General features: G+C 38.8%; 1 protein-coding gene and 1 long non-coding RNA gene across 9 annotated transcripts; one reads left to right on the plus strand and one right to left on the minus strand.

Annotated features, from left to right (window-relative positions):
* Positions 1-9,700: 9,700 nt before the first annotated feature.
* LOC129203462 (uncharacterized) lies at positions 9,701-28,037 on the minus strand. Its single transcript, XR_008576044.1, has 3 exons — positions 27,876-28,037; positions 18,180-18,315; positions 9,701-10,252 (listed from the first exon to the last, which is right to left on the minus strand). It is a non-coding gene; the product is annotated as an uncharacterized LOC129203462 (long non-coding RNA).
* Positions 28,038-28,116: 79 nt separating this feature from the next.
* On the plus strand, positions 28,117-98,212 carry SNX13 (sorting nexin 13). 8 transcript variants are annotated; one of them, XM_054815694.1, is made up of 26 exons: positions 28,117-28,353; positions 49,881-49,993; positions 55,327-55,429; positions 60,555-60,644; positions 61,056-61,177; positions 63,568-63,689; positions 63,847-63,948; positions 64,648-64,736; positions 65,126-65,209; positions 67,723-67,861; positions 68,381-68,469; positions 69,656-69,755; positions 69,883-70,076; positions 71,729-71,833; positions 73,363-73,495; positions 74,256-74,293; positions 78,608-78,677; positions 81,376-81,548; positions 84,250-84,357; positions 85,238-85,348; positions 86,621-86,782; positions 87,961-88,032; positions 89,729-89,874; positions 91,637-91,705; positions 92,874-92,986; positions 94,680-98,212. In XM_054815694.1, the coding sequence occupies exons 1-26, from the start codon at positions 28,342-28,344 to the stop codon at positions 94,925-94,927; spliced, it is 2,907 nt and encodes a 968-aa protein (XP_054671669.1). In that variant the 5' UTR covers positions 28,117-28,341; the 3' UTR covers positions 94,928-98,212. The 8 variants fall into 8 exon arrangements, with proteins under 8 accessions (XP_054671669.1, XP_054671671.1, XP_054671672.1 ...); XM_054815696.1 differs by having other exon boundaries at positions 81,409-81,548; XM_054815688.1 differs by lacking the exon at positions 28,117-28,353 and adding an exon at positions 36,463-36,481 and having other exon boundaries at positions 49,881-49,989.
* Positions 98,213-144,179: the final 45,967 nt, after the last annotated feature.

Below are 144,179 nucleotides of genomic sequence, written 5' to 3' on the forward strand. Positions count from 1 at the left end.
TCTTTGAGATTTTGATTTAAGGCTGAAGTTTTCAGAAAGTCCTAAATACCCAACTACTACAGAATTCAAAGGGGTTTGGCTGCCAATGATTACCGAGCAGTTCCTGGGATGCTTGAGAATCTAGTGGGCACATAATTCCAGAAAACACAAGTCATTTAAAAGTGAGTCAGAATGTTTTGATAACTACTACTTGAATTAGCTCAGGTATTTTTTTCTTAATTACTTCTATTAGTGATATATTCCTGTAGCCCAATTCACAGACCACGACTTTGCCTTTGGGAATCCACTTTTGCTTTTCTGTAAGGATAACTACATTTTGATCAAATTTTTCTTAGCCTGTGTTTCTCTGATAACTCCCACTGCTTCAGAGAGACATTTCCTTCTCTTTATCTTCTGTATCCATAACAAGAGTTTGGAAATGCCCAAGGCCATCTTAATAAAACAGCTGATGCCTTATTTTTAGAACAAGTCTTATTTATTGTTTAAAAGCTAATATTTTGGAATTAAACTTATTTTTTAAAAAAACCCTTTGAATTTTTATGTATCAGAAACTTCTGTACCTTCAGAATATCCCTGAGACTAGTAAGATCTTAAACTTGTAATTGTTATGGAATGGGACTATTTTCCTTACTAAATACAAGTTATTAACTGAAATTACAAACAGTAGCAAAAAATGGAGAATCAATCTAGAAAACTATGACAGGCTTTATTTTGACATAGAATATTTTAATCTAAGTGGCAGATTAGATGTATTACAGTTTCTTATTTTCATCATAGGGAACACAAGATTACATGTAATGGCTAGCCTAACGCTAAGAGCAGTGATTGGGACAGAAGATCACTGTTTCGTTGCATAGTGTTTCTATCCTGAAGTCTAAACAAGAGAAGAGAAAGCTGTCTCAGGCTATACACTTCAGTAGTTCTTTCAGAATACACACTAATTTTTTTTCTAAATTTCATTCAGAACCATGGAAAATGAGTCTGCTCAAAGAATGAGGCTCCTTATTAGCACATCTAGACATCTATTTGAGGATGTGCACCTCCAGAGGAATTCTGCAGCATGGGGAAAGGTACAGTGGTAGCTATACAAAATATGTTAAGCACAGAGGGAGAAAGAGGGGGACTTGTTGATCTGAGCTGAATTTACCTTTCTGACTATTTATTTCTAGGTCTCAATGACAAGTTGAGACAGTAGTGTGAAGTCAGGGAGTTCCCGTGTTAACAGGATATGAGATGTAGGGGAAAAAACAAGGCAGTTTAAAATGTGGAAGAGTATAAAAATAACTACCAAGTTACTTTAAAAACAATTAGCTTTTCCATGGAGATTTGTGCCTTTCCTAGCTAGCCTCTTTTTTAAAAAAATTCACTCTGTTCTTCATGTAGTAATGGAAATACTGCAATTTCAGCAGTTGAATCAGGAGAATTTCACATTGTTTTGACAAATCATAGTAGTGACAAAACAAGAAAATAATTGTAATTAATATTAATGCTTAGAGTGGTTGTGACCTGTAACTAAGTACTTTAAAATCAGAGTGCATTAAACTAAACCAGCTCTGGGCCCTTTAACATCTCTATGAAGATAATTGCAGGGAAATTCAGTCCATGGTAAATCATGCTTTACTATCATGCTTTCTGCTACGGGGATGAAGTTTCTAGCACTTTACCATGTAGGCACACACCCGCCAAAACTGAAAAAGTACCATCTAGAGCTTCCACTCAACAGCCAAAACTGGCCCACAGTCTTTTTCAGACCATATCTTTGAGGACAAAATTAGGTGACAGCATGAATGTCTTTTTGAATGGGTATACATCTAGGGGAATTAACTGAATTACCAAATCTGGAAAAAGAGATGGAAGACACCCTGGTAACAAAGTCCTTTTAGGATGGAAGCCTGTGAGTTCAGGATTTTGGTATTTTCACAAAAAAATTAGAGAACAAAAAAGGAGCAGTCACTGAGCCTCAGGAGAGCACTATACCATATGGAAAGCTTTTAAAAGCATTGGAACCAAACCACCAACCTTTTTAATGACACCATCACAAGAGCCAGTGGTGCTTGCAGTTGTGGTGGGTTGACCCTGGCTGGAGGCCAGGTGCCCACCAGAGCCGCTCTCTCACTCCCCTCATTCACTAAACAGGGGAGAAAAGGTGTAACAAAATGCTTGTAGGTCGAGATAAGGACAGGGAGAGATCACTCACTAATTGTTGTCATGAGCAAAACAGACCGAACTTAGAGAAGGAATTCATCCGATTTATTACTAGGCAAAACAGAGTAGAGGAATGAGAAATGAAATCAACTCTTAAAACACCTCCCCCCCACCCCTCCCATCTTCCCAGGCTCGACTTCACTCCCGGCTTCAACCTTCCCCCCCTCAGCAGCACAGGGGGACGGGGAATGGGGGTTACGGTCAGTTCATCTCACAGTGTTTCTGCCGCTTCTTCATCCTCAGGGGGAGGACTCCTCTCATCGTTCCCCTGCTCCAGCATGGAGTCCCTCTCACGGGGTGCAGACCTTCAGGAGCAAACTGCTCCAGTGTGGGGTCCCCCACGGGGTCACAAGTCCTGCCAGCAAACCTGCTCTGGCATGGGCTCCTCTCTCCACGGGTCCACCAGTCCGGCCTGGAACTTGCTCCAGTGTGGGCTTCCCACAGGCCACAGCCTCCTTCAGGTGCCTCCATCTGCTCCGGCGTGGGGTCCTCCACGGGCTGCAGGTGGAATCTCTACACCCCCTCATCCTTCCTCCATGGGCTGCAGGGGGACAGCCTGCTTCACCATGGTCTTCACCACGGGCTGCAGGGGGATCTCTGCTCCGGCGCCTGGAGCACCTCCTGCCCCTCCTTCTTCACTGACCTTGGTGTCTGCAGAGTTTCTTACATCTTCTCACTCCTCTCTCCGGCTGCAAAAGCTCTCCCTCTCTAAGTGTTTTTCTTCTTCTTAAATATGTTATCACAGAGGCGCTGATTGGCTTGGCCTTGGCCAGCGGCGGGCCCGTCTTAGAGCTGGCTGGCATTGGCTCTGTCATACACAGGGGAAGCTTCTAGCAGCTTCTCACAGAAGCCACCCCTATAGCCCCCCTGCTACCAAAACCTTGCCACGCAAACCCAACACAAGTGCTCAGCAGGCATGACAGCAGGCCTCCGTGGCCATACCTACAGCTCTAAACATCTGATATTTTAGTTGGTCGTAATGAAAAAGAATGGAGATTTCAGAGAGAGATAAATAATGATTTATCATTAACTCCTTATGTCCCGATGGGGGGGAGTGAGTGAACGGCTGCGTGGTGCTCAGCTGCCGGCTGAGGTAAAACCACGATAATATCTTGCCTTGACTTAAACTGTCTTACATAAGGGAAAAGATAGTACAGCTTGTTTTAGGCAGAACTGGTGGAAGACCCTCACCTCTTGTCTTTTTACTTAACTGTCTTGTTTGAGACAAAGTCCAGTTACATTTATTCTTAAGAACCAATACGTGCTTATAAAGAATAGGGAAAGACTTTTAAGCATTCACAGCTATCATTTAAAATGGTGACACGTTTTTGCTTAGCAAATGGCTGCAAAACAGAGACATCGCTACTCCTTGAGGTGTCTGTTACAGCCTTGTGCCCTGCCACTCCATCCCCACAGTGCGGCATACGCACCTGGGTCTCAGTTGTTTCTGTACAAAACCCATCGATGTAGCTCAAGCCATCACCGACAGCAGTGTCACGTAGGGTAGCCAAGTATGTTCCCATCTGTTGTGAGGGTGATACCTTCAGAGAAAGAAGCTAATAAATGGGAATAGTCTGTAAACTTCTGAACTGGATTTCTTAGGCTCTGTTTGGGAGAATAAAGTATGTTTTACAGATCCATCAGAATTTAGTTATCAAGCCCCCACTGTCTAGACTTTGGTGACTGCATGTATCTAACCAAGAGTTACAGAAACACTAGGAATTAGGTGAGATTTTAGGTACTCAGCATGCCAGTTTGGTGCCCACGTCTCTCTAGTCCATCTAGATTGTGTACAGTCTAATATGCCTTTCTCAAATAGAGTAATAATTAAAATGAAAACACTATTTCTGTACAAACTTATTTAATACAAAATTTCTTTATTTAAAGCACTTAGATTGTGCGCCTGAGATGCAAGGATTTCAATGGTCATCCGCAGCGAGTTTCTGACTCAAAATGAAAAACACATAAATTGCTGAGACTACTTCCCCATATTCTCTTGCAGATATCTATTATATTCATTATTCATCACACTCATCTCAATTAGACAAGGGCTTTGGGGTGGATATCTACACTGCATTTGGAAATGATATAGTTTCCCCAAAATTTAAATTATCTTTATAAAGCTATTTAAGTTAAAATTCAGGAACTGTCAGTCTAATCAGCAAAGCCCATGTTACATAACAGGATTGGATCAGCTGCAATGCAGACAGGGATGCTGTTCCTTAGACTCTCCACTAACCCCTAAATGTTTAGCTGGTTTTGAAAGCAATATTTAGCTTTTGAATATTTCACTAATTTTAGCAGTAGTGAACACCAAAGTATATTAGGCCTGAATTACTTTCATACAAGGAGTTTATGACAAGCAAGAAAATAACATTTCAGTCTAAGCTGGGGACTTTTCCCAATCAACTCTAAACCAAACAGCTGGCATATGGTACACCCTGCATATGGATTAGGTAGAGAACACACACATTTATTCCAACCTTGGTTAAAGGTGCCGGAGTTAGTGAGACTAATCTGGCCACAGCTGATGTCACTAAAGTTTGTCACTGGCATCAATTACAGCAGGATGGGTTGGTTTGTTATTGAATCAGTTAAAAGCAAAATTTAAAAAGTTTACGCACTGTTTCCTTCTTGACATTTTTAATTCCTTCTCCAGCTTTACTTTCAAGGCATACCAAGTTAATACTCCTCAACTTAACTTCAAACATTTTCTTTTCATTCTACTGCTTGCCTTCCTAGTCATTCTTCTTTCTAAGCTCTATACTATGCATTTCTTATTTTTCCTCAGGTATCATCTATTTAGATTATTTCCTTTGATGATCCATATCATACCAAGATTTTGACTATTCATATAGCAATTTCTGTGAAATTAGTGTTTAATGATCTATAGCTTCATACAGAAAAAGAGAAGCAACCAGGCTGATCTAGATCTTTTCCAGTTACCAAATGCTTAGTGCTTGAGAATCTGTCATACTGTGTATTGACTTCCCTGCCACAGTGAGCCAGATGAAATCTGAAGCATTCACCAATTTATTTTTTCTACCCAGAAGGGAACATTAGATCATCTAGTTTGATTTTAGCTGTGTGTCACAAAACATGCTTTCTGTGACCAGGTAGTCTCTTGCCTAAATTGTGTTTTAGTTCCTATATTAAATATATAGCTTAGCAGATAGACCAGAGTTTGATCCATCAGCAATAACTGCTGGAGTTTTGTTTACAACAGGTTATTCCCTTCCTCTGTATCTGCCTATCTTTAAATTTTTATTGGTGTTTCCCCAATGTAGATGGCTTTGCAAAGAAGTTCTGCAGTGACATTCCCAGCTCATTTGGTTTTAAATTTTAATTTTCCAACTGCAAATCACAATTCTTGTTCACTGCTGCACTGCAAACATATACCTGAAGGATCATGGTACATCATTTGAGACTGTTACTAAAAATCTTCATACAGTTCAGGTGTACATAGGAGGAAAGGGAAAATCTGTTAGGAGGGGCAGTTTTCCTTGTAAGTAGCACCTAATAATATCCACTGACTCTCTCAATTATGAGTTACACTATCAGTCTCAGAAATTACTTCCTGTTAATATGAAGCATGTCCATTCTTCCTTGGCTTTCTTTGGATGTGTAACCCAACAAAGTCATCAGTCTGCACAATGAACCTCTCGCAGAGAATGAAGTAACCTGGCCTGATTCCCAGCTGACCCTGCTCTGAGCAGGAGGTAGGACTAGAACCCTGCAGGCCTCTTCCCTTACAGCCTGAAAGATGTTACAATCCTATGATTTTCTTCTTCACATGAAAGAGTCCTTTTCGCAACCATAAATCCACTGGTGCTTATATTTGTTTTCATCTTATCTGAACCACTTTGGTGGCAAACCTCTGAGAATGAGCTGAGCGTAGCAATCTGCATGAAGAGTTGTGGAACTCCGTAGGGAATATGCTTTGCTTAGGACAAACCTTATTTCAATTATGCAGCCTAGACAGATTGCCTCCCCAAATACGTAACTGCATTTAGTTGTATCTGCAGTAAACCTGACCTCTAGAAGAAACTGAAGTATAGCTTTCATCTATGTCTGCATACTAGTATTGCTTATCTAATGATATCATCCTTGAGGTGGGTGTATATGGGCTGCGAGGACTCTGCCTGTTACACAACAAGTGTTCACCACTGCAAAAGGCAACGAGCAAAATTGAAAGAGCCAAAATGGTGCTGAAAGCTCATTATCTTTTGCCATTCTAGCCACAGAGAAATTTTCCAGTAACTTCAGAGTGCCTATATATTGGACCACTCCTAGCTGCTCCAATCTTTTATTTTTGCCTCAAAACATCAGTGACCTGATCAGAGTCCCTCCAGAACGGCACTGCCTGGATCTGGGACCAATGCAGTGTTAATACACCATCACTTTGTGATTCTTCATTCCCCCTCAATTAATTGTTTATAATTCTTGTGTCTCAAAAAGGAAGCAGTTTTACAGAGAGTTCAGCAAGTGCAACCAGACAAAACAGTTTGCTGTGAACCCCCAGTGTTGGTACACACAGCTTGCAGAAAGCCAGAACAAAAGGTCCCATTGCAACAGTAAACACCCCAGCAAGGGGCTGCAAACACAAGTGCAGGCTGCTCAGGAGCAGCAACCATCATCAAGTACTTGAAGTAGCAATAGCAAGAATAGAGACAATTTATTCAGTAGCTACTGACTGATTAGACCATAAATTTGATAAAAAAATTGAAGATGGTTTTGGGAGTCAGCATCGGGCCCTTCCTAGCCATCTCCAATTTGTAGAAAAGACTAATCTTCAGGAAAGTTAAATTTGAGTCATATCCCTCTAACGCCCATTTGCTCAGTGACCCAGCTATAGGAAGAAATATTTAAAAACAGAACAGTTATTACAGCTTGATTTGCTGTCTCTCTCAGCATTTATAATTTTGCCTTTACAAAAGCTTGCTGATAAATATGCTGCTGCTAAGCCTGCATTTAAAAAAAAAGATGGAATAAACTGCCACCTAGAGTTAAATTCTTGATGTTAATATGGCTTATATTTATATTCAGGATAGATAGCTTTAGTATTACAAGATTCAGGACACAAATATCACTAGTGAGCATACTGGTAAAGTACAGATTTGTCATAGATTACAAATTGAATCTGATTACGTGCTTAATTTCTTGACAGATATCAATCTATTTAAAAATCACTAAGGAACTAGAGATTATTACTAGTATATGTTATTCTCACTCTATTAATGGTGATCAGTAGACTGAGCAATATTATTGAAAGCAAGGTGCATTTTTTTTTTTCTTGAGTCATTTTCAGTCCACTGGGACTGCATATGTGGGTGGGCTTGAAGAGCCAGCCTTGATGCTTTGCAAGCACTGCTTAGCAATAGCCAAAACATTGCTGTGTTATCAACACTGTTCTAGCTACCAAAGCACAGTGCTACAGAGGCTGCTATGGGGAAGTTCATTCCATCCCAGCCAGACCCAATACAACAAGTAACTTTCAAATGCTGAGAAATCCTGTGTTGTCCTGCAGAAAACTAATCTCTGCATTAAGGCAGTTGTGACAGCTGAGGACAGCAGTGAATCCTGCAGGTAGTCATTGCCCAGAGTCCTGTGAATACCTAGCTTCTCCAGACACTGATGGTTTCTAATCTGACTTCCTACAGCAGTTTACACAGATTTTACATTAAAAAAGTATCTCCCTATTAGAGATACAACAAGAAGTGTATTACAGATGCATACAAGTCTATGGCAGAAAGAGAAACGGAACTTCGATCACTTCAATACCTTTCCTTACACTAACACCTGCCTCCCCTTTCATGTAGGACTGGCTTATTACATACCCCTTGTAGGCTAGTTTTCTAAATCAACAAGGTTGACCAAATCATGCTGTATGTCCACAAATCTGGAAACCTATCCCAATAAGATAGACTAAGAGACAAAAGGTAAGTTTACAATGAGGAACACACAGTACCCAAAGACATACCAAGTTTTCCTTACAGTCCTTCTTCAGAAATTCTAATACTTTTAATGCATAGACCAAATACTGTTAGAGATGCAGGATTAGTTTGGATAAAGTCCTTGCTTGAGGAAAGAAGCTCTTATGTCTAAATTTCACAAGTTAAGCTAAATTGGGGGAACAGAGGACTGGAAGGAGTGGGCTGAGTCGCAGCCCCTGCCGAGCATCACCACAGGGTGCTAGCAAAGACCACCACACCAGCGAGTGCGCCAGGAAGGGAAATGGCTTTGGAAGAGTGCTTGGCAATAATTTAAACTACATGTCTTAGAAAGAGAGCAACTGTGTTTCCCTGCCCTTGTCTGGTGTTTCATAGGAGCAGGGTTGCTGTCTAGAACTGCCACAAAGCAAATAAACACAAAACATCCATCTAGAGTTACGCTTGTCAGTGGAGAAGTGATGTGTAAAATACTTCACACTTCTTGGATACGCAGCTGCAGTTCTCAGCTGCTCCCCATGACAGCATTCCTTCCACACTTGTCTTGTAACCTTTAGGTTTCATGCTGAAATGATCCCTCATTGACAGGAATTAGTTTTGCTAACCCAAAATACCACTGGCACCTAGAAAGCACTTCTACAGGAAGCAGAGCCCTGCTCTCGGAATAGGTAATTAGGTTCCACAATTTGACTTGCTCTGCTGAAGTAGAAAATTTGTCTTATGGTCTAGCACATTCCAAAACATTGCACTAGGTTTTTCAACACTGCTTGCAGAATTACACATGGTAAACACATCAGCATGACAATTCATAACCCAAATATAAAACCAGTATCATCTGTTAGCTGAATGAAAAACCACCCAAGACCTTTTAAAATATAAGGAAACATCCAGTACCTTTGATTCTCCTAGCAAAGTGTGTTCTTGTGTATTTTACTCATACTGCTTTCCCCATTTTCTCACATGCTACTGTAGAAACTTGGATCATGCAAGCAATTAGTTGCAGTCTTCTAGACGGGGAACTTGTTTTATCAGCTCTGTTCTGAGGTATCACACAAGAGGGCTTCAAAAGAACCAGGTTGGTAGCATGCAGGGCAAGCTGATGGTTTTGGCATAGCTCTGCATCCATCACCATCAATGGTAAGAGACTTAAGTTTCATATGAGAGACAAGACAAGGTTACACCAAGTTTTTCTTTAGTGTCATACTCTTAATAAAACTCAGCAGGCCAAACTGAATATTTGTTGTTTCTGACATATAGAAATAGTACATTATGCAACCACACCACTACAAAACAATTTCCAGTTTGTTTAATGTACAGCAGTAGGCTTGAAAGAGCAACACTCAGTATATCAAGCTGACACTTAAGTAAATAAATGACTAATAGTTACAGCCAGGGAAAAAAGTAATTGACTGAGTTTGCCAAGATTTCTGTATGCATCAGCAGCTTTGCAGATTAGCAGAGATCTCCTAATACTCTTCCAAAATTAGGAGCGTGTCCCTCTTCCCAATTTTAATTGGTACAATGAAATCTAAGCTGAAGACTTACCACCTTCTCCTTTTATAGATGGACTTTGTATTTGCAGGAATGAAAGAAAATCCAAACTAGGAAGTTAAGGTAACCAGCAAAGCAAGTCAGAAGTTGTTATGGAGCAAGAAAAGCAGGGCTGCCCTGTGAGGGAAGGGGACCTGGGGATGAGCACAGTACAGGCATGACCTCACCAACACAGCATAGTCCCACCACACCAGGGCAGGACAAGGAAAGCAGGGACAGTGGTGGCAACAGGTCCCACCAACTATGCAGCCAGTATCAGGCAAAGGGAAGTAACAAACTCAAGTTTAACCCACAAAATCTAAACAAAACACCACCTCAATGAGCAGGGCTAAAAAGAAGCACATTTACAGCAGAGCTCACACAGAGATTGATTGCCTGGGCCAGAGCTTAAATAGAGGTCCTGGGCCAGTGGCAGCAGCTGTGTGGCTGAAGGTCCCAGGTGAGGTGTCTCACAGCCATGTCAGCCTCTTCCTGCACTGGGGCCCTGACATGATCCATCTCTCTTCAATCACCGGGAGAACTCCTCTGGTTACCGAATTACGGTTATCCTGCTGAAAAAAATTAACTCAAAAATATTGCCTTGAATGGCTCAACTGATATAATTAAACAACCAGACAGCCTCTGACATCCTGTCAGAAAGAGAATGATCCTAAAAAGATAATTGAACATAGGTATACATTTATAAACATTAGCAACCCCAGCTGGGACAAAGACTGTGGAGAAAATACTTGCTTATCTCCCATTAGTTATGATCTGCATTGCAGCAGAGAATGCAATTTTTAGTCTTTGAGAAACTTTGTACCAAGCAATTGTGGTGAAGAATAAAAGACAGTAATTCTTGAAAACAATTTGTCACAAATTTTATAATTGTATTTTTTGGCATTGTCTGTTTGACAGATAGCAACTGTATTAGATGTACTTTCTGACTTTTAAATAATTTTGTGAATTTATACACCTATTAGTAGCTTCCTCATTTGATTGTAGAGGTTTTTATTTTTAATTTTTAGTCAGTTCTTCAGCTAATCATAAAGGTAGAGTCATCACCGTGGAAGACATAATGCACTAAATTAGGTCTCCTGAGGCTTATATGGGAAAAAGAAAGAAGATAATGTGATTAAGAGAAAATTCAGACAGATTGTTATAAAGTTGGCAAAATAAAGGTATTCCTGCACTAATGTTAGAAGCTTGGGAGAGCATCAGAAACTACTACAGATTTTCATGAATAAACATAATTATAATTGGATTGACAGAGACAGTATAGAACGAGCCTCACAACTGAAATGCTCATCAGTGACACTCTGTACTCAAAATCTAGGGATGGCAAAACTACTGTGGAAAGGGCAGACCTAGAGTACTATGTGCACATTAAAGGGTCATCCCTGAATAGATATCCAGGCAGTATGATCTGATTTCTCATGAGACATATTTATTCAGAGGTTCATTCTTCTTCAGCATTTATTGTTCTTCCACTTTTGTAGTAGCTAACTGTTATGTGTAGAAACGCGTAACTAAGTATCACTTTAGGAGTCAATGCATTATGCTGAAATGCATGGGCTTCAGAAAGAACATGCTCAGAATTACTTGTACATAATAAATTGCTCATGTGATATATATTAAAACCACTATGAAAAAAATGTGCAAGAGAGTCAGAAGGTAATGTGACTTTTTAAAACTTGAATTTGGCTCTTTTTTGTGTGCTTTCCTCAGAAAATGAAGGTTATGAAATGGCTCTGCTTCTGCAACTTCCCCTTCTGGTAACCTGGCACCTAGTAGCATCAGCAACAACAAAAGTACTGAGGTTTCACAGTTGGTATATGTCCTCAAGTTCAATGACAAAAATAACACCTAGGGAGAGAAGAGAGCTGCTACTAATGTTCATTAAAAGAAAGACATGAAGAATGCAGACATTTTACATGCTATTTAACAGAAGTGCTTGGCTGATCTCCATACACTGGCCAGCCAGCCCACAGAAGTGTAACTGAGCTAGTTGTACCATGTGCTTTGTCTTGTACAGCCAGCAGATAAAATAAGGTAGATTTAGGGTATGCTGGGTGCTGGCGTATTGGGGTTATATTTGCAAATCATGGTGGACATCAGAGATGTTGCTAGGGAAGAAGTCAGCAAAGGTCTTGGAGAAGATGAGAGTTCTGCAGTAGGTGTGCTATATGGACCTGGAGCAACATAGGATGATTGCGACAGTATATGCAGGACTAGGGCATAAAGCCACACAAAACCAAACTTTAATATTAATTTCCAGGTTCTAAGGCAGCTTATTTTGCTCCTTATCATTCATAACTAGGGTTTGAAAGTATTTTTTTAACTTAAAACTATTAAGAATGTTAAGTTTTGTAATTCTAGGTCTTGTGGAAAGACATAGGAGCCTCAACCATTTTATTTTGAAATCTCATACCTTGACTAAAACAGCAAGAAGCTGTATCTTTAACAAGGTAACTTTTCTCCACTGTGCATTTTAGCCTGTGGAGTTAAGTAAATATATATTTAGTTATAAACCAGCTTGACTATAAATATGTTTTCATGATTGAACTATGGAATGCATTCACAGATACTTAAAAGTTTTTAATTAACCTCTGTTTTATATATGATCAGTGGTCTTCCATATGAGTTTCTATAGTAAAATATTTTAGAAGTACCAACATTCCCAAAAAGCTCCATAAAAGATCACAAACTCCATAAAAGCTTCTAAATTCTTATTATATATCTATACCACTACATGAAAAAGCTACATGATCCACTTATTTTTGACTGCTGTTTGCCTTTAAAGCAATAGTTTCATGCAGGGATGATGATTATTTCCCAAAATGTCCTCCATAATTAATTTAAAAGAAGTAAATATTTTTTATTTTCTTAGCCTTTTAGAACCTAGAAAATCTATTGTCAAATCAAATGTCCATAATTTAAAATAAGAGTAATAATAAACCAGTCTCTTCTCCAGTTTCTATACTAAATGCAGTTTCAGAGAAGAAACCTTTAGTTTTTCATCAAACATTTTGAATATATTTGCATATAGAATAACCATAAAAGACCAAATTACAACTTACAACACATTTTTATAGTAGAGTTACATCCTATGCCAAATGGAGATTGCCTTTTCTAGGCTACAGCAAGCAAAAAAATCTGAAAGTAATATGTAACTATAGTACTGCCGTTGCTATGGGTGTTCTGCATGTCCCCTTTGACTTCTTTGCCCAGTGAAGATACACTATTAATATACAAGGACAATACAAGGACATTCCAAATTATGAGTCAAAATCATGAGACCGGTCTACAAGCAATCTGAGATTATTTTTGTAAGTGTGGGGTTGTGGGGGTTTTTAATTTCTTTTGATTTGCTTTTTCATCATTACATCACTTCTTAAAGTTTTCTCTTCAACCACAAAATTAAGAAACTTATGTTTTGTAGGGGGTTTCTTTTTTAAAGAAAATCAAGATCATGTAAGAATAAGTAAGTTCAAGAGCTTTGACAAAAGTACCTGAGGCACATGTGAGACTCATTCAATTCCTTTAAGCCATGTGATCTAGAGACCTTTGAAGGTGGCTGGCAGCACTAAGTCTCTGCTAGTCCATGGAGACTGGCCTATGACTTCACAGGTGAAAAGGGGGTGAGAAGCTTTTGCAAATATATCTTTAGACATTTCAGTTAGCTGTCTGATTGCAAAGTACTTCCACAAACCATAGGGGGACCCCGGAGGTTGGAAGACAGGGTAGCAGGGCTGGATGTACGTTCCTGTAGCAGGCTCTGCCTGCTTGGTGCTGCTGTCTGCAGGCAGCAAATATCTACAGAGGCTGGATGGAGGCAACTGGTATCCTTTAAAACTCTTCAAGTGGTTTCATGAAGCTGGGTATTCTAGGGATTTATGTCTGTAACATCAAAGGCTGTGCATGAAGGGAGGACTTGGAAATACTCCCAAGAGGTAAATAAAGAAGACATAAAACCAGACAGCTATGCATGTTGAATGCATCATAACATGCACCATCCAGTTTAGGCACAGACCAAGAAAGTCCCTCTTATCCACATCTGAGTTACTTATACATTGTGTCCTCAAGGTAGATTCTCTAGTGTCTAATAATGTATGCACTTACACTACAACTTTTCCTTTAATCAGGACACTGATAAGATTTCCTTATTTTACTTGGCCATTTTCCAAGCCTTGTAGGAACATACTTATTTTTAGAACTCTGGTCCTAAGTTAATTTGGTTGGAATTAGCCAAAGGGCTCAAAGGTATTAATGGAAAACAGACAGAGAGATGAACATGCATGTGTGCATGCACGCACACTCACACATATACATATGCGCCCACGCACGCAACTTTGTTATCTTATAAAAATCAAACTGAAAATACAATTTAAACCAAACCCTTCAGCAGTAATCTGCATGCTATACAATAGCAGACACATAAAGAACAGCTGACTATTTACTTGGTTTAGAAAATTTCCCTATCACTCATGAAAAACAAAATTGAAATACAGCATTAAGCTTACATAGGAAAAAAGATTATTTTTATAGTCCCAGAAAGATACTTTAACTATATGCAAGTCCCAGCATAATGAAAGATTCCCTATTTGTCCAGTAACAGCACGGTGGTCTGTAATAAACACTAATATGATATCGCATGTCAGAGATCAAAGCTTCAGTCCTAAAAGACACAGAATAACTCATGGAATCATAATTACTGTTTTCATTTAATCCAGGCAGTTTGTTTAAAGCATTTTTTAAAGATGTGCAAACATTTCAAAGTAAACAATTTTCTGAAAGCAAACAGGAAATAATCCAGTTCCCAGTCCTTCCTCTTTTTACTTTGTGGCACACCTATTTTTGATATCATATAAAAAGCACATATCCAACCAACCAATTCCCTCATCACAGTTTTTTTTCAGTACTACTGTCAGCTGTATCATACTGATGTGGAAAGAGATTTCTTTTCCATAGGTCTCCTGCTTTGTGTTTAACATCGTGTAAGTTATACCCTGATTAAAATGTGCAGCCTTTTAAGATGCAAAACTCAAACTTACAATTTTGCAGAATCAGGTCATGATTATACAGGCAGTTTAATGTGATTAAATCCTGTTGATTAAATGCTGCTGCCAAATGGGTGGTATGTGCTTCTGAATTTGGCTGACTGCACCCGCTCAGAAGCCTCGGTCCTTGTACCAGCACAAGGAAGATGATGGGAGTGAACAACTGGGCGCACAGGAGGACAGAGTCAATTTGTGTCAGGTTAGCGTGAGCACGTAGCCATTGCTGCTGGCCTCTTACTTGCAAGTTTGCAGTAGAGATGTAGTTTTACTTATTTCTATGAAGCATTTCGTACAGTTGGGGTACTTAAAAAAAGTGTATTTTTCTTCTAACAGTTGTCATTTTTAACTAAACAACTTACAAATATTTATTATGAAGAAATTACATTGTATTAGTTTGAGCATTGGATTTTAATGTCAAGTCAATGAAATGCCCACATACCTCAAAACTGACCTTAGGACAATTTATGATTTGCATAACAAGCTGTGTTTTCCCTTGTTCTACTTGGAGAGAAAGGCCTACCCCAAATACTTGTGAAGGCAGTGAAGAGCTAAAACCTATAGTTTCCTTAATAATCTAGAAATACATAGAAACTGGAACCATAAATTATTTGGGGTTTGCATCACTCACAACAGTAAGTATAGTCTTGCACATTAAAACTGAGACTATTGGAAAATATATGAGGGAGCATGTAGCCTACTCTGTGCCTAAAATCCTGAAAATTACAGTTGGTAATCACAGTAGTAGGCATATGCACCTGAACCAACAGAATGCTATCTTAAAAACAGCTCAACTCTTAAAATTAAATGTCATTCCTAATTGGAAAACAAATCAAAAAGTGCCACTCAAACTATTTCATTCTGTATGTTTAAAAAGATTTTTTTCCACATCCCTTTTGCAATCTTTTAATCAGCAGCTGTGTACTTTACATACATTATGAGAATGTTAACTACAAAGAAAAAAAAAAAGAAAATGTTCTGTGGAAATAGATGTAATTTTGCTTTCTCTAGTTCCAGTGCAGCAATCCAATTTGTTCTAGATTCATTCCAATTAATTGTAATTCATTTCACAACTGAACTTTCTCTGGACATAATATAAAGAATTAAGGAGGAGTTTACAAAGCTATGACAGCTTCTGTGTAACTAGCCCAGTCCTAACGATGTGTATCCCAATGAATTAATGCAATTCTACTCACAGCTCTTACCTAAGGTAAGAGAAGAAAAGTATTTTTCCTTATTATCCCAGAAATAAATGTCCTTGGGGAACAAAGCTCTGTCTCTTTATAGTTATTTTTGGGTACAGAATGCTAGAGTGATAAAAGAGGTCTTCTGAGTTCTGGAAATCTCCAGATTTCAGAGCAGAATACTGATGACTTGTCCTTTGAAATATTTATCTGCTTGTGGAGCACTGTGTGGAATAAAGCTACTCAATCCCAATCTGTAGGCAGGTGTAAGAAGATGTCTAAATGTGTTTTGGTCACAATCCTACAGATACTTAAACATATTTCCTTTAGTTCTGTGTGTAGAGTGATTATAAAAGTTATTCCAGTATCAAAATATCATGGTTTAACCCCAGCCGGCAACTAAGCACCACGCAGCCACTCGCTCACTCCCCCCCACAGTGGGATGGAGGAAAGAATCAGAAGAGCGTAAGTGAGAAAACTCGTGGGTTGAGATAAAGACAGTTTAACAGGTAAAGCAAAAGCCACACACGCAAGCAAAGCAAGACAAGGAATTCATTCACCACTTCCCATGGGCAGGCAGGTGCTCAGCCATCTCCAGGAAAGCAGGGCTCCATCACACGTAACGGTTACTTGGGATGACAAATGCCATCGCTCCCAGGTGACTTGGGAAGACAAATGCCATCACTCCCAACATCTCCCCACTTCTTTCTTCTTCCCCCAGCTTTATATAGCATGACATCATATAGTATGGAATATCCCTTTGGTTAGTTGGAGTCAGCTGTCCTGGCTGTGTCCCCTCCCAACTCCTTGTGCACCCCCAGCCCACTGGCTGGTGGGGTGGTGTGAGAAGCAGAAGGGGCCTTGGCTCTGTGTAAGCACTGCTCAGCAGTAACTGAAACATCCCTGTGTTACCAGCACTGTTTCCAGCACAAATCCTAAACACAGCCCCATACCAGCTACTGTGAAGAAAATTAACTCTATCCCAGCCAAAACCAGCATACAAAGTTAACAGATACAAAAGTTATTGAAGGCTTAAAGTTTTAGGAGCAGCAAAGATGGAGGGTTTTGAATAAGGGGTGTCTGTATCACAAACCAGAAATGCATCTTCTGTACTTCCCTGGGTTTCTAAGGCTTTAGGATTCACATACATAAGCAATCTTTGTCAAGAGGAAGGACAAAAACTTGCTTGCCTAGAGCAGAATCTTTCATCATCACATGGCTCAAACACATGACTACACAGATAGAGGCTTTAGGTGAAACAACAAACCCAACCACAGGATCTGCTATAATGATGAACTGCAACACATATTCAGTATGTCTATTTAAAGCCATTTCACACTTATTGAAAAGCTATGCAGTTTGAAGTTACACAGCAGACATTTCCTTTCCCCATTAGTGAGAATGACTGATACATTAGAACCAGAAGTGCTTCTGGTAGCTGCCATGAGCCCTATCCCAGAGCACCTTTCCTCTCAGAGATAGAAGCCCTTTGACTTGAGGGAGAGGCAGAAGATGGATGAAGCCTGGCAGCTTGCTTGCTCCCCTAGGACCGTACTCTCCCCAGGTGCAAAGCAGAAGACATCAGCCCATATTCATGCTCAGCAGTGAGAAAGAGAGGTCTTTCTGAAAGGAATGTGGAGATGTTGCCACACTAAGGGCCGAGCAGTGGAAAGGAGGAGGGAAGCTTAGTCTCAGTATGAAAAAGGAGGGATAGAAGTAAAGTATTAAGTTCAGATATTGCAGGCTGAGGAACAACAACAAAAAATGGCACTGGGTGAGCAGAGAGAGTACAGATGGAAGAAGGTGAATACTAGGAGACTTTCAGGGCAGATGTTTATTTTCCACAGCTGGATGTAGATGGGACAGTGACTCCTTTTTTGTTGTTTTTAGTATCTTAAAATTGCACAATAAGTATACTATTCTAACTTGGGTTTGTTTCTTTCCCCTGATATATCTTCTGACTCTGCATTTATTGGACTGCTCCAGAAAGGTGCAAGAAAAGATCCAGTGCAGTTGATTTATGTTTTGTAACCAGAAAATCTCTGTTCCAGCCTTGCTCTTTGTCACTGTCGTCAGATAATTTGGAGCTTAAATTAGAGAACTAGCTGCTGTTTGGAAACATTTGAAGATATTAAGTAATTTTTTAATTGTATCTTGTATTGAGGAATTTTATGTAGCTAAAACTGTTCTTAACTGGCAAGTTTTTAATTGAATAAATGAATAAAAATTCAAAATAACAATGTTAAAATACTCACGTATCAGAGTTGGACAGAACACATCTTTTCTCCTTTCCTTTTTCACCTCCAAAGCACTGGTGAGTTTGGAGTAAATCAGGCTTTTTCTGGCAGTTATTTCATATCTCAAAAGTGAAATGGGGATCCTTGTGGGAATCTAGCAAGAACAGGTTTATAAAAGGCTATTAATCAATCTGCGTAAATCCAAAATCTCTTATCAGTACGATGACTAAGCAAATGTGAATTTCAACTGAAAACTGCATTGCAGACTCCTGTGCATAGCTGTTTAAGAGAATTTAGCTTAGTCTGGAACTTTGCAATCTCAACTTTCACTCCCGAGTAGTCTGGATCAAGTCATGTTTATATTCAGTGTTTCCAAACAAACACTATGTGATTGTATTGTTGGTTTAATATAAGGATATAATTTGACTGCAGCATCAGTACTGCTTGTAAAAATGATACCTTTGTTAAACCCACTGACATCAAGGAGGAAGGGAAAGATGAAACATGCTTTTTAGGCTTACAAATCCTTTTCCAAGTTGGCATTTCAGAGGAACTATTGCAAGAGAGAACTGGAATTATCAGGAAATTATGGGATTTAATATGGAGAATTTCACCGTCCTACTTTAGGATATGCCTTTGCTGCAACGATTAATACTCAGGCCTGTCAGTCATTCTGCAAAAGCCTATCTAAGATTATGTCTTTACTGATCCTTCATGACCTTAGATGTGGTGTTGATGTCCTCATGTCAGCAGCAGTGGCATACTTTGTTCCAATTCTTTCACAATAAACTGTGGAGAAACCTGTCTGTCTTTCTGGGAACTGGTTGTAAATTATGAGAATGGACAAGTGGCAATTAGTCTTGGTAAAGTGAAGGAAGAACCCACACAGGAAAGCTGGGCTCCACCTCACACCTCCCTGTCTGGGTGGCACAGGTCGATAGATGAGGTACTCTTATGCGTTAAGGGAAAGGGAAGTACTGGCAACACATGAGTAGGAGTTGAAGTTATGAGTGTAATGATCCTTAATTTAATCCTAAATGGCTTGCAGTGGTCTTGCAGAAGGTCTCCTACCTTGTAGAAGGACTGTTACAATCAGAAACTTTTTTTTTCCCAAAAATTAAGATTAAAAAAAAATCTTGTGAAAAACTTGAGGAAAAAAACAAATCAATGATAAATCAAACCATAGAAAAAGTCAGAGGTATCAAATTCTTAGTCAAGGACATATTTTGTATATAAAATCCACCCGGTTAAAGATTCTTCATAATGGCCTCTCTGACTATATGCCTAACTGTGAGGAAGAGGAGCGCCTGAGGAACAGGTTTTTCTGGTGAAGGAGGGACCTGGTAGTCTTTGTAATACATGAAAAACAATTTAGAGTTGACCTAGGATAAGTTTTTAACCCTGCTTCAGGGGAACAGCAACTGACTTGTGTTGTAAAGTACACAGAAGAGAGTATTCTGGGTCTGTTTTCAACAAAACCAAGGGCAATTTCATCATTCAAATAAGCAATGATTGTTGTACTCCTCTGTATTGTCCTCTTCCTAAGGCATTATAAGCAGCATTTCATTTCAGGAGTTTGGATATTCTGTGGCTCTTTTCAATGATTAAATTAAACGTCTACATTTTGTAGGGTTTTTGCTTGGGTTTTTTTCATCAGTCTTTGTTATGAAGAGACTGCTGTAAGTGGGCAGGAAAACAACCAACCAGAAGAATGAAGCCAATTTGCAAAGTGACCTCAAAGGTCTAAGCAGAGAGAGCTTCAGCTCTGAGAGCATATACAATACTAATAAACTCCTTTACCTGGAGAGAAGACACAAACAACAGTGATGCACAATGGAAGAAAAGTATAATAAGCCCTCCAGTATCCTCACAGTTTCTGCCAAGTCCTACAAGTTTATTATAATTTACAATATTTAGCTTCTTAAAGTTTGTGGAGCCATGACACTAAATGCAAGAAGAAACAAGCTTTAAAAGGCTTTTAAAAAGGTGCACAAGTCCATGGGACCTGATGAGATGCATCCGTGGGTCTTGAGGGAGCTGGCAGATGAAGCGGCCAGGCCACTCACCATCATATTTGAGAAGTCCTGGCACTCCAGCGAAGTTCCTACTGACCGGAAAAGGGGAAACATAACCCCCATTTTTAAGAAGGGAAAAAAGGAAGACCCGGGGAACTACAGGCCGGTCAGTCTCACCTCCGTGCCTGGCAAGATTATGGAGCAGACCCTCCTGGAGACTATGCTCAGACACATGGGAAATAAGGAGGTGACTGGTGACAGCCAACACGGCTTCACTAAGGGCAAATCGTGCCTGACAAACTTGGTGGCCTTGTATGATGGGGTTACAGCATTGGTGGATAAGGGAAGGGCAACTGACATCATCGACCTGGACTTGTGCAAGGCATTTGACACTGTCCCAAACAACATCCTTGCGTCTAAATTGGAGAGACATGGATTCGATGGATGGACCACTCGGTGGATAAGGAATTGGCTGGATGGTCGCACTTAAAGAGTCATGGTCAACGGCTCAATGTCCAAGTGGAGAACAGTGATGAGTGGTGTTCCTCAGGGGTCGGTACTGGGATCGGCACTGTTTAACATCTTTGTCGGCAACATGGACAATGGGATCGAGTGCACCCTCAGCAAGTTTGCCGATGACACCAAGCTGTGTGGTGTGGTCGACACACTGGAGGGAAGGGATGCCATCCAGAGGGACCTTGACAGGCTGGAGAGGTGGGCCCGTGTCAACTGCATGAAGTTCAACAAGGCCAAGTGCAAGGTCCTGCACGTGGGCTGGTGCAACACCAAGCACAACTACTGGCTAGGCGAGGAATGGATTGAGAGCAGCCCTGAGGAGAAGGAGTTGGGGGTATTGATTGATAAGAAGCTCAACATGAGCCAGCAATGTGCGCTTGCAGCCCAGAAAGCCAACCATGTCCTGGGCTGCATCAAAAGAAGTGTGACCAGCAGGTCGAGGGAGGTGATCCTGCCCCTCTACTCCGCTCTTGTGAGACCCCACCTGGAGTACTGCATCCAGCTCTGGGGGCCCCAGTACAGGAGAGACATCGAGCTGTTGGAATGAGTCCAGAGGAGGGCCACGAAGCTGACTGGGGGGATGGAGCACCTGTCCTATGAGGACAGGCTGAGAGAGTTGGGATTGTTCAGCCTGGAGAAAAGGCGGCTCCGGGGAGACCTAATTGAGGCTCACCAGTACCTGAAGGGGCCTACAGGAAAGATGGTGAGGGACTGTTTATGAGGGAGTGTAGTGACAGGACAAGGGGTAATGGGTTTAAGCTGAAGGAGGGTTGATTTAGATTAGATGTTAGGAAGAAATTCTTTACTGTTAAAGTGGTGAGGCCCTGGAACAGGTTGCCCAGAGAGGTTGTGGAGGCCCCATCCCTGGAAGTTTTCAAGGCCAGGTTGGATGAGGCTTTGGGCAATGTGGTCTAGTGGAGGGTGTCCCTGCCTGCAGCAGGGGGGTTGGAACTAGATGATCTTTAAGGTCCCTTCCAACCCAAACCATTCTATGATTCTGTGAAAAAGAGTTTGTAGCCTTTATGATTGCAAAGCGATACTTGAAAATACGACTTGACTGTGTCTTAGAGGTTTGGGAAATGGGGAAAATGTAAACAACTTTCATTTCCAATGTCATGATTCTTAGAGCTTGGCTAATGGCTCTGAACACCTGGGGTTGCTGATACTGCAGACAGAATATTTACTTTAATCTTAGCTATTCCATTCTTCTCATTTCTGTCCCCCCCATCCACCCCCATAAGCAGATTAACTGTCTTAGAAAATGTGTTGATTATGGGTTAGGCATTTAGGACTAACAGGGGAAAAACATCACTTAAAGAAAAAAAAAAAAAACAGGAAAAAGTTTTAGAATCAGTTCTAATTCCCCTCATCCTCCCCAAGATAATGCATTAAAATACAACAGTATTTATCCTCTGCTCAGCTTTTAGTTTTTAAACGTATTTCCTAAGTAAAGAACCTCTCACATCATGTGTTAACTGCAGTAGGGTTAGACAGATTTCTCAGACTTCTCAGGATGGTATCTTCATTTGGGTTTATGTAAAGAGGACACCATCAATCCCAATTTTGCAGAATACAAATATAGTAAATGGAGCTAAATTTTTTAATGCATAGTGAATAGCTTTGCTTCCTACTTGTCTTTCTTTTGCTAGCTGTCAGTCTTATTAAGTGGGTATTTTCCACCAAAATGTTTTGGATTTAACCCATTTTGTGTTCTCCATGCCATTGGATATCTTCATTTTGGTCTTAAGTCACTGGCAAAGTTCAGTATGATGGTAACACTTTATCACAATATCAGCATCACTGTAATCACTATTAAAGTAGTACATAACTTGAAAATTCAGGCCCATACTTCATCTGCTTGTGACATACACCTAACGTCTGGAAGGATAACCATGATATAATGACACAAACAATTTCTTCTTACCAGAAAAGTAAACTGAGTCCACTGGGTCTCCAGCACTGAACAAAACTAAAACTTATGTACACAAATTGTTTGCAAGATGTTCTACAAATGGCCATACGTATGACTGAGAAGATACCAGAAAGAGGTACTTTTTAGACCTGTGGGCCCATCACTTAGGCTGATCTACCTGCCAGACACATTCAGGACTTCAAATCTTGGAAGAGAAACCATCCAAACCCTTTTGCAACAGGTAGTTGCTGTCTTCAGGTCAAGCATGGGTGACAGCAAATACTCTGAAGAGCAGCAGAAATATCTTCAAACAACAGAGACACATTCTCATGACTCCTGCCCCACTTGGAAGGAGGGAATGGGATCGTTTACTATACTGCAGAATAAGCATTCCATTTAACAGTTTTGTCTTCAAATTAGTGTATCATCCAGATAAAGGATAGCATTGGGTGCTTCCAAATGAATGTTAAGAATTAAGGTGACTCTTCTAAAAAGTTTTGTATCCTATCCTGTTCCCCCCTGTAGCAGCAGTGTGCAAATACCATAGGAAGCCTTCTGTTTATGTGCATTATTTTCACAGAAAATCCATGGCCAGAAGCTTAGCCGCTTATGACTACCATCTATGTTACAATTCTGAGATGACTCTAGTCATGTCATTATAGAATATTGAAAGAGATACCACTACAATTTTGAGACAGTTTCCTTTGTATTAAGAAATATAGCTTATCTTTATTCTAACACTTGCTTAGACAACTAGGATTAAGCTGCTAAGGCAAACAGTGTCTGTCCTAGCTGGAGACAGCTGTTTGAATAGCAGAAGTTCACTACACTGACGAAATGTAAGCTGGCAAAAGCTTTAAAAGAAATTTCAGCCTCCAATAAACAATTCTGAGAACATGAATGATGGGTAGGTATTGCATCCTCATTGCAAAGGATGAATCAGGAATTAAACCTAATGCTTCTCCAGTAATTATTTATCTAATGCCCAACTTTCACATCATATTCTCTAGAGCGGCTCTTTCACATGTAGTCTTGCATGTTCTGCCTGTGCTGCATCTCAAGTGAATGCTGAGAAATCAGAAAGTGAACGAGTTCTTTAATTGGAAATTACAGAGTTGAGATCCTGATCAGAAGCAAAACTTCTGATCAGGCATCTCACACCAAAGAGCTTAGAATAGACAACATCCTGAAATAACAGAATATTCAAATTTGACACATAAAAGACACTGAGTTCCCCTTTCCATCATGCTGCTGTGCAGACTTGTGGGGTCATCTGATCTTACTTGAAATGCAATGGAATTCAACCATAAAGACAGAGAATTGCTTTTAAATAGTGAGACTGAACACTTGAAATATTTAATGACTACACATTCTTCAGACCTTCTCCACCTCACCTTCTCCCCCCAAAGAAAAACAATCCCAAACCAAACAACCCTAAGCAAACTCCAACCATACTGCCAGCCTGAGTTTTATGTTGGTTGGTTATGGACAATCCGAGCTAATTTATAGTATATAGAAATAATTTTGTAAAAGATCTTTTCTAGACTGTAAAGAAAGACTTGCTGATGCAGTTCGAAACAGTCTAGTAGCCATTCTAATGAAACTGCTTAGTAAAGCAAAATTGGTCTGTTGTTCATTCGGTCCGTCCCTCCCCCAACCCTGCCTGTTGTTTCCCCTTTCCTTAGTCTTCTACTTGTCTTCTTGTATACACCACAAGAAAATATCCTTTTGCCCTCCAAATGCAGGTTACTGCTCTTTCAGAGGTTATCTAGATGGCAATTAGGTCACCGATTTCATTTTTCATAAGCTGGTGAGCTAACAGTTATTTAGGTTGTGGGGCTGCCCTCCTTTCAGTGCTGGAAAATAATTTGCACTCTTTTGTGCTTCGCTGCGAGTTGGCACAGTTGCTCTTTTATTGCTGAGTCTTGCCTGTGCCCCTTCTTCTGTGTGTGCTGTGTCCGCCCCCTCGCAACTATATTTTTGTCTCTGAGCCCGCCTCTCAACTTAGCGCGCTCACTATGCTTCACTTTACAAAAATCTTTCTAAACTTCTGGATGGGAGAGCCTGCTGGTGCTATCCCTATCTCCTCCTGCTCTATTTCAGATTTTAATGCTACATTCACCCATAATTTCAGGAGATACTCCCCGCAGCTTCCAGTGTCTGCAGTGGGGTTTCAAAATGTGGATCTAGACCATCAGACAAATTTCTTTGCTTATAGTCTGTGAAAACTGTAGTATATGCAAAGAATACAAAGCCATTTGGCAACAGGTAGGAGTGGTCTTATAAATATGAAGGTATTTGCAGCCATCAGCGTTAAGGTACTCCTTCTAGTTGAATTAAGCATTTGTCTAGGCCTATGGGAAAGAAAATTCTCTTGAGTATTTTAAGGACTGGGTGCAAAAACTTTCTGCCAGGTTTGCATTCGACTACAGATATATATACTTGCCCTAACACAGTTTTTCTCAGAGTGCTTGCGGGTTTATGGAAGTGACAAGAAAAATAACGAGTGTGCTGCTCCGCCTGGATGAGCACAGTACTAATGTGGCTGCACCGCTTCCGTTAAGTACGCTAGCTCATTGCACCGCCAGTCCCAAGCTGTATGTGTAACGAATGCAGAAAGATAAAAATGTAAGGAATATGACTATCTTATGGATGACTCATCAAGTCTAATAGCGTTATTGTCACTTGAAGATGGGCTCAGGGAAACAAGTAAGTGTTCAAATGCTTCTGACCTACTGTTGATAATCCTTTCAGTCACAGTTGAAGCCTTGTTTCCGGACCTGCTCATACTAATTTAGAATCACCCTCCTTCCCAGAAAACAAAAAAAACCAAATTTGTACCCACATTTTTTCAGTTTATTCCTAGAACGGGAACAGGCAACATAACTGTTTAATTCCTCAGTGATGGGCAGCTTTATTTTTTCTTCCTCTGTGATGCTACTCCCAGCAGACTAGTTTTTCAAGAAGTCCCTCATATCACTCTCTTTCCAAGCTGCTGCCTCTTCTCACCTCTCCTTTAGGATGCTGCCTCTTCTGCCTTGAGTCTACCTTTGTGTGGTTCTGTCCTTCCTCACAGCCTCCTTCCTGCTGTTGCAATTACACTGCCTTTCCCTTTTGAAGTGGAAACTGTATTAACCAAAAATTAGAACAATGGATTATAATGTTAATAACCATTTTGCAACAACACTAAGGCTATGCTGACAGGTATAAAACCAGGCAACAGTTTTCAGTGGAAGTATTGGTAGATTTATTCCAGCAGTACAAGTATGGAAGGTGCTTCCCAGACTACTATGCTGTTGGGCTGCCAAATCCCAAGCAGAAATAGGGGCAAATTCAAATTCAAGTACAGACTACTAATTACGACTTCATCTTGCTGTGAGATTTGCATAAGCTTTGCTCTTCTTTTACACCTAGCACACTTAGGATGGATACAGTTTTGCAGTAAGTCAAATCACAGGTGATTACTTTGAAAGATCTTACCTGATGAGTCTAAATATACAAGGTAAAGAAATATGGTGCCAAGAGACAGTTTCTTTTGCTAGACCATCATCTTGGTTCAACTGCTATCATTTATATATATTCATAAATATAATGAGACTTTTACCTCCTGTTTACCCCTTACATTTTATAAGCTGGGTAACTTATCAGTTCGTGATACTGTGCCTTGCCCAGAGAACGTATTTATGACTAAGTGACATGGCAAACAGTAAGTATTTTGGTTCTATTTCCTACCTAGTTAGGTATGTGTTGATGGTTTTGCATAATTACACTACTGATGATTTATTGATCATTCTGCTATGTTATGGGTCCCTTCAGGGTTTCCTCTACCGCAGACGTGAGCACAGGGCATTATTTGGCTGAATTGCAGTGTGATGAAAGCCATGAACAGAGAACCACAGCTCTGTACATATATATGACTGTATTCCAAATAAGCATCTACAGAATGCTGTAAATAAATGTTAGGGGACCAAAGCAATACAATGGAATTCATATTTCAAAACTCCCATTGCTCAATGCTTTTGAACAATTTTTTATTTTATCAAGATAGTGAAATACTATGTGCAAGACCACTGCGTGGTTCTGTTATTGTTAAACCTATTGTTTAAAATAGAGTTGTGAGTGCTGTGAGATTTGGATTTTCTCTGAGGGATCAGCTTGGAGGAAAGAGTAATGCTAACATGAAACAGTCAAAGATACAGATTCAGAAGTACAAAGCTTACTAGATACTTGAAAAAGTTAATATTTTGGATTATTTGGAAAAGGCAAATAAACGATTATGAATATCTGGAGTCTACATGACTAAAAGCTGGGTCTCTGACAGCGGAAAAACAGCTGTATGAGTAAAACCGAAACTCAGTAATACTAACAAATAAAACTAAGAAGTGAGCAACCTTGAAGTGCTAAGTATTTAACAGACCCTGGGAAAATTAGAGAACTACAAAAACTCACCAGCCTTCAGAGCTGCCTAACGCCCTTTGCACCTCTGCAAAAAAAAAAGGGGGTTGCTTTTACTCGGGTAGAAAACCCACTGTAATTGAAGAAGGTTGGTTTTCTTCACATTACAACAGTAGTGTTACTTTCCCTCCATCTTCACTGCTAACCATTACTACTTCTTTGGTGTGCGTTTTGTGTTATTGGCAATGCAGAAAAAAATCCCATCTTGTTTCTACTCTCCTCCTGCACCTAAGGTTAACTTTGTAACTTTAAAGTCTAGTTAAAAAGCAAGCAAACAAAACCCCACTGAACAGTGTTTAAAGGAAAAGCAACAAGTCTTCAGACAAGAATCTTTCCGTGTATTCAAATACTGAGCTGTGGGAGGACGTTGCCTGGTGAGCAGGGCCCGCTGGTCTGGTGCAGGCAGGGCTCCAGCTCTGAGGAGATGCATTTTGGTTCCACAATTTACACCGCTACTTAACAACACTGTAGGTAACAGGCTTATAGGTTTCTCTTTCTCAACATCTAGAGCAGGGAAAGACATGCAGTGCTCTAGACATTACTGGTGAATGAGAGGCAGGCTGCTTGGTCAGAAATTTAAGAAAGTATTGCAATTAGCATCCTCAGAACAGCTGCCAGGCACTGAAGAGCTCAGAGACAAGGCACACCAGCGTCTCAAGGGAAACAGGGCGAAAAACCCAAACCCACAGCCAAGCTGCTTTGACAACAACGTTTCAAGTTCTGTTACCCTCAACTTCTCCCTTCAGGCTGCGCAGCGGTTCAGGGCCGCTGCACCGCGGGACGGGCTCGGACTCGGGCTCGGGCTCCAGCACTGACCTCCCCGAGCTGTAACCGGCCCCCGGGTTTTCCAGACCGCGGGGCCTCGGCGCCTTCCCGGCCGCCACACCGCAGCCCTGGGGCCGGATCTTGGCAGCGAGCTGCCCGTCCTGGTTATGGCCACTCCGGCCCAGGTAGGCAGCAGCACGGGCCGCGGCGCGGCGGGGCGTGAGCCGGCCCCTGTAGGGGCGGCCCCGCGTCCCGCAGCCCCAATGGGCGGGCGCGCCGGGCGGGGAGCGGCGGCGCACGTAGCTTTCCCAAGATGGCGGCCTCTCCGGACCGAGCTGCGAGGGCGGCTGCGGGGCTGGGGGCGGCGGGCGGCCGCTGAGGGAGGCGGCAGGGGGCTGGCGGCGCTCGCCTCGCCTCGCCTCCCCGCAGGGTTGGGGGGAGCTTTCCGCGCGGCCGCGAGGCTTCACCATGCTGCGGGGCTAGAGCCGCCGAGGCGCCGCAGCGCAGCGGGGTAATAATGTTAGCAGAGGTAAGAGCCCTGCCGCGGCCGGCGGGGTGCGGGAAGGGAGGGAGCGGCTCTCCGTTCGCCCGAGTGGGCTGCTGCGCCCCGCTGCCCCCGGCGGACCGGAGGCTCTGCCCTCCGCCGGGGCCTCCGACCTGCCGAGGTAGCAGGCAGCGTCCCCCTTGGCCGGGGAGGGCAGAAGCGCCGGCCAGCTCGCCCGGGGCAGCTCCAGACCCCTCTTATCACTCTTCCCTTCTCCCCGGCCGGGCGCCCTTTCCCCATCAGGGGCCGGCAGGGCGGGACGCGAGGGGAACGCTCCAGCGCCGCGGCGGAGCCCGGCCCGCCGTGTCTGCTCCGTGCGGCAGCCGCCCGCCGGCCGGGGCCGGCCCGTCCTTCTCCGCGGTCCGCCGGCGGTGGGGCTTTCCCGCCCGGCGAGGGGCCGCAGGGCCGCTCCTCCGCTCCGGGCCCCGTTTCTGGAGGAGCGCACCTGATGAGGGGGGTGGGGGCCTGCCTCGGCCCTAGGCCGCGCCGGAGAGATGTCCCCGCCTGGGCCCCGAGCCCTGTCTCCGACTTCAGCCCCTCTGGCCTCCTCCTCTGCGGTAGCTTCGTCAAGGCTCCGTGTTTGCTTTCTTCTTAAACAGCTTAAACCGAATAGTTTTGCTGTTGCAGGAGTTTGTGCTTGTAGGTAATTGGTAGAAGTTAGCTATCTTGTTTCGCCTCTCCCTCGTAGGGGGTTTCTGTCCCAGAGTAGCTGGGCAGCTAAGCTGTGATGCAGGCAGGTATTCGAGGATCAGCGGGAGCTAGAAATGGCTACTGTGTCCAAAGGTGCTCCCAAGAGGGGGATCTGGTGGTGTTTTCTAGTTGCTAGAAATGAGACTTTCCCCCGTACTCAGCTTTCTTTACAAAAACTGATTGATTTTTCTATTTTTAATGTATCAGCCAGGTGTCTGGCATACAGATACTTCTCCAACAAGATGATTGCGTTACCTGTGTGTTATAATTTGTCATTTTATCTTGTGGTGAAGGTTATTTGTCCAAACCTGAATTGTCTTAAATCTTGAAGGGTGAAGGTTTGCTTTCTGACACCTGAAAAATTTAGCTTTGCTTTCCTGAATGATAGTTACAAAAGTATCCTGAAGCTTTCAGTTTGCATCAGTTCAAAGTTTCAGAGCATTAGGAAAGTGGTTCTGTAGTGCCATGAGCTCTCAGATTTCCCTGGGATGGTAAAATTTGCCAAGGGAGTTAAACCTGTAAAAATATATGACCTATATTTGCATGAAGGGTATTTGGCAGGTGGTCAGAGTTGTTAATCTTTAGTACATAGTGTTGATGAGTGTGATGCATAAGCATTAACCATAGTAATTGAGATTATTTTAAGGGTGGCAGAGAATGTTCTGGGTCAGTGCCTCATACTGGACTGTTCTGTTCGATGATGGCTGTGTGTGCCTATCCAAGACGCTTTATTGTCTTGGAATTGAAATTTTTTTCCTAATAGCACTGGTGTGGCAGCATGGATGACATTTGCTCCGTTGGCTTTTTGAGGTAAAACCTAGGGCTCATGTGTGATGACCAGTTATGATACTTAGCCTTGGTGTCTGGCGGACTGGGTTCTGATGTCCTTTACTTCTAGTTCCTGCACATAAAATATTTGTAGGCAAGATACTTCAGGGTGAAGTATGAGGCTTGGTCTCTGCCAAGGAGATGACTTTGAATTTTGGGGGAAGGGGAGGGGTCTAGCAAAGTTGCGGGCTTTGCTTGCCTGCCTGAAAAGCAGTTGTGGGAAGTTCTTCAAACAACCAGGCAGCTCTTGGCTGTCAGAGGATCCATCTGACATGTGAACTGGAAAGAGTCCTTTCCAGCGTGCTTTTTTGGGTGTTCCAATGGTGACTTGGTAGCTAAAACTCCTTGTGAAAACTGCATGCAGTCACACCCGTGAACCCTTTCCACACTTTGCAGGAAGATGCAGATTGCTTCAAGCCTGTTTATATATGTATAGTATTCTATGAACACCAAAATCTATCTCCCTTTTTTTTTTCTTTTTTTCCCTTTTCTTTATGTGTGAAAGTTGAAGGGGAATGTGCGGTGGACTGATGTTAGAGTGGAGCGATAATGAAAACTGCATGTGTCTGTACACTGCCTAAATTTATCTTAATAACTTTTAATAACTTTGAGGAGGGGGGACACTGGACAGCCAGTAAGTCTGTTGGGTTTTCTTCCTCTCTCAAAGTAACTATTTTATTTAAGAACATATAGTGAAGTGAGATTAAAAAAAAAAAGCTGGATATTTGCAGATTTGTGTAGTCTGCTACTGTCTGGAATGGCCAAGGTCACTGTCACTTTTTTTAAGACGTTAAAAATTTAGAAACATTCCCCCCACTATAACTGTTAGTTTTATAATTTAACAATGTAGACAATATTATTCTTAGTATATTTAAGCATGAAGGAAAGGCAGAATCTTGTTCTACATGTATTGTTATCATGCAGTTAAAACATAACTGACAACTTCTCAAGATCAGTTTCCTATATCCTTTGACTTTATCTGTATATGCAGACCCCAGCAGATTCAGTCCAGTTTTGCATGGATGAAGTTAAGATTAGGACCTTGTAATCAGTAATTTCAGGGGAAGATCGCACTTCCTGTCAGGAAAAAAATACCAAGTGTTTTTTTTATTTGGCCCTTACTGCATGTGGTCTTACTTTAGTTGCATCAGAAATCATGCTGTTGGATGCCAAGCACATATACTTATTTACGTACTTAGCAAACACCATTCCCCACTTTTTCATCATCTTGGCCATTGGAACTTATTTCTGCAGTCACATTGAATACATTCTGTCTGCATGCGTTCAGAGTCCTGCTGCAGTAATCATTTCCCTAGTCTGTTGGGTTGGCCTTTCTGTGTCTTTTCACTTGTTCCCCTTTTCTTGTTCATCAGATGTCTCCTTTGTTTTTCAAGACCCAGTGCAGCCTGTTTCCATGAGACTTACTGTTTCAGCACTTTGTCGTCTGATGAGGCCGTGACGGACACAAGTTGCAATGGTCTGTCTCTTGTGTTTTCAGACAACTGTCTTCACCGTTCTCGTCTCTTTAGTCAGAGCAGTACAGTTGCTACCACAACAGTGAGGCAGCTGGTGTTTTACAACTCTGGCTCTTGCTGGTCAATAGTGTCTTAAGTTCTGATGGGAACAAACATTAAATAGGATTTTGATGGGACTTAGTTTACAAGAAGTTTTAGAATGTCTTTCAAATTGATGGCCTATGCTGTCTGCATTTGCAGCATATGTTCTCTCTAAAGAAGGCACTTTAGAAACTGAGGAGTAGATTTCTTCTTCCAATTTTTTCCTCGCAAGTTGCTCATTAAAATCCTTTGAGATGCTTAGTGAGGACTTTCTTCTGGATTTATCATCAGATAAATTTTTGACAACTTAATTCTCAGCTTAGTGAGAGTACTTTGTTGCAGTACTAGTGATGGTTGAGAAGATTTTTGAAATTTGACTAAGTAGGAAATTTTTTTTTTCTTGTCCACATCTAAAAATGAGCCATATGAAATAGGCTCTGACATTCTGGTATTTCTTGTTATTGTAGCTGGTCACGATAATTCAGTAGCTACATGTAGTGTTTCCTTTCTGTTAAACAATCTATTTTTTATTTATAAGAGATGTTTAACAAACTTTTTTGTTAAACTTTGATAGCTGCTAACCATTAAGAACTGTTTTTGAGCAAAACCAAGCAAATTAGTCTGATTTTTAAGAATAAAGGTTGACTCAGCAGCTTGTTTTAATTTGCTTTAGAATAATAATGAATTAGCTTTACTGAAACAGTAGCACATTGTAATGCATATGTTAGTCCAGCTCTGAAAGATGCAGAACACAGTTAACTGCTTGATGTACTATAGCATTGTTAATTTTTTCTGTTCCTTGATACGTGGCTGTGGAAGGTTGCTCTGATGCTTCTTGTGAGTGCACTGCGTTTTGCTGCTAGAGACGTCAAATGTGTAGACAATGAGCAGGGCATGGAAAGAAATTAGTTTTCTGTCCTTTTGTGAAACTTGTATGCTGGGGCTTTGCCTTTGTGCCAGTGTTTTGCCAGATGAGATGTAGCTGGAGCATCAGTTGCAAGCCCTCAGGAGGTAAAAAGCCTCTCTTTCTCCTTCAGTATATTCTGTAAATGAAGTCTACCCTATTGCTGGTCTGCTTTGTGTCCTTAATTGTTGCTATGACAGCTCTTTTAGTAACTCCATATTCTGTGGAGTGTCAAAATTATGTGAGGAATGGTAAAATTAGGAAAGTTAACCTTTTACAAAGAATGGATGTCATATGTTCATAGTAATTGTTTTTAAAACATTTTTCTGGCTATTAGCAAAAGATAGCATCTAAACACTCAGGAACATTCTTAGAGTGTGCAGTTGGGCCTGAGCTGCTGAGACTGAATGCAGAGTTCTGCAACAACTCTAAAATGTCAGTCTGGACCATTCCCCAAAACAGCGTGGAAGAAGAAAAGTGTAAAGTTCCTTAGTTCAATAAAAATAGTAGTAGCTTGTCTGGTTAGATAGCTGGAGGAGCTCCAAATGATGATTTCCTCTGTCTGGTTGCACTCTAGGGAATTATCTCTGTTTTAAATATGTTTGTCCCTCTCTCCCCACCCTTACGAAGATGACAAAGCATGTTTTTCTTTGAACTAGCATTAGGAGAGTTGCTATTATTAGAAATGAGAAACCATTGGTGTTGTAAGTTAGTTATTGGCAACAATCAAAGAATTAATATTTTGAAGTCCCATTAGCACTTTTCATCATTGCTTGGCTGAGAGTACCCGGGATGGAATAATAGAAAAATCAATTATAATTGGCACTTTCAGTTACTTGAGAGAGAAACTTCAAGAAGTACAAGGCATCGTGATCTTGGGCTTAATTGCATGTTCTCCCCCCCCCAATAAGTAATGTCTGATTTCTGAATTGAAAAAACGAGGCATTATTTCATGATTGAAACATACTGAAATGTTTTAACAAGAGCATTCTAACCTTGTTTACACAATTTCTATAGTGTTACACCTTAAAATGGTGACTGGGTAATTGTGATTATAGGTATGAGGTGAAACAGGCATTTATTTTTAATGTGAGTAAGCATAGATGATAGGTATGTTCAGCTAGAGGACTCCTTTTTTAACTGCCATTTATTTGGGAAAAGAGGTCAATTCCTAGTGGATATCACTAGTAGCTGTAAAATCCTCAAGAGAGGGGAGGTGAATTTCTGAAGAAGGTATGGTGTCAGTTGGCTTTCTGTTTTCAATGTGGAAGGGGATGCGATCTCAGTATTGCGGTTAAAACAGTGTGAGTCAAATTTATTCTTGTATTTTAACATTGGCATTTTACAAACATTAAAAAAGCCCTGCAAATTTTTAACTACTTTTGTTCAAGTGGGATTCTCTGAAAGTCCAGGGATTTCCCAGGACAGAATACAGTTTGACCTTAGTAGCTTCTTTTGAAGCTAGTGGGCACCGGTGGCCCTTAAACTTCTGCAGCCCTGCTGCTTTGCATATTTTCTCAGACAGTAAGCACAAGACCAATTTGATTTGAACAGTTAGTCCACCAGTTGCCAGCCGAAGAAGGAGATAATGGAAAGCAAGCAAAGCAGAGATGAGTTTAAGTCCCTTCCAGCATCAAATGGCCTGTATGACGTACTTTCTGTGTCTTGACTTGGTTGGAAGAATTTTTGATAATCAGGAATATTAAATATTGAGAACTGTTTTTTATTTCACTGGTGAAAATAGCGCTGTGTTTATTCAAGTGAGGGTAGTATGGCCTAATTAAAAGTTTACAGGTACCTGTTGTCTATAACATTGATATCTGAAATTCTTAATTCAGTATCCCATTGCAGTTGGAGTTGTGGGTAGACAACTTCAGACAAGCTTTGCACATTTTGTTTTGAAGAATGTTCATGAATTTGGAGGCTTACTTTGAAAAGTATTAGCTGCTTAAATGCAGCTGTACTTTTGTTACCATGTGACTTTATTTTTATTTTTTATATCTGTTCCTCTGCCTTTCTTCCCTTAACCCCTTGCTTCTGGGAAGAACGAGGTGATCCTGGTTCTATTTTAATCAAATCTGTTTGTGTCAGAATGCTGTTTCATAAATATCACTATTTTAAGATTATGTATTCCTGTTCTTCAGTATATTTTTGCAATTCTAAGAATTTCTGCTGGTGCCTCAGAGGCAGTATAGGTTAGGCTATCCCTTGTGATGTAAGGGAACGAACTTGAGCAGGAAACTTGAATTGCTACATATCCTGTGGGATGCTCTGCATTTCCGCTCTTCCTGTCGGTGCTGTTAGACAAGGCCAAGTAGAAAATACTCTAGAAATTCACCACGAAATTCTTGCCACCGCTATCCAACTGATTATGAAACAGTTCCTTAGACTTGGGATAATTTCTCTCATGGCTCTTAATTGGTACTGAAAGCAATGGGAAAGAATGTGCCTGATGTTCCCAGTCATCCTGTATTCAGCATTTGGCATTCCAGACTGTGCGGATGAGTTAAAAATCTGGTGGTGTACATGCTTTAGGAAATAAGTATCCAGCGTGTGTAACTGTAGAAAGAGTGATTGCATTGAAGTTTTGCTGATCATGAAAATGATCTTGGAACTGTTTGACTTGGAGACATGATGAAGCCTCGCTTGTTGCCATGCTGCTATTCTAACTGCTGCTGCAGACTGAGGAGAGATGTCTCTGGTGAGTCTCGGGTCCTTTCTTCTGTGTGAGGCCTGGCACCTCTTCACTTAAACCTTTGCCTTCTGGGTCCTCTTTAATAACTCAAAACTTTATTTTCAGCTTTCCCAAATCTTGTAGTATTTTATAATAGCGTATCTTCTTACTTTTCTGAAGCGTATGTAATGATCTTTGTGATATCTTGAAAATAATAGGATCAGTAATAATGATATGTATTCCTTATCCACTGGAGGAACTACTTGTGCTTGAAATTGCATCTGTATTTTGGTGTGTGTTTATTTTTTTTCCTAAAATGCTATGCCGAGCGTTGTTCCCCCCTTCTCCTCCTCAGTATAGCTTGGCATATTTGTTACTGATAGATATCTTAATTTTTAATGAAATCTGTATTTGATTGAGGTAGCTAACCTCTTTTAACATACCTGGGGAAAAAAAAAACACCCTTTTTATGGTTTATATACTCAATATTTCTGATCACAATGCTAACAAATGGAGATTCATTAACTTTGTGAAGTAAGATCATATACTATGGAACTCTTGAATCTTGTGATTTAATGTCTCAGTTACAGATTTAATCTGATTGTACATACAATGAAATGGGAATTACTTATTATGGTCCATTTATTGCTTACATACAACTTTAAAATTCTTGTGGAAAACATTGTTTTGTGTGAATGTAATTTTTATTGTATGATAACATATTTCTTTATAATGCTAAGCTAGGACAATAAGGCTCTTAAATTCCCACACTTACCACAGTTTTCCTTTTCACAGTCAACATTTTTTTCTAAATTGAGTACTCTGCAGTAGTTGTGTTAAATGTTTATTTACCCTCACTGCGTGTGTGCAAGCACCTTGCCTTATGGTCTTACCCCTATGTACTGCATTCTTTCTTTTGTGCTTCATGCTTGCATTATTTTGACTTACAGGTGTGACTAAAACTTTGAAATAAGTCTTATTTATTTCTTTATTCTGGTTTGAAGGTTTGGACTTTAAATAGTATTGGTCTTGTGTCTTTCAGTTCGTGGTTGCCCTACTGCAGCTTCTTAAAGAATTCTTGAGAAGATTACAAGTTAGCAATAGCGAGACCAAAGGCGAACTTCATGTTTCTATGAATATTTCTCAGCTCTTCCATTACTTTATTGGATATTTTCCTTTATTGAATCCTCCAGTTAATGATGGTCTGTTCTTGCCCATTACTGTTTCTTTTGACTGTGATTTGTTTTACCAGTACATTATTTTCTTTTGTTTTCTATTTAAAATTATTTTTCTGTTTTAATAATCTCAATATAACGTTATGCTTGCACTCTTAATTTTTCTTTCTAGATTTCTAGAGATTTGCCCGTAACTATTCTTTTCTTCATGCATTATGCAAAGCATTTTTCTGTTTTCCAGTGATCAAAGTAACTGCGTTGCTCGTGTGTGGAATAATATACCTAGGTTAGTCTATGAATACTTCCACCTTGCTGTCTGTATGGCTCTTCTTGTGTTTGTTATTTGTTGCTCTTGTGTGTTTGCTTCCTCTTTATTTTTCTTCCTTCTTTATGTTTGTTTTCCTGCTGCTGTCACTGGGTTGGCCATATATTTTTCTTTAGATATCCTACATGCATAAAGGAATTTAAGACACTAAAAGCGCCTTTTCATGTTTGACTTAACTGGATCTAGTTTGGGCTGCTACTAAAGAGGTTTTCTCCCTTCCACCAGACACAAGCTGGTGTGACACTGCTTCTTGTGTCAGGTGTAGCAGCTAAACAGTAACTGCAGAAGGAATTGTTTTGTCTTGGTGAACTAACCTTCTGGAGAGGTACGAGGGTGGGAACGCAGGAGAAGTTGCCAAATCAACAGCTGCATGGTCCAGTGCAAGGGAAGTGCATAGTGCTTTGCTACATTTCCTTTTGTTTAGATCTAAAGTGAATCAGTATCCAAAATAATTCCCATCCTTTTGAAAACAGAGCATGTCGTCATTCCTTCTGTGACTTCTGAATGCATCTGTGCCTCCGTAAGAATGTTGTGAGTAAGGTTAGCTAGCTCTGCTTTGGTTAGGTTTCCTTTTTGCTCTTGATGTTCTTGAGCAAGTGGCAATGATTGAGGTTTTTAGCTATCTTCTGTAAACTTGCCCTGAGAGCTAGATGATCAAATGACTTAATTAGTTTCATCTATAATTAGTTTCAGTCTATAATCTTGAAGTATTAGTGGCAAGAGTTGATGCATCATTTCTGTGGTTTCCTTCCCTCCTCCCTCCCCCACCCAATTAATTTAAATTTGTTGGAAATATTCCATGCCCTGATGTTTGAGAATGAAGTATTTGACCGAGTTCATGGAACTGTCCCTCTTTGTAGACTTTATTTGCAGATGTTCAGGCTTGCTCTACCTCTTCAGTGCTGCAATGGGCAGGAGGTAGTATATGCACCTGGGAGATATCCAGGGAGTAGTTGGTACAGTAACTCTGTGGGATTGGGAAAGGGGTTATTAAACACATGAAGGGGAAAGATTGGGAATGTTATTATTAATATTCCCATTACATTTATCCCATTGGAAAAAGGCAATAATACTTAAACACTTTTTTCCCCTCTTAAGTAAAGGCTTTTTTTGCCATACCTTTCAAATGTGGTGGTTGGCCTTGATGATCCTAGAGGTCTTTTCCATCCTTAAAGATTCTATGATAAGTGCTGCTTTTTTTTTTTTTTTGTTGGCACTGTCCATTCTGCCAAGAGTTAGGCATCAATTGCTCATTAAAGAAGTTGTGGTCATCTTTTGATATTGTGGACTGCTGAATAATTTGGAGACACTGAACTAATATCTTTCTGTTGCTTTATTTTATGCAACTGATGATATTCTGTCCACAAAAGCAGTTGCAAGGAACTGGAGGTTTTGAGACTTACTCTAGCTTTGTAAAGGTTTTTGTCATTTTGTGTAATGTCTGTTTTCACAGTTACTTTGTCTTCATCCAGTAAACATGCTTCATAGGAAATTTGGCCTTGCAGGAGTTCAGATGTACTCTCAGAGACTACTGGGAATTTGTAGTGAAATAGTGGTTGTATCAGAGTTTTTGTATTTTGTAACTGGAGAAAACTTATGGCACTTAAAGAACTGTAGCAAGTTTAAACTTAAGAAGGAAGCAATGGAGTAACATCACAATCTTCAGAGGAAGGTGCTAGTATTCTGTCAGTGGATTTAAGTTTCTTCTTGAAAACGCACTGTATTTGCAACTTGGGATCTATTTGTTATTTGGCTACTGAAAACTGCTTCTTTGTGCATACTCTGATCTTTGAGGTTCCTCTATTTTTACATCAGTTTCATTTTGTAGTTTGTTAATTATGGTGTTGGTTAAAAAGCACTACATTTAAAAATGTTGGGGAACTATCAGTAAATTTTTGAGAAGAGAAATTAGATATGGTGAAGGGGTGATCATTGCAAGCAAGAGTCCAAACTGAAACTAGGAACGTGGTGCTGGCACTGATTGTTGGCACTGAAAACTGGAATCTTGGAATTAAAAGAACAAAACAACCCCCCCAAAGTATTAAAATCAATGAATATAATGTTGGTAGCAGTTTCTTCAGATTCCAGTGTTTAGGCAGTAGGTGCCCTTTATTACATTGGTGGTAGGTGTGTAGGACACTACTGCTCTTGCTTATTTTTGAAGATAAAGGTGAGCACCGGGGCGTGGAGGAGAGGGGAAATACTTCTAGAAGTTGTGTTACTTCCCAGTCACAGAAGGGGGGGAGGGTCAGAATATTACTTAGGAGCACCAATAAACTTTTTAAATCTACTGTTCCCTCGTTAGCCAATGTAGCCAGTATATGGCTTCAGTATATGGATGTATTTTGTTTTGGCACAAAATCTCTTGTGTAATTGGATATTGTACATCATTTTTGAGATGGATTTGTATTGTAATGGGGAGACCAAAACTGAACACAGTACTCCAGGGGTAGTCTTAGATGTCCAAATAGAGAAGAAGGACCACTTTGCTGGACCTGCTGGTGGCAGGATAGGATACAGGATACAGCTGATGCAGGATAGAATGCTGTTGGCTGCCTTTGCTACCAGGGCACACTGCCGACCCATGTTCATCTTACTGCCCACCAGGATCCCTGAGTCCCATTCTGTAGAGCTGCTTCCCACAGAGTTGGCTCCCAGGCTGTATTGTGGCCTGGGGTTATTCTACCCCATGTGTAAGCCTATACTTGTTTTTGTTGAACTTCATGAGGTTTCTATCAACCTGTTTCTCTAGGCTGCTGACATCCCTCTGAACTGTAGCTCTGCCCTCCTGCATATTGAGCACTCACCCCAGTTTGGTATTCTGTGCAGACTTACTGGCACTCTGTCCCGTTACCCAGGTCCTTAATGAAGACATTAAACAACATCGTTCCCCTATTGATCCGTGAAGGTTCCCACCTAGTTGCTGGCTGCCTGATGAACTTTGCACCATGGATCATGTGTCTCTGCATCCAGCAATCCAATCAATTTTTCACTTACGTTATCTTCTTGCCCAGCCCATACCTCACCAGTTTTGTGATAAGGAGACTGTGGGATATTGTGTCAAAGGCCTCGCTAAAGGCAAGGTACACAACACCTAAGCCCCCCTCCTTGTCCTCGACATCAGTCACCTCATTATAGAAGGCAATTGGGTTGGTCACACATGATTTGCACTTGGTAAATCCATTTCAGTTGCTCACAACCTTCTTGGGGGCTGAGGTGAGGCTGACTAGCATGTATTTTCCTTCCTTCATGGAGCCTGGACCTTCCTTCTTGCAGATCCTTTTCTGCTGCCAGTATAATTTGAGAAATGATTTATGTGGTTTTCTGTTGAGCTTTGGCTTACTGGATTCCATAATACTGGTTGCAGTACTGCCTGTAGTCAAGGTGCCTCTTGACATTACAGCTGAGAAACTCAGGCTCCTTTCTTAGCCCTACATTATTGTTTATAGCTTTTCTCCTCCTTTTTAATGAAGAAAATTATTTTTTTTCAGGGCTGAAGAGCAATGGGGATCTTTTAACCACATTATTTCATTTACCAAAAAAACTCCACGAAGTTATGTGACATAACTGACTGTAGTTAGAGAGAACAGCCTTGATCACTAGGGACAAAGTGGAAATTAATTTTTAGTCTTGTTGAGCATGTCTTACTGGAGGACTCCTCCTGGCAATTATGATAGATAATGTGAATTAGCTTCTTCCACTTGCATTCCTTCACATTTGTAACCTGACCTAATAAGGCAAGTAGAGTCTCTCTTTATATTTAGTCCAGTCTCAGATAAAAATATTCTAAACTTATGTTGCTAACTTAGTATTTTTAAAATAACTTCTTCATCTAGATGAGAAGTATTGCTTACTTGGGAACTTTTAGTTTGTCGTATGTACTTAATAATAAAATATCACAGCAAAATACTATACTGCATCCAAAGCAGTTTCATCTTAAAGTTAGTGGGATAATGTCGTAGATCAGAGGACTCAAAATTGCGCTGCAAGTAGCAGATACAATATCACCAGTGGATTAAAGAAATAAACAAAACTCTCACATGACCAATTTTATAGCCTGAGGAAGCCAGGGTACTAAAAGATTATGCAGAAGTTAATGACTAACTCTTTCTACAGTAAGCTTAAGTAATAGATTTTTTTGTGTGTGTGTATTTCACATATACATACATATTAAATACAAACACATATAATAAGTTTAATTCTCAGTTAAAAAAAAAATCACATGCATCCTGCACATATCTCATTGAAACGTATGGTTTATCACTGTTTTTAGAAGAAACTACTGATTTTAAGGAGTTTGCTTGACTAATTATTTGCTTACAAATGCTTCTAAGCAAGCCATCAAGTGGTAGAAACAAAATTTTTATTTTTCAGTATAAAATTTGAAGGTATTATCTGCTGTTTCACCTGTGATGAGTTGTTTAGGCAAGAGAAAAAAGCACAGTAACTGCTGCTGCAACGTGAAGTTTTAAAATGTTCACAATTTTATGGAATTTATCTTCTTTTATACCTTCATGTCTTTGATGATACTATATTTGCAAAAACTAAGCACTTTCACTTTGTTTCACTTTCTATTTTTGTGGGACTGTAACTGTTTTGAAGTTTCTGAGATTTCCTAAAGTAGATACTGTATCATTGTGTAGTTGGTTTTTTCCTTCATTTTAGCTAATTCTATCAATTTAAGATTGTACAAAATATTTTGAACGCAGCAATGGCTTTGAAATTGTGTAGTATCTCCATAGAAGAAATAATGGATTTATTTTAAGAAAAGTAATCATTGTTCATTAGACCACTTATAACCCACCTTTTCCACTTTCTCCTCCCTCTAAAAATCATGGACAAGAATGGGTTGCCTTTGAACAGAAGACTGTGTCCAAAACCATTTTTATATAAATAATCTTTATATATATTTTCTTAGTAGGTATGAGCTGATATAGGTAATGGTATAAGTTGGATAATATAGTGGAGATTTGAGTTCAAGGAGTAGGCAGCTGCTTATTGCTTGGCAGCAAGGATGCTTAGTTGAAGTTACCGGTAGTATGGAACATGAGCTTAAAACTAAAGAAATTTCTTTTCTACCTTCAAAAAAGCATAACTGTTAAGGATGAAGAAACCTTTTTAAAACGAAGTGTCTTGTGCAACTGTTCCTGCAGTAGCCCTGAGCTCTGCCTACAAGTTATTAATTAGATGGAACATAAAAAGACAGCCTACTAAATCTCACTCTTATGGAGAGAGACTAATTTAATGTATTTCTGTCAAAATAAATAGTGGGACTCTTAAGTGGTCGAAATTGTTCTAGAAGCAAAGTTGGTGATTCTTTAAATTTGTTTTGTGGGATCAGGTTTCTTTAGCAGTGAAAGAAAGAAAATGGTGAAAGGAACTTTTAAATAACTCCTTGCTGCAGTTGAGGTAAAAAGTTTAAAATGCTGCTTGAGTGTTCATCATAATTGAAATATGCAGTAACAGTTTCTTGACTAAAGAACATATGACTTCCCGCTCTCTCCCCTTGCCAGTGTTTTGCACTAGCAAAACTTGAAATAGATATAATCTGTTTATCCAGAGGCTGAACATCATCTAGATTATCTTGTTGGCTTGAATTCAAGCTAGAGGGATTACTTTATTTTCTCATTTTGGATCACCTTAAGTGATCCTGTCAAGCAGTAAGCTTGGCGCTGTTTGGATCACCTTAGGTGATCCAAAATGCTTTAATCCTTTTTGTCTGTTTTCTGTCTACAGGGCTAAACTAGCCTAGATACAAGTCAATATAGATACTTACAAAGGAAAAGGATCACTTGCTTTGCAATTATATTAAAAACAAGTTTGAGAATGTCACTTCTGTGTTTTAAGAAAGTAGCTGAAAGTGGGCTTGCATCTCCTATTTCCTGTTGTCCAAGATGCTTAAGTGCTGCTTTTAAATTTGACCAGAACTCCATATCCTTTTAAACTAGAATATGATTCAGAGTGGGTTTTAATCATAGAATGGTTTGGGTTGGAAGGGACATTAAAGATCATCTAGTTCCAACCCCCCTACCATGGCAGGGACACCCTCCACTAGACCAGGTTGCCTAAAGCCCCATCCAACCTGGCCTTGAACACTTGCAGGGACTGGGCATCCACAGCTTCTCTGGGCAACCTGTTCCAGTGCCTCACCACCCTCACAGTGAAGAATTTCTTCCTAATATCTAGTCTAAATCTACCCTCTTTCGGTTTAAAGCCATTCCCCCTTGTCCTATCACTACATGCCCTTGTAAACAGCTCCCCTCGAGCTTTCAAATATATACTTGCATACATATAGCGTGCCTCCCTGTTAATGTAATTCCTTGCCAGCTGATGTTGAGCTGCTTGTCCATCAACACCCTCAAACCCTTCTCCTCAGGGCTGCCCTCAATCTGTTCTCCACCCAGCCGTTAGTTGGGTTTGGGATTACCCCAACCCATGTGCTGGACTTTGCACTTGGCCGTATAGAACCTCATGCGGTTCACACGGGCCTACCTCTCAATGCAAGCATGTTATCAGAAAGAGCGTGTGTGTGAAGGTGGCTTCTTGTTTTTCATAGTAAGATAAATACTTATTCCACTTTCATAATAAGGTTACATGAAATGAGGCTTTCTGTCCCTTGCTGATACTTCTGCTGTTTAATAAAATAGCTGTTAGTGCTGAAAATAAATGCTAGTAAAATGAAGGTCGATTTAGAATTAAAAAATCCACTTCCTAATTTCATGTTGTGATCAGCAATGCTGGCAGAGCAGGTGAGAGAGGGGGGAAAAAAAATCTTGACTCTTGACTCCAGGCCGAATTTTACTCGGTTTTTCTTGCTTGAAAAGAATGTTTGGTGTTGAAAATATGATTTCTGCTAGAGCGGTTATCAGTGTTAATCAGAAGACACTTATTTTTCTTCATCAGCTTTACTGCACAAACCAGTTGTATCAAAATATGGCACATAATTTTCTATTTTTATTTTAATAGTAATATTCTGACTGTAGCAAACAGGCAGGTTTTTTTTAGTAATGGAATTTTTTGCTCTCTGGATAAATACTGAAGTTGAAGTAAAGTGTGCATAATAGCTTCTAAACTTATTAGTTGCATACAGTACTTTTGTGTTATGTACTTTAAATGAAAACACATGCTAACATTTTCTTAAAGATTTGCACTTTTAAAAATGAACTTTATGAATTGTCAAAACAGTGCTGTAGTTGAGATTTTTGGAATATAAATGAAAAGTTATCACCTGTCCATAAGAGCTTTGGTAAACTACCTTGTATTACTGTGGGGGAGGGTAGGGGATAATGATCCCAAAAGCTTTTCTGTCTCATGCAGTGTGAGAAGCAGCAGGAAAATCCAAACTAAATATAGTTAGACACTATTGCACTTGAATTAATCCAACTGTTAACTAATTAAGCCATTGACATACAAAGCGTGTGTTGAGCGGAAGAGGAGGCGGCAAGATAGAGAGTGGATAGATGGACTTTTTGCGTAGCAGAGGAGAGGAGAGTCGCCAGCCTCTGTAACCAGGAGGGATCAGCAGGAATACTGCACTTATCCAGAAGAAACTTCATTGGCCTGACTTCTTGAAACTTAACATTAATTGTGTAATATTTTTTCATTTAAAAGATGATTAGTATATATTTATATACTTTAATATTTTAGGCTTGCTTCAGGAAAAAAATAAATATAAATTTAGAACAATAAAAGCAAAATAGACTATATAAAATTCCTTTATAAAGAAATCCCAAGAGTTTCTTGTGAGTACTGCAGTAATTTGCTGCGTAGGTTCACTACAATTATGTTTATGTAGTCTGAAGTAGGAGTGGAGCTTAAGGTTTTTCTTTGCCTTGCCTTTTTGGGCTAAGGATGGAAAAGGTCAAGAGGATAAGGAGGAAGAGGTTAGAGACCTGTAGAGATGGTAGGAAATGAGGATATGCAGAACTCTTTTTCAAAACCCCACTTGACATGTCTTCCACTTGATTGCTGTAATTTTGACAGATAGGAGAATGTAACTACAAAGATGTTAATGTTTTATTTTGCAATTGCTAAATATTTCTCCTAGTAGTGTAACATAACAATTTCACCACAGCTGAAATTGGCATTCCAGTTGATACAGCTTTCCAATTTTACTTGTCATGCTAGTGAAGAGACAGTAATTTGAATCCTAAAATAATGTTTTTAATCACTTGACAAAAATGACACTCACCTTAATTATGGAAAGGTTTATACATGAACATGTTCCATTTACACTCAAAATGGAAGTCAAATTAAAAGGCAGATGTGTAGAATTAACAAAATTAAACTTGACATCTATATATGCAATCCTTGACACTTTTTTTTTAATGGGAGCCTAGAGGTGGCATTAAATACATTTAGCGAAACATCAGATTTAAAAAAAAATTAAACTACCCATATCGCAAAGAATAGTTTGCTTATCAGTGTCTGGTTAGGGACAGGTCAGCTACTGCCACTTTTAAATTTTAATGAACAAACGTAATTGGATATACACAGTAAAAGAATTGTGGGCAATGAAGTGTATTTTTGTTTTTAAATGACGCTGTTCTTTCGATGCTAAAACAGTCACAAATGGCAATCATCAGGAGTGGTGCTAGCATGTTGGATGCTACAACTGTTAAGGCTTTAGTATGCTGCTGAAGCTTTAAGGTTGACAAGTGGATGATTCCAGAGCGCAGCCTTCCTGTATGGATGTTCTTTGTTTCCCCTCCCGCCCTGTCTCCAAACTTGAAGCCACAATTACTCTGAGTGTGTGTGGGAATCATGAAGAGAGCCAAGTGCCTGGAACAGGGGCTCCTGGCTGGAGCAGGAGGACGGTGTCATCCAGAGCCTTCTGAGAGGGAACCTGTGTGTCCGCCATTTGGTGGCAAAGGGAACGGTAGGACTACCTGTTGGCCAGACTTCTGGAGTAGCAATGTTTCTGCACTAACTAGAAACACTTATGTATCTTACTGCCAATTGCAAGCTAAAATTGACAGGACCAGTTTAAATCCAAACAAACCTATGCTTACCTCAGTGAACCATTTTAGTGAAAGCTGTATCAAGGCTGAGGAGTTTGCTTAAAGATGGTATAGAGGCAAAGCTCTGAAAGCTTGTCAGCTGGATTAAGTGAAGAAACCAATTTAAGCTACTTTAAAGTATAGTAAGACATGGTTGTATTTGTTACTGGAGTAACTTATTGCTGTTGTGGTTTGTGTATTAAATTCTTGCCATGCTCCCATTGATTTGCCTTCAAAATATTCTAGCTAGTTCATAACTAGTAAATTATAGTACACATAACTGCATACATACTAAATTACAGTGGGAGTTTTTTCTCTTAAACTGTTGATTTAAGATTGTGTGGCCTTAGTACACAGTTTATAAGCAGTGAATCTTTTGGATTTACATAAGCTCCCATGTGAATGGTCATGTTAAGTCACGTACCCAGTCGTAGCTCAGCACTGTTAGCCGTAACAGTGTGCAACAGGGACCATCAAAATGTTGCATTAATTAGAAGGCTGAAGCCAAAGAAAGGAAATACAGATGTATAGAAGAAAGCAAGTTCTTTATGTAATACTTCTAGTAGTTGGCTGTATACTGTGGGAAAAATGGATAAAGCCTAGTAAAAAGGAAAAAAAAAGCAGATGTCATTGAGAGGTGATGGTCTTGTTATCTGTAACAGCTGAATCAAGCTTGCGAATATTCACCTTGGTGTGTCTCCTCTATGTGATGAGGCTCTTCAGTGTCCTATTTGGGCTTACAGGCAGGCCTTTACTTCAATTGCAGTTTAATTTGCTGAAACAGTTCCATACCATGGGAAGAAAATTACTGTGTGTGAATATGATGCTACATTAGCCCCTTGTGTATATGATCTTACTAATAAACTGCGGAAGACTTTCATTGTAAGACTTTAGACATGAAAGACAAGTGGTGATGGTGGGGCTAACATATGGCATCTGTAGTGATGGTAAGCAAAAGTGGCTAAAACTGATGAGGTGGAATGGTGGTTGATCTGGACTAAAGATGTTTCATGTATGAATATGCATACAGTATATACCCATACATCTCTACCCCCTTATTAAGACACATTCTCAGCATTTAGGTGGCTGTTGCTGGAAATTCAGTAACTAGTACTATGACAGAGCAGTTTGGGAGTTTGCCCTCCCAGCATAGGGCATGTCAGTTTCTTTTAAAGGGTCTGGATAGCTGTGACTTAAATGCCAGCATTATGCCATCTCATCAGAAGACTGGCTTGTTCTTTCTGCCAACAGTGACAAGTATTCACCCTGCAGTTAACTTTAGGCAGAGCTTTGGTAAATCTGTGACTCTTCTAACAAATGGTATTAGAAATAAAACTTATTTGTAAGTTGCAAGTAGTGAGGTTTGAGTTTAAATACCTGAGCTAGTTCCACAGTACCAACCAGCTGCATACTCATACATTTGTGCAACGTTTGGAATATTTTTTGCTTTAGTTGGTTTTGACGTGGTAAAGGAACTTTAAACTAAGTTTTCAGTTTTGTCTGGGAGTCGTACTGCTAAAGTCCCTTTAAGAAGTGCGAAGTTGCAGTACGTTTTACTTAAAGTCAGCCTAAATGGAACCATGCTGATGATTTGAGTGTCTCCAAATCCCAAGGACTATAAACCACTCATCTAAAGTACACAAGAATTGGGCCACTATCTGCTGTACGTACTTCCTGCAGTGTACCAAGTTGTGGAGTTTTAAGAAATCCTATTAAAATACCAAATGAGATTTGAATCTTTGTAGCCATATGCTAAATTGCAAAACTAGAATGTAGGACAAAAGGTCACTGTTTTATCTATTAGTTATAGAACTTTCTTTGTTAATTATGCATTCATGCAACTCTGAATGTGCATCCTGCTATCTAGTTTAATTAAGTTTTGTTAAGTCATTCAGAGTGCTTATCCCATATTTAGAATTTAAACTTTTTTTGAATAATGACATTAAGCATACTGATTTTTTTGACAAAAAAAGACCACAATTAAATGTTATCTTCTGTGTACATTGTCTTCCTGTTGCTTGTAGCACTCTGCAGAAGTTTTAAAATGTGTTTTTGAGGGCATGAATATGAGAAATCTTCTTTGTGTATTGAAATGTAGCTGTATAATGAGAGCTCATATCTTTTTTTAGTTAATTGTTGTGTTTGCCAGGGTTTTTTAGCTTGGTGTCTCTCTCCTCCCAACCCCCAAGCAGTTTACTTACAGCATTTACTTATTATGAGTCAACAAAATCTTCTACTCAGCTGTGGCCAAGATTATTTTTTTTATTTATTGTAGCACCATTCTTCAGCATTTTAGCTGTGTGGCTTGTATGGTTGATATCATCCAATAAAGCACTTTTTCAGTTTAAAGAGAATTGAATTACTTGCAATCCAGTTTTTGAATTGCAGCACTTTTTAATTAAACACATAAGTATGTAGACAAGTATTATTGTTTCCAGCCTCAAACACCAAGAAAAGAGCCAGTACAGCTTATTCATTTCTTGCTAAGAAACTTTAACTAGGAAGAAAATAGAGTTTAATCTCAATGTTCCATTAAACTTACAATAAATTAGGAAGAATTAAATTATGCTGATGATTACAATTTACATCTATGAAACTGTGTCTCCTTAGAGCTATGATTTTGCTTTTGGGCAGTCTGATGTCTTGCGCTTAGAAAAGAACCGAAGCTGCTTTATATAGGAGCCTTATTCTATATTATTTTTCATTGTTTATAGGTTTTATAAAACTTTTTGTGAGGAAGTTGATTTTTCTAAATCCCATGCCTAAAATGGAAACGTGCAATCTAAATAGTCCCTTTAGAGAAATAAGAGCTGTAGGCAAGCTTCTCCTGTCCTCTGTATTAAAAGCTAAAAAAAGGTCTCTCTGCAAGTATGGTGTTCAATCTCTGCTTGTTTTCTAAATGTCAAGCTGCAAGACGAGTTTATTTAAATACTTTGTTAGTGTTACTTGTTGACATAGCAGTTGTCTGAGTTCCCATCAGGGTGTTATTTGATCACTGGTAGGAAAGGCGTAAATTAGACAACAAAAAAAGAAAAGTTGAGAACCTTAGAGCTGGAACAGTTTTGGTGGCCTATAAATACTTGTCATCATCGGTTTCACACTCTTGGGACTTGGCTGAAACATGATTTCCATATTGAACTAGAGACTAGATTGAATTAAATTTATATAATCTTTGTTGACTGCATTGCAGTATTGGGAAGGTCCAAAACTATTTTAGCTCAGTTCAGTCAGGTTTTTATTACCTTACTTTTTAGATTACCCTACATATATTATGTATATATATGTACATACACACATCTATCTATCTAGATAGATCAAGTGTGTATGTCTATATTTGTGTGTGTGTGTGTGTATGTACACCGTAACCTATATTGGCACAATAACCTGAATCTTGCTGCTTGTTTCATACTCCTGGTGAATCCACCAGCACAGGTGAAGTTTTGCCTGCTGGGTTGTGCAAACCATCAGCCCCAAAATCCCAGCAGCCCCACAGCTGCTCTTGAGGCTGACTGTAGCTGCACCACGGGCTTTCGAAACAACCCTTGTCTCCCGCACTGCTGAAGTGTCAGTCCTGCCTGCTAAGCCAGATCTCTTCTAGGAGCGTGATCATGCCTGCATGGAGACAATGTTAATTGGGATCTCTCTTTTTATATATTAAATATCCTGATTTTCAAACAGAATTGTATTTAGATATTTTGAAGAATTGTTTGAATGCTCATGATTTCTGTGGTAAAAATTGTTAGATGTAGTAATCAATTCCTTAAGTTTCCCTCCCTTTTATTTAAAGGGAAGAGTAAAAGTAAGCTTGCACCAAATATTTGGTGCACCTGCTGACTCGTGTGTGACTTGACTGCAGAAGGGGACACTTTTTTGGTCTTGCAATTGCTTTGATCTAGGGAAGAAATAGTGCTGCTTGGTGGTAGAAAATTACATGTTTAGTTGTGTAAAATGAGGTTGTATTCATCTCTCCTTGTTCTGTTACAAAGCCTGCATTTTTCTTGGAAGTATGGAGAATTTCATGGGGAGGGAGAAGGGATCTCAAGAAACAAAAATGCACAGAATGAGAATAGAGAAGAAAAAGGAATGATGCTTTAAAGGGTGATAGTTGCATCTGAATTGAGAGGTGGGTAACAGTATTTGAAAGAAAAAGGCTGTAATGTTGGCTAAATGGGACTACTAGCCCCCAAAATAACTTGATAGCAGTATGCTTTTAAAATAATTTTTATTTCATCAAGCAAAAGTTTTGTCATATCTAGCTAAAATGTATCAAGCTTTGTAGAAATGGCAGATAGTGCTTTGGAGACTTAAAATTGTATGAATATCACATTAATTACTCCTTTTCAATGTGTTCTTATTTACAGACCAGTCTTTCCATATGGGGATGGGGAAGTCTTGGCGTTGTGCTTTTTCTAGTAACTTTTGGACCCTTCGCTATATTTTACTTTGCATTTTATATCCTCTGCTTTGTGGGTGGGTAAGTATACTACTTACTGTTTTGTATAATTTACTATTAAAGTAATATTTTAATGTGTATATTAGTAAATAGTTTGCTCTGAAAATCTGAAGTGGCTCCTATGTAATTAATATTTCCACATTGGAGCAGCTCTTTGTGAACCAAGATATTTTTTATGAAATCTCAATTTTATCAAAAGTAATTTTTTCTGCTGTTGAACAGTGCTTATACTACCTTTGCCCAGGCAAAAAAAAATTACTTCTGATTTAAAAAAAAAAAAGGTAGCTATTTATGTAGGTGTTGGAGGACAAATACTTACATAAAACCAATGTTAACTTGAGTTCATACTTTCTGTTACTGTGTCAGTTCTTTTCCCAGGTACTTTCTCAGTAATTATGTCCCTTTTCCTTATCACAATCTCATTTTCCTACCTAAAATACTTCATTCATGAGGAAAGTAAGTGGATATTTCTGGGTGTGTGGATATGATGCTACATCTTGAATGAGTAGCTCAGTTTGGCAGCCGTAGACATGTCATAATTTATAGACAGGAAGGGAGCAAATGAGTGATGTTTTTGTAGTTTTTAGCACCATTATTACATTGTATATTATAATGTCTGCCTTGTAACCATTAAAACTTTTATTTTTAATGCCAAGTCTAAATGTACTAGTGAGATATTCCTCCTTCCTCTCACTTGTAAAACTAATCTGCAGGACAGTGACAGTTCTAGGCTCTCCAAGATCTGCTTGACTTCTAATGGGGTATTTGGGCTATCTTTAATTTTCTTTTCCTTCCTTTGAAACATCCTTCTAACCTTCTCATTGCATACAGAATTGTGTACAGAATGTGTCTCTATTTCTGTGTGTCTCATAAAAAATTGTTGTAGGGTTTAGTGGCTAGAATTAGAGCCACTATGCTTGGATTTCAACTGCATTAATTGTGGAATTCCATCTCTGAGAAATCAGAATAGTCATTCTACCAGAGTGAGGACGTAGTTGAAGTAAAACTATCTTTTAAGTAAATGCTTTTGTCTTGTTAAATCTTGATTCATGTATAATTGGGATATTTTGCTGGCTATTTGTCCAAGGCAAAGAGTTTGTCCATTTACTGTTTTGTATTACTAATTTCTTAGTATTTGCAGTATGAAAAGTAATGTGGGATATAATAATTTTAGAAGCTTATCCTTTCTTCCTTGCTCAATTTCAGTTGCTTGGCTTTTCAAAGCAAACAGTCAAAGCAGTCTCTCATGGAGTATGTCTGAAGTCAGCTACAGTTTGCCACCATGAAATTGCCTCTAGTGCCTGAGCTCGGTCATTCTCAAGTTAGCTCTGATACCTCTTTGCTGAGATTCTTTTCTGCTTTAGTTCATTTTTGTAGCTAGTCAGTGAACATTGATCATCTTAAGGATAAATTTGGCTTGTGGTAGTATATCTGTTAAAGCGGAATTTGTATCCATCTTCCTATTATGTGTTTACTTATGTAGGCAAAGATGAAGTCACAGCCCTTCCAGTAGAATGTCATTACTTCATTAACATACTCATCTTCTTGGCTAAGGCTGTGATCTGGCCTTTTTTTATACTGTTAATCTTGACACACCTACTTTAAATTTTAACATTCAGCATACAGATCTGTGAGTGTTAACTAGGACAAATAGGTTTATGTCTAAATTATTCTTGTCTGCTTTTTCTTTTTGAATTAATTCCTGTGAAATTATGCAATACTTGGTCCTGTTTCTCTTAGAAACAAACAGAAATGAATGTTATGAAATAACTTATTCACTTATGATTAGCAATTATATATCATAACATTATTTACATAAAATAAGAAAATAAAAATCTAATTTTGGTTCATGATTATACTAGTTTCCTTAATACTTACTGTACCTTTATCTGGAGCAAAATAACAAATTTGGACATTGATTTTATGGTAGAATTGTATGTTAAAACTTGCAGTTGTTATCCAATTTGGCATGCAGTTTTCTAATTTTTTATACTTGTTCAAAACCAGTGACGTTTATCAATAGTTTCTGACTTCTACTAGCTGGGAGTCCACTTCTGTCCCATTTTGCTATTGTAACAAATTAAAATGTTGAATCGTAGCTGATTGCATCCTTAGTATTGACCTAAACATTTGAAGTATATGCTAATGAGTTGTGAAGGAAAACAATGTTGATGCCATAGCTGTATTAACATAATCTGTTTGTACAGTTTCATTTCTGTTACGTGCAATCCAATTATTTCTTTGTGATTTTTCCTCTTAGATAGCTGGTAGTAAGTGTACTGTTGTTGTGTGCATGGAGGGATACTGAAACCATTTGTGTGTATGAATAAAAGCTTTAATCAAAAGTTGTCTTTGTTTAATTTTGTTTCAAGACTGATTTATAAAATGTTAGCTTTTCTGTTTTGTAGTACATTCCTCTTCAATTAGGGATCTGGTAACACATCGTTCAGGGAACTGAGCTCTTTCCACCAAAAGCAGGAGGCAAAAGATAGATACAATTTCTCTAACCTGCATAGCCAAGACTATTACAAGGTGTTAATCTTCATGAAATACTTTTTGCCTCTACTTTAAGTATTGGTGCAAACCCCTTAACCTGTGCTGGGCCTGTCTTACCGTCTGTCTTTTCTTTGTACCATGTATGTTTCTTACCTCACTCCTTCCCTCTTTCAATCCTAAGGAAGTAAAATAAAAATAATGTGGATTGCGGCTCTGCCAAGAGCCTTAGGCTTCCGATGTTACGAGAATTGAAATTTCTTGGACCATCGATTGCTTTGCCATTTAAAAGAATTTGCTTTGTCGTCAAAAAACAAAATTATTGATACTTAATCATATCCGTATATATGTGACTGGCTGCCTACACTGATGATTCTAACTGCTGACCAAATCAGGAACCGTTCTGAAGCTGGTTTTTGACTTTCACAAAGCATTTCGCTGAGGCTGTTACTTTTCAGAGTTGATGGGGAAAATGATAAATCTGTAGACTTCATTTTCCTATCTGTCACCTTTGTTCTGTTAATCCGTCCTTGTGAAAAGCTGATCTTCCAATTATCTTTGGCAATACTTAACCACAAAAATATAAGTAAAATACAACTTTTCCTTTTCTGCTCTATTTATTTACAGAAAAGACTAAAATGACTTCTCGTTTACTGTGTTGAATATCCTCTTGATAAATTAGATGAGAATTTGCACTGAATGGTCAGGCAATGTATACCCCTCTAATGTGCACAAGATTTTAAATTAGAGAATAAAATGTATTAATTTCTGCTATAGAGGCAGAAGCTCCTAGCATGTCTAGCTTGAAAATGAAAATACTTAGAGGCATCTCAGAAAACGAGCATATACTTGAATTATTTTGGTAGCATATACATATATTTTTTAAATAAGTCATTAACTTTAGAAATGTCATAACATTTGAGGGAAAACAGATGTATAATCTATAGCTAGTTATTTCCAAGGCTTCAATCCTTTTTGAATAAAAGAACCTCTTCTCTCCTTACCTACCCCCCCCCCCAAGTTGCTGATACATGTTTGAAGTTAAAACTGATTTTTGGCAAAAAAAAAAAGTATTTTGGGTACACTGTTTTCTTTAAAGGAGGACTGAGATTTCTAATAGCAAAGTAGTAGATAATAATGAGAAACTCCATACTTTTTAATAATTAAAAAAAAGCAACAAAACACCTCCCCAAACCAAAGTTTGTTAACTTTTAAGCATAGTGAAACTATTGAGATTTTTCTAAGCAGGTGTTTGTCCTTGAACTGAATTATGATATTACTAGCATGTTATGATTTTAAAGCTGTCTGGAAATATCTGGAGCAGAAGAACAATTGGACCTGCTTTTATTTTTTTATGCTCATATGTAGAAAGTACACGTTTGGCAGATAAAGATGGCTGAAAAGAATCAAGAGTATGGAGTGAAATTTTCTTATGCATTATCAAGTTACCAATAATATTTTTGTGTAGGGTTTTTTGTTTGTTTGTTTTGTCCTGGAGTTCTTCAAGTATAAATGACCACCTCCCTGCCTCTGAATTACTGAGCCTCTAGAGTACTTAAAAAGAATGGTTCCCAGTTTGGGAATTAAGACCTTCAAGTGGTGTGTTTTACCTTGGTTAGGAATTTTTATTCTAATCATGTAAGTTAGAGTATCATATATCAACAGCAATGTATATTAATAGAATGTATTATTTCAGCACGTTTCAAGCCTGGAATAACTTTGTGAGTTCCTGTGGTCACAAATGTTGGTCAGCTGGCCTTTAGATTGAATGCTTTGAAATTTGTGTAAAAAGCTATGCATGTCTAGCCATCCCAATACTAGTCTGAGCAGCAGTAACTTCATATTCTCTTTTTTTTTATGCTGTACTTTTCAAAGGCTACATATTTTGGTTATGGTACAATTGGTACAGCCTTTAGGTTTTCATCTAATTCTTAGTAAAACAAGCTTTATGTTTGTGTGGTTTTGTGCCCTGTTGTCATAAGCTGTAAATAAATTATAGCTGTTGTGGCAAGGTTGAACTTTTTGTAGTGGTTGCTTTTTCTCTTATGCTTTCGTTATATCATAAAGAAAATAATAAAATTAACTGCTGTCCCACTTAACTATAAGTCATAATTTGAATTATCATTGCAGAATTGTGAGGGAAGAAGATAATGAATTTCTGATCTGACATTCTAAGTGGTCCAGGAGTACATTTATTTAGATTTTATATTCTGAATTAATACAAAACAACACCCCCAAGAACCCCAATAGCTTGTGTTTGACTTCAGTTATCCTCTAGTCTTTTTCCTTGACTCTGTTCTTATGCAGGCTGGTAGGACTGCTGGTTTTTTTTCTTTGCAGCTTAAAATAAATTCCCAGTTGAAATGTTTCTTCTTGTTTAAATGTATGCAATCAGTAGTTAGTTACTATACTTACCACATCAGTTTCCAACTGGTTTGTGGTTTTGTGGCTTATGCCACAATGCCGTGGCCTAAATGTATCTAAGAGAATGTTTGTAGAAATACAAACAGAGCAGCTTATGTATTTACCCCTCTTTTCATATACTAATATTTGTGAGCATAGGTAGCATGCCATCACAGGTTCTTCTCATGCAGCAGGCTGTGTAGTATAGACTGTGCTATATAGATCTGCTATGTGATAAGAATATATCAAGACTGATAATGCAAGACTGGGAAACTTTGTACTTTGTATTGTGTCAGTTATTTTGAGCAGCATGCTACACTGTGGAAGAGCACTGTTCTAGGGGAGTAAACTGTGAGAATTGTCATATATTGTCATTTTATAGCTTGCTCTGGAATATTGTCTAAAGAGGGGGGGAAAGGTGACTGTGGTTCTAGCTGGTCTTTCTTTTTCCATTTTAGGGGTTTTGTGGTTACTCTTTTATTTGGAAAAAGCAACTCAGAAAAGTACCTTGAGCAGTGTGAACATTCATTTCTTCCTTGTACATCAGTTGGGATCCCTAAGGTAAGGACAGTTTACTGGTCTTAACTTCTAGATCAAATTTATAACTTTGAAAATTAGAGTAACACTAATAATCAGTTTTAATCTAAGAATTGTACCCATTTCCCAAGGTAAAAGAGCCTGCTCTGATGTTTTGAGTCAGCTGCAATGTGCAAATGAAATGCAAGCTTTTTCTTTTTTGAAATACAAGCTTTTTAAGCATTTGTGGAAAGTTTGTTTCAAGTATTGTTTCTGGCTTCATTATGAGAAATGAGTAAGATGTAACTGGCTAATATTATCTATGAGGGAATTACTAAACCATTCTTTTCTAGACTGCTTGTGTGTGTTGGGTTTTTTTGGAGGGAGTGGTAGTTCCTTCTTGCTTTTTTTTCTTGGAAGATTGTCATGACTGTTTAGGATTCTTCCATCACTAGATCTGTAGTCTCTCTAGTTAGGATTCTTTTGATTGATGGTTGTCAGAAAGTTGCTTTCTTACCTAGGAAGAGTTAAATAAATAAACCTAAATAAAGTCTACATTTACAGCACTTCAGGGATGTAGAAGTTGTTATCTTTGACTCTTTTTAAGACCAAGGGAAAATTCTGGAAATGCATAGGTAGATGTGGAGCAGCAGTGGGATCTGCTTTTCAACTCTTCTCTTTTTTTCTGAATTGTTAACAGACGCATTATTTTGGTTGATGGACCTAAATTCAGGGTTCCTGCTTGGATAAATCTGCATCTCTTTAGTACAGAATATGTTCTAAATAACCAAGAGAGAGAATTTCTAGGAATACTGGTTTATGAACCAATATATCTTGGCAGGTCAGAAATTTAGATCTATTTTGGTCTTATCTATTTACACTCATCAGAATAGAGAAAACACTTTAACCCAAAGACAGCTAGTTGTGTTATATATCATCTCACAACTGTTTTGACTGAAACGTCCTGCCCTTTTTTAGCTGTCGGGTCACAATGCTTAATGTTGTCTGTGAAAGAGGGAGGGGTGCGTGTGTGTGTGTGTTCAACTTTCGGTAGCCCATAGAAAGAAATGCGTTTTGTGATTCAGCAGTATGTTTTCTAATCACAAAACTTTTTTGTGACTGGTTCATAGCTCAGTTGGTAAGTGGCCTTTTCGCTTAAGTTGTTGAAGCTGTTGAGATAAATCTGGAACTTGGTATATCCTAAACTGTAATGTCGCCAGTCCAAATGAGAAATATAAAGTTTAAGGCTGAAAAGAGACAAGTCAACAATCAACAAATTATTCTATTCCATTAACAAAACCTCATTTTAGGGGACTAGGGTTCTTGGTGCTATATGGACTTCAGTGCTTATATTATGGATTGTGGAGTGTTGCTTATGTCTTGTGTTTTGAGAGCAGATTTACAAGAAATTTTTCTGTCTTTTAAATTTGTTCTACATTCCTGGAACTTTTTTAGTTTAATGTTACTTCTTTGAACTCTGTACATATGTATGTTTTGCTTGCTTTAGAAAAAATTAAGTGTTGCAGGGTGTTTTTTCCATAATTCTGGTGAATTTATTAGTTTGACTTCTGATTTGAGTGTGAATTATTGACACATCACTTTTCTCAAATGACCTGTCTTGACTAATCTCTGCATTTAAGTTTTGTAGCACAAAGGTATTTATTTTTAACTGGCTTAACAAATGCTGTTTAAAGTTGTTTTCCAGCTAAAATCTGTTTGTTTTCTACAATAGTATTTTGTATTTCTTTTTTGCCACTGTGTTAAAATAGCATTAGCTAGTTTAGCTGAGCTTTTCAGTAGCAGTGCAAGAAGAGATGAGTCTTAACCAAAACCAAATGTGTGGTTTGCTTGGGGTTCCTATTTTCCATTTCTGTGTTAAATTTCTGCTGACTTATCTTTATTGGAAAGTAATATTTTTAACTTGAAATTGTTAATGTTTAAAAAAATGTTTAAAACCATTGTGGCCCTAAGTGGTCTTGAACAATGAATGTTCTTTCAAGTGGCTAGTGTATAGGTTATGCTTTTTCCATGAACCAAGTACAAACTGAATTCACTTCAATGTTAAATTTCATGATACTGTATTTTAAGAAGTAATCTGATGATACAGGTTCTTTATAAGACGCTATTCCCAAAGGCAGGCAGAGTTTTATTGATTGTTTTGAGGGTTTTTGTTAGGTTTTGTTAGGTTGGTTTTTTAGGCTAAAATGAATGTTCAAATGCTTGATTTTAATGAAATTGGTTATAATTCAGAGCACCAAAATTGTAGATGGAAATAATGTGTAGAATGTACCAGACTCTTAAGTTACAGCTCAGAATTTGGTGCAGATAGATTTCCTTGGTTGCTGCTTATTACACTTACTAGCAAATATATATATTGAATGTCTCACATTAAGGAGGAATAGTTATGTAAGTTTGATGGAAGATTATTTACCTCTCTGCTTTTTTTTTTTCTGCATACATGCAGGGAGGTTTAAAAATTAGGATTAGACTTAGTTTTCTTTTTGCAAGTCTGTTTTATATAACTTCGGTGTGAGGAATATACTCGATGATGCCATAGTGTTCTGGTTCTGTAAGATACACAGTTGTCTGCAGATTTGTATAAAATAACGTTGAATGAAAGGCAAGTTTAAAGCCTTCTGAACTCTTAACTGGAATGCCATTTTCAATAAAAATTTTAGATTCAGTCCAACTTTAGGAGAAGTGTGGACTGTCCAGTTGTCATAATTGAGGTCTCTTATGCTTCATCCAAAAGGCAAGGAGTTTCTGTAGGCTGGGTACAATATTGCCAAATTACTGTAAGATAAGTTGTTTCACTACTATAAGTGCTAGTTGCATATTTGGTGCCTGACTAGTCTCTGAATCTCTTTATTTTGAGTCAGTTGATTATATGCTATATGACGTGTTCTGGATTTGATGCAAATGTGTAAATCCCTGTGTCTTATCCACTCATGAAGACCTGTGACTGCAAGTATGCGATTTGGGAAATGGTGGCACAGTCCAAGTGAGGCATTTTTCATATTTAACGGTTACGTAGCATAGTTTCAAAAAAGGACTTTAAAAATATCTATTAGCAGTGAAGCAAAATTCTGAAGACTACTCAGTCACTGCAGTTACATGCATGGTTTCTTTACTCTGTGCCACATCTCACTTTGGAGTGCATGTCCCACATTACTCAGAAGCACTTCCTACCTTCTTAAAATGAAGTAAATAGGTGTCAAATTTAACAATAATAAGTGATATTCACTTTTTCTAACTAAAGATTTAATACTGGTAGTAGAATATGTCAGACTAATATTTTGTATGTAGTGATAATCAAATAGGACAGTTTTCTTCATGTGAGTTGGGGCCTTCCTTTAAGTCTGTCTTCTAAATCAGTGTCTGGAAGGCCAGGCTTAAAACTAGCAATGTTTTCCAAGTGAGAACTACGGTCAGCTGTTGTAGTTCCAATGAAATAAAAGCAGATATTCTAAATTTCAGATGTCTTCAGACATATCAAAGGCATATGAAATTATACTCCATGTACATAAACATTTCACTGGAGAAAAAAGAATATGATAGAATGGTCTAACCTCGTAGTTGGCTCTCCATTGAGCAGGAGGTTGGACAAGATGAATTCCTGAAGTCCAGACCTAAACCTGAAATCTTATGACCCTATGAACATTCAGATTTTTACCAAGTAACCTTGCATATTCTCTGTGTATATGTCCCTCTCTTTTCTGGCTGCTGTTTTTTTTGGCTGCTCTTTTTTCTGCTGTGTTTTCCAAATGTGGTTTTACGCACACAGTCCTCAAACTTCAAAACTCTTCTGACAATTTTATTTGGCAATTTGAACTATGCTCTAGTTAGTAAAAGTATTTATTCATTCCATTCTGTATTTTTTTATACTTTCTGCACTGTAAAGACAAAAATATTGTGCAAATTCATTAGTGTATATAGCTGGAGTATTGTTTGAATATGAGTCAACTTTATTCATATTAAAGTAGCATTGAACTGTTCCCTTTTCTTGAAAGTTAAAAATTATACAGAATTTTGCAAGCAAATACTTTTGTGTTGTGATACAGAGTTGATTAAATAGGAGGAGGAATGTTTTCTGGCCTCATGTATTTCGCTGCCATTCACTGTTAACTGGTTTGAATGAGAGATGCTTAGGGAGAGTTGCATAGAATAGAAACACTGGACATATGGTTTATAATTTTTTTCATTTACATATTTTGGCAGTTCTTCTATGTTTCCAATACAGTCATAACTTTCTCTCTAGATCAAAAATAAAATAACTTGATTTTTTTTTAACAGTATTGTAGGTCGTTAGGTTGTTATTTCTGTGAAAATAAAGGGGTTTATTACAGATTTCACCTTAAGTTTGTAGAAAGACACTGTATTAGCCCACTCGAAGAAGCACTGATAAAGGGTGTTATTTTTCAGTAAGTCACTTGCCAAAAACCAGCTCTGATGAAGTCATTCTTGGAGTTAACTGTTCTGAGTTGCAAGTCCTTCTATAAAATAATTTTTTACCCCCTTATCAATTATCTTTAAAGACTTGTCTCTCCAGTAGTGATGATACAGAAGAGTAATTTCCCTTCTGGCATATAGAATAAATTGAATGAATAAAGAAACTGAGAGTAAAAAAACCCAACCAACTGAACAATTACATGCCTGAGGTTGCACAGAAAGTTCATAATCAAGTATGGAACTCGGGACTTACCCACAAACTAAGTTGTGCTGCTTTCGTGTCCATCCGTAGCCCCCCTTTGTAACTATGAGTTTTATTTGTTTCTGATCTAGAATTTTAGCAAACTTGCTCCTTTACAGTAAGCAAGAAGTAGGTTTTCAGGTTAGTTCCTCACCATTATTTACTCTAAAGTAAAAAATACAGATATAATTATTGCCCAGGGAGGTGGTAGATGCTCCATCCCTGGAAACATTCAAGGTTAGGTGGGACAGGGCTCTGAGCAACCTGATGTAGTTGAAGATGTCCCTGCCCATTGCAGGGGCTTGGACTAGATGACCTTTAATGGTCCTTTCCAACCAAAACCATTCTATGATTATATCTTATCTACTCTACAACAGGGAAAAGTTGTTACTGGGAGTATACATGTATCGTAAACAGTAGAGCTGATTTTTAATTATAGCAAAAACCTGCAAATTTACATTTCCTAATCTCTTTTTCAAGTGCACAGAAGAAATGAAACGTGAAGCCAGACCTATTAAGATTGACAGAAGACTGACAGGTGCAAATATAATTGATGAGCCTTTGCAACAGGTAAGTTCTAACCAGGTCTATTGAACCTATTTTTATTTTTGCAAGTATTGAGTATGTAATATCTAAGTAGTTGAGAGACAACTAGAAGTTTAGAATTTCATCATATTTGAGAGTGGTAAGTGAAAAACATTGAGGATGGGCCAGGATATTTGGCAATATTTCAGTCTATTTTCTCTACGTTATAGTTAGCATAGTGGTGATAAATGCATGTAAACTATTATGAAAAACAGGTTTCAGTATTTGAGTTGTAGTGTTTCACTCAAAATTTTGTAATGATAGGGGAGTATGGTTCACTATGCTAACTTTTTAAGATTACCGATGTTGCATTATCAGGCACAAAAAGCTATTTTGTATTTTGTTGTCTTTTGTTCATCAGTTCATCTTTATTTGTTTTTCCCTTTCCAATTTCAGGTAATCCAGTTTTCCCTGAGAGACTATGTGCAGTATTGGTATTACACACTAAGCGATGATGAATCGTTTCTTCTGGAAATCAGGCAGGCTCTTCAGTATGCACTTGTTCAGTTTTCTGCCAGGTAAGATTATTTGTATTTACATCAATACACTGTCTAAGCAAGTGGGCAAATACCTCTGTGGGTTGTAGGCTAGTAGATAAAGTTTATCTATTGGCATAGTTCAGTGCATTTTGCAGAAAGAACATGTAAAATTTTAAAATCATAATCTATGAACTACAGTCTCTTGCTGATCCCTCAAGGAATGAATGGAGATGATGTTTATAGTCATGGCCTTTTCAAAATTTAGATTAGTGTCTAAAATTACCAAATAACTTTTTTTTTTCTGCAACTTAAGCATTGAGTTGCATGAATCATCGCCTTTCTGTATGCACATCTGTATCATATAAACAGCAGGCCTGTTCCCAAAGTCAGTCAATCTGAAAGCCGTTAATTCAAGTATCTGTGTCAGCTCAGATAACTTTTCTACAAGTGGTGTTGCTCTTCAGTATGTAAGAACAATGAGTATTTTTAAAGGAATGGTAATCTGAGGAACAAAATGATATGTCACATAAGTCTTTCTTTTTTTAAAAATAGTGTTGGTTCAGAACAAATAGATAGTTTGTTAGTTGTCCTATATTTTTTCTTCTGCTTAATTAAGTAGCAGGAAGTGAGGGAACTTGTCTGGGAAATTATTTATTTTTAGTATGGCTGATTTCTCAACCTGGGTATGGCATGACTTTGTATCCATCTACTTTAAGTAATGATTTTGGGTATTCATCCCACTGTGCTGATTGTTACCTGTTTTCTCTTCAGAAGAGGTTGTGGGTCACCTAAATATGATAAACCTCTTAGAAGTTTTTAGGTGTTGTTACCCCCTCCCTCTGTTAACTTGAAAATGTAGGTCAGTGTGCTTTTTTGGCAAGAAAGGCCAAAGATGGAGAGCTAATGGGGTTTAATGCTAAGAAAAATTCACTATAATAAAATCTTATTTATTGTGAAATAATGGAAATCTTAGGAAACAGTGTTGGAAATAGTGAAAACTAGGCTAAATAAACTGTGTATTACAGCAAGCAGTCCTGTGCTTACATGAAATGGACCTGACTACCCAGCTTCAGTGTTTTTGTCTATTTGTTGAAGTTACTTCATTGAACAGTATCAAGTGCTGGGTTTGTGTCAAAGCAGGTCAAGTTATAGCAAATTTAATTTTTTTCCTAGAGTACTATAGCTCTTCAAAAATAGCTACGACTCCTGTGCAGTTCTTCTATACAAATCAAGTTGGTTTCACAGGGCTGCACCAGTTGTTGTTATTAAGAGAAAATGATCTAGTGTATTTATAATGACTGTAGTTGGATATAGATGTAGCAGTCTTAGGTTGGTACCATCATCTCTAATTTCATATACCCTGTGAGTTTCTAGAGTGAGTGAGTACAGTGGGATTTTTTTTTTTTTTTTCTTCCTCAAGAGTTGCACGTTTGGGAGACTGATGTAAGGCTGCCATCTAGTGTTGTTGTGTGATTTGTTCATTGAGTGGATGGTGGATCTGGATTATTGATGGTTTTGATTGACTGCCCTTTGGGACAGCTCTGCTTCTTATTTCCATGTTTAGATTTTCCAGTAGGCTTCCCTCTCTTCCAGAGTTCTTTATCCCTGTCTTTCTCTTTGAGGGAAGGAAGAGCAGGTGAGGGAGCGAATCCTTCTACAACACTTCTTTTTTTGTGTTTTTTTTAATAAAAAATTAGTTATCTGAGAGAATTCAGGTAGTGGAATACTTAGTGCAGAGTAAAACCGATCACTAACATCTAGCTTCATTACACCTATAATGCACAAGTTCCTCTTCAGTTTGGCTAGTAAGGCATGGACATCATAAGAATGTCTGCATCTTTTTCATACCCCTAGGGAAATAGTTTTATGCAAATCTAATAGTGACTATTTTCTGACGCTAACCTGTGTGCGTTGTTGGAGATTCGCAATAATTACCTCTCTTATAAGTGGTTGAATTAATCATTGATAATATTAGGTCACCCGTAGCTTCAAATGAAATGTGTGTTTTCTCACTCATGCATATACTGTATATTCAGGAAAAAAATGGTTTTGTTTAGGTGCCTTCCAAAATGATAGAAAGTATGGCTGAAAAAAGACCTGAGGAGTATTTTAGCTTTAGGCTGTAGACTGTTGCTATCAGGATTTTTCACAGATCTTTGGTAATGTCATGAATCAGAACACTATTCCAGATACTGATGTTGACCTTAAAGTAATTGAAGCATGAATATTAATGTGGTGCAAGAGTGGTATTTTACAGTATTTGATTTCTTTTCAGTGTTTGGGAATTAGGAGACTGATTTATTTCTTTGCTTTTCCATGTTTACTATCAGTGCGGTTCTTGGCAGGGAGGAAGGAGAAGTAGAAATGTATTATTATTCTTTGTGTTCAGGATAAAATAATTCATTTGCATGGATGTTCTTTTCTGCTAGGTCAAAGGAAACAGACTGGCAGCCTTATTTCACTACACGACTTGTTGATGACTTTGGCACTCATCTTCGAGTTTTCAGAAAAGCTCAGCAAAGAATAGCAGAGAAAGGTGATCAGATGAAAGGTAATGCAATGATTTAAATATTTTTGTACTTCATTCTGAGCAGGCAGGTATCTTACATGTGTGAAATATAGTTAGCTTTATTTTATAATTCAAAGTTTACTCTCAAGTTTCTAATCTTTACAAAAAAGTTTGTTTCTTTTTAATTTCTTTTGTATAGACCAAGCTGAGGAACTTGTAGATACATTCTTTGAGGTTGAAGTTGAAATGGAAAAAGAAGTCTGTCGTGATCTAGTCTGCACTTCTCCCAAAGATGAAGAAGGTCTCTCAATATTATCTTCTGAAGTTATTTTAGTATAGCAGACTAAATTAAAATACTAACAGTTGTGTTCACAATATGAAATGTACTGAAATCTTAGCATGTGACTTTCAAAGCATGATTATTTACCAGACATGTATATTTCCTCTAATTTTTACATATTAATGCTATAATTATAGTGTAGAATATACATATGTAGCTGTTCCTCTTTTCATTGGAAGAATTTTAGGATAGAAATATGTTTTCTGGGAAGCAGGGGATGGCTTTGCAGATTCTTACTGATTTTTGTTAGAACTGCCTTCCTCATGGCTACTTTGTAGTCTTCATTAAAAAAAAAATCAGTTTATCTTTTTGGGCAAAATATGAAGGAGGGGAAAAAAACTATATATGTTAAATAAGGAAAATACATTGGAGTTAGGTGTTTTGGTTTTTTTTTTTGTTCTTGGAATTTGGCTTTCTTTTGTCTTGGTTTTGACCAAGATGTGTCTCAGGTAAACGTAGATGTGTGTCAGGTTTACATCAGTGCTGCTTATATTCAAGTCTGAAAGGTGTTACTGTGATGCTTGGACTATAAGAATATATATGACTGTATATTTGAATTAAATTTTAAGGATTTATCTGTTGTTTTCTATGATACAAAGTAAGATATGAAATAACATAATACAAAAATTGTGCTGAGGGTTTTTGGTTCTCCCTCCCTAGGATTCCTAAGGGATCTGTGTGAGGTTTTACTGTATATATTGCTACCTCCTGGAGACTTCCAGAACAAGATCATGCGATACTTTGTCAGGGTAAGTATGGACTCTAAAAGCTATCCCAATTCTTTGGTTTAATGCCATAAAAAAACTTAGATCTGAACTGCTGCTCTTATTTTGTAAAATTGATCTAATTTAGTATTATATTATTTTAAATGCAATACAATCCTAAGTATTTTAATAGCAGAGAACAATTTGTGTGAAATGTTTCTGAAGTTTCTTTTACCTCTAGCAACATAAGAAAAGCATGATAAAATGGATGTTGTTTTTCTTGAGATAATAACATATTCTAATGTTAATTGGCAGGGAATGTGCTAGTGCCTGTTGAATATTTTCTGTAATTACACAGTGATTTTTAAATTGTTGCAGTTATATTAGCTTTATGAATAAATGTATGAAAAGATTTATTGCATTTTGTTTTTCAGGAAATCCTCTCCCGAGGAATTCTTCTTCCACTAATAAACCAGCTCAGTGATCCTGATTATATTAATCAGTATGTCATATGGATGGTAAGATATGTAATGCTTAAAATGAATGATACTTCCAGAATACATTCATATAAAGCTTTATTTATGTTTCCTATAATCATGGCAGATAGATATCTGGTAGAAAAGTTACCAATGGATATATTGGCAGAAATAGTGAACTTCTGGCTGCTGTATTAAATTTTTTATATATATATATATATATATATACACACACACACAAATATATATATATACACACACACATACATATATTCACACTTTATCTGCATTATCTGTACTCTGTGTTACAGTGGTTTGGAAAAAGTTGCCTGACTGAGGACAGATGTATGACAAAGTGTAAAATTGAGTCCTCTGGCTATTTTACTTGGCTGTTCAGGAAGTATAGCAGTAACCTTGAAAGTTTTTTTTTTTCCTTGACTCTTTTTATGATGTATCCTTTAAAGCTTAAGAGGCCTTCAGAGTGACAAGTAGTAAGATGGGTTATTTTTGCTTCTGCTAAGGAATCTCAGGGTGATTGTTTTAGGGATATTTGTGGTAACCCTTCATAATTTAACTGAATGGGAAGAAACAAAGTCTTTAGTTGGATATATCTCTAATGCACCTGCCAAAAAAAACCCCCAAACTTTTAAAAGTAGTGTGTATATATAGTAAAATTAACATAAATAGAATATTCACGCTTTTTTGATGCTACTGTTTTTTTATGAAGCAACTTAAAACTTACTCTTCTAGTTTATTATTATCCCTTGTAGGTCATGAATCAAGTTTGGTTTTGGTTTTTTTCCCCCAAGTTCTCTCTACTTTTATTCATGTATTTTAGTCTTAGAGTACTAAGCATTCAAGTACTATGCTGAAAACATCATTGGATTTCAGACTAAAAGTTCTTATTAACTCTATCCCAGCCAAAACCAGGACAGGAATGAATTCAAGTGTACGCGTACAATGTTTCCTTCACTCCAGCCACCTCAATTTCATGTAAAAGTTTGCACACTGCTTTTCTACAGGAACCTATCTTTAATAAGAAAAAATACTGTTGCTCATATGGACCAAGTTTTTCAATTTTTGTTTCCCCTTTCCTCCTACACGTGTTCTTTATTTGTAACTTGGCCTCATTCTTTATTTACTGAGCACTGCCCCCGGCTGCATCCAAAGATAGAATTCTGAGGTTTTTATAAAGCTTTCAGTTACGATGGTGACGTCCTAAATATTAATTTTCATAATTGCTTTCTGAGATGAGGAGGTAAATGTGCTGGGGGAAAGATAAGGAAGAATAAATGCTTTCAAAACTTGAATACAAATCTTGTGAAATGAAGATTGTTGCAGAAATTAAGGTCAGACGTAGAGATGACTGAAATAAATTCTGGCTCCTTTTGGAACCTTTGATGTAAAATCAGATTTGAATGAAAAAAACCTCAATTTCTGAAAATGAGAAGCTTAATTCCATGTTTCTAGGCACACCACAGTTAATACTAATTCTCTTGCAATAAAATATAAAGTTTCAATATAAAATTAGAAGCCAAATGCTTGTCTCTTCACTGTGAAATTCACATTTTTACAAAATGTTTGAAGTTCAAGTATTGCTTGTATTATTACTTTTAAAAGCAGATTTCTAGGAAGATTTTCCATTGACTTTGGTCAACAGTATCCAGTCTTCATTCTCTCTGCTCCGTGCAACTCATGTCACTGCACTTTTGCAGTTCTGACAAAGTATTACATTTCCATATCAAAGTGAGCGTTTATGAAAGATATGGGTGAAGTGAGGTCTTTTGCTTCAGATGGTGAAGACAGTATTAGAACTCATCCCTCTGCACCCGTGTGCACACGGTGTAAACTGCCAGCCTTCCCCTCATCTCCATGCTGCATTCATGGCACAGTTTCCAGTGATGTCAGCAGCACACCAGGCTTCCTTCACTACCACAAATTTCTTTGAGTCCCCAGAGCAGATTCCCCCTGTGCCAGTGCTGGGAAAATGGTATGTATTGAAATAGATTAATAGTATTTACTGGCATATCTGAAGTAGGATTTCAGAGAGGATATTAATACAGTCACTTCCTTCTCTTCCTCCCCCAGTAGGTTATGGTTACATTGTAGAATGTTTTAATTCTTTTTGTAATTCTGTATCTTAAGAAGCCATTACATGGGGAGCCTGTACACTTGGAAGGGACCTTGGCAAAGCTGAAACCTCTTCAGTGGTCTCACCAGTTTCTGCCTACTTTAGCTAAGGAGATGAGTAATAGCAAAAGAAGGTTGATTGGGTTTTGGACAAGATCTTCATTGAGGCGGTTGACGCATTTTCCATGTGCCCTGGTACTTCTTGAAAACAGAAAACGATGGTGTGAAATAGGTGTTGACTGGGTGCATGCTTCTTCTTTCTTGGTCCGTGTAAAATTTTAGTGTCAAGAGGAAGGTTTACAAGCATCAAAGTGTTTTCAAAATGTCATTTTGTAGTTCTGTATCAAAAAAAAATCAATTTCATGAAAAAAGTCATATGCTTTTACTCATTTTGCATTGTTCACACTGTAAAACTTCTGTTTCAGATTCGTGATTCCAACTGTAACTATGAGGCCTTTATGAATATTATTAAATTAAGTGATAATATAGGAGAGTTGGAAGCAGTGAAAGATAAAGCAAGTGAAGAACTGCAGTATCTTCGATCTCTAGATACAGCAGGAGATGGTTAGTGCTGTATTGTTTTCCAAATATGAAATGCATTTTCCAGCATGATCTCTGAAGAATATTGGAAAATTTTAGAAAATAAAAACTCTGATGCAGTACAGTATGAAATATATTTTGTTATTTAAAAATAAATAAATATGTGAAGTGTTAAAACTTGAATCTTTGTGTGTGTGTGTGTGTGTGTGTGGTTTGTTGGGTTTTTTTAAATATAGACTAATTGGTTAGGTATGTACACTTCCACTGAATTGAAACTTGCCTGACTGGTCTGAATTTCACTAATACTTCACGTATTAATGGATAGTCAGTTAACAGTTAAGCTGAAAAAGGAAAGAGAAAAGTATTTCTTCCTATTCACTTCTATCAGTAAGGTATTTAAACTGAAAAAAAACCCGTTCTCTTCAAAGCTGATGTGTTTTGTAAGTCATATGTCACTTCTTGTATGATATTCTTAGAGCATTTCAGAAGAAGAGTTTATTTACTCATCTGCATTGCTTAATCCTCTTTGTTTTTTGCTTTCAGATATCAACACTATAAAAAATCAAATAAACAGTTTATTATATGTTATTAAAGTATGTGATTCAAGAATTCAGAGGTTGCAGTCAGGAAAAGTAAGTGTTTAGAAATTTTTTTTGTTCTGAAAGTGGAACTACGAATGACTTACTATTTCAGTCTAGTTATTTAATTCTTGCATTTTGAAACACGACGTGAAGTATGCAGTTATAGGAATACATTATACAACTGAAGTTAGTCTTGTATTTGCAGTTTAAGTACAGAAAGAATTTCTAAAGATTCACATGTTTACTGTTTCTTGGATTCTGGCTTTAGCAGTTTAGATATGTCATTACATCTTAAAACTATTCTTACTTTCTCAATACAAGAGTTAAACCAAAATGTTACATAGATGCAAAGCGTCTTTGTATTTATACACCTAGATTCAGTTCTTTTTTGCTGCTGCAGTGCATACCTTGTGTGCCTTGAGCTTAGTCTTTGGCAAAGATCACTTCGGTACCACTTGCTGATTATTTTGCAATGCCTTGTAGACTGCATGTATTGCCTTTTGTCAGACGTTTACCTCTTTAGTTACGAAAAGCCTAAGGCAAACTAGATGTTAAATTTGAGAACCTCCTGTAGTTCTGTTTGCTTGTTTTATATTTTGTTTTATATTTTGTTTTATATTTTGTTTTATATTTTGTTTTATATTTTGTTTTATATTTTGTTTTATATTTTGTGGCTGACAGAGTCAGTATGTTTGACTTTGCTTAGTTTCTTGACTCCCTTAATTGGACCTAAATGTGGCTCCAAGATAGTATAATCTTGCGCATATTGACTGTTAAAATATTTAAGTATTCTGCTACTGGATCTGGAAGCATTACTGTGATACCAAGAAATGTCATATTAACAGAAGAAAGTTGCGCAGAGATGAATTTCAGTTGTGGTGACCTGCACCCATCAAATACTGAAATTAGTTCATCTTGTTAATTCATTTTCATGTGACGGTCACTGTTGTTGAGGGATTTGGAGTTATTGACCTGTATAGTATTACATGATCGGCAGTGTTAAAAGCCAGCCTCACATGCAGCAGAAATCATTTATGTTGAAGGCAAATAGCTATGCGAACATGACCTTATGATCTAGATCTTCACTTATTAGTGATTATGAAAATAACCATTGAGAGGCTGCTTTATTATCTGTAATGTAAATTATTTTCTATTACCTCTGCTTTGTGGTAAGCAGAACTTTTAAAAGCTGATTTAAAAAATAAAGCCTATAAACACACTGAACTGTGTCTTACAGGAAATAGATACTGTGAAACTGGCAGCAAACTTTGGAAAACTTTGCACAGTCCCTCTGGACCATATTTTGGTAGACAATGTTGCACTACAATTTTTTATGGGTAAGTGTTAATTTATCTGATCTCTTATTTATAAAGAATATGCTAACTCACAGGACTGTACGCTTGAAGTCACTTCTTCTAAGATGCACAACAATAACTATAGTTTTGTGGTGGCTGTTTTCTGTAGATTACATGCAGCAGACTGGTGGCCAAGCACATCTGTTCTTCTGGATGACAGTGGAAGGATACAGGGTTACAGCACAGCAACAGCTGGAGGTACTTCAAAGCCGGCAGAAAGATGGAAAACATCAGACTAATCAAACCAAGGGTCTATTAAGAGCAGCTGCATTTGGAGTTTATGAGCAGTATTTATCAGAAAAGGTAAGAACTTATTTCTGCATTGTTTGGAATTTATTCTTTGTACAGATGCTGCTTTGATAGTTATGACTACATTAATATGAAATAGATGTGATGTAGCACAAGTGTTTACAAGTTGACATTTAAGCTATTACTTGTGTATCTTTTCTCTCCTTATATCAAGCAGTGAGAAAAATGACTTTTTCTTTCCTTTTTTTCCATCCTCTCAATTTAAAGAGGTTCATACTGGCATTGACTATCCTGTCAAATGCACTTAATGTGGTCCTCAGAAGCTGACTTTCTAGAATAACAGAGAGAAACTACAGAAAATGTGAAGACAGAACAAGAAATTCTGTCCCTTCCTTTTATCCTGCCCTCCGCTGCCATCCCTCCCCCCCCAAGAAATGTTTTCAAAAAGATGCAACCCAATAGCTGTACAAACTTGGATTAAGATTGGGTTTTCAAATGAAATACCTTCCTGTGCCTCTCTGTGTATAAAGTTGCTCGAATGTCACTGTTGGATATCTTTCAATAGGTTAATCTTCAATGCTTCCGGTAGTCTTGTAATAATGGAGTCTTCTGTGAAAGAAAAACACCAGTCAACTTGTTAACAAAGCAACTTTTTCTGAATTTGTATATGCATAAAAATCACCTTTCAACCCACTCAAAAGTTTCCCTTAACAAATTATCCCTCAAATCTCTTGTAATGCTTCTTTTTCCACATCATTTCTTTCACTTCAGTTTTTCACCTCAATAGTCTATCGACATGTTGGTCGTTAGACTGTGCAGAGCTTGCTCTGGATTTTTGAGCTGACTGAATGCTCACCAGTTTGAAGTCAGAAGCCACCTAACACCAGAGCTATTCCAAAGCCGGTAAACTCAGCTTCTTAGCTGTACTTAGTAGATCAAGTGAGCTATGTTGCGTCTGGTTCAGTGCTGGCTCCCTCTCTGTTACAGAAAATGGGGAAAGTGTGTGAACTTGGGCCCATCTAAAAGAACGCTTAATGGGCAGTGGTTTGAAATATTTCATACGAAGGGGTGACTGGGAATCTGATGGCTGATATAGTTAGTATGCTGGTAGCTGTAATAGAGTCTGCATAAAAAGCTACCATGATTACAGCTACTGTTAATCTCTTCAGAAACTAGCAGAGTTGACAGACTGTTAGTCTTTCCTCAGATGCTCCAGGACTTCATCCACTTCCTTTCTTACTAGCTTGTTCTTCATTTCTGACTCTAGATCTTTCTGTTTATAAATAAATCGGGTTTTAAGTCTGAGTAAATCTGGTTTAGATAATTGCTTCAAAATAATGTGTATAAATTGGTTTTCAGGTGATTCTTAGTATTTAATCCTGAAACTTCTGAGTTCATATTAAAACTCTGAACTTAATTTTCAGGGGAGGAGGGAGTTTGACTCCTGTTGTGTGCTCTAGGCAGTTCTAGAGCTAGAAATATCCATTACGAAGAAATGTAGTTTGCTAAGAGAATGAACTTAATTTTCAGGGGAGGAGGGAGTTTGACTCCTGTTGTGTGCTCTAGGCAGTTCTAGAGCTAGAAATATCCATTAAGAAGAAATGTAGTTTGCTTAGAGAATTTCAGAATTGTATTGAATTTTATTTGTGACAATAGAAGCTTTCTTATTTTTATGCTGCAAGAGTTGATTTAGATCTCTCTGACAGGCATCTCCAAGAGTCAATATTGATGACAACTTAGTAGCAAAACTGGCAGAAACACTGAACCATGAGGATCCAACACCTGAAATCTTTGATGACATTCAGAGAAAGGTATACTCTTTTTCATCCCGTATTTCATAAGAACTGTTAAGGCTATGGAGTATTAAATGTCACTACAACCATTGAAACAGGCGGAAGGAACTGAAATACCTGAAACCTAAAACCTGTTTTACCATTTTCCTATTCTATAAAAATGATACTCTAAATTGCCAACTTCTGCTTAGTCATACGTAGCCCATGGCTTTCAAAGCAATAGATAGAGGAAGAGTAGGTGACCTGGGTGAAATTAATTATGAAGCACAATTTAGAATTAATGGAATTATTATTTGTGGTTATGCACCAATTTAAGGAAGTGTGCCAGTGTGGTATAACTAAGTGGTACAATTTTGGTCAGGTTTTAGCTCTCTTTTTCAAAGGTGAATATAAGCATGTTACCATATTAAATTCTATATAACTTTCCAGAAGTTAATTTGACTTTTCTGTTTGTGCAAGCCTGTACAGTGTAGCACTCAGAAGCAGCAAGTACTGAAGATAAAAGTCTTTTTACTGTCTGCATACATAGACTTTATCACTCAAATCTAATATATATATATATATAGTGAATGATTAATATTCTGCCAGTAAATTATATACCCAGTCTGAGAGGTTTTTATTTTAGGTCATTAACTTAATGTTCTCATTCATGCTAAAAATTAGTAATATGAGCTGTAGAACTTAGAATCACTCTATTCTGTTGAGGCCCACAGTTAAGACTAATGAAGACACCTTGTGAAATCTGTATTGCTAAAAGTAGGTTAAAAGGGCCTTGCATGTGATTTCTGCTGAAGAGCATAAATTTCTCATGTATTACAGAAGAAATTGATTTCCTCAGACCTGCATGAATTTTTTTCCATTCTTACCAGGTGATAACACTTGTACAATATATTCTGTGGAGGAAAAAAAAAAATCGTTAAAATATTTTAGAGTTGGACATGAATATCCAAACATTATGAATTAATTCCCAATATATATAGATACATGTGTGTATATATACTGTCACTGTATAGGCTATACAGATAACTTTTTGAGGTGGTGTGATTAAATAGGATTATACTGTATTGGCTGAACTGGAAATTTTCAGGAAAGTAGTATGTGGTGTCTTTCCTCCCTTCCTTTCCCTCTCTTCACCCCTCCACCTAAGTGTTTGCAGATCTGCATTTATAGTGTATCAACAAAGGACGACTCTGAGAGATAACCTATTGGAAATGGGTAAAGACCAAATATGTTAATAGTGAATTGGAAGGGTTAAGAAGAGAGGAAGGAAACATTTACAGTTAACATGCTACTTTCCTAAACGTGTATGTCTCACTAGTTAGAAAGGTACTTTCTGAGACTGTATTATACTTCTGTCTAGTACAAACAGTTTTCATTACCTTTCAGTTAAGAGTAATCCCAAATTGAAACTTCACAAACTTGCATTAGGGTTTTAAAGGAAACCCAGAGACACGTATTAGAATGCACAGTTACGTGCTGGTCAAGTGGAATTTATGAAAGCTTGTCTGATTAAGTATTTGTAAGGTTGGCATTTTTATTTCAATAAGGTGTATGAATTGATGCTGCGAGATGAAAGATTCTACCCTTCGTTCAAACAGAACGTGTTGTATGTGCGTATGTTAGCTGAGCTGGATATGTTGAAGGATCCTAGTTTCAGAGGATCAGATGATGGTGAAGGAGGTGAGCTCTATATATCTGTAAGGGAGATTTCCTGGGACTATTCTTTTCTGCTTTAAAATGAAAATAAGAAAATTATCCGCACAGTTTTTGAGAAATAAAAAAGTTCTTGTAGTATCTTTGACTTTTATATTAATAGTTTCCTCCTTGAGCTTTTTTTGTAAATTGTTTTGGGAGTCAAATAGTGTTGTGTGTCTCTTTTTTTTTTTTTTCCTGTAGTAACTTCATTAATCTCCTGTAAATTTTTTGTCAAGTCTTGGTAACAAGTGTGTCGCTGAAATAAGTATGCAACTATTTCATTCTCATTTTTATTCAAAAATATTTGAGGTTCTTCAGCATGTTGGATTGGTTTAATACCTAACTATATTCTTCATCTAGAAATAAAATTTGAAAGTACATAGGAGATATGGCTTTTTAGAGCAATTAAAATAATTTTTCTTGTACAAGTCTAATGGGAATTGTTTAACTCTTGAGCTGACTCCTTAATGAAGCAATTTCATGTGGTGATATAAGCTTAAAAAGGAATGTACTTTGGAGTATTTATTTATATCTATGGCTGTACAAACTTACCTACGTTTTCCTTTAGGTGTCTTTATTGGAAACTTGATACTTATATGTTGGGTGTAACGTTTTGTCCAATGTGACAGTTTTCCATTATTTTCTGTAACGTTTTCTCTTTGTGTTTTTATTTCTTGAGTGTAGCCCTACGTTGGAGAAAATATTCTAACCTGTTTTTTCCTTTCCCCTTCCTCATTGCTCCCAGAATCTTTTAATGGGTCCCCTACTGGCAGCATAAATCTGGTAAGTGCTTGGATTATTTTTTTTTAAATTATTATTGTTCTCTGACACCACCACCCCACACCCCCCCCCAACAGTAGGGGAAGCATTATAAAATAGTTTAAATTATATATGTTAGAGGTTTTACTTCATTTCAGTTTAATTTCTTGAAAAGTTCTTGAATCAAATTGAAACACACAAGGTATCAATCTGTAAGATAACTGTCCCTTTTGTACTTTCCCCTGTGTTTAATGAAATTTTGCGTTGTTTCTCACAGAAACAGTAATAACCTATAATTAATTCATACAAAGCATAGTTTCTTATCTGTATTTGTTTTTTTTAAATAGACATAAATTTGGAGTTAGGTAATAATAGGTGAAAACAAATCCTTTGAAACTGAGATCTCGAAGGATTAAATTCAAATAGACTGTAGAATGAGGCATTTGATTAGATTTTTTATAGGTTGATTGTTTTATTTTTTTGAGTTAGGACTTTAGAAAACAAAGATTCATATTTTGAATAGATAAACTCCAGATACTTTTTATGTTTCTAATCTGACCAAGTTCAAGTTCAGTTTTTAGGCTGGTTTGTTGTTTGGATTTTTTTTTGGGGGGGGGGAGGGTTTTTTGTTTTGGGGGTTTTTTTTAAGCAATTCTTGACTGGGTCAGTTTGTCAGAATCTTTTTCTTTTACATGAAGGTACCTAAATATTTCAAATACGCTTCTGCGTGTATGAGTGGTTGCATATGTATGAAGAGAACTGTATACTTCCACCAGACTTTTTCCCAATAATCTGTCCCACATAGATCTTACTAGGTTTAAAATATTTTAAGCTGAAAATCGAATCAGTTATTTAAAAGGGGAAAAATCATAAACATTTTGATGTATTTCCCCCCTTCCCTCTTACTTGTTTCTTCAGACTATATGTAGCTGAGCCACAAGATAGACAAGGTTGAATTGTGCATATGAGAGTGTTTTTCCAAATCTTTTAGTTTTAGAAAGGATCTGCATGCGATTTCCTGGCTTATGTGATTCATAGGGCCTTCTCATTCATTCTCAGAAGATGCTGTAGCTCCTTAGGAGTTCCGGTGCATTGGTTAGATCATGCTTGCACACAGAGGAATAGAGTTTATTTTGTAAAGGAATACATTTAACATAAAAGTGAATGTGTTTCCATGTGGGAATTGTTTGCTTGTGGGGTTTGTTTTGGTTTTGTTTGGGGTTTTTTGTTTTTGGTTTTTTTTAAGCTGGCATTTTTTCCCCCTGTTGTTTTCCTCTGGTTTACATTTTGAAATACAAAAAAGGGGAAGTAGTCAGCTGATACAATCTACACAAACTCCTGTTAGATGCAGAAGGAAAACTTCATTTAGCCATATTGAAGTGTCATATCAAAGTCATATTTTACAGACAGGGAGTTGTCACTGCAGTGGCTCTTCTGGCTAGTGTTTATCTGCTGCTTAGTTTCCTGTGGCTTTTCCAATCTAAGCTAGAAAGTCTTAAAGCTTTTATCAAGTGCTGTTGGAACACAAATAGATATTTGCATGGAAGCTTCCAAGCCCTGATTTTTGTTGTTGTGAAAAGTATATTTGCAGAATATGACATTTATTATTTCTTATAAAGAGCGAAGAACGTTCTAGCAGAAACACGTAATAAAGCTCTGTTTATGCAGAAAAACTTTTGCTTTCTGCAGTCCATATTGTTCAGGGCTGTTAGGGTTTTCACTGCTTTTACAGGTGTTTAAATACTGGTAGATTAGTTTTTCCTGGCTGATTTCCATGTTGAGAGTAAATTTCTGTACACATAGTTTAGCTCCCTTGTGTTAGTCAGTTACATGAAGAAAAATAGACCTTGGAAAGGTTACCTCAAAGGTCAGGGAATTTCTGCGCTGTTAGCTAATGACAATGCATTACATAAGATTGGGTTGTGGTGTGATATTTTTGCTTTTTAATTAACTAGTGTTCCTGTGAATATACCTAATGTCAAAGATATTAGGTCGTATTAAATACAAATTGTGTGTTGTGTTAGCTGTTCAAGTTTCAACCATTTAATTGTATTAATTGTTGCTGTATAGTGCATTGCCACAGCAGTTGAGTATTTCCTAATGTTTCTATTATTTCCATTAAAGCCTGCAGTTTATACTTCCACTGTAAGAATTTTAAGATTATTTGGAAGAGAGGCTCAAAACTATTTTGAGGAAAAGTTATTTTACAAAAATATCTTCTTAATTTCTACCTTTTAATTTGACACATTAATCTACTATATTAAACCAGTGGGGCATATTTTGGGGGTATAAAACCATTGTAGAAAATTGATAGACTCTTGCGGATTTCATCTAAATGGTCTATAATGTGAGCTTTATGTAATGCTTTTGCATTGAGTACATAAAAAGAGGTACACAGGTGTTATATATCCAAGACCTTGAATGGCAGCAGAAATGGCTGGGTTGAACTTCTGGCAGTCATTAGTATATGTCAACTTGAACCCCATTCAGTTATTAAGAAGAGTATTGAACTGTTAGAGTGGCAATGGAGGGAGGCAGGAAAACAAGAAATAAGGATGCGTTTTAAAAATATAACAGTACCTTAATGTCAGTATTTCATAGCAAACAAAATATTAGAGCAGTTGACTGTCAATTGTCATCTTTAACAACATCCCTTCCATCTTACTGATAATCAAATCCCAGAGGTCTCAGAATATCAAGCACTTACCCCAGCTTCCACAAATTCCTGCCCTTCATCAATCTCATGTGATATTCTCCTCTTAAATTTGGACACTGCAGTATAGAGCACACCTTACAGGGTAATCGCTGTCTGAGGGTGGCTTGCTTAAGAATGGACTAGGTCAGAGAAAGTCTAACCCTGTATCTAACAATGACCAAAAGCAAGTGTTTAAGGAAAACTATAGGAAGAGTCTACTTACAGTGATACTTTTACCACCATACCCTCCAGCATCCAGTAACTTACGGATTTGGGAATAACAGCATAGTTAGTGTGTTGCGACCTTTTCAATGATGCCATTTATTAAGTATCTAGACTTTATAACAGAAATGTTATTTCCCTCACCTTCCATAGTGGATATGTAGGCAGGGACTGACCGAGGCGGTTGAGGCAGAGAGCAGTCATTCCCTCTAGAGAGCTTGAGAAGGAAGGAGTGGAGTATTATGTTGGGATATCGTGGAGATGGTAAAGATTCAGATGAAGAAAGGGCAAGAGTAGAGTCTTTAAATAATTTACATTTTCAAGTCCAACCTATCTTTTGATTGTAATCACATATAAGATTGGTTGATCTTTAAGGAAACAGACAAGGTTAGAAACTTGATTGATGTGTATTACTTGATACAGGTATGGCACTGCTACCTAGTAGGTCCCATTCTAGGTAACCTTTTGTGGTAACTCACTATTAAACTGGCTTGGTTAAATTATAAAAGATAGCTACACATTCAGAATGAATATGCAGCTGTCTTTGAAGAATTTTAGAATTTTGGGGTAAAATATAGAAAATAGCTGGGATCCCACTGCCTATGAATTCTACTTAAGAAGCTCAATTTTTTTATTTTTTTTTTAACCTGGTAATTTCAGATTAGAATCACACATGTGGTGGCCCACCCTCTATTTCTTTCAGTTATGTATCCAAGTTTCTCACCCAGCGATCTTACAGAGCTTTATTATGTTAAATCTTTGTAGTCAGATGTGTTTATTTTAAATAATAGCAAAACTTCTCTAAAAGACCCGTTAGGCTTCTTTTGATCCCAGTAATTACTGAATAGGGAGACAGGGCATTATCCAGCTGAGGATGTATACTTGTTCATTTTTTACAAGGGAAAACATTTCTGAGAAGTGTTTGCTGTTGTTTACATACCGCAGAGAAATTATTCAAGTTTTACTGCACTGTAATTTTTGTCTAGTGCTTTAAGTCAGTTGAAAGAAAACAGAATGGTATAAAGATAAAACTAAAAGATCTCTTATACAACATCTGTATCTCCACAGTTTTTTGATTTTGGTTATTTTAATGCTCAGTAAAAGCTATTTCTAGCTGTACTTCTGTTGCAGTTGAGGTATCAACTGAAAGAGGCAAATATGCTAGAGTGATCACAAAACTATGTGAAAGTGGTAGAGGAGATGAATGGCCCTACACTCTGTGTAAAAGAAAGGCTTTAGTAACCAGGTAATACAAACAATTGTATTGTTACAGTGCATCAAGCTATTCTATTAGTGTAATGAACTGAAAATTTGAGAATTAAATAGATGAATCAAAAAGCATCTTTCAAATGAGATGTATCTGTGATCTTAATTCTCTCTTGCTTGTTTCTTCCTTTTCCCCTCTCTCCCCCACCCTGCAGTCCTTAGATGACCTTCCAAATGTCCCTTCTGATGACACAGTTCAACTCCATGCATACATCTCAGATACTGGTAAGTGAATCTGTTATGATGGCTGCTTTACTTGTTTTCCACCATTTATTTTGAGTTTTTTAAGATTACGGGCCCTTGAAATACTAATCTTTTCATTTTTTTAACCTCATAGAACATTTGAATTCATATTTCCCATGAAGTCCTTGTAATGGAAATCCTTACAGAATTGGTGCTGTAGGTTGTAGACTATATAGCTATACTTAAAATGTGATTTAATTTTTGTTGTTTATGGTATTATTATTTTTCCTGTCTCTGGAGAATCATTCATTGAACTTAATATTGAGTAGCGTTCATTTTAACAATTATTTAAAGAACAAATTCTGAAACCCATCTCTTTTTTTTTTTTTTTCCAAGTAACACAAGTCTTAATTCTTAACTGTTAACTTCTCTTACTGTAATACTGTCCCCTATTTTTTGTACTTCTTTACTGACTTTAATGTAATGACTTCAGTCTCTACAGTGGTGGCATTTTTGGTTATCTTTTGAAAAAAATTGCCTAATAATAAATTAAATTTTTTTATTATGTGAGTAAATAACAAAAACTTCTCAGATATTAATTGCAAATATTCTAGTTAGATGAGATTGCACTGGGTAATTAAATTGTGAATTGATCTTCAGATACTTTTTTTTTTTGGTAGATTTTACTATGCAATAGACTTTTAAATCTATGCATTTATATAGCAGACACATGAGCTGTGAGCAAGAATTCAACTACTTGAAATTTTAATTAAGCTCTGTTACTCCAACCCAGTGTGAGAACATGGTACAATCCAAGTCTCATGTAATCAGTCCTCAGAGAAGGGGAAAAAAAAATTTAAAAGTTAAGAATCACAATTTTGCTTTTTTATTAAAATGACATCATACTTTTTTCTGAATTAAACTTAGAAGTTTTATTGTTTCGATTGAAGAAGAAAGGTAAACTTAGAACCACACAAATTATGTTAAATTTGTAATCTTGATGGCAGTAGGTATTGATAACTATCAGCTTGACTTTGTGAATCCGTAATACTCCAGTTGAACCAGGGGATATGTACAGGTTCATATTACAAGATCAGATTAAACTGGACGTTTTCTTCCTCTTCACCTCATGTTTGAACAAGAAATACAAGTCCCTGCTTTTTAGATGCTACAGGCAGTAGGTGCATCTTGCATCTGTGTGCAGGCTCCTTTCCTCTGCTGATTACTACCCTTTACTGTGTTCATGGATGCATATACAAGATCTTCATAACTTTTGAGGACTCACCTTGTCTTGTGTTGCAAAATAAATGCTGATTAAGAGGCTATGACATAAGGAGTGGCAGGGACAACTTCTTTCTTTTTCTGCCACTCCTTTCCTGAAGTGCTACTCCTAAAGGTGCAGCTTAGCAGTGCCCCTGAGATGTGGTGTAGTGGCTGCACAGCAGGATGATCAACGTGAGTATAGGGAATAGGGCTTGCTCAGCATCCATGGGGCTGGGGTTTCCTCACTCCATTCTCTGGACAGTCTTTTGGCAGCATCCTAACTGCCTGCTCTTTTCTCTTGGGGTTCAGCACTCAACATTCTTCTTGCAGAGGGTAGATGGCAAAGAAAAGATGCTCAGTGCCCACTGTGCACCTTGCTAGTGAGTAATTCTTACATTGTCAGCAGCTGCCCCTATCCTAGAGGTGCTCCCTGGCTGCTTAGACCTCAGCGTTGTACTTGAGAGAGGTCAAGGCTGGAAGCACAACAGAGATTGGAGCTGATGATTTGTCAATGAAAGTGTAATTTATGGAGAGTGGGTGCGTTGAAAAATTCACAGAACTTGATTAAAAAGTATTTTCATCTAGCCACTGGAAAATTGTGATTACTGGGTATTGACTTGATACTTAGAGATACAACATATTACAAATTTAACCAGTGTGCAGTGTAAGCGATATTGGTTCTAGGTTATTCTGTAGATTAAATGAAAATTTTTGAAACAAACTCTATACTGGGAGAACTCTGTGATGGAGTAATGTCCCAGAGAACTTGAATATTCAACGGAGAACAAGAAGATGTTTGCTTCTATTTAAGATAGCTATCTGTGTTCTTTCCATTTATAAATTGACTTATCCATAAAATGTGTGTGCGCGCGTGTGTGCGTACACACACACAGAATACACTATATATGTGTACACATACACACAGGATAAATACATATGTGTGCATATAGTTTCTGTTGACTTCTGGGGGGTATTTTTTTATCTTACTGTTAATAACAAACTGCTGATGTTAATAACAAAACAATGCTCACAGCTTGCTAGCACTGTCTTATCTTTACAGACTCTTTGATGGACAGACTTTTGCAATGTGATTAGAGTATTTTGCAGACTGGAATTTCTTCTGGTTTCACAGTTGTCTTTCACCCCTATCTTGAGTTCTTGAGGATAAATTATTTTCTAAAACATCTATTCGCTATTCTTGAAAGTTGAAACCTTTGCTGCTATTTGTGTTTTGCATGACAGTGAAACTTGCCTAACTTTAAGGTTGCTTAATCTTTCTATTTAAGTTTACATAATAATTTTCTAGAGGTTATCACTTATACAGTATTTTGGATAAAGGGATGGCTTACTCTTCTGCTTGCATGTCCATTTTTGTGTCAAGTCTGTCATTCCAGACATTTCTTCACTTCACGTGTGTGTCCTTTCGTCTTCCTTCTTTCTGTTTGTTCCTTTTTTTATTTTGTTTTTAAACTACTAGTCTATGCTGACTATGACCCATATGCTGTGGCAGGAGTGTGTAATGACCACGGCAAGACATATGCGCTGTATGCTATCACAGTCCATCGGCGAAATCCAAACAGTGAAGAGACGTGGAAGACGTATCGACGCTACAGTGACTTCCATGACTTTCATATGAGGATCACTGAGCAGGTAATTAATCTCATAAAAAAAACTTTTAAGGTTTCTTTGAAAGTTGCTTTTTCTGTGTGATGGTATGGCATGATGAGTATTGGCTTTCTCAAAGTGACTTAAGATGTGGAGTTACAGAACTACGTTATTTTCCATTAAAGTGTACTTTTTTTACCATTTATACATTATTTGTACTAAGCAGTTTACATGTGCAGATTTATATAGTTTAGTAGCTGATGGCTATATAATTGCTCTAACAGAAGGAAACGGAACTTAGAAAGCTTTTTCCCCCATCCTCCCTTTGCTTAATTTTACTTTCAAATGTTTGCATAAAAGTGCTATTGGTTTTGAACAGTGATGTATTTGATTTGTTATATTTTTCAGAGAGATTAAGAAATAAAAACTGAGCTTGGGAAATAGGCATTTGGGTTTTAAGCAAAATGGTAAGGATCGGTGGGGTCTCAAAAGGGACAGCAGCTGTTGGCAGTTCAGTGTACTGCTAGACAATCTGCCTTTTATTGCTGTACTTGTATTCTCAGACTCTTAACCCTCCTAAAATGAAAGAAAAAAAAATTGATACTTGTAATTCACCAGCTGGTACAAAGTAGAACCTACTGACATGAAAGTGTGTTGAAAATACAGTGCTTTTAAAAGAGGAGGGTGAAGTGCTTTTAAACCAAGCCTTTGGAGAAGTCAGGTTTGACTGCGTAACCTTTGAACTAGTCAGAAGTGTTGGATTACATCCCTTTACTCTGTTATTAATAGAGAAGCATAGAGAACAAATTCTGTGCAGGTAGGCTAGCATTGTAAAGTCACAACAGTAGTAAAATGGAAAAGCCTTTATTAAGAAAGCAAACATTGAACATTTGTATTAATTGTAAACAAAGTCTGACTTTGAATTTCTGATTATCTTAGTGTGCCGCCACTAAATTTGAGATATCAATTTTTGTACTCCTTCAAATTGTGTGTGGCTTTTTTGTTTTGTTTTTTTAATTAATTCACTGTTTGAAGAATCCCTGACCTGTTTAAACAGCTATGGGTTCCCAGATCTTACAGTGAGATAATGTTCTGCTGGTATGGGGCAGTCATTTAAAATTGATCTACCAGTAAATGACTATAAAAAAAATGGCAGAAGCAAAAACTTTCAAAATATGAAAGCTCAGAAATTTCTTGTTGCTAGATCTGATTTCTTTAAATTTACAGATAATAGAAATGTTATCCTAGAACACTAAGATTGCAAAAAGTAAAGAAATTCCTGTGCGTCATCATAGCATCTCAGAAACTCCCAGCAATTTTGCTTTGTTTTGACAATAGACATTCCTACTGAGTTTATGGGCAGAAGAATGTCACTAATACACTGAACACCCTGCTTGTGTGCTTGTCTAAAACATTTTTATTGACATGTTAAGGGTAAAGGTTAGAATCTTTTATTTAAAATTAATAGGAAGGGCACGGATTATTGTTTATGTTTTTCAGAGACAATAGTACTTGATCCAAAATGGAATTGAGGTTAGCTGTGTATAGTACCTCTATGACCTTTTTTCCTTAAAGTACTGATTAGATTCACATCAATTTCTTTAGTCAATAATATAATAAATATTATTTGAAGTAGATATCTATATTTAAAATAGAGGCTGTTCTTTGCTTACATTGCTTCTGTTTAGGTACAAGTATCGAAATAAAGACTAGACCATCTTCTGTTCAGTTATTTTCCCACGTGACCTATTTGCAAGGGAATGGGATTTGTAAAGTTGGAAAGAGTTATTCTTTGGTGCTTCGTACAGGCCATAAACATTATATAAGCTTTGTGACTTTCCAAAGTTTAATCATGTCTTTCCAAAAAGACACCTTGCAGGAACTGAATGGAATCAATCTGTCATTAAATCTGTAATTTTGTGATCTTCTCTAGAGAGAAAAGGATACAACGTTTTTCTGGGTTGTTTCTTAAAGCCTAGATATAGTATACCTTTCTCTCTTCACTGCCTTAAGAATATTATCTATTATTTACAGGAAGTCTGGATTCTATATATGGATAATCCTGACTGAGCTTTATTCTTGTCACTTTTTTATTTTTGTGCATTGTAGCAAATATGTTCAACCTTATTAAGTATTAGGGCCTCTTCTTTCTCTGCTACTTCCCTGGGAACACCTGTGCTTTCTGTAAAATGGGAACGTTGGCAGGCATGTCAACCAGCGCTAATCACTGTCATACCTGGAGAAAAGGCACAGGTGATGGCATATCAAGCATGGTATGATAACCTGTGTGTAAACTGGGTGCTGCCATCCACTCCAGGGATAAAAGCTTAATCATTTCCTTAGTAGGTTTGATCGGGAGAGGAAAGGGAAGATGTTTTAGAAAGACTTGCAAGTTCTTTTGATGTAGTCTCATAACCCTACTAACTTCTGCTCAAATAATAATCATAAATCTTGAGCCTAAACCTTTTGCACACTATACTAGTCTTCATTTCAAAAGTGACTATCATGTGTACGTTCAGAAATTAAATATTGCCCTTGACAGTCTCCTGAGACTTTTCATGCATTTGTTCTTGACGGCCTAACTTTCATTTTGGCTTCTTCACGGAATCTGAGTTCTGTGCTTGATGCAGAAATGTTATATGGTAGATAAGAATAGGCAAATATAATGACCCCTATAAATTTCTGAGCTTATATGGTTGATTTGAAACTCTCTTGAAAACAGAACAAAAAATATCTCTCTTTCTAGTTTGAAAACCTTGCAAATATACTGAAACTTCCTGGCAAAAAAACATTTAACAATATGGACAGAGAATTTTTGGAAAAGAGGAAAAAAGATTTAAATGCATATTTGCAGGTAAGCTGTTATGTTTCTTGGTTGTGTTCTTGGTTGGAATTCTTTTTTCTGAGGTAGAAAATTTCGTAGCATGCTTTTAAAAAAAACCAAGCTGTATTGCATGTGGTATGCAATTCTAATAAGAACTTCATATTATCTAGTAAGTTTGCCTTTTCTTTGCTGTTTTGGTTTATTCTCAGCCAGTTCTGTCACAACTGCTCTGAGCTGGTGAGGTTCCAGCTATGTTGGTTTTGAGCTCTACACTATTAACTTTGTTCCATTACACTTAATGTTTGTGGTTACTTTCTCTTGTGCTGTTGCATAAGGATTGGTGTGGCACCCACTCCAATGGTGTAGCAAACCACACAGCTTCTCCTTTCGGATAGGGCCTCTATCAGCCCAACTAAAGGAATTCAGTTGTCTGTCTTCATGGGGACTTTCTGGTCATTTAGCACTAAAATATGTTGACCAACTCAATGGACTTGTTAACAGTAAATAATGAAGATAAATAAAACATTGTGAAATCTGATTGTTCTGTTTAGAGTGGTAATACTGTTTCCTTTGAGTGAGATATGTGCCCCATTTTTAATAGCAATATTTTTTCAGTCACAGCTATTTTTTTTTTCTTGGAGTTTTAGAAGCAATTTGAGTGGTCATGAAGGTGTATATTTTCTGTGAGATGCAGTAATTAACTTACTGCTTAAAATGGTGGGAATTACCAAGAAGCATGTTATTTCCATCTTGAGAATAGTGTAACATTGGAATAAAATTTAGAGAATGAATGAAGAAGTAAATCGCAAGATGTAGTGTCTTTGTGCATGGTAAACTTCTGCTAAACTGAATGGTATGACCTTTTTCCATTACTTATTAAAAAGCACCTTTTAAAAATTATTTTCTTCAGCTCTTGTTAAATCCTGAAATGATGAAAGCTTCTCCAGCTTTAGCCCATTATGTGTATGACTTCCTGGAGAATAAAGCCTACAGCAAAGGGAAGGGGGATTTTGCACGGAAGGTAAGAGTATTTTGCACTTTCAGGGGAAGTTTAGAGCATTCATTAGTATGATGATTGCATTAAACAGTGATGTTGAACTGATATTAACCAGTTATGTAGTACTTTGACAACAACTTATGAGTTGCGTTAATACTTTGTGAGCAACAAAGTATCTGAGGACATAGGGGACCAAAAATTTTTATAACAATTTATTTGTATGACAAGGAGATAAAGTTTTCAAATCAGACACAATGTACCAAGTGCACCAAGACTACTTTAAAAGTGTGTTTGTTGCAAGTTACTTTCTGTCAGACATCTGTGATTTATTTTTTTTCGTAGTCTCATTCCTTCTAATTTCTTTTTTCAGTTCTTTACTCTGTATTTGCTGCTGTTACCATGCTCTCCACTCTTCAACCCAAAAGATGAAATGCATTTCTCTTCAAAAGCAGCTGTTGTGTATTTAGCCGTTGTAACCATTCAGAGTCATTGGTCAAATTCAGAGCTCTGAGCTCTACATCCTTTTTGTTAAGCCACCAGAACTCTCTCCAGACAAGTGATTCTTTGTTCAGTTGACTAGTTTGTGTGGGCATCTGCTTTGCAAATAAAGCTATTTCTAAACTTTTGGTGATTTTGATATAAAAAGCATCTGCAACTGTATTGTCTCTTCAAGTTGTTGCTCTACCTGTATTCCTTAAATATTTAATGATGGAACAGTTAAATATTTATCAAGGTTTATGTAATGACTGAGTAAGATTTGATTTCCAGCTTATCAGGTTCTTCATAACCTTAACTTTTTAAGGGCATCACAGTAGTATCTGTGCCTCTGTTTGGACTGAATTTATATACTGAAAGAAAAATTGTAACAGTTTCTATGAAACTACTTTATGTTTTTAATTTTACTTGCCATGTTATTAAAGCATATTATTCCAGTGCTGTTTAAAAGAGGCATGTTTCAAAGATGGAGAGTTGAAAGCAGGAGTGAAACATCTGGAAGCAGGAAGGGAGAAATAGCACTGAATGGAGAAGAAAAGGAAAATAAATTCAAGCTAAGAAAAGTGAGGGAGGGGAAATGGAAATGACTCAGGAAAAAGATTTGTTGAAAGATGGCTGTAAGGAATGAGAAATATAAATGAAAGTGAAGATAAGACTTTATTCTGCATTCTGTAATGAAGTTAAGCAATTTGAGTTGTTTATATTATTGTTCTCTGGAACAGTGTGATACTTCTCATAGTGTATTAATATACCGGTGTCCTCATAGATTATACAATTCTGGTTAAACATCTTCCCCTTCAGATGGACACATTTGTAAACCCACTGCGTAACTCTATGAGAAATGTATCAAATGCAGTCAAGTCTCTCCCTGACAGCCTGGCAGAGGGAATGACTAAAATGTCAGACAACATGGGTAAAATGTCAGAGAGATTGGGACAAGACATAAAGCAATCATTTTTCAAGGTAAGAAAATACTTGGTAGTTAATATATATTAGTAAATGAATAGGAGATTAGCTATTGACTCACTTAAACTTATGTTGTATACTGTAATGAAGAGTCAAGTCGTTAGACAGGAAAGCAATCTGTTTTATACCTACACCCTTTCAGTAAGGTTCAGCAGTTATTGTACTACAAACATGGAGTCTCTTTGCATCTACAGACTGTTACAGCAATCCTTCTTCAATTAATTCAATGCAGCCACTTGAGAAGAATACGAGAGTCACTGATTTTCTTAATTTCTTACCAGCCATTCTCGTAAAGCTAGTTTGCTTTATCTGCTGCTTTCATTAGGGGAAAAAAAAAAAAGTCCTGAAACTTAGAATAAGGTGATAACCTCTCTTCTGCTTATTCCTTGCTGAATTCTGTTTTTAATTAAATTTTCTTTCTGTCTTTCCTACCACCTTTCCTCATCTTTTACATTCCTAAAATGTGATACCTTAGAGGTGGAGAATGGTAGCATGGCATGCTATCTGTAAGTCCTATGAAAGTAGTAATCTTCTTAACATGTCCATCTTACCTTCTTTTCCCTTGCCCTCCTCTTTCTGTGTGTAGCTGTAAGGTCTGTGATCAGAGATTGTTCCATTTGGTGTTACCAAAACAGTTATGTGGCAGATGTAGAACAGCAACCAAGATGAGTTAACCCTTAAACCATGAAAGGGAATAGTAAATTGGGGGGGGGCGGGGCGGGGGCAGGCGGCGCTTTTTTGTTTGGGTTTTTTTCATTACTTGGGAGATAAAATGACTTGCTGGTAACTTCCCTGGTGTGTGCCTAACAATATATTGGCATACTCACTGGGAAGTCTGTGACTAGGTAGGACTTAAAATCAAGAGGAAATACCAGAAGAATTATCAGTCCCATATGAATTTCTAGGTGTTTCTTAGTTTAAGGCACTTGAGAAAATATATGTGGGTTGTCTTAAAGGTGTTGATAACTTTGATAGCTATAAGGAGAATACCTACAGGCTTGATTTGTTGGAGGATGAAAGGACTACTGTATATTTATCTGCAGTAGTATGAAACTGACTTTTGACCAAATGTTTAGTTTTATTTTCATAATCAAATTGATTATGAAAATTGATTTGATTTATTGGTATTCTAAAGTATTCTTTCCTTCATAAACATTACCTTTTTTTCATTGTAGGTGCCTCCTTTGATCCAGAAAACCTATTCAGATCCTGACCATTGCCGTGTTGCAGCACCAATTGATGACAATGTGAGTCTGACATTGTCCTTTCAAAGTTGACTCCTCTAAAACCAAACTAATGAGTTACTTATTCTGTATTAAAGTATATATTTATTGTTTTCTGATATTATACCAGGTACTTACAAACAGTTCTTGACTTCTTAAAAAGAAACTTAACATGCTTCCTTGTAAAATTAACATCTTTGTTAGTTCTAAAATGGCTTGCACAACAGTGAAATAACTTAGAGTCCACATGCTACTGCTTCTGTGTTTTGTGGGTGGGGGTTTGTTTCGTTTTGTTTTTCCTTTCTCCTTCCAATTTCTGTCTGTTCAGAGATACCATAGTACCAGACTGTTAGCATCATTTCAATTGGCATTTTATGGACCTTTTAAGGCACATTTGTTTAATGGATCAGAAGTAGTGTTTGCGATGTTGTGGAAAAAACCTTCAGAACGTGTTCCTAAATAATAAACTTATAGTATGTGGATACCTAAAATGTATAAAGCAGTAATATTAGAAACTTGAAGTTTAAGCTCTTGATGTTATCATAAGCTATGGTATTTTGCTATTGTTTCAATTGAAACATTGATCATATATGTGAAAACAATTGGAAAAAAAAACTTTTATCTCTAAGTAGGACAGAAAGGCCATAAAATTACCAGTGATTATATGCAATTTGCTACGGTCATAAATCTGCACCTGTTCTGCCCTTCACATTTTGGGTTTTTTGGTCACATCAAAGCATTCCAGTTTGTCTTTCTGTGCGTAACTGCTATGATGGCTTGGTAGATGTGTATTCGCTCAAATAACATAGATTCAAATTCTTCCGCGTTTTCTTTTTTCCTATTATTTTTCACTATATCAGACTGTATCTCTAAATATGTAATTACAAATGTGTATCTTTGATACTCCTGAGGCTTCTGTTTTGCACAGGCAAAACAAAATAATATCATTCCAGTATATGAAAAGTTTCTCTGCAAATATTTCATTGATATTCTGCAAAATGAGTAGAGGCTACGATTCTTGATAGCTTCTAAGTTAACATACAAAGTGTTTCTGAAAGGCATATTTCAAATGTTTTAAAACCTTTCAACTGTCAACTGCTCTTTTAAGATGCATTGTCCACAACTTACAGTCACTATCTGTGTAACATTTTCTATTAAATGATGAAATTGGTGATGCTTACGCTTTTATTAATCTACAGACATAAAAGCACTTAATAGCCATGCAGGTTAGAATGATATCTAAATAAAAGGCAGTTCATTGCAGTGAAGTATAGCGAAGTGTTCTTAGCAGGTTCTGAATTTGGCGCAGTGCATCCGTCAGAAAAAGATGTCAGACAAAAGCTCCTTTCAGAGTTTTCATGTTAGGCAGTTGGAAGCTCAATTACCAAAGGAATAGCTCAGGGATGAGCTCTCTCTTTCGGACATATTTACTTGCATTAACTTTATTCAGCTTTGGTGAAATAACTTTTTCTTTTGTCTTACTTTAAAAGTTCAATGGATTTAAGCCCAGTTTACCTTTAATTTTTAATCTTTCTTTGCTATGAGTGATGTTATAGAGGATGTAGGGAAGATTTCATATTACAGTAAAATATAGAGCAAAGTGTTTCTGTCATTGTTCTGCTTGTACTGAAGCATTTGACCTGTGAAGTCGCTACTAGAACTGTACGTTTCTTGAATCAAAATAAAAGTTTACTGATTGTACTTCTTCTCGTTTGATCAGGTGGATGACAATATTCCACTGAGAGTAATGCTCCTCCTTATGGATGAAGTCTTTGATTTAAAGGAAAGAAATCAATGGTTAAGAAGAAATATAAAAAATCTGCTTCAGCAACTTATTAGAGCAACATATGGTGACACAATTAATAGGTACTGCTTTTCTTATACAGAGTGATTATGTGAGCGAGACTATGTAGACTGTGTCTATAAATCCTTTTTGGTATTACTAAATTATTGTGGTTTCAATCTGCCTGCATCCCCTTTTGAAGAGGATCAATAAACCCAGTACAAATGTGGTGTAAAATGAAGATAAACACAAAACATTGCTGAAAGACAAATTCTGGTAACTCTTATATGCCAGAGACCTTCCAAAAGAGCTTTCACATATCAACAAGAGTTCATGTTTCTGTGAACGTAACTTACACACTGATGGTGTCTATGCTTTTTGTTGTTAATAGTATTTATTACTTTCTGCACTATTTCTGTTTACATCTCTCTGATGCCACAAATGGTACACTGGCATGATCAAAGTCTGTGAACTGTACTGAGTTGCTATGTCAAGATTTTGCTCTCACACTTTAAAAGATGGAGGGTGGAAAGGGAAAGGACTGTTACGGGGGGTCCATTCTGCCCCCTCCATGTTCTCTGTAATTTGCATATACCCTTTTTCATGCAAATGCAAAGCAAATTAGTAGTAGCTAAATAAGTAATGTATTTTGCCCTCAGCTTACAAATCTACTGTTTCCAGGCTTTCACTTCTAATAATTTGTTTCCGAAGTATAAATAAAAATATAGATCAAAAATTTCTAGAACTAGGACTGGCACTAAATTTTCATTTTGGATTAGTGCCATGAATCAACTTAATTTCTGGTAGGTGAAAAGTAGTTTCCTGTTACTTTTTCAGGATGTTCTCACTGTGTCATTACTTTTTACCCTTCACAAGTATATTTTTGATGTTTTCATCATCACTGTTAAAACATATAGACAGTTCTTGTGGTACCAGTAGTGATGCATCCATGTTATAATAATAGCACTGGGTGTTTTTCAAGTAATTCCTTGTAGCCAGGTGACAATTATCTTGAGACCTGTGCTTCCAAACACATGCTGCTCTGTTGAACAACTCTGAATGCTTTTTGCTGTTTTCAGATTGTAGTGTAACTTGCTGAGTTTGTGCACAGGCTGCTTCTTTCTTATTGCAGAGATCTGTGCAGAATTATTTGCATCTGCATTTGGAGCTATTCCAGGTACTCACAGCTTCCTCTGGTTCAGCAGTCATACCTTGTCCTAGCAGATTCATGGGGTTTAATGGCACTCTGCAGCAAAATTGCGTTTTCCTGTTTCTTGGAAAAATAAATTCAAACTATGTTTAGGAAAATAATCCTGGGATTATGGTGATACACAGATGCATATATCATATCTGTAAACATACCAGACTTGGATATTGAGTGCTCTGTGTGTGTGTTGATGAATGAAGGTAAAAGCTTATGATCAGTCTGTATCTCCTGTTAAAGATTGTGAAGTAACTGCATATGTAAGTGTGGTAATTTGAGATTTTAAGTAGGTTCTTTGCTTACGGAAGCAGAACTTGTAGAGCGCTCCTCTTCATGGAGCACTCTTTAGGGAGAACACTTATCTAATGCTGATGGGGGATACAACATCAATTTTCCAGCCTGCTTAGTCATTGTACATTTACGCAAAAAGAAAAAGGCTTTAACTTCAGGAGTGATCAGTGAGCTTAGATTTTTATCTTGAGAATCAATGCTTGCCTTTCTAGTGTGCAGTTTTATAGAACCTACTTAGGGAGTTGGAGAAAGCTGAAATTATACTTTGTTTGCCCTGGAGTGCTCTTTAAAATGCTATACTTATTTGTTCTCTGGTTTAAAAATTGAGAGACTTGTTGCTTTGATTTTAGAAAAATAGTTGATCACGTTGATTGGATGACATCTCCTGAACAAGTAGCAGATGCAGTGAAGCGCTTCAGGTATGTCTTTTATCACAGATGTTAAATATGAAGTACTTGCCAATCAATGTCTAATATCTATGTATCCTTCCTATTCTTTTTATGTGAGGAAATTAATATTACTGTACAGAATTGCAGTTGGAGCATACACTGCTTTTTACATGTGTTTAAGTGAGAGAAGGTAATTGTCACATGAAGAAGAATATTTTTGAGTTTTCTTTTCTTCCTTAAAAAGTTCTTTGTTAACCAGTCTAGAAGAGCTGGAGTATGGGTATACTTATATGATGAAATTCATAACTGGATGAAGTGGCTTGTTTACCTTGATGAAGGCATGTGTGTGCCTTGCCTTAAAGGCAAACAATTATTACTAAAAAAGCCCTAGCTCTAAGCCAATGTTTTGCGTGTGGGCAGATACTTTCAAACTCAGACTTTGGTTCTGTTGTATCAAAGGCTCTGTCATTCCATTTCCTAAAAGTCTCAATGGCTTCTGCAGTGTTGTTGAATGAGAGCCGCTGTCCTCTTGCCATCCCTCCTCCTTTTTTGTTTTGTGGGGGTTTTTTTTGTTTGTTTGTTTGTTTTGGTTTTGGATGGGATGAAAGGGATAAAGTAGGATAACCTATAAGCCAAAGAGTCATACTTTACAGATATTCTGTTATTCTGTAATAAAACCAAGTAAGAATGTGCACTTCTTACTCAGAAAAAGAATATATCATCCACTGAGGCAAAATACCTTTTTAGACAGACATGTCTTTTGCATTGGGCTTTATACTACACTGAAACTACTTCATCTCAGCTTTAGCTTGTTGACAGGTTAACTACTGCCAGAGATCTACTGAAGCAATTAATAGCCTTGAGTGTTTCAGTGGTGATAGAGACTGATTAGTAAAAGCAACTCTTAGGTACATTTTATGTAACAACTATGTGGTATTTGAATGTTTTCAGTGTGTAATATTTTTTCATCTGATTCTTGTACTAAAAAGTATATGGTAGCTACTAAGCGGTTGAGTGTGTTGTACTTCTTGCTTTTGATTTTTTTTGGCTTTTCCTTTTTCTAATATTTGAAGTGCGTGTTAGGTTATGTGCAAATTACTTTCTTGTATTTATTTTATGACATAGCTTTGAGGGATTAAAAAGAGCCTTTCACTTGATAAAATTTTAATGTATTTTGACAGATTTGCTTTTGTTACAGAGATGCTTTTTGGCCCAATGGCATTTTAGCAGAGACTGTTCCACGGAGGGATAAAGCTATTAGAATGAGAACAAGAGTGGCAGGGAAGACCAAATTACTGGAGGTAATGCCAGGTAAGTGAGTCTGGGATTGAAGCCTAATAATTCTTACCATCTATTGTTACTGGAATTAATGTCAGTATTGTGGTGGGTTGACCCTGGCTGGAGGCCAGATGTCCACCAGAGCGGTTCTATCAATCCCCCTCCTTAACTAGACAGGAGAGAAAAATACAACGAAAGGCTTGTGGGTTGAGATGAGGACAGGGAGAGATCACTCACTAATTATAGTCACGGGCAAAACAGACTGAACTTAGAGAGAAAATCCATCTAATTTATTACCAAGCAAAACAGAGTAGAGGAATGAGAAATAAAATCAAGTCTTAAAACACCTCCCCCCACCCCTCCCATCTTCTTGGGCTTAACTTCACTCCCAGCTTCAACCTCCTCCCTGCTCAGCGGCACAAGGGGACGGGGAATGGGGGTTACGGTCAGTTGATGACACGTTGTTTCTGCCACTTCTTCATCCTCAAGGGGAGGACTCCTCTCATCGTTCCCCTGCTCCAGCATGGAGTCCCTCTCATGGGAGACAGTCCTTCATGAACTTCTCCTATGTGAGTCCTTCCCACAGGCTACAGTCCTTCACTAACTGTTCCAGCATGGGCCTCTCCCATGGGGTGCAGACCTTCAGGAGCAAACTGCTCCAGCGTGGGTCCCCCACGGGGTCACAAGTCCTGCCAGCAAACCTGCTCTGGCATGGGCTCCTCTCTCCATGGGTCCACAGGTCCTGCCAGGAGCTTGCTCCAGCGTGGGCTTCCCACAGGCCACAGCCTCCTTCAGGTGCCTCCACCTGCTCTGGCATGGGCTCCTCTCTCCATGGGTCCACAGGTCCTGCCAGGAGCTTGCTCCAGCGTGGGCTTCCCACAGGCCACAGCCTCCTTCAGGTGCCTCCACCTGCTCCGGCATGGGGTCCTCCACGGGCTGCAGGTGGAATCTCTACACCCCCTCATCCTTCCTCCATGGGCTGCAGGGGGACAGCCTGCTTCACCATGGTCTTCACCACGGGCTGCAGGGGGATCTCTGCTCTGGTGCCTGGAGCGCCTCCTGCCCCTCCTTCTGCACTGACCTTGGTGTCTGCAGAGTTTCTTACATCTTCTCACTCCTCTCTCCGGCTGCAAAAGTTCTCTCTCTCTCTGTTTTTTCCCTTCTTAAATGTGTTATCACAGAGGCGCTGATTGGCTCGGCCTTGGCCAGCGGCAGGTCCGTCTTGGAGCCAGCTGGCATTGGCTCTGTCAGACACAGGGGAAGCTTCTAGCAGCTTCTCACAGAAGCCACCCCTGTAGCCCCGCTGCTACCAAAACCTTGCCATGCAAACCCAACACAAGTATTCTTGTTGATTGTTCAAATCTTTGACATATGAACTGTATTTAAATGAAAAGGTTTTTAATTATTAAACCACTGAACATTATCACATGTACTATGACTGTGCAGCTGTAATTCTCTGACAACCCGATACTTAGTTTCACTAGAGGATTTAAGTTCAGTGCATGAAATACCTATATTCCAATACAGCATGATTTCATGTAAAATAACATGGTTCCACATATATAGTGTAAAAGTGAAGTAATTTTCAGAAATCCTTCCTGCTGTGAGAGAACTTTTAGCTTAGTCATGTTATGTATAATAGAGGCACTGTTACTTTGAATTCCAAGCTATGTAATTTGAAAGACTTAATATTCAGTTTAAGTTTGTTAAATTTCATTTTTTGCAGATGAACTGAAGCACATCATAGGCGCTGAGACAACACGGAAAGGCATTCTTCGGGTATTTGAAATGTTCCAGCACACTCAACTGAATAAGAGAATGGTGTACGTGTTTCTGGAGAGATTCCTAGAAACCTTATTTCCACAAAATAAGTTCCATGAGCTCTTCAACAAACTGCATTCACGGTCAAAGCAGATGCAGAGGTATAAGCAGAGACTACATTCTACTCAAGCGCCTTCCTTGCAGAAAAGGTGACACTTCAAACCTATTAAGCTGGTGTATGTTTGTCCAGGACTAATTACTTGGGCAGATTCTCTGGGGCTTCAAACTCACATGCTGTTATTTCCGCACCAGTCTTCTAGTGTCACATATTAGATTATTAATGCATCTGTAAGACCTGTGGATCTTCTCATCTTCACTTGTAATTCAACCACTACCAGAAGGGTTTGTGTGTCTTAAATGATTTGGTGCGTCTTCATGCAACATTGAGAAGAATACTGGCCCAATATATAAGAATGCTGATTCTTTCCGTTCCTGAGTTGATGTTTTGCCAGCAATGAAAAGTGCCAGACAGTTCAAGTAAAGCACAACTATGGTGATACAATGGAAGAAGAGGATGTTTTGGCACTGGGAGATAGTGCAATGTGTGAGAATCAGGTGGAATTGTTCTACATTATGACTGTTGCGGCTCTGTAGGGCTCTTCTAACATTCCTGTAAAGGCTGAGCTAACAGGAAAAGCAATCTCTGGAATAGCAGGTTCATAGGAGAGGGGAGAAATAGTTATAGCCCCATCATAAAAGTACAGTTGAAGTAATGTGGGTTTTATGCCACATTTACTTCACCTTTCATGCTTTGAAAAATAAACTAACATTAGATCTAATGGGGGGTTTAGTAAAGGCAGAGGTGCAGTAGAAATAAACCCTTTATTCTGATTATTCTGTAGCTTTAAGGGCCATATTCTGCTCTTACAGCACCTGGCATACATTTTGCATGTGACTTCAGTGGAGAAGGGCAACATATTTATGTTCAGTTGGCGTATTTGAACATATGTCAAGTTGATAGTCGTAGAAGGAAGGGGGTACATGTTTCAAAGAGCATAGACATCATGTTAGAAGATGAGGAAATTGCACTAAAACACAGTTTACACACAACTCCCCACTAAAATTTGAAACTTTTTTTGGGTGTAAAATACTATGTCCTACTTAATTGAAAGATTCCTTACCTTTTATCATAGGGAAAAATACTAGAATTAGTTGGTTCCTCACAGGTAAAGGGTTTCATTAGTCATATGCAAACACTAGGAAATTCCTGAACGCATCTCAGTGTATATATGAAAATAAAAAGGAGATAAAACTACAATATTTTTTTAAATAATTTTATTTTTTGCATAGTGTAAAATTTTAAAAAAAATTTGACATCAAGGCCCCACATCCATCTGTTTGGTTTCATTGAAGAATTTCTGTCCAATTAAAAATAAAGTAACAACTGAATAATCCTGTTTGGCCACAGCATATCTCAGTTTGTGTTTTCTTTTTCATAGTCCCCAACTGTTTGAGCACCACTATCCAGGTGAATAGAAAGTAATCCTATAGAGTCCATTTTTTTCTGAACGCTAAACACAGGGTAAGATGCAGCTATTGATCAAGGATCCTTATAGTAATTTGTGTCTTCATGGGAACACATGATCCTTTTATGTGTGGGAGGAACATAGACCTTTTATGAAAGCGTTCTGAGAGACGATAGAAGGCTCTCAAAGGACCTAGTTAAATCAACTGAAGCCTCTATATAGAGCATTTTTTCTCATGGACTCTTAATACAATGTAGCCTTTTATCATACTACTTAATGATGATCATATTGTACTGTTAACATTCTCATACAGTATGCATGGGCTCAAGTGCACTTTTTTCTTTATTGCAGAACTAAATACTGTAAATGAAATCCCTTTCTTTTATAATTCCTAGGAAGACAAGTTGGTAAATATGTAAGAACCCTTCCCCCCTCCTCTCTGCAGGTTCTGTAGAAGTGTGATGATTAAGTGCTGTTGAATTTAACAAAATTCTTGAGTTCTGTGTGAAGTAATCAACATAGCCAGCTCCTATTGTTTACATGCCTGTATCTTCCTCTGATGTTGGGGTGCTCAAGCATACCTGCATCTGACTGATGAAAGATCATTCAGCAGTTGTTCTTGGTGATATAGTAAATATATCATTGATCCTACCAAATCTAATTTATGTCTTTTAAATCACTGAATTTGTTATGCAGTATGAAAGTGGGAAGTTCAAATACTGTTCTGTCAAATCTGTGGAACCTTTTATCTATCTGTAGGTACCATGAAAAATTTCAAGAGAATAGTGATCATGTGCAAATTTGGGATTTTTTTTTTAGTTATCTGGTACATTTCTGTACAAAAATAAAATAATATCTCTAGGAATGTGAACTGAACATAATATGCCATGTTTATTAATCGTTTTACTTAATGAATTTATTACATATATATACCTATACACACATTTATATACATGTGTGTGCATATGTATATATGTATTGAAGTTTTGTCTTCTGTATTTAATTACAGAATGTGGCTTCCTAATTCAGTGGTGCCTGTTGGCTGGCAAGAACCATCAGAAATCAATACTTTTTGTTAAAAAGAGTTTGTATGTATCTTAATTTAAATGGTTTTCCTGTTGACGATTTAAAATACCTGCCCTGTCAACCCATGCAGCCTATTATCTTAGAAAGTCTCCAAAACTGAATGTTAATATACAGCACTTAAGTGTCTGGCTGTATCTTCTGGCCTTTGGGTGCTGTGACTGGCCGCGTAAAATTGTGCCATTGTCAACAAATGCACTTGTTTTAGCCTTAATTATTTTTAAGAGAAAATGAGCAATTGAATTTTTCATTTGGTTCATCCTCAAGCTTGTGCTGCTGGTGTTTGCTAGAACTAAACAGTAAATTTTAAGTGCTACCAGAATGTGTACCAAAATAAAAATATATGAATTCCACAATCTAAATTTTAATTTTGTGCAATATTTTCATTTAATGCATGTGTATTTGAATAACTGTAAAATAAATGAATTTTTAATGTTTTGAAGTCTAGGTTACAAACGTCTTCTCAGCTGAACAATTTTGCATTCTGTTGTTGCATTAGCTTATTTAAGGACTTGTTTTAAAAGTCTTATTTGTTACTCCTTTGTTAATTCCCTTGTTCTCAATGATCCTTGCTCGTCTCAGCAAAGCTCATACATTACAAGGGAAAAATCTGAAGAGCACATCTCATGAATATAGCTGTTATAAATTACTTGTGCATATCATTGTACAGTAAGTGTCAGCTGTGTGCCTAATTGTTCTATTGATGCTTTTTCCCCTCCCTTCCCTCTCCTCTTGTTTCCGTAACAAAGAATGAACATGAAACAGGCTGCCATGGTCACTTCTACTGAATGGCAGAGGACTCTGAATTTTTTTTTTTTTTTGGAGTTTGCATTTATGTTCTGTCCAATAGAAAGCTAAAAAAAATACACTAATAAAGTATTAACAGGATTATTCTGAGTCTCTAAATGTTTATTTTTAAAATATCTTACTAGCAGGTACAAATGTTCCTCAACTCTGGAAAAAATCACTAAAGAGAAAAAATATTGCTGTTAAGTGCTATTTTAAAAATCAGCCATTCGTTGATTTTTAAGCATTTTATAAACTGGTTTTGCTTTTAACAAAAGAATCTATGTTCATTTTCAACCAGTATTTGCAAAGTGTCCTGTATTTTAAAAGGACATATGTGGAAACTGTGGAAACATATAGCGTGGGAGGTTCTTTTGTATTGTTGGTTTTTTTTTTTTTTTACTCTTTGGCTTTTTCCCCTGGGGCTTACTTTTGCAGCAGCTGGATCTACCATGGGAGCACAATTGTTACCCTTGATATATTCATTCCAGCTGTTTCACATTCATCAAAAAGATGTCCTGAGCTACAGAGATGTTAGTTCCTTGACCCTAGGGTAAAGTGTTTACTGCTTTCACTAACTTACACAGTTTTGCTACAGGATATAGACACATCAGGAATTTCACTAGCTGATTGCAAGTTCTTATTTGTTGAAGCTGTTATCCTAGGATAATGTTATGGCAAGAAACCCATTATAAACTTTTTTAAAAGTCTTAAAAATATCTGCCATTTTCTAAGTGAGGATAATATGCATCTGTGGTTTATTTAACTCTCCAGTCCATCACATTACCTAGTTTATATTGGTTTTGATATTTAGTGAATGTGTGAGGATTGCTGAAGTTTTTGTAAAGTTCAGGAATCAGCATCACTCTGCATCGGTTTAGTTAGCTACAGATTTCACAGTTTCTCTTGGAAGAAAGGAAATTATCTAGTGAAAACAATTAGTTCACTTTTGTTAAGTACTTTGAAAGAAATTAAGCTTTATTTTCATGAAACACTTGAAACATATATGTCACTGCAGTTCTCCCCCCAAATGCACACAGAAATATGTTTGAATACTTTCGTGTTCAACTATCTCAAATAACTGTTTCCCATGCCATGTCTCTTTGAATTACTATGGCATGTTGGGGTTGGGATAATCTGCATAGGTCAGTTAAATTATTTGATATCTGGTTCAAAAAGGGCTAACTGGAATTCTCATCTGACATTTTAGAATTGGAATAGTACATAAATTAATTCTGAGGTTGGGCTTAAGTATAGAATGAGAGTATTTTGAATTTGTTGGCAGTCAAGAGCTACTTATTGGGAGTAAGGAATGTAGCTTTCAAAAATGGACTTGCTGTTTCTTACCGTAACAGTTTTAAAAGTGAGGCCCGAGTAATCTTGGGAGTCTGTGTTTTGAATTTTCTCAGCTTGAGGTCTAGAAACATGCTAATTCTGAATTAAGTTGAGAGATACTGATGGAATTTTCTGATACCAACTTACTGGAGTTCTAGGTAAGAGATTCTGATAAAATTCTGAGAGTTGGGAACACACTTCTCCGTTTACAACATGTGGAAGATGGTTGTGCAAACTACTGTTATTCCATGCACAGAATAGCCAGAACTTTAAAGAAACTTCTACTTTTTTTGTTCTTTTTCTTAAAATAGCCAGCCAGTACTAGGGTAGGTACAAAAATTTCTTTGCACAGATCACCTCGTCTTAGCAAGCTACAGGTTTCTTACTTTTCACTTTGAGGGTGACGTGAGAATTTCATTTTCAAAGACAACATTTTCCTTTTTGTTTTCAAGGACTTTGTGCAAAGCATTGGTTGGTTTGCATCTTGCCTGCCCAACTTTGTTGTTGGTTTGCTAGTAATCCCTACATCATTTTTGCAAACAAACTAGGTCTGCTTATACCTAACGTAAAAATACAAGACGTATTTTGGGGAAAAAAGGGATCAGAGCTTCATTCAACATTCAGTTGTCTTGGGTAATTGTATCAGTGCAAAGTGAAGCTGGAATGTCATACAATTGGTAATTCCCCAGTTTTGCTGACTTTGTGCAGTGCCATGTAGAGGAAACATTGGCCCAAGGTTCTCCTGTACATCACATATATAAGGTATTTTTCTTATATGTAGGTTCTAAGTGGTGCTGAGGCTTCAGTTAACAGTTGTGCTAAATGTCTTTAAATGTGCTGTAGACTAACTGTTCTGCTAAAAAGATAAATGCAGCCTGAAAAAGTGTGAGTTTCATTGACGGGGTTCTTTACAACCAAGACACAGGCTTTCATCAGTGAAAGAACTTCCTGAAGTACATGAGCAATTCAAAGTGGTTCCACATATAAACATTTGTGCCAACTACTTCACTTGCTATGAAATCCATCCTATTTTTTTTTTCAATAGTACTGATACTACCAAGAATATAGTCTCTAGAGAGTGTCTTCTTGAGCCATAAGCAGCGTAGTAATATTCAGTAGACAGCTGTTTATGTAGGTGGACTCTTTTGGCTTGACAGCATTGGGTGCATGGATGATGCTATAGAGGATATTAATTAGTATTCTTTCCAAATAAACCAGTACTCTATTGCAATAATAAATAGAATTACTTGAACAGTCAATTGATTTCTTCAGTTAAATATTTGGTATTATGGTACTTTATATAGCAAGATTTTTATTATGGCAAAGGCTATACTACAGTTCAAACACTAGAATCAATCGCATAGTAATTATAGCAGGTTATTACAACAGATTATTAGTAGCTTGTATAGACTAGAGTGCAGGTGGATACCGGGCAGGAAGGCATTTGTCTCTAAATGGGAGAGATGTGAATTTGACAGATGGACCACTCAGTGGATGAGGAATTGGCTGGATGGTCGCAATCAAAGAGTTGTGGTCAACGGCTCAATGTCCAAATGGAGATCAGTGACAAGTTGCGTTCTTCAAGGGCTGGTACTGGGACCGGCACTGTTTAACATCTTTGTCAGCGACATGGACAGTGGGATCAAGCACACCCTCAGCAAGTTTGCTGACGACACCAAGCTGTGTGGTGTGGTCGACACACTGGAGGGAAGGGATGCCATCCAGAGGGACCTTGACAGGCTTGAGAGGTGGGCCCGTGCGAACCGCGTGAAGTTCAACAAGGCCAAGTGCAAGGTCCTGCACGTGGGTCGGTGCAATCCCAAGCACGACTATAGGCTGGGCGAGGAATGGATTGAAAGCAGCCCTGAGGAGAAGGACTTGGGGGTGTTGGTGGACGAGAAGCTCAACATGACCCAGCAATGCGCGCTTGCAGCCCACAAAGCCAACCGTATCCTGGGCTGCATCAAAAGAAGCATGGCCAGCAGGTCGAAGGAGGTGATTCTGCCTCTTTGCTCTCATGAGACCCCACTCGGAGTACTGAGTACTGCATTCAGCTCTGGGGCCCCTGACATCAGAAGGACATGGAGCTGTTGGAATGAGTCCAGAGGAGGGCCACAAAGTTGATCAGAGGGCTGGAGTACCTCTCCTATGAAGACAGGCAGGGAGAGTTGAGCTTGTTCAGCCTGAAGAAGAGAAGGTTCTGGGGAGACTTATAGCAGCCTTCCAGTACCTAAAGGGCCTACAAGAAAGCTAGAGAGGGACTGGTTACAAGGGCATGGAGTGATAGGACAAGAGGCAATGGCCTTAAGCTGAAGGAGGGTCGATTTAGATTAGACATTAGGAAGAAATTATTTACGACGAGGGTGGTGAGACACTGGAACAGGTTGCCCAGAGAAGCTGTGGATGCCCCGTTCTTGGAAGTGTTCAAGGCCAGGTTGGATGAGGCTTTGGGCAACCTGGTCTAGTGGAGGGTGTCCCTGCCATGGCAGGGGGTTGTAACTAGATGATCTTTGAGGTCCCTTCCAACCCAAACTGTTCTGTGATTCTATTCTATGATTTTTTTTCTGAGATGGGAGAGAGAAATTTCTGCATTTTTATCCAGCTCACAGACAGAAAAAACAAACAAACCCAAAAAACTCCCATCAAACCTGAATAAAGGAAAAGTAATTGAAGTAGCATGTAAAGATATTCTGTCAAGAATCTGCCTCCTTAAAGATTTATTTTCTCTCTGTGCTGTTGTTGCCACAGTTGATTGAGCACTAGTTGAAATGGTTCATTATTTGCTAGCTAGGTAGAAGGTTATGGGACAACTATTTAATCTCTAACATGTAATTCACTACAATTTGTAGAATTCATATATGAAACTGTTCTCAGCAGTTTTCTTTATAATTGGGTTTCATGTAATCAAGGTAAGGGAAGAATTTGAAGGAATCAATATGGGCAGTTAGCAGAGTGAGATCTTATATGTGACTAGTTTGATTCTTTGTCTCTCTGGGATTTGTGTCAAGTCTTTGGGATGGGCCACGTCATCTTCTCTCCATTCTATGTAGCATATTGAATTAAAAATATGGATAATGAGGGATGTTTTAATATAGATAGAGCCTGTGTAAATTGTAGGGGGTTTACTGCAGTCTGAAAATCTGAGGGAGGAGGGATGGCCTTGTTCTATTTTTTTTGTCCAACTGGGATTGATCTTGGACACTTCTCAACAGAAGTGATGTCAGTATCAGTTGTATTGCATGCATGCTCATTTGACAATGTAAGTTCTGTTAGTTCTGGGCAATACTAGGGGAGCACACTTCTAATTCACTAGAATATTTCTGGAGAGGAAATAGAACAGAAACATGAATTCAGCTGGCTAAGTCATAGTAACATTAGTTTTACCTTCTAATCCAGAGCTACATTATTGCTCCCTGCACAGTGGTCTCTTGGAGGGGAGACAGAAGAACAGTTGTGTTTCTTGCAAACTTGCGTAACACAAGATGAAGTGGTATCAGTGAACACATAGTTCTCTCTTTACCATGCCTTGCGTGGTAAAAACTTTACAGTTTTAGAATTGATTATGGGGAAACAAAGAATTATGCTTTTGATTTTTTTCATTTAAAAATAAAAATATGACAACATTAATGTCTTTTTTTAAGACATATTTTGGTTAATTGTTTTCTTGAGTTTTTAATCTAGTCATAGTATTTTTATATTTACAATAAGCCCTTATATCAGAAGTGGCAAGAAAAAAGACTAGCATACATTTGCATATCTTTTTCAGTGACATTGAGTGTTTTCTTACACTTGGAATGTGTCCCGTGAAGTTGCTCTTAAAGTGTGGGCAACATAAACACCTTTATGGTGAGTGGTGCCATGGATGCACACATAGCAAGAGCTTAAAGGTAGAGGGGTTGTGTCTGTAGAGAAGATGTGGGCAAAGAATTGCACTTTCTGGGAATTATGGATGTTCCGAGCATGTAAATACCCGAGTTGTTAAAGAAAGCTTTTTCAGTATAAATGCAGGGAAGGACGCAGAGTGAAACCTTGGCTAACTGAAGCTGATAACAAAACAGTAATGCAAATGCTAAATTAATGATTTTACTGTCTCTCAGCCTGATTTGTCCATGTATGCTTTTGCCTTCTATTTGGTGGCAGTTCCTTAAGTTAATTGAGAAAGAAATAGAATTTAGGGCTTTTATTTCTAGGCCTGTGTCTTATGGACCTTGAATAATTTCATTTAAATGATTCTTCCTTTTACTTTTAACAATTCCACATGCAAGATAAATTCCATTGTTTAATACTAATAGCCTGCTGCATCTTTTAGATCATTTCAATTCACAAGACCTAAGAAGAAAATTGTGCAAGGATAATTACCTGAGATTTTCAACGTTTGCTTAATGTAACATGTCGAGTTAAAAAAAAAAAAAAATCTGCTATTGATTTAAAAAAAAAAAGTACTTGAAGCAAAACAGACATTTCTAGTCTTTTTTGTGCTTAGTAGGTTTTGCTGTAGCAACTATTGTTTACTCAGTGTAGGAATATGTATGAGAGGCTGGTTTTTGTTAAACTAACTAAACTTACAAAAAAATTTAAACCAGTTCCAAATACATTGAAACCAGATAAAACATTATTTTAAGTGTGTTCTGTTTCAATTATATAGTCAATATTTAACCATTTTTTAATTCCTCAGATTGGCTTGTTATAAGCGCAACCAAGATAGCCTGCTTCTAACCCTAAATTTATTTTGGAGGAGATTGCGTACTGCAAGCATACATTGAATGACACGTGGAATAAAGTACTCATGGACAGGCAATGAAGCTACTGAGAGCAATTAGGAAGAAGCGGGATGAAGGAGCTGAAGCTCCAAATGTAATCTCCATTGAACTGCAGAGGTTAAAAAGAAGTCAGGCGGTGGAGTTCTTGGATCTACACCCCTTCCATCCGTCCTTCCATCCGTCCTTCCCGCTCCCTGCAGAGTGTTTTGGTTATGGTTTATGGCTTCAAAATTCAAGGAGTCTGTCTCTTGGCTTGGTTTGCTGCTGATGTTTCACAAGAATAGTTGGTTATATGAGATGAAAACAAATACTTCAGAAATATTTATGAATTTTGATCCAAAACTTGGACAGCAAGTTCCAGACCTCTGTTCTCATTTAATCTAACCCTGAGCCATGTTCCCGGTCTACATTCCTCTCTCTTTACAAAGCGTTTTACGTGCTGTGGTTTTTATCAGTGTGTGATGGGCCAATAGTGCCTAAGATCTGCTTGGTATAAAGAAAGTGAATGTATATGACAGTATGAGCAGTGGGTGCCGTAAGGGAGCTGCAACGGGGGAAAACTGACACACAGCAGGTGTGCAAGGAATAAGCAAAAACAGTTTATTATGATAATGATCATGAAACTGAAGGCCAGAGAATGTGAACTATTTCTAAGGCCCCTGACATTTTCATCAAGTGGTCTTATGGTACGCGCTTGCCATCATCTGTTCAGCTGCGGAGAGTTTTGAGGAATAAAAGTTAATTCAATGCTGCTGTGTTTAACAGAGTCCCGAAACTTCCTGTTATCGTATAAAAGTCAGTGAGCTTAAAAACGAGTGGAAGATCTAGCTTGAAGTATTTTCCCCCAAAGCACCTGGGATCTGTGCATCGCAGCATGTTTGGGGGTGGTTCATATTTTGCAATTAGGTTTGGGGGGGCAGGAGTGAGTGTGTGTCTGAGCCCCACGGGATGAGGCTGAATATTTGCCGCAAGCCAAGCGTGATCAGGATGGGTATATCCTTACACAGCTGGTGGTAAGCTCCACCAAAATCATTTGTTCTGATAATTCTGGTGCTTTGGAGAAAGAGGAAAATGTCTGCTTTGAAGGTTGCTCTGTGGCCACAGAACCTACTTACAAACCTGTCGATCCCTTTGTTTCAAAGGAGACTTTTCTGAAATTACTGGGGCCGGGGGTGTATGAAAAGGTTGTCCTGGATTTAGCAGTTAGCTGTGGCACATCTTCTACTTAATGTTATCCTACCTGAACATTTTGAGTCAGAGACCTCCTTGGCATCTGAATTAGATCAAGAGAAATGACCAGTTTGTTTGCAGGTCTATTTGCTGAAAATCTGCAGTAGCTTCCCCGCAAGGAGACAAGCTCGGAGTAGGACCTGGTTGTGTGGAGCCTGCACTGAGCAGGAGAAGCCCTGAGAAACCACCGGTGAGCCCTCCCTCCAGCCATGAGTGGGCCGAGCTCGGTGCCGACCCCACGGGAGCCTCCATGCTCGAGTGGGAGAGGCTGCCCAGGCAGTGGAAGAAGCGTTTTGCTTCCCACCACGTGGTGTGACCAGCTATAGCTCTGGTGAAGGAATGATGGTCAGGTGTAGTGGTATCGAGGTGATCTCCTGTGCCCTACCAGCTAAACCCTTTCTTTCGGGGAGCCCTGGATGGAGCCGATATGAAATCACGGTCCCGCTTTCAGAGACAGCACGAGGCTCTGCGGGAACGAGCGGGCCCGTTGCGTTTCACTTCAGTCCTTCCCAGGAGCTTCAGGATGGTGCCCGCGGGTTTCAGCTTATTCTCTGAACAACAACGGTTAAGACATCCTTGAATGATGCAGATAACTAAATCCATAGTTTGCCAGCTTGGTGCTACTTTAAAGCCCTGTATTTAGTGCTACTTATTGGACTAATTTAAAAAAAATATAAAATTAATCCAATTGCAGTCACCCAACGTATACATATATTTTTGCCTTACTGTATCAGTCTGGCCAACCCAGCTCCACGGTAGTTGGGCACTTTTACCCTCTTGGAAAAAACCTTTTAGCTACAGGTGTTTTTCTTTTTCCGTAGGGGGGTTCTGGAAGGTCACCCAAGCATGAAATCTATCCTAATTCAGCTTAGCTGCTAATCACATAGAGAGAAAGGAAAGTGTGACTGAGTATTGAGTAAATGTCAGTTGGCACCTGTTTTCACAATCTCAATTTGTTTTTCTTCTCACACCATATTACACCTCTTAATTTAATTTGTGACTGGCCTTTTCTCCTCCCAGCTGTCCGGGGCTGCAGCGCACACGTCCCAGCTGGTGTTACCGGGGGGTTTTGTTTGACCCAAGGACTGAGCTGAGCAAATTACCCAAGTCCCGCGGCCGCCCCGGGTCTCGGCGCTCTCTCGCTGCCTTATGTCACTTACAGGCTGGTAATTTGATTCCCTGGACCTGAAATGGAGTATGCATATTTCAAATACCTTTAAAAAGTCTTTCCCATCCTAACTATGTTGTTTTGGGATTAAAATGGACTTTAGGTAACAGAGTGGCCCATTCAGCAGCTTTGCAATAATTACAGTGCTAATGTTGATTTAAGTTTGTTTTTTGGAACAGAGAAGTTCCTAATGGTATTTGCAGAAGGGTAGGCTGCCTGGCAGTTGTACTGTGAGTGCGTCACGTGTAAGGGCTGCATTCTCCTTCCCTCCCATGTGAAAGCGCACAAAAAGCAGCAGGGCTGGAGAAATCCAACATCCCACCCCTGTGCCCCAGAAAAGTTTAAGGCAGTCCCAAAGTGACGTTCAGAGAAGTAGCAAATTTAATTTCTTGGACCTTAGGCTCTGATAGCTTAATCCTTCCTCTCTAGAACAGCTATCTTAAAAAATAAGATGTGTGGCTGTCTGGCAAAATTAACAGGCAGACTGAAAGATGATGAGTTTGTAAGATACAGAAGCCAGTGTTATCTCCAGAGCTTTCCTTTGTAGAGGATCTCAGTGTTCCAGGTCAAGAAAGAAGAAAATTGCCCAGCCTTGTTCTCCCTGAGCAAATGTTTCTTGTCTTCTGTCAGCTCTGAGAATTTCTAAAAATTACAGTGTTTGTATGTGGTGGTGTATATTATTAAACAGACTGTTAATTTGCTCTACCAAAAGCTAATCCAAGTTACCAGCTCTGACTACCACTGAAACCTGTTAGCTCAGGATATTTCCATCCTTATAACCTCACTGTCTTACAAAACTCATCCTCACTATTACTAGTTTGCTATTATTGTTGCAAGAATACGACTGCTGTTACCAGGTTTTGCCATTTTAATTTGGGAAAAGCCCTGTATAGTAGTACATTCCCTATGTTAAATTATACTGCTCCTTTCCCTCTCCATAAGTTGTTCCAGAGAGTGAATATGTTAACAGTTGCCTTTGAATAATAAGTTAGATGGAAAACAAATTTGTGAAAATGGGTCCTAAACTGAGGAGCTGCATGAAGATTTTCTTCTCTCTCTCTTTTTTTTTTTTTTCTTTTTGTGGCTTCATGGGAAAAAATTGAAAAACATTTAATTTAGAAGCAATTTTGGTCAGTGCAGTCTGTGGTTGCAGATGTTGGCAGAGCAGGCATCAGACACACAATCTTGTAGGTGGAAAGGGCACAGACCTGGATGGAAGCTGTGGCTGAGCTGTCAGCCCTGCCAGCTCACAGAGATGGTGCAAGGAAGCTCTAGAAACTCGTATTTTCCCCAACTCGAAAACAATTGCCTTGTTTGTATTACAGATGGCCCAATATATCCTACATAGTTCCAGCAGGCCGTTCTCTGCTGCCCTTCTCTGCCAGTTTCTTGCCTCCATGTATCTGTAAAAGCTCCCAGTGGGCAAGAGAACCGACACCTATTGAAATGTTACCCTCAATCTGCATACGTTTCATGGATGTAGGATGGATATTTGAGAAGAAACGATCTTTCAGTCTTGAGGTTTTGATTTTTAGTAAGTGTCTGCTTGCACATGATGACTAAAGAGGAATTTTTGGAAAAGTCACTCTTGTCACAGCTGGCTACTGCTTGAAGCTTGAAACTTAATGCGTGTCAAGGCTATCATCACACAGGTTACTGTAGCTTGTTTTTACCCCTGGCTTTGGCAAGTGCAATCGCACCTCTCCGGAGTACTGTCACAAAGACCATATTTTTAATTTAGGCTATTATCATCTTTTGCTTTCCTGCTGTAGCTGTTTTCAGAGCACATGGTCTTTTTAGTCCTCCAGAACCTATAGAAGCAGTAATTGTAACAAGAAAAATTAAGCTGCAGAGAGATCCCGTAACAAAGTCTGAAAAGTCCTCTCTGCCAGTTTTTGGCATATGATACTTAAAAATCCTCCACATACTAATTTTGACTTGCAGCAGACTTTTTTCGAGAAACTGTCCCAATTGTGCTACATTATTCTCCTCTCGGACCTACTTTCTGTGTACAGCAAATGTTTCTTCAAGCAAATGTGGAGCAAAGTCTGGTGCCCAGGTGAGCTCCGGTGGCTGCTGCTGCAGCTGGTAGGAGACCTGAGCCTGCTCGCAGCAGCACCTTCCTAATCCACCCCAGTGCAATGCATGAGATCCATCTACTGAGTGATGAAGGTTCATTTTGCTGACATTCACTTTCCTTGTGCATGATATTTGACGATATTATGCTAGTGAAACAGGAGGCTTCTCTGTTTTGCATCTATGTTTTGAATTTCCATATATACTTTTTCCTTTCTCCTAGTCTTGCAGTTTTGCCATAATAGAACTATTAAGTTGACTTTTTTTCTGTTTATTTGACTGTATTTACTCATGTTTCATGCCACTATTTTGAGTCAAAAATGTGTGGATGGTAAGGCTTTATTTTGACAGATTTCCAGTTAAAGTCAGAAAGGGAAAGGTTTTTATAAAATGTTGGAAAAGATTTCTGACTTGCTGGCAGTCTTCCTTCTCCCTTGCCTCACTTCTCCATGTTTATTCCAACCCTTACATTGAACCCTACCCCTTCAAAAGGTATCACCGGGTATTACTGCAAATAATTTTACTTGTGTGCCTGTTGCTGGTGACAGAAGTGACTGGTAAAACTCCATCATGTGTGGGTTAATCTGTGGATGCTGCTGAATTTCTCTTCTATTCTCTCTGACGAAGGATGCTGCTGCCTAAAATTGTCACACAGAGATAGAGGGGAAAAAAAGTGCAGCTTGGAAGGGAGGTAAACACTGGGGAAATACATTTGCCTAATTAGCACTGGTGAGAGTGGGCTGGATTGAACTTTCTAAGATCATTCCGTCTCCTGATGAACTTCTATTTTTCTAAGTGCAGAGAAATTCTATACTAAAAGCCCAACAATTAAGGCGCTTGGCTCAAAAGTAGGGTCACTTAAAAATAAGTCTTCTCCCTTCCCTGCAGTAAAAGAGAAGTTGCTATCCTGAGTATTTCAACCCCAGCACATCTTGAAAAGTCATGAGGAGTAACATCCAAACAAAGTCTGTAAAGAGAAGTGGTGCATCCTTTTCCTGTGAGGGATGGGGAGGAAGATAAATTTGGTGGAACGCTTCTCTTGAGAGGAGCCAAGAAGGTTTCCCAGCTGAAAGTGCAGCAAGATTTTGTACAGAATTTATTTTATCAGCTCTGAATAATTTAGCCAAATAAATCAATAAAATGAGACTTCTAAAAGAATTGCCTCTCTGTTCCAGAAGGTCCCTACTGCATAGATACTTCAGTGTCTATATGATTTCTTCTGTCTGAGACGAACAACTCCTGCCCTGTGTTTCTTAAATTGCTCATACACAGCTCCATTGCCCACCCCAGCGTGGTGGGGGAAGAACACAGTAGACGTTTTACCATGCAGCAAAAGAAGAGCCACGAAGTTGGTGAAGGGTCTGGAGCGCAAGTCTGATGAGGAGTGGCTGAGGGAACTGGGATTGTTTAGTCTGGAGAAAAGGAGGCTGAGGGGAGACCTTATTGCTCTCTACAACTACCTGAAAGGAGGTTGTAGCCAGGTGGGTGTTGGTCTCTTCTCCCAAGTAACAAGTGATAGGACAAGAGGAAATTGCCTAAAGTTGGGTCAGGGGAGGTTTAGATGGGATATTAGGAAAAATTTCTTCACTGAAAGCATTGTCAAAGCATTGGAACAGGCTGCCCAGGGAAGTGGTGGAGTCACCATCCCTGGAGGTATTTAAAAGACACGTAGATGTGGTGCTTAGGCACATGGTTTAGTGGTGAACTTAGCAATGCTAGGTTAACAGTTGGACTTGATGATCTTAAAGGTCTTTTCCAACATAAATGATTCCATGATTCCCTGAAAATATTCTGAAGCCTCTACTGCAGAGGGAGATAGCCTGGGCAGTCCCTGGTTGTTCTTGCCTTAAGGACAACATGGAGGACCCCAGTCATGTAGTGCCCTTGTTATTCCACTGCCTCAACAGTCTATGTCCACTTGGATTTTCTGCATGGCTGAGAATGAAAATTGGTGTTTAAGGTCTTTTGATGGCCGTACCTGATAACTGGTAACTGCTGTTTGTTCAAGCTTTGTTAAACGTGCCCCCCTGCCTCTTACTGTTCAGGTTCTGTAAAAATGCATTTTTAGATCAGACTTCACTACCAAATCTACTTGTTGAAGGAAACTTTGCTGCTTCAAGTTTTTATGGCTGTCTACCTTAACTTAAACACACACAGAGATTTCTCCAAAAGAACGTCTTTTCCAGAGCAATTGTGACTTTGCTTTTCGCTGCCGGCTCCTGCAACAATATCATGGCATATAACCAAGGTAGGAAATATGTGACCATAGTTGTTGCCTGTCTTGTACTTACCCTGTTACTGGCAAACTCTGAGACAAAGGAAATGTCCCGATAAGCATGTTTCTCCCAATGTTCATTGCCAAATCAGAGAGTTCAAGTCACTGATAATATTTGGGTGCCTTAAGACAGAAACCTATTCTGTCCTTGTTCAGCTAAAAGTGCTATTAATAACTGTAAGTGCACTTATTAATAAAGTTAATATTTTATGTAAAGAGCCTCTTAAATAAGTAATACTTAAACTAATGGATATCTGGCAGTTACTGAAAGATGTCTGAGACTTTCTAGGTGCAACTATACCTAATCTAAGGGCACTGAAATTGATATAACAATACTACTTTTCATGTTTGAAATGTGCAAATACTGTAAGTATCCCAAACTGCAAGGTGGTAAAATGCCTTAATAATCATGTATACCTCATTTTGTAGATGAAATACTTGATTTTGCAAAGATTTGCCTGGCTGCCTAACTTGGTGTATTCAATCTCTTTCACAACATAAGATCACCTTTCCTCTTGTGCACCTCCACACTCCAGAGTTAAGGGAACTGAGAAGAAAGCGATGGTTACACAAAATTTTGCAAGAAATGTACACTGTCACCATATATTCTTGATCATGCTTTTACTCTTCCTTCTCACTGGTTTTTATAAGGCTCCGCTGGGGATTGGGTGCGTTGCCAGCAGTGCCCCAGCCCATGCTGTGCCCACTGTGCCCCGGCAGGTCTCTGTGATCCCACGGTGAGACAGGGGGTGACACCTGGGTTTCGGGGCGTCCCTTTGATCCCCCACGTGCGGGCTGACAGGCAGCACAGCTTGGTGCAGGGACCGCTTTGAAACAGGAGCAGGGCAGTGGCTTGCTGAGCAAGAGTAAAGGAGGGATAAACTGTTCTCAAGTCTAGAAATGTTTCTGTAGTCCATTTCCAAATCCTCTATAATTTGAGTTGTGCTGTGTTCACTTTTGGGCACACGTGGGAAACTGGCAGAAATTTTTCTCAACTCCTTCTGTGTAGCCCATGATGCTCTTCTGACAGGGGGGAGACAGAAGGCTTCTGTCACACATTAATGTGCTGCTCTGTTAGTGACATTCTCCTCTTGATAGCTCATCAAGGTGCCTTGCTAGTGAAATGCTTTTAAAAAGTGTTATTTTATTTAAGTGTCTGTGCGATGTAATCTAAATTCAAGGGGAGAATTTTTATCATCTTTTTTTGGAAAGCTGAGCATGATGATGATGATGCCCCCCAACATTTCTCCCCGCAGAGGCATGGCTGCAGGGCTTTCTGGCTGTGCAGAAAGGAATATGCAGCTACTTTTTTCTTTTCTTGTCTTTACCAAGAGGGAGGGGTGCTAGCAGCAACCATAACAAACTTCAGCAGAGGGCATTTCCCGATGAGCTGATGACTGACTGGTTTTAATGACCCTCAGCTTTTCTCTGGATCATTAACTCTCCTAGGTAGTTATTAATCCCCAGGAAACGTCCTGGGTCTCAGTGTTCAGTGCTTAAAGACAAGACAGTCTTTTGCAGATATTTTTCCTACAAAGCATCCAAAACACACATTCAACTAAATTTTTTTTTCAGTCCAGATGTTCCAGTGTTTTTGAGACTCCTGGAGAAATCTCCTCTTATCTTAGTGATTTATTTTGGCCTTATGTTCAGTTGCATGGTTGCTGCTATTGCATGGCTGCAGAAGACTGAAGGTTTCCACACCCTTTGGTCTTTGGGGCCTTCACTCTCACTTCGTTAAGCTAACCATAAATGTCTGTACACAACATAATGATTGTTATGCTTTAGAACATATAATTTATTGGCCTAATTCTTGCTTTCTGTCCCTTACATTTACTGCGCTGCACTGATGCCCTGAGCAAGAGCCACTTACAGAGGATGGAGAGATTGATGCTGTTACAGACATTAGCACAACCGCGTCCTCTCCATGTCAACAATTAATGCAATGTTTTCAGAGCCAGGGGATGAGAACCTCTGCAGTACAGTAGCCACAGCATGGCATGAATTGATGATGCCTCAAAGAACCAGAAATACTTTTATTTTACTTTTGTGTGCTCTTATTTCCTTTAAAATATGACTGCTTAAAGTATCAGGGAGGGACTTTGAAAAACTTGACATGATGATGAAAAAGCATCTGCTGCAAGGCACAGCTGAGTCTTGGAGAAAACAACCCATTCCAGCTGCCACCTTAGTAGGTGCAGAAGTATATTAATGCACTGAACGCCTGACTCGGCACATGTCCGAGGTACAGCAATGGGAAATCCGGACACTGGGCACATTATGAGATGCTCCTGAGAAACCTCAGCTTCTGGTGCTGTTTGTGGACCAGCTCTTCCTTTAACGTTAAACGTTTTGAAATCTTTAACATCAGAAATCATAGAATCACAGAACTGTTTGGGTTGGAAGGGACCTCAAAGATCATCTAGTTACAACCCCCCTGCCATGAGCAGGGACACCCTCCACTAGACCAAGTAGCCCAAAGCCCCATCCAACCTGGCCTTGAACACTTCCAGGGATGGGGCCTCCACAACCTCTCCGGGCAACCTATTCCAGTGCCTCACCACTCTAACAATAAAGAATTTCTTTCTAACATCTAATCTAAATTAGATTAGCTTAAACCCATTTCCCCTTGTCCTGTCACTACACTCCCTCATAAACAGTCCCTCACCATCTTTCCTGTAGGCCCCTTCAGGTACCGGTAAGCCGCAATTAGGTCTCCCCGGAGCCGCCTTTTCTCCAGGCTGAACAATCCCAACTCTCTCAGCCTGTCCTCATAGGACAGGTGCTCCATCCCCCCAGTCAGCTTCGTGGCCCTCCTCTGGACTCATTCCAACAGCTCGATGTCTCTCCTGTACTGGGGCCCCCAGAGCTGGACGCAGTACTCCAGGTAGGGTCTCACCAGAGTGGAGTAGAGGGGCAGGATCACCTCCCTCGACCTGCTGGTCACGCTTCTTTTGATGCAGCCCAGGACACGGTTGGCTTTCTGGGCTGCAAGCACACACTGCCGGCTCATGTTGAGCTTCTTATCAATCAATACCCCCAAGTCCTTCTCCTTGGGGCTGCTTTCAATCCATTCCTCACCCAGCCTATAGTTGTGCTTGGGATTGTGCCGACCCACATACAGGACCTTGCACTTGGCCTTGTTGAACTTCATGCGATTGACATGGGCCCACCTCTCCGGCCTGTCAAGGTCCCTTCCCTCCAGTGTGTCGACCACACCACACAGCTTGGTGTCATTGGCAAACTTGCTGAGGGTGCACTCGATCCCGCTGTCCATGTCATTGACAAAGATGTTAAACAGTGCCGGTCCCAGTACCGACCTCTGAGGAACGCCACTCGTCACCATTCTCCACTTGGACATTGAGCCGTTGATCACAATTCTTTGAGTGTGACCATCCAGCCAATTCCTTATCCACCGAGTGGACCATCCATCGAATCCATGTCTCTCCAATTTAGATGCAAGGATGTTGTTTGGGACAGTGTCGAATGCCTTGCACAAGTCCAGGTAGATGATGTCAGTTGTCTTTCCCTTATCCACCAATGCTGTAACCCCATCATACAAGGCCACCAAGTTTGTCAGGCACGATTTGCCCTTAGTGAAGTAATAGTTTATTACTACCTGGTCAGACCTCTGTAGAGACTGATGTCCAGGTTTTACACACAGCTTGCAAGAGGGGGTTCTTTTTCAAGAAGTCCTCAGTCTGGAGAACACCTCTGGGGCGCAAAATACTAAATTATGTGAAGTATTGCATGTGTTACAGTAATCCCTCCAGAGAGCACACGCACTGGCAAAAATTGTAACCAGGCTTGGGGCCGTGACACCTGTAAAAGTTCCCAGAAAAACTCTTTTCTGTGACACACTTTTGTGTCTCGGCATGTCTCTCGCTGAATCCAGGACCTTGGAAGGGCAGAATGGCCAAGCTGTCCCAAAATGCACAGAAAAACCATGGGAGAAGAGTAGACTTGAGCAGTGAAAAGTCATCCTGGACTCATGTTTCCTCTAGTTCAATAGGGATCACAGACTTTGCTGTGGTAAACCTCCCATTTCCTTCACTGAGTCAGGTGTTGCAGGTGGGCTTAGACCCTGTGCAAGAAGTAACTCCTTTATTTTTGGGAAATTATTCTCATTTTCTCTGCAAACCAAGGCTGAATTACATTGTACTGTGTTCATTTTTTTTTTTCCAAATACCTATTCAAATAACTTTTCTGTGTGTTCAGATACCTATTACTTTTGTATTGCTCCAAGTTCTTCTAGGAAGCAAAATTTACAGCATCTTTCCCGTACAGATCTCCTCTGTGCTCATTTGATGAGATAGGCAAATTGCACCTCCAGTAAAGAAACAAAAGCTTTTCATTGCACGTACTTCCACTTAGAAAGTTCTTCCTATAAAAATAGGCCTATGATCAGTTTCTCAGCCCTAAAATGTAATTAGAAATAAAAGGACAGTTGAAAAAATAGTTCTACCTACCAAGAACAACCATTTAAAAATGATACTGTTTTCAGTCAAAATGCTCAACTTTATAATGTCTTTATCTCTAGAGATGAGGGTTGGTTTTGGTGTTTTGGGGGATTTTTTTTTTATTTGGTTGGTGTTTTTTATTTTTTTTCTTCCCTTTTCCTTTGATTTTGTGCCTATTATAAGCCTGTAGCTGCCAGTTTCAAATCGAGTTGGTTATTTTCTTCATTTATTCTGCAGGCACACAGGTCAGTCCTGCTGCAGGAGTCCGGCTGGAAATGGCACAAACATGGAACAAGATCGCCACCTCCTGGAGAGGCCTTGGAAACGGAGCTGAATGGGATGCGTTGCAATTTGGGATGTGGGTTTTTTTTAACAGATCTAAGATGATAGTCATTATTAATGTCTGCTTTTCTGGCTATGTGCTAGCTGACTGTGTGGCTGGTCAAAGGCTGAGTTCCTCCGCTGTGATGAGTGCGTGGTAGCCCAGAGACAGACACGCAGGGAAGCCGCTGCAATCGTGGTGAGGGTGTTCATCACCTTTAGCCACCTCTTCTCCCCCTTGAAAGCCCTAGAATACTGCGGGCATACATCATAACCAATTTAAAAATACTAAGTAATTATAGAGGTGGGAAGTGTAACCAGTTAGAGCTGTCTTTGCTGCCTTAAAAGCTGAAAGAGAATTGTAGTGCCTCAAATATTCCCATGGGGATAAGAAAGGACAAATTTTTCATATTTGATTCCTTTCAACCATCTCTTGGTAAATCCAATGATGAGAAACGTGGGTGTTTAGAAGTAATGCTTTGTTTCCAGAATTTCTTTTTAATTCCCCCATTTAACGCCTGGAAATTAATTTAGCAAAGATTGTTTTAAGCGCTGTGATTATGTCTCAATGTTAAATGTGCAGCTGTATGTGTAAACACTTGCAGTTCCATTTAGTTCCAAACCAAAGCTGACTTCTGAAAAGTTTCTGCTTTTTAAGGAACTGAAGCACTTCACTGATCAGGTAGTCTAGGGTTTGTTTTCCAGTGGAGCAAGCAATGCTACATTCACTCTCCTACTGCAGTTATTCTTTTTTACAGACACGTATGTAACACTTGGCGTAAGTCAGTCTGAAGAAAGTGAGGCTACAGACCTTATGATGCAGTATTTTTTAAAAAATGAACTATATCCATAATAATTTTTAATAAGTATTTTTCAAAGCTACCTGGCTGGGACCACTGTGGATGGAGAACCCTGCTGCGGGTCCTCTGCCTCGCCGGGTGCCCTTGCCTTGGCCACGCACATGGGTGACAGTGGCCAGTCCTCTCCCCGGTTGCTGCATTACATTTGTTCTGTTTCTTGGCTGCTGGTTCTCGCTGTGACTGATCTCTCCCGTGGGATGCTAATAATAGAGATAAGCGACGTGTTTGGTTCTTTGTACTTTTTGCACAATTTGCATACAAACATAAATGAGTCTTCCTGACCTGTTGTCTTGAAGAGGTGCCCTTGCTGTCAGCTGTGTTCTGCTGTTCAAATGCCACTTGAGATGGCACCAGCGCAAATAATTATGTGTGATTGCTGGTTACAATATGTTACTTCACGTGAACTGAACTCTTATCTACTACATACAGCTGACTGAAGTCCTCTTATGTTACCTGCAATAAGGAAAAGCTGCAGAAGAAAACCTACTCAGGAAAGAAACCTTTTCCGTATATACTTTCTTAAGGATGTCCAGAAAACAGAAATAAAAATAATCCTGAGAGTACTAATTACTTCCTGCTTATTGATGCAACGGAGAAAAAAGAAAATTCCCAAGCTTTTGGAAACTGGACCCTTCCAATGCTCAGAGGTGACTCTGGTTTTTACCAAGGTTGTTTCCGAAAACTGAGATATATGCACTACTGCAGGAGGCTAATGTGGAAGGTGCTGGGTAGCGTGCTGTCGAAAAGTAACCTCAGTGTTGAGGAGATTGAGCGTGATACTCTAAAATGTGTTTAAACTAACTTAGTAAATGTACAAAAGAAGCACTTCTAAAATCTTGCTTTGAGAAAGAACCAGTTGAGCTAACTGTTCATTGCAGATATCACTTTGAATTTAACAACAAAAAATATCTCCATCTTACAGTTTTGGGTGATCATGCAGTTGGCTGAGGTGACACAATGAGCCACTAAGCACGAAACAGAACAAAAAGTTGCCCAGGTTCCACGTTTAATGGACTGATGCCATGTGGGAGGCTGTTAATGCTCTCGGGTGGTTTTGTGTGACAGGGACATCCAAGTCACACTGTGGCTGCAAGGTCGCAGTTGTGGGGTTAACCTCATGCTTGCTCGCTTAGGTACAGCTGGTTGTGTGCGGCCACAGCAGGACGAGGCTCATATTCACTGTTTCCTTCCAAAGGCTGGGTCAAATAGCTGAAGGGTAGGTATATCTGCCATTATTTATCTGCTGGGAGTTGGACTGAACCAACTGACTCATTTAGCGAGGTCATTACTAGCGTTTTGCAGCTGTCTCAGTTACATCACTGGAAGGAAGACTTTAGACTCCTAGCCATGGAGCGCTTGTAAAGTAATGCATTAACTCCTATTAAACTCAGTGCTTGTTCTTCCTTTTATGGGATTTGCTTGGTGAAACAGCAAAATGAAAGCGTATGCCTGGAGACAGACCTATAGCACTAAGAATTACTGCTGAAAATTTGAGGAGAGCTGCCAACTAATTAACACATCCAAGCAGCTTAGCTTTCCTGCAGAGTTACAGCTGCAGAGGGACTATTCAGGGAGCTGGTTGTGAGCACAGTAGTGCTCTGTGCCTATTTCTAAACTTCTGATATGTGAGCAAGTGACAAACTGGAAGAAGAAAGCATTCAAATAAATGCTTTTAAAGGACCTCAGGAATTACTTAGAAGCACCCTTTCCCATGAATATTAACATATGATTTAAAAAATCCATGCTCATGGAAATGATGGAAATACATTTAATACAGAAGGGATGATTTAACAGGGATTTTAATCTCTAATATTTATGATTCTGACACCTTCTTAGAGTCAACTGTATCCCATCTCCTATTTCATCACCTGAGATCCAGATTTTCAGAAGTAACCAAACTGGTAAGTGCCTTTGAAAACAATAATCCTAAAAGCCCCTTGGTCATTTGGAAACCTGGTGCATGATTTACTCTCTGAGTGAGGCTGGAGTTTGTCCTCGTCTGGGACGTACATGTGAATGGACCTTTCTTTTCCGTGATGCACCAGTTAGACATGAAGCTGGCCTTTATTAGCACTTGCAAGAGCTCGTGCACCTCCTGCCTGGGTGCTGGGTACCTGTCAGATCTGCCCTGGCAGTCTGGCCTCTCCTCTTCGGGTCTCACACACAGCAGCCTCTGGCATTTGCTCTATTTTGTGGCTAGACCACAGACAACTTCTTACAAACTGTTCCGTGTGCGTACAGGCCTTTTCTGCCATGCAAGTGGAAAGGAGCTTTATAGCAGAACCTGTTTGTGACTTTTACATCAAGGAGAAGACTCCAATGGGGAGAGGGCACTAATCTTTGAATGGGCAGCCATCGAGTCTTCACTTGGACTGAGCAGTGCCACAGTTATTTCTTATTTTGGCTTTCCTCTGTCTTTTCCTTCTCCGTGGGCTGGTGCTTACCCTGTCCACAGCCTGCAGACAAGCTGCAGGGGTCTGCAGGAGAAGTAGTCGACCAAGTGTGCTGGAGAAACAGCCCAGGCATGCAGCAGGGGCTGCTGTTTGCCTTCGCCAGCAAAGCAGAATCAGCTTCGTCTTTCCATCGTTATCGTTCTAATCATCAGCCTTGCGAATCATTGACTTACTGACCAAACGAGCACTGGAGAGCGGACTGGGTTTAAGAGCGTTTTACTGTGACATCAGTCTTGCTGCATACTTTAGTGACAAACCCTTGGGCTGGCACATCTGCCCTCCCTGTTAGTGTACGGTCCTCGGTGGAAAGCTCTGGGTGTTGTGTCCCACATTATTCGCTCTTCAGGTTAGGAAAAGTCAAGCTCTAACTTCAGTTCCCCACGTTTTCACATTGTTTTCTCAATAAAGGTCCACAGACCACACATTTGCTATTGCTTTAAGTTTCAGTAATCAATAACCAAATGGCTACAAACAAAATAAGTATGATGTACTATTATTACAGCACAGGTTCCACAACTGAACATTTAGAAATAGATAAAATTTTCTGCTGCCTCAGATTCCTCCCCCCCCTTCAATATTGTCTTCATAGGAAACTTGTGCAAAGTATAAACATGTTCAGTGAAGCTTCAGATACACGTTAGTTTTTCCTTCCTCCCCCATGCTGGATCTTTTCTTTTATGTGGCTATATCACCAGTCAGAGCATTATAAATATAAAGCGATGTATGTACGTGCTGCATTTTGTGGCTTTAATTTCTACAGCCTATTTGAAAAATTGCTCTCCTGCTCAAGATGACAAAACATGCCAAGTTAAAACCCAGAAGAGCTCTTAAAGAAGGCTTAAAAACATAACATTGCTTTTCAGACAGACATCTGCAACAACTATAGGAGAAAATGCCGATGAGCTTTACGTTCATTAGCATGGGAGTGACGGACTAATAGTGCCACCTAGTGAATAAGAAAGAATTAGCAAATTTCTATAACCCTCTACTAAATGAATTTACAGCTTCTGCAATTATATCATAAAGAGTAAAAAAAGTAGCTTTAAGAAGTAAATAGATTTTCCTTGGATTTCAAGCCTGAAATGCTTGGACTTTAAATAACAGACTGTATTTATGCTACTGTGAAAAGGCTTGTCTATTTGGCAAAGTATTGCCATAAGGTGATATACATCACATCACAGACTTCTCTTTTCAGATATGTAAATTCTCATAAAGCCAGTGCTTGTTATTTTTCCCGACCTCTTTGAAAAGTTTCCCATTCTCTGTCTGTGTAAACTTATTTTATGCTCAAGCATGCACAAAAGCATGTGCATTTGATGCTGTTCCGAGTGACATTTTCACTGGCAGGGTTTAAGGATATGACAGCAGGAAATCAAGTGCAGCTGGAAGTTTTTTCTGGTGTTTGGTTTTTGGTTTGTGGGTTCTTTTTTTTGTTGTGGTTTTTTGTTTGTTTGTTTGTTTGTTTTAGAAAAAGGAACTTTGAAATCTCAGGTTTTGATTTGAAATATTAATCCATATGTTGTATTCATCATCTCCAAGGTGTTCTGGGGGATTGCTTTCTGTTCCTCGAGGGACTGTTTTTAACATGATGAAATCCTGAGTGACCTCAGGCACTGCCTTGACTACAAATGACATGCTCAGCTGGTAGGGTAAACAGAAAATGAGTCTCTCAATCGTAACCAGGTAGTATAACTTTGCACAGAGATGTGTGCTGTGAAGCATTAGTTCTTACACACATGCGGAAGATATATATGGATACTCAGTGTTTTACCTTTCGTGTATATCATAACTTGGGTTAATGCAAACAAGCTTTTGAAGGTATTTGCTTTAAAATACGCACACAAAGAGTAATTCAAGTAATGGGGAAGGAAAAAGAGGTTGCCTCTCTGTATTTGGCTGAAGTGGTTTTTTGTATTTTTGGGTTTTTTTTTTTCTTTCTTGTCTTTAAGCCATCTGAAACACACATTTGAGATCAAAATAGTTACTGGAAACAAGAACACTTACCATCAATAACCTTGATGCGTCACACTGCTTGCTTCCTGCTTTGATGTATTTATCTTTTGAAAGGAGAGATATTCTTAAAGAAGAAATTTTTCTTTGTAGTTTTACTCCATTTGTTTGAATTATTTAGGGAAAAAAAAACCAAAAACCTCTTTATTTCTTCCTTGCAGTTTTTATTGATTTTGGTAGTGATTGCTATCATTCCTCTTCTTATACCGTTATACATACCTTAGGAGCTCCCTGCCTGTAGTTGAGTGCAAATAAAAGGTCCCTTGTGGCCCAGAACATGCTGACTGGACTCTGTTGTGGGATGGCTCTGATTTAGTTGTATATTATTATTGTAGTAGGTTTTCTTTTTTTTTTTCCCCCTTCCCCTGCTCTGAATGGATCCCTTTGGTTAGTTTTACTGGGACGTGAAGGTCTGTGATTGCTCTGCTTAACAGGTCTTTCTCAGCCAGAAACAGTGGAGCAGACTCTGTCCTGAGTGCCTCAAAAAGCACTTCCAGGCTGGATGAACCCCTTCTTGAATGGGGCCACGGCAAATTGTTGTAGAAAGGAAATGCAATTAGGGAAACATCAGGCGGAGCGCTTAGATGCGAGTCTTCAGGAAAACCAGCCAACAACAGATGCACAGTCTATTGCTGACCTCCAAGGTCAAAAACTTGCACATTTAAGAGAAAAACGCTTTGGTGACTCACCAACTCCTTTAAGTAACATCCTTTCCCAGCCCAGGAGAGCGGCCGTTTCAGCTTCATCAGAAAACTGCCTCTGAATTGTATTGTAGCCCTGAAAACTAACCCGTTCAAGGTAGAAACAAATTCTAAAGCCTTCAAAAGGGTCTCTGATCTTTTATCTTTACCCATACTGGGTTGTGGGTGAAAGAGCACGAGCACTCTGAGCATGCTAAGAATACGGAGAGAGAGCGGGTGTCGGTGCAGCAATAAACATGCTAGAGAGTATTTTTTTCAAAGAAGCCATTCTGTTTAATGCACTAAATCATACTCACACGAGGTTAAATTTCAGATATAAGTGGTAATCTAGAGTTCAGGTGGCTTGTTGTTACCTTAGTAATACTCCCTTGTGAATAATGTGCATTTGTTTTGATAGCAGAATCTTTCACGACACAATCACGTAACTCTGACTAGTCTGACCTACTAATGCATATTATGGATGTGCTCCTTATAATTTTTCCCCTTCAATGTGTGTCTGCTCAGGGTGTAATGGGAAGACAGTTGGCTAGAAAGTCTTAAGATTTATTGAGATTTTCAAAATTAATATAGCGTTTTTCTTTAATATTTTAACAATGCTTTACTAAAATCTGAGGTTCTTGTCCCCAGACAATGCCAGAAAAAGGCAAAGTAGAAAATGGTGCGGATCCCAGGCTGGGGTAAGGTTTTGGCATCCACCATTTACAGGCACAGCACAGAACAGGCAGCTGCAAGGGGATGGAGCCAGATACCTTTCAAACCCATTCTTTCTGAGAGCCAGCACCAGCCTTGGCATGGGATCACACAACTCAGATGCTCAGAAAGGCCATATTTGTGTGGCTGCATGGTCAGATAAAAGACATTTACTTGCCTGTTGGTGAGGCAAACCAATGACTTACCAGGTGTTGTTGAGTTAATAACAGTTCCTCGGGGTTAGGGAGGCAATTTTTTTGTCACATCCCTGTCTTAAACGTCCCTTCTATGCTCCCATTCTTGTCTTTCATACATTCCCAACCTATCAACAGTCAAGAAAAGTAGTTTTTGAGCAGCTTCCCATCATGGCTGCATAGAGAAAATCTCATTTGGCAAGTACGAGCCCCTTCATGATTCCCCCACGCAGAGCGGTGGCTCTTGTTTCTTTCCCTGCTTGGTGGTCTGGGTCCATCCTGAAGGAGCAGGTTCACTCACTGGGACTTATTGCAGGTTGGCTTTTAACACTGGCTCTGCAAAAAACCACTTCACACCAAAATAAATAAAGTTAGCTGTTAATATGTTTGAAATGCTCTGGTGTGTTTTGCTATTTTTGGTGCTATCGATAGCTTAAGAGGCACTTTTGCTTTCTGTGCACGCTGTCTTGCAATTTCTGTTTGATTAGCCATGGGCAGGCTGTCTTTTTGGAAGGGAGAGGAAAAAGACTTTCATAAGCTTTCAAGGCTATTTCATTTTTGTCCTTTCCAGCTGAGATAGCTATCTTTGATCTTAAACAACTGAAGTCAGATGGCAACTAGTGACTGCAGTCATTCTTTGCTATGAAAAATATACTGAGGGTCAGGTACGTTCATCACTGATTCCAGGCTGCTGTAGGCATCTTGCTTCAGTATAGTTCAGATGGTCAAAATCAGAAGCCTGAATTTTCAAATGCAATGCAGATGGATATAGATATTGACTATGCATAGTTACAAATTATCACTTATGCTGATGTGACTGCAAGGAAAATTCATCTTGCTTCCTTCATTTTGACTTGTATGCTAGCTACAGTTGAAATTCTGGTGTGCCTTTCTTGTTTATATGCAGCCTGCATTTCTTTTCTGAGTGAAGGAACAGGATTATGGTTTTGTAGTGTTGCATTTACTTGCTTGCTCTACTGAAGATGGTGTTAACAGTGGAAGCATGCCTAGTTTAGACTGACTTTCCTGAGCTGCTCTTATCAAGCTGTGCTTATGCTTTGGCACGCAGTAAGTGCTTTCATACACAGCATTCATAATGATTCTCAGTGCCTCTTGCTGAGACTCAAGGGATATTCCCACTCTACCGGGATTAGCAGAGAGGTGCCAGGGACACTGGCCATGAGCTCACGTGCTGATGCTGTGTCTGTGCTGATGCCGTGTCCGTGCATGCCTACACCAGCTGATGGCTGAACGATAACTCCTTTTTCCACTGCTAGATGGCATTGTGTCTTAAGGAAGGTAATGCTGCATGACTACTTGTGCTCAGTTTTATCAGCATATCTTTTCATTATGTTCTAGCAGCTGTTTTTTTCAGGTAGAACCTATATTTTGTATTCTAATTCAAAATACCTAATCAGTTAAAGGAGTATTATTACTATGCCTCACAATGTGAGGGAAAGCATAACTCAGGTAATTCATAATCACTGTTTTTTAAAGGTAACTTTAAAGGCAACTTAAGGCAGCCTTAAGTTTGAAACTTGGCTATCTAATGATGTGCTGATGGGTAGAGCTGTAACTTCGAAAAGTTTTCATTCTGTTGCAGAACAATTCAAAAGATGTATTTTTGAGAAGTTTACTGGGTGGAAAAGGGCTTGGGTACTATAACAGGTACCTTCGAAGTGAAGTCACCTGTTTAAACATATAATAAGCTCTTGCAGGCTAATATAAAAATGCATCTAGTTCCAAGCTAACCTTGCTTCATTTGAGGGGAGGTGGAAAGAGAAAGAAAAAGTTACAGAAGGAGCAAAGAAGAAAATTTATGCCTTCAACTGACAGAGGCTTGGCACAGTAGGCTAACTTCAAAGTGTACTAATACTCTCCAGAGATCAGTAAACATGATTAATATACAGGCTGTGGGATATTTTTGTGTGTGTGTGAAGTTACATAGACTTCTAAAAACAAAAACAACTTTTATATTTAATGTCTAATGCATTCCATCTGGTGGAGTGTGTATCAATATGTTCCTATTAAGGGCCAGATTAGGGACATAGCACACATGCTGAGTAGTAATTTAGTCTGCAAACAGTGCAAAAACGCTGTTCTAATGAGGAAATCATCAGCGTATGAGTTTAAATCTCCCATATCAGTATGTTTAGAAAAGCAGCAACATACTGCTCCGGCTTTTCTCTTCTGTGCCTTACCTATTGGCCTCCTTTAGCAGGCAGCCTGGGGAACCATGAAGCTCGGATACTAATTTTTATTCTGTGGTGGGTCTGCTCTGTGTCAGACTACGTGGTCTGCGTTACTCATGCCAGTGTGGCTTTACTGGAAATTCTTTCCCAGAAGCCACTCTTCCTTTGTGCATCTTAATTTAGCTTAATGGGTGATACATCTTTTCATCAGCGGATGCTATGAGCCTAGAGCAGTGTACTGATGGGTCTTGTGTTTCGTTTGGTAATTGTGCTCTGATTCAGGTGTCCTGAGTCATCTGTTCATATGCCTTTGCTTTCTTTAAATGTCAGAATTCCTGGGTTTTGTGTATTTGTATTTTGTAGACTTTGAGGACTCTCTCTTGGATATTTGTAGGGCAGTTAAACTCCAGTCTTTGTCCCATATAGCAAACTATAATCTGTGCTGTTCTGTCATTGCTGGTCTTTCAGCTGGTACAGAAACCTGGGGTTTGTAAACAACCAAGTCATTTTCCTTTTAAAATAGGGAGGAGGGCAATATGTTTCAAGTATTTTCTTCCTTTCTGCATTTCTCCCTGAAATTATTCTTACCAAAGCTCTAAGCTGTTAAATTATAAAGTTTCCCTGTTCCTCCTCCTCTTCTCTCCAGCTGTTGAACAGTTGGCAGCCAGCTGTAGCTTAAAAGAAGAACTTTGAGGGCATTTGGGATTTTCTGCTGGCATTGCTGCCAGCTCTGCCTGTAGCCCCGCTCGGGTTTGCTGGGCTTTGTGCAGCATGTGTGTGCTCCTTCTGCCCCCTCTGCTGCAATTGCTGCGAGCCTGGAGAACACAGCCTTTTCCTACTGTTGTATAAACTACCTTGGCCAGCCTGTGTCAGCTGTCCTATCATCCACAGGCATTGCCTGGTATGGTGTGTGAGTGAATGCAGTGAAGGGTACCTTAATTCTCTTCATTCAACTTACTTGTCCTTCAGAAAGAGCGGCTACCAAATCTATGACATAAATTTGTGAAAACCAAACAGTGAAATACTGTGGATTTCAACCTGAAGCCCACAAAATACTTGTATGCAACATGCAAAGAATTACCTGGTTATCTAGTATGGATTCTCTCCTTCATCTGAAAAAACAAGGTCAATTTTCATCCTTGCTGATAGGAATGTGGCGTAACTAACATCAGTATCAGTGATAAAGACAGGATCGTCTCCCTTCTGGGACTGTTATTTAAAACAAAGTGTTGCTGGGGGTACCCAAGAGAAGCAGAACAAGTGTTTTTTATGACGGCTTCAGTCTGTTCTTCACCTGTACACCACTCTGTTGGGCCAGTCGGTCAGGGCGGGAAGACTGGGAGGTGGCCACATCCTGCCATTGTGGAAGACATACCACTCTCTGAACATCAGTTGTCCACTTAGAAACGGGCCATGGGCATCCTGGAGGCCGGAGCTCTCCCATGCTGACTTTTATACCAAGGGGAGACATCCAGGGCTGATTTTCTGGCGGAAGACCCTTCTTCATCAGGCTGAAGAGTGGGATTGCTGTGGAACATGGCTTTCTTGCAAGATGGAGAGAAATGACTTAGGGTGTTTCCACTGCTGTGGAGTTACTAGTATTTGTGAGGATTTAACCGATGTTAGTGAGGTATTATGTTGGGATTTTTCTCTCTGATCCATGGAATGAAGTTAGAATAACAAAAGCACTAAGTACTTGCAAGGATTTGGGTTTGCTACAGTTGATTTCATTTTGAGTCAATTGCTGAAACTTGTAACTACATTTTTTAAATGTATTTTTATTGTCCTGTAATTTGACCGTGGATCAGAATAATAAAACCCTGTTATACAACATTTTTGGCAGCATGTTTGCACTGGAAATCTGTTTAAGATCCATTCAATATGCTAAAATCTTATGAAAGTTGGATGCTTTACTCAATAACAACAGATAATTAACTCAGAAACTTATATATTCAACCTTTTCAATCTGGTTGCCCTGCTTGGGATTGCACAACCAAGAGAATGCATCAGGCTTTGACTCAATATACTGTGTGACCAACACGTGCAGAATGTGAACAGGGTTTCTGCTGGGGACATTGAGCTCTAGGATGGAAATAGTAATCCTTTCTAAAGGCTGTTTCAATTCATATTCCATCAAAACCAAAGCGATTAGGCATACAATATTTGTGTGATCAATAGCTTCTTGTTCGAGGGAATTCTTCTCTTGAGGATGAAATTAAAAGCCTCAGGGCACTATTGGAGTGTGAGAGAGCAGGCAGTGAAGTTCTCTACAAGTGCCAGGAATCTTTCAGATTGAAATCCATTCCTCTTTGCCATCTGCTGTACTAATCTTGATCTGAAATGCCTTAAACTGTCCCAGGTTGCAAAGAGTTAATTAAATATTAAGATGTTTTCATTAAGGGTTTCTCCCTCTGGATTTCATAGTACTCTATCAAAGAGAAATACCACAATGAACTAAATATTTTGGAAGGTATTTCTCCTCTGGGAGAGAGACATTTACAGAAATTCCGGACATGAAAATGTCAAACGTTACTCATCCTCTCTGTGTTCTGTTTTGGTTTTTTGTTTTTGTGGGTTTTCTTTTTTTTTTCCTTTTTGAAGTATGTTTGCTTCCACTTGGTAGCTGAGGGTGTCACTGCTTGTTATTTGATATGTGGAACTGGGGCACACAAAAGAATGACTAATCCCATTTACTGGAATTTTGCAGTTTTCATCAAGGCCACAGTTTCCATTTCAAGCTTTATAGTAAAAGCAAAACACCAACTGGCAAACTGACTTCTGTTATTGTTGTAGTAAATGAATATGGATTACTATTACAGTAAGAGGGTCCCTTTTGAAGACTGCTTCTTGAATTGAAAAGAAACTTGCATTTAAATATTTAATGAGGGGCAGTTTATAGTAGCTATATATACAGAACAGAAGGCTCCCTGTCCTTTGCTGAGCAATACCAGCCAGCATATTGTGTCCTTTTGCAAATACACAGGCTCACTCTCTTTCTCTCTGTGTCTCAGTCTCCCTCTCTTTCTTTTTAATTTGGTGGTTTCAAGACCAATGGTTTACATTTAGACTGAAATAAACTTCTTGTTATAGCCACGTAACTCTCATAGTTATCAGTGAAAAATATGTGCATCCCTTGTATCCTGAAGAATTTTTGCTTAATGTTCAGCAGATCTTGAGGGAAAATTAAAACCTCGTAGTCACTGTTTTAAGCTGTTCTTTGCAAAAGCCTTTTCTTCTTTCAGGTTCTCTAATGCTTCTATTGCAGTGGTGTTTCTAGAGTCTCGGCAAGGGCAGCTATTGCAAGCCTTCAAAAAATGGCCTGAGCTTATTGTGACAAATCTGATTACCTTTTTTTAAAAAAAGAAAATCTAATTCTAAGGTAGCCATCTGCTTGCATTCCAGATCTAAGCCCTTTTCATTTAAATGACTGTACTGGTCTCTCCTCGTTAGTCTCAGATCATTCCTGCTGCTTTTCCCTCTTTCCCTTTTTGCTCCTGTGAGTTCCAGTGAGTACATGTTATGTCTCCTTCCATCTTACACTCTCCATAATATACCTATTATACCCCACCTTGCAACCTTCTTTGCAGTGGGTTGGCACAAGAGGACACAGCCTTGGGAGTAACAACACAGATGCAAGTACATTAAAGTGAGATTAGATTTATACAGAAATAAAATCAGGGTTGCCTACTCATTGCTTTATTGCAAATCCCACAGTACCTGATATTTCTGAAACCCCCAGCTGCTGGGGCTTTGTTACCTGAGGACATGGCCTTCTGGGTGAGGCTAGAGGACCTAAGTCAATTGTAAGGGATGGAAATCACAAGTCTGGGAATTCCATGGGGTTTAGACCAAATCTGTGATCAACCCAGATTATACAAGATCTTTTTTAATGCTCCATGGATTTTTCTCCTCTTGTCTTCTGGACAGTGTGTCTGCGCAACAAAGTCTCCCTGACTCCTTTTTGTGATGTAAGTACAATTTATGTTTGGGACCAGTAGAGTTCTCTTTTGGATGGAATCAGAAAAAGAAACTACCAAAACACAAAGAATAATGGAAACCTTTGGAAATAAATGAATAATTGGGCTAATCAGCATTGAGAAGATTTCTGTTGTGAATTTAGCAGACTCTCGAAGACTGAAGTCCCCTCTTGCTGGCAGCACGGGGATGACTTTCAGTTCCTTGAGACCGAATGCAGGTTTTAGCCATGTGCCGGTTCCATGTTGGGACCAGACGAGCCAGTTGTACAGCCTGAACTGCTCTGGAGATCTGAAATCTGGGATGTCCCCATGGCAGCTACACCTGGGCACAGCCTACCTGCGTAGGTGGCAGATCAGGCCAGGGTTTGCCACACCGCGGTGCCGGCCTGCCCCATCTCTCAGGGGTCAGGGCTTGGTGGTAGCAGCACTCAGCGCGTTGTGCTCTGGGCTGAGTCAGTGCCAGCCAGCCTGGTGGGTTTGGGCACAAGATTCAGTCCCCTGTGAGTACAGCCAAGCTCACCTGACTAACGCTTAGTTTTGATAGTTGTAACGGCTCTTGCCCATATAATATTTTTTCCTCTCCCACATGATCCCGTGTCCAAACTAAAGGTCAGACCCTCATCTGTTTTAAATCATCATGGCTGTGCTGATTTCATGCTTACGTATATTAACTAATGAGCTGGAAATTTACAGCTAGCACTGTTACACAAATGGATGGAGACTCATGGCACTGGGGTCATCAGCGACAACATAAGCATGTTGAGACATTTTGGAGTTCCTACTCATGACGTCCATAGCTGAGAATTTGGAAAATCACTCTGCCATACTCTTTGTGGGGGCCTAGGGCTCTGCTTTCATTTAGATTTCAGCTTTTTATAATAAACTGTCTCTACTCCTACGCCATTCCTGCACAAGCTATTCTTCAGTGTAGCGCTGCTAACGAACTGAACATGGCCATCCCCAGATGCCAGACCTTGCTTGTAAAACTTGTATTTGCTTAAATGGCAACCAACCTCAAAGCCCTTCTTGTTTGTAAGTCTGGTGAGACACAACAGAGCTGCTCTTGCGACAGTGTATGGCGAGCGGCGTAAGAAACTACCGTTGATGCCGGCGTAGCTCCCTTCTGAGTTAAACACTGAGGGAGCAGCAGATGAAACTGGGAACTGTGCCATGACAGTGGATTGTCAGCAGCTGAACTGCTGTCTAGAAATGGAAAATGTATTTTCACATATTCTGCTATTCTTCTTTCATGGATTTTGAGAGTTTTTTCCCCTGTTTCGCCTGCCTAACCAATCTAGAAGTTTGTGTACTTCAACTACTATTCTCCCTTAAAGAATTTTAGCATTAACACAAGTGTCCCTCTCAAAATACAGCAACATTTTAAGAGAGGATTTGAAACAGAAGAAATTTTTATCCAGCAAAAATACATTCTTCTAGTTTTCTTTTTTTTTTTAACCTCTGTGAAATGCCAAGCAGAGTCTGATAGTACTGCTACCCTACACTTGAGTACTTTTTTATGGAAGAAAACCAGTATGACCAGATTAATTAGCAATAGATTCATTTTCTCAAAGAGAGCTGAAGCTGTGGGATGGCTATAACAATACTGCCAAGGTATTTTAACATCAGAAGTCTGTCAGGAATGAGTACTCCAAAGCTGATCTGTGCTGATTCATACCTGTCCCACACACTTTCGTTCCTGTATGGAGCAGTTTTCCCCTCTCCTAGCTTTTTCCAGAAGGTGTCACTGTGAGGCAGTGATGGTCTAAAAGTCTGAAGATTTAAAAATAAACGAGTGAAAAGGACTTAATAGCTCCTATTTTCTTGCAATGATTATTCAACTCCTAATAAATCAACATCAACAGTTTAAAACATTAGAATAGGAACAAGAAATGGGAGCATCAAAGTTTCTTCTTAATTTTAACTTACAGTCTGTCTGAGAACATGTCATTCCAAAGAAAATTCAGCTGCTCAGGTCATTAGTTTAATAGCTGAGAGTGTGAAATTACCAAAATGACTGAGCAGTTTTAAAGCCTACTCTTTTAATGCTCATATTCTGTGTGTGCACACAGGGTACATCTGAGAAGCACACGTGTGCACCAGTGGATGCAACTCCATAATGATATGCTGCGAACAAAAGCATTTATTTTTCCAGGTATTCAGTAAGATGTGGTTTGTTTGCAGACTTCAGCTTCCACTGGGCTGTGGGTCTCAGCCCAATGCACTGGAGGCCATTACGAAATGAGTGGGTGACACAGATTTGGGAAATGTGTCTGCTGTGGGTAAGGACTGGAACGTAGTGCTGCAGGGGTGGATGAGCATGAGGGTTCCAGCCATCTGAAGGGGATATACGTATTGAAATGAAATGCAAAGGCTCAGACCTAGGAACAGTAAGCCAGACGTGCATTGGTAGGCAACAAGTGAAGAAAAGAAAGCTTGAGTTATGGCAGTCACTAATGGGCTGCTGATACAATCTGTCATCGAAAAATGTAAGCACCGTCCAGAATAAAACAGAAGAGTTGTTTCCAGTGAAGCCAGAAGAGCTTTAGCACCTCTGACCTGAGGCCACCTGAGCCTGGAAGGCTGCACCCAGGTCTGCTCCTTTGCTTTGGGTGGTGGTGAGTGTGGGCTGGAAGTGGAGAAGCACTAGCACGCTTGAGTAAGGCAATGGTAGCACGCCAGAAACATGATTTGGGTGCAGGAAAGTGGCAGCACAGAATTAGTAGGTAGGGGAGTGGCCATTTGAGCTGGAAAGTAGAGAGATGGAGTTTGGGGACAGAACCCCCTCTATTTACTGTACAACTTAGTATAGATTATGTTATGTCCTTAATTATAACACGAGACTGGAGTTAACTGTTCAGGAGAGCCTGTGTCCTTCCTATGTGTCCATGAAATAATCATGTGCAAATGCTGGACCATTCATTACTCTCCCACTTGCACCCTGCATGGGGAGGGTGCAGCCCCAGAAGTGACGTTACACGACATATCATCTGTCTTGATACCATGAGCATAAACCACCAGGTAATGTTCTTGGGGAGGATGGAGAGGAGAGCAGCCTTTCTGCTGCATGCCTTGTGCAGACATTGGCGTGGTGCTGGTTTACCAGCAAGGACGCAAGGACTCTGGGCTTCTGCCGGTCTAGCAGACTTCACTTGATGCTAATTTTGAAATCAAATCTGTAAGAGAGGACAGCTCTTTGCTGTGGTCATGGTAGTCTTCCTAGAAGAGCTCTACCTTGTAAGAAACCACTCTGGCAGGAGCAGTTTTGGAACACGGGTGAGTGGGTGAGGTCATGGGGCTTCTTTGAGTCCAGTGAGGAGAGAGATCCCCGTGAAGAGTGCAGTGCCCATGGCAGTCCTGGTTCCACTTTGAACAGACTTGGTTTGCGGGCCCGTTGGAGTGAAAAGCAGACCTGAAAGAGGGGCACAAAGCCTTAATTCTCCTGAGATTTCTGCTTCCCCTGCACAGCCATCAGAGCGGAGAGAGGAAGAGAGCCTGAGGGAGGAGGGAGGGAGGCAAGGCGAGCATCTGAGGTATGTCCCTGAAGGACCCTACCAGGGCAGACTTTCAAGTACTCATTTTTACAGCACATTCTTTAGCAACAAATTTTCTATTTAACCGATGTGTTGACAAATCAATCCTGATCTGAATTTGTACATTGCTTTGATTCTTCAGGCAAGTCTTGGATATGTAGCCAGATTCTTAATATAGAAGCAACTGGAAGTAGGTCATTTCCGCCCTTCAAATACCATTAAAAAGCTCCACTCTGCTATGGAAGAAAGGGAAAAGTTTTCCCCGTCTTTTCATCTTCCTAGGTTTCTGCTGTGCAAAGCGCTCTATGAAAATAAATTGGCATCAAATAAAAATTGTTATTTCCTTTTTCCTTCGATTTTACTCTTCAGTTTTAATGAAATCCATCTATTTAGTTTGTGGGATTCTAGTAACGTACCTTCTCATTATACCATAAATAATGGTGAAGTAAGAATCTTACGACTATTACTTTTAAATCAAAGTTATGGGTTTTCTAATGGATTCCATAATACAGATTTCAAAGTTTACAGTAGTTTAACCATAGATAAACATTGTATACTTCCCTCCTTTGTAATTCAGCTGCTCTTTATTTTCTTCTGCAGCTTCATATGGTTTAAAGATCTGAGCCTTCGGAGCCGTTCCATGCCTGCTTGCCTTATTAGAGGGTTTGGTGCTGGAGCCTACGACTGAACGCCAGAGTCCTTCCCTTTGTGCTCCTTGGTGACGTACACAAGAACTTTGAGGTGGTGTAAGAACAGAGGGATTCGTGGCTAATAAATACTTCATCTAAATGGGTGAGTGTTTGAGCTGGGCTGTTAGCTTAATTCTAACCATAAGGAGCAATAACCGCAGCATACTTTGGGTGGGAGAAGACATCAATCACTGTCACTTTTCAGCAGAGGAAAATGAGTGGAGAGGGAAGAAGCTGGGGTAGATTTTAGCTTTTGGAAACCGGGATGTAAACTTTTCATCCAGGCTAATTCTCTTCTGGGTTGTTGGTGTTCCTAACATTTTATTTCAGTGGTAACATTTTTCTTGTTATTAGGTAAAACAAGATGATTAATATATGTATTCTGACCAAGACTGGCTACATATATGTTATTCAATTGTGTTAGATCTTAGGAAGACCCTCACCCATATTGGTCTCTGGGTGTGTAGGGAGGTTTTCCACAGTAACTCCCTTGACATACCAGAATTAACACACCTCTGTTCTGCTCTGAAGTTTATTTCAAATTATTCAGCTCAGGGAGTAGCCTTGTGACTCCTGTCACAAGTTAACATGCTGCCATATCAAGTGTTCCCTAATTTCAGAAGCTTCTTTCTCATGGCCATTTTAAGCTTCATTTACATCACCATTAGTAGGCAATGAGAATATTTGCTTTTAAATCATTTTGGTAGGTTTATCAGAGGAAGTGATTCCTTGACAGAATTCTTTCTGATGTGGAAATGATTCACTCCCTTTGTAAGTTTTGCATTCACTGTTTTACATGGCCCTGCAAATGCCAGGAGACGTTTTGCCCTTGACTCTGGAATTTCAAGACATCACCGTCGGTCTTCAATGCAGTCTGTCTCCCCACAACCCTCATTTCCCTGACAATCTCCCCAACATTTCTATGATTATTAAAAACCTCATTGACACTGTCCCTTTCTATTTGGTTTTTGGAAACTCTGTGCACCCAGGGAAAACTCATTTTCATCAGCAGCATCACTGCTGTCACTGGCATGGGGAAGGGGTAGCTCTGACACTGCATCACTGTCTGCGCCCATTACCAGCAGAGGAAAGAGATCTCCTTATATGTCTTATTCATTTAGAGGGGAGGCTTTTCCAATTGCAAAGCTTCAGTCTCTTAACTATATTCGCCATAGATGTTTTTTCTTGCAGACATATTCTGCCACTTTGAAGCAGCTGAGGTTTTGTAAATAAAATGAATATTCCTCTTTATTCTGAAAAACTGCTGCCATTCAGATGAGTTGCTACTTCTCTTAAATCTCTCCCACTGCCTAATTTGTTTGAGAGCCAGCTGACTCATGTAACAATACATAAATGAAAACGAAATAGGAAAGGCATTTGCTCTATATTTTCTCCTAATCATTATTACTCTATCCATGTCAGCTTCAGATTTATATCAGATAAGATTTTGAATAGAAGGAAAGCTAACATAATCCATCAGGATCTCCTAATTAAACTTTTTTTTAATCTGTTTTAATTTTTTTTCCCTTTTTCTACAACTTTTAAAATTTTAGTGGCCTGATCGGGTTTGAAATGTTCTGCTTGTACCATTTGTGAAAGCATAGATGACATTCCTGTACTGAAATGGTCATAAACAGTTTTGCCATTCTCTTCAGTGGAACTAAGACTTTTTTTCTGCATCAACAGAAAAACTGTAATACATTTTGATAGTGCTTTTTATTTACAAAAGAAAAAAAAATAAGAAAAAATATATAGGTTTTAAAGGCAACAAAACTAAATAGTTTCATAATGTAATTTTTCCAAAGAAAAGCATTTTCTAAGCAGAACTTATTAATTGAAAAAGTTGGGGTTTTTTTTCACTTTTAATTTCAGCCTGACAGTTAAAAATGTGATTGATTGAATGGCTTCTTATACTTTGTTGCTCTTTTTTTTTTTCTTCTTTTCCACTACCATTTGTTTGAATCTTGCTTCTATTTTCAGTTCATTTCGTCATCTTATTGGTTTCCATTTTTATATCCTTATGTATATCTGTATGTATGCTTTTTTATTTATTTATTTTGCTTTTCATATATCTCCATTGTTGGAGGTCTCCATTCCCTTCTCTCTCCTATCATCTCTCCTGTCCTTAATCATACTGCTGCTCTATTAGTGAGGAGGTGACTGGAGCCTCAAAATATACTTAAGAGCATCCTTTTACTCCTCTTTTTTGAAAAAGTGAGATTCTTAGTACCACCATCTAGCATGCTGCTGCTAAGGAAGGAAGGTAATTCACCAGGCAGCTAGGGACTGACAGTAATACCTATAAAATGGACATGGACGGTGTATAGTACATCTCCTGAGCTGGTGTTAATAATCTGGCTGTTGGAGGAAGAGAAGACTGTCAACCATTGCACTTGGCCGTGGTAGTGGAGAGACTTAGCATAAGGTAGAGCTCCAGTGGACAGCTGGCATCCAGCAGAAGCCTGGCAGAATATTGAATGGTTTTACTGGGCCTTTCTCAACACATCAGCATGAAGAACCACTAATTTGCTTTGATAACTGCAAAGCTTTAGATAAATGTATGGTGGGTAAGATTTGCAATAGAGTTAAGTTGCAATTTTGGTACACATGTAGAGGATGGAGAGCTGGGAGCATACCTGATGCAACTGCTCCCAGTGATGACTGGCAAAAAGGCATTCTTTGTCGCTTGAGATGATGACTAGGCGTGCACCAGAAACTCGTCTGGTTTGACTAATCTCCTGTCAGTAGCCTGCCTTCTGCTTAATGATGTTTGGGTCAAGAAATTAGACTTCCCCTTGGCTTAGTTCTTTGAAAGGTTTTTTTCTAGATGGGTGACTTCTAAGGTTCCTAATACAAAGTAATCGTGTAGGATTCATCTTAAAACGTGTTTGGGAGAAGGGGGTTCAGCAGTCTTTTGAATAATAGCCAGAAGTCAGAGAACTTTTTCAGAAAGTGGGAGATTTAGCTACTAAACATTTTCAACTCTAAAGGGTTTTAACAGCATTGTACACATAAAATGGATAATCTGCACTTGGAAGAGTGCTCTAGTGATCTTTACAGTATCCTGATACAGGATGTCCTCTTCTATCAGTGGTGTTCTGTTTTATGCAAGTTATGTAAATATTTTTTGAAGCCCAGAAAAAATGACTTTCCAAACTAATACTTAGATCCATTACCTTGGAAGATGGGTGTGTTGGGTTTGCGTGGCAAGGTTTTGGTAGCGGGGGAGCTACAGGGGTGGCTTCTGTGAGAAGCTGCTAGAAGCTCCCCCTGTGTCTGATAGAGCCAATGCCAGCCGGCTCCAAGACGGACCCACCGCTGGCCAAGGCCAAGCCAATCAGCGCCTCTGTGATAACATATTTAAGAAGAAGAAAAACACTTAGAGAGGGAGAGCTTTTGCAGCCGGAGAGAGGAGTGAGAAGATGTAAGAAACTCTGCAGACACCAAGGTCAGTGCAGATGGAGGGGGAGGAGGAGCTCCAGGCGCCGGAGCAGAGATCCCCCTGCAGCCCGTGGTGAAGGCCATGGTGAAGCAGGCTGTCCCCCTGCAGCCCATGGAGGAAGGATGAGGGGGTGTAGAGATTCCACCTGCAGCCCGTGGGGGACCCCATGCCGGAGCAGGTGGAGGCACCTGAAGGACACTGCGGCCTGTGGGAAGCCCACACTGGAGCAAGTTCCTGGCCGGACTGGTGGACCCGTGAAGAGGGGAGCCCACGCCAGGGCAGGTTTGCTGGCAGGACTTGTGACCCCGTGGGGGACCCCACGCTGGAGCAGTTTGCTCCTGAAGGTCTGCACCCCGTGAGAGGGACTCCATGCTGGAGCAGGGGAACGATGAGAGGAGTCCTCCCCCTGAGGATGAAGAAGCGGCAGAAACACTGTGAGATGAACTGACCGTAACCCCCATTCCCCGTCCACCTGTGCCGCTGAGGGGGGGAAGGTTGAAGCCAGGAGTGAAGTCGAGCCTGGGAAGATGGGAGGGGTGGGGGGAAGTGTTTTAAGAGTTGATTTCATTTCTCATTCCTCTACTCTGTTTTGCCTAGTAATAAATTAGATGAATTCCCTCTCTAAGTTTGGTCTGTTTTGCTCGTGACGATAATTAGTGAGTGATCTCTCCCTGTCCTTATCTCGACCTACAAGCATTTCGTTATACCTTTTCTCCCCTGTTTAGTGAATGAGGGGAGTGAGAGAGCGCCTCTGGTGGGCACCTGGCCTCCAGCCAGGGTCAACCCACCACAATGGGAAAGTAGATTTCTGATCTGTGATTATTTCCAATTATTACCTTGTGTTTTAACGTGAAGTTAACAGCAATGAGAGATCCCTCTCCAATACCAGTCTACCCCTTGGTTGTTCAGATATTTATTAAGGAACTAGGTGATGTAGATTTAAAACTCCTTAATAAATGGAACCAAAGTCCCTATAGGTGTGGACATTATTTTACTTGTTGAGGTATTAGGGAAAAGAGTTAATCATTCTCCTTAAATCCAGTTTTTGTTTCTGAAGCTCTTACTACAAATACTTAGAAGGAAGTACTCTCTCTAAATCAAACTTTCAGTCTGTGACACCTTTTTAAAACCATTTTTTTTTTCTTTCAGCCAGACCAGCATTGCTATTTCTAACCACTCTGCACTGTTTTGTTTCCTTCAAATCAGTTGTCAAACTGAGAAAAGCAGTTAGTTGAATTTTTCTGCTTACCTGTTTAAATCATTCACTTCTTGCCATGATAAGTGAAATGAAATCTAACTGCTTTGAAAAATTTTGTGCCTTTCTTCTGGTACACAAAATGGAAATGGCTGAACAGGCTAAATCTTCTGTTATTCTTGAAATAGTTCTCGACTGAGAACATTCAGCACACTGGTTGACGTGTCAATGTGTTTGCTGCTGAAGAATAAATATCTCCATGCCTATACTGTAAAACAAACACTGTCCCTCCCCCAAACACCCAGGACGCCTCATGAACATTATTACTGACCAGGCACGGACAAAACACATCAGCCCTGAGAGAGGTAGCTGATTATGTCAAAAGGGGAATCCAAACCACATACCTAAAAGTTGTCTGGAACCACTTTTGATATGTCGCTAAAACTGAAGGCTACTTGCTTTGGCACATCTCCTGTAAGTGACCATCCCTCACCCCTTTGGACTAATTTATTAAAACTATTTGGGAGTACAATTTTGACAGTCTCTCAGTTCAGTGTCATTAGTTTCAGGAGCACCATCTCCCTTACAATAATGAGGAAATTGATCTTGGCATTTAAATTACTTCTGCCTGTTCCACACTGGATCTCTTCAAGTGACTACTTCAACTAATTCTCTTGTAATTCATGTGAGTTACTACATATCTTTTAATCCTGTTAAGAAGAGAATAGTGATTGTTTAGTTAAGGAGCTCATTGGAAAAATGATCTAAAGTGTGCTCTGAATCATTAACCAAAGCCCATAATTGAATTATGTAACACTTCGGAGAAATTTCTGTGCTTGTTCCAGCGGGTCAGCAATGAATATCAGTTACAAATGTGTTTTAACTTTGACTACAAGCACAAAGAAGAATGTTATCCTTTGTCAGTGTTTCTTATTTTCCCCCATGTTACCACTGAATCGATTTAAAAATTTGGGATTGAATAGATTCTGAAAAAAATGTATATTGTCATGCAATTGTAATTCTTTTGAGCAAATTGAAGCATCTGTCAACTCATCTTAATGACACAGCTTGACTATTGACCTGCTGATCAGATGTAGTCCAGCACTTAGTGCATTTGAAAAATCAAACTTTTTATTGTATTTTTCTTTTGAATATAAAAACTTTATTGATTTTGAATATATAAATTGATGTACTGTTGCTCTCTCAAACCCCATTCTCCCCAATTCCCGAAGGAGATTGGTTGTTCTACTGAAAAGCCAAACCTACGTGCCTTTTCACCAAGCATCCAGCAAAAGTCAAGACAATAGATTCAGCCAAAGTCAAGATACTTGAGGAATGTTTGAGAGGAACAGTGGAAATCTGAAGTGCAGTGGTGATCACGTCTCTTGAAAAGATCTGACTAGTCTTGCAGGAAGAAGATTTATCTACTTATCTGGTAACAAATTACAAATCAAACACTGTTTTAATTTTGCTCTTCTCATAAGAATATTGTAGCACCAAGTGCTACAGGACAGACCGTGATGACTAGTGTTTAAAATGCCAATTTTCAACATTATAAAAGTTACAGGATTTTCTTTTCACCCGTTTCTTAATTCTGAAAATGTTTCTGGAATATTGAGCCTTTCTAATGCACTTTAACTTGATAGGTAAAAGGGAAATTCAAACCTAGAGTTAATACCATAGTTAATGCTTAGCTGTACATCTTCATCAATATTATATTAGGTAGATGAAAGAAAAACAGTGTTCAAACTAGCAAAAACTGTAAAAAAATTTTCACACCCCCCCTCTCTTAGTGTTTTGAAAGAGCAGTTTCATAAAGCTGAAAACAATTAAGAGCTAAATCATTTGGGAGAAAGCATTTAAACAGAAAAATGTGAATGATAATTGGGAGCTGCTTAGGAATATTTTACCAAATGCTCCAAAAGCCACAATTGAGAGAGAAGGCCATATTGGTTTAAAAAAAAAAATACTATCCAAACAAAACAAAACAAAACAAAACTCTGGCTTGAAGAGAAAGTGGAAACAGATATGAAAGACACTAAAAAAAAACCCCCAAAAAACAAAAAAACAAACCCCAAACCAAAAACCTCCCAAACCAGGAAAAATGGAAATTTATATAAAAATGGAAGAAAGGCAAATTTGACAGTAGTACAAGTCAGAAGGTTTAGGAATCATTCAACACTTGTTAAGGTAAAAAGAAAAAACACAGAGAACTCCAGTTTACTTCTAGAGTGTAATAGAGAAGTTTTAAAATATACTAAGAAATCTTACAATTGTATTGCTTCATTTCTAAAAAAAAAGAGTGGTAGAATTGCCTGTATTGATACAAAGGGGCAGAACTGCTCGGTAAGTAGTCATGTTCTGAATACAGAGAAAGAGCCAAGGGATATATTCACACCAGTCATCCAGTATTTAAGAAAGACATTGAACACATGCCATAAAACCTGCATATTTTAAAATCAGCTAGCTTGATAAACCTCCCTCTAAATATTTGTTCTCATCTACAGCTGGGAAAAATTAATCCCATACCAATATTTTAAAAGATCGAGAGGGTGACCCCAATAGCTGAGGAATGGTGGGAAGGTGCTGCAGAACTTTTACACGGAAAATGAAGGGAGGGTCCTAGTGTCAGCATCAATTGACGTAGGTTTACAGAAAACAGCTTTTGATATCTTATTTTTTAAAAAATGAGATAAGTTTGGTTAATAAAGACAACGGCACCAAAGTGTTTTGGTATTGTGGTCAAGAGATGAAAGGGACAATCAGTAATACGGCCGAGATTACAACCCCAGCATGAGGTCTCAAATTGTAAGCATCTCAGGGAGCTGTCACTAATAAGAGGACATTACATTGGCCTTTGCATTGGTCACATTTTCATCACTGACACAAAAGAAAATATGAAAATTCTCAGAGGACACTGAGACTGGGCATGAAGGAAACCCTACAAAAAGAAGGGCTCAGAGTACTGATGCAAGGAGAGAGAGAGAATAATTTGTTTTCATACAGGAAGGCTATTTATCCAAGAATAAAAAGTTACAGCAATGCAGCAGAGGAGATAATGACCGTACAAAAGTGGTGACAGTCCTGCAAGTGGGCTCAGAGGATGGCTTTTCTGAGACGTTTGGTTTTGATTTTCAGTATAGCAACAAGAAATTCATTAGTATGGCTAGCAAGTATAGTCATGGGTTGTCTGTTGCTGTAATTCAAGGCAAGCCTGTTTGGGGAATTAATTCTGGGAAGTCCTGCAGTCTGTGAGAGGATCAGACTAGATGGTCCCTTACAATCTATGAAGCTGTAAAGAAAGAAATGACCATCCAAACCAGGAAATCACAGGGAGGGGGGAAAAGATCTACCCAGGTCTGAAAATATTGCTGCAGATGTCACAGCTCACGTAACATTTGGAGAGTTTTACACTAATGTAATCCATCTCTGCAAAAATGACACATCTGTTTCCACTTTCTGTTCCTTATATTATCTTTGTAACATCACTGTAGACTCCATCTGGAACTGAAATTCTCTTTAATTTTTTTAAAGCAAAGTTCCTGATAAAATCTGGCATTGTAATGATTTGAAGGCAAGGATAAGCTTGGAAAATGGAACATTTTCTGTTTCCTGCCTGTGTAACTATGGTCCTTCCCTCTCTGCAGGCACACATGGTAAAGATATATACAAATATGAATCCATTTACATTGCATGTATACTGTGAAGAAAAAAACCCCACAATTAGACTAAGAAAATAGATCCTTGCTTTATGTTAATTACATGCACACTAATCCTAAAAACAAATTAAAAAGTGCATTTGGAGAAGTATTTTAAATATTAATAGGTGTGATTTCTAACTTTGTAGTATTAATAATTGTTTTGCTGTTCCTTATTTTTATTACTTATGTTTTAAAATCTCCCTTGGCTTTGTAGTGAATCCAGGCTGCTGGGGCTTGGTCTTGTCTTACTGCAGCTTAAAGGAATTTTGCCATTCACTTCAGTAAGAGCCAGCTCTACTTTTACTTTTGCTTTGCAGCCTCTTTTAATTTCCTTTACTGTATGCATTAGCCCAGAGGTAATACTCCCAATCCTGTTATGGAAAGATCCTTTTTAAATTTCAGCATTTAACTATTTCAGTGTAAGTGTGAATTAATTTTTTTTTGTGTTTTGATGATTAATACTGAAGGGAACTATTAAACTGTATCCTTCAGCTGTTTATATATACATTTAACTGGGGAAAAATATATTCAGAAATCTAAAAATGTTCTTGGTTAATAATGAATGATCTTAGGTGTGTCTTATTGCACTAGGAAGAATGAATAAATGCAATTACTGGAAAACCTGTTTAGTCTCATATTATGTTTCCCCTAGAGGTCCCAGTACAAAGCCTACTGGAGTCAATGGAGGCTTGGAGAGCAAGCATTCTTCCAGTGCCGTTGGTTTAGCAATAACAGTGACTTATTAATCTTCAGTTGCCAGACTAGGGTGGATATCTGTCCTGGTATCAGCTGGGATAGAGTTAATTTTCTTCCTCATAGCCAATATGGTGCTGTGTTTTAGATTTAGTATGAGAATAATGTTGATAACACACTGATGTTTTAGCTGCTCCTAAGCAGCGTTTACAAGTAAGTCAAGGACTTTGCAGCTTCCCAGGCTCTGCCAGTGAGGAGGCATAAGCCTTCTGCAGGAGGTGCACAAGACCCTGGAGGGGGGGCACAGGGCCAAAAGGATATTCCATACCATGTGACATCATGCTCCTTATATAAGCTGGACAGAGTTGGTTGGGGGGTGCTGCGGCTTGGGAACTAGCTGGGCATTGATCAGCAGGTGATGAGCAATTGTGCTGTGCATCACTGGTTTGTCTCTTCTTCTTCTTCTTCTTCTTCTTCTTCTTCTTCTTCTTCTTCTTCTTCTTCTTCTTCTCCTCCTCCTCCTCCTCCTCCTCCTCCTCCTCATTATCATCATCATCATCATCATCATCATCATCTTCCTTTTCTGTCCTATTAAACCGTTTGTACCTCAATCCATGAGTTTTATTTTTTTTCGATTCTCTCTCCCATCCTACTGTGGCAAGGGGAGTGAGCAAACAGCTGTGAGGTGGCTTTAACTGCCTGACGGGTTAAACCACAGTAATATCTTTCCAGGAAAAAATGAGCACTAATGTTTTGCTCAGGGGAAAGAAGGAAAAGAAAAGGAATTTTTTTAAAAAATTCTATTTTTAAGCAATAAATCCATTGAATCCCCTTTAAAATTAGAGGGACTTAATCAGGAGAGTTTTCTGGTAACTTACCAATCTCTTTGTGTATTTTTCCTGGCTGGCTTGTCAGGCACTTCAGGGTTTTTGCTGGGCAGGAAAGGAAAGAATAAGTAATATCAATCATATGACAAAAGTTTGAACATGGAGTAAAAGAGGGCAACTCCAAGGAGGACTGAAGACCACTTCTTGTCTAGGTTCATAGCTTAGTTTAATTTAGATGTTTTTATGGAGGAAGAGAAGGGAAATATTTTGCAGTGTCACATGTGGTTAAAATGGAACTATCTCTGGACTTCTCTTTCTTCTTTTGTTCCCTTGTGCTCCTGTTTCCTGCCTCAGGTTTGGGAAGGAAATGCTCTGCAGCTCCAACACAATGACCTAGTCCTCTAGAGCATGCAGGAAAGATCTGAGAACTTGTAAACGGCAGTGGCCTGGCAATATCCTTTCTCTTCTTACAAGAGTTGGCAAGACATAACTCATCCTTATGACTTCACTCCTGCTTTTTCCCAGTGACTTATCTGTGTGATGACAATATTCAGGAGGCATTTTGTCTGGTAAAAGCCAACTAGCATCTTGAAGCTGTGACCATTCTTCAGCCTTTCCATCAAAGACAGAGAGGATTTGTAAGTGGTTTTCCTGTGCCCAAACTAAACAAATACTTAGCCAATAATACTGCCATCCATCCATTCTGTCCATCTAGGACTGATGTTTTTACTCTCTCCCTCCCTCTGCCCTAGATATCTACTTGTCTAATCTGGATAGCTATCTATCATTTAACCTAGATAGATAGATAGATAAGAAAATGAAATCACAATGGGAGGAGCTGTTTTGCCAGCTTTTAAAACATCACAGAGAGCAGTCCATGCAGTTCATGGGGCTATTCAACTCTTTAAAAGTCAGTCTTTCAGGGAAGACTAAGCATAGAAGATAAAGTTCCAAATACTTTACAAAGACAAAAAGAAACCAAGAAGTAATCCTTCAGAGTGGGAAGGTTTATATTGCCTTTAGAGGACGCTGGATCAGCTCTCTGGCCACATCATGAAGTCTTGGCTGTCAAATGATACTGATAAATAGTCATAATAATGTAGAAAATTGCTCAAGTGAACAAGGCAAAGTGGGTGTGTATGCATACACGTAACATCAATCCTGTATGTTAACAACTCCTCAGTAATCAAGAATGCTGTGTGATTCCCTGGTAAGCTGATGGGTGTACACATTTTTCCTTTCTAAAGTTTTGTTATTAGTACTAAGAGGGCCAGGCCATCACAGCGAGCCT

The sequence above is a fragment of the Grus americana genome, chromosome 2, assembly GCF_028858705.1.
Source record: "Grus americana isolate bGruAme1 chromosome 2, bGruAme1.mat, whole genome shotgun sequence".
Taxonomy (NCBI): Eukaryota; Metazoa; Chordata; class Aves; order Gruiformes; family Gruidae; genus Grus; species Grus americana.

Coding starts and splice junctions, on each gene's coding strand:
- SNX13 (XM_054815694.1), top strand. Junction 73,496..74,255: donor ATCAGATGATGGTGAAGGAG/GTGAGCTCTATA, acceptor CATTGCTCCCAG/AATCTTTTAATGGGTCCCCT. Junction 88,033..89,728: donor CAGCACCAATTGATGACAAT/GTGAGTCTGACA, acceptor TCGTTTGATCAG/GTGGATGACAATATTCCACT.